Source organism: Mastigoproctus giganteus, chromosome 1 (assembly GCF_048544385.1).
Source record: "Mastigoproctus giganteus isolate SK-2022 chromosome 1, ASM4854438v1, whole genome shotgun sequence".
Classification (NCBI taxonomy): Eukaryota; Metazoa; Arthropoda; class Arachnida; order Uropygi; family Thelyphonidae; genus Mastigoproctus; species Mastigoproctus giganteus.
The window spans coordinates 276,255,024-276,399,202 of NC_143575.1; positions in this window are offsets into that span (position 1 = coordinate 276,255,024).

Consider the following 144,179-nt stretch of genomic DNA (forward strand, 5'->3'; position numbering starts at 1 on the left):
CCAGCAAACGGAAAATCGGCCACAGAACACACGCGATTTACAGACAGTATATATGGAGCAATCCCTTAGTCACTGATGCTCCTAAAACCATACTACAATTCCAACTCCTAGGCGAGACGATACTTTCTTCTACCGTATTACCATTGATGAATATCTCATTCTTCTGATTTATGAACTCAGAAAGGCTTGCAGCTCGGACGTCGACAGGGTGTCCGGACTAGAGTTGTCGGCTCCGCTTTTGGCGAAAGCATCAAGATTCCTTCAGGTTATCAAATCCAAAAAGTTCAGATAAAGTAGGGAGAAAACAAAATAGGAGGCTTCCTGCTCCGTTCTAACGCTGTTGAAAAGAAAAGTACTGGTTCTTGCGATGACTTAACAGAGTTGCTTGCCACCCTTTCTCTACTCAAACCTTAACATCACACCCTGGATGCAGCGGACAATTAACAGGAACATTCACACTCTCGCACAAATGCTCACAGGCAGAGTAGATGTTCTAGCCCTCGTTAAGATTCTAGTGAAACCTCGTGCAACTGCTAAACGTTGCGGAGGAGTAAATAATCCACTGCGTCCAGTCCTGAACAATCTTAGTAGCCTGCAAAGATTCTTCCCATCAAATGCAGCAAAAATATTTAACTCTCTGCCATAGATGTCGAAAAACTGTGTGAGGATTTAGCATACCGGAAAGAGATCTTCCAGAATTCGTACAGACTTATCGAAATATGAATCAGCTGTAAAGTACCAAAGAATTGTGAGTAAAAGTGAAACTTTCTGCTTTAAGAACAATAATAATTTGGTAAGCTGTTGACTGGAAAAATATACTTTCCCTAACAGTTGTACAAATATATATGGAATTATTAGTGAATTGAAAATATATGATTTGTATAATGTATGTACACAATCACTAATGTGTAAATATTGTATATATTAAACATAAAATGTGTATATAATATTTCGGGACGAGACTACGTATATGTAACCCTCTGCACGTACCCTGATATGTACTTAGCACCCTCCTGGCACTTCTCCGTCCCGGGGTGGTTTCCTTATGGGAAATAAACAGATAATAATAATAATAATAATAATAAAAAGCCTGGTGAGTGACCTTGAGCCGTCTTTTGTTTTGCCTTGATCTGGTCACTTACACCCTTCATTAGTGCAGGAATCAACTTCCCAAATCTTCATTGCATTTGCTTTGCTCACTTTGACTTCGAATGGACTTTCCGCTTTCATGAAACATCCCATTTTGTTGCTTATGTTACCACGCGCACCACCTACTGAAGAATTTCATAACTATGTAAAGAACACAAAGATGGTTAAAACGTGTTAACTAAACTGAACGAAAAAAAAAGTCCCTTTAAAATCATTTTGTAATAAAAGATAGAAAACTTCCGCGCTGATCAATCAAAAGAGGAATTTAAAAAAATTGCAGAGTATTCAGCTAAGATCAAATAAAATGAACTGTCACCAGCGACCATCGTTATCGAATCACTAAAAGGGATCCCCAATCCTCTTATTTAAAATAACTGAAACGCAGTAATTCCCCAGTAGACCACCGCTCTTATTCTCTTAAATAATGTGATTGTCAGCCACGGATGCAGCTCAAAGCGAGTGCATTGGTTAATGGAATACAAAACGTGAAAATACCTGACCCATCGAGCGAAGCATATTTTATCGATGCCGGTGAATGGAGCCACGCGAGCTCATGAATTAAAGATGATACCGCTCACGAGGAGGGAGAGAGAGACTCGGAATTCCCAATAAGCCTCCTTTCCCCTACTCCACCATCCTCAAGTGACAAGACGTCATCGCGTTAAGCGTGTCTTACATTAAGCAAATCAGTCCAGCGTCTACCGAGGGACTCAGCTGGAAGAAGAGAGTTGTGTCAGCAGTCATTGCCTTACAACTTATCGAATCCGGGTGTGCTCAACGTTGCACGTAGGGGATACTGCGCGTGTCTATTTTGTCTAATGAAGGATGTTGCCGAATTAGATGGCGCGTACGAGAGAATCCCATGCATTAGATTTAAAGGGAATTACTTTTCAAATTATTTCCCGCGTGCGTGCGTGTGCGTGCATTAAAAAATGTTTGTTGGGGTGGGTGTCGAAATGGTGATGGGAAATTATCGAGCGATTTCCGTGAGATGGAACATTGCATTTGGTTTAATTTCGGCAGGGAAAGGCAATTCAAAAGCCTCCAAGGCAAAAAAAATGATTAATTTCAAAAATTTCAATATACTTAAACAAATTTAACTTTAATGCAAATTTGGGCCCCCGAAGAGACACAGTTGGAAATAAATAACTTGTTTGGGGCAGAGGAAGAATCTATGGTGAGAGGAGAGCGCGTGAGAGAGAGGCTTAGAATTGTGCCTGCAGGAAATGGACGAAGCATCGAAGGATGTAAGAGGCGATGATGAGCGGAATCCTAGACAGATGCATTGTGGGTAATGTATGGAGGATAAAGAGTAGGAGCTGCGTGTCACGAAGGCTTAGCACTAATCAAGATTTAAAGCGGAGGAGTAAAGCAGCAGCGGTTTCCAAGTTACGCGCTTGAGACGGAGTTTGAAAAAACCCGGCGAAGTTGGAGTTGGACAATTCGCCCTCAGATTTGGGTGCAAAGCTCGAGAGGATTTTTCACTTCTCTGCTGGTACTTAATCTTCCTTAGAGAGTTGCAGGAGTGGAAGAAAGCCGCTGTGCTACAGATGAGGGGGAGGAACGAAAATCTGTTTCTCTTAGAAACGACTGACAAAGAAGTCTGAAGAATGAACGCGAGGATTAACGAAGATTGTAATAAAGCGGACAATGGCGAAGTGGGATGACCGAGGCCCAGAAGGAAGAGGTATTGCGGAGACGCATACGACATCCCGGAATGGCAAATAAACACTCCACTGGGGGACATTATCCGTACTGCGAGCAGAAGTGGATATTCGTCGAGGAATTCACTAGTACGCTATTGAGTTTTCACTCCTTGGGGGATTTGTGTTGGGTAGTTCGGAGTTTTCTAGTGGAGGTAATGAAGCGTTACAATATTATGTTTGGTTGTAAACTGCGTCTATCGTGTGGACGGTTCGCCTGTTTTATCGGTCGAAAATGGAACAGGAAGACGGAGATGAATCGTGGCATCTTCACCAGAGATCGAATAATTTTTGCAAGATGTACAGAAAAGTCAAAATGTGTTAAACTCACGAAAAGAATTTTACTGGTTTCAGTTTGTCGGTTTATTATGGTTTATCGTAAAATAACATAAAGCACATTACATTAACTTTAAAAAATATGAAATAAATTAAAATAACAGGGATAGTCTTCTTGAGTTCGGTATTCCGTGAAATTCTTGCCAAGCCGGAGTGAGCTCACATTTGTTGATGGCTGTGGAATACACGTGCAGATCGAGGATGACACGCCGATACTTTCTGTCATTACGATTTTACAAGGTCGATATCCTGGGATTGGCTAGATGGAGCTTTTGATGAGAGAGAACCCGATCTTTATACTGTGGCATCGAAGGAAGAGCAAGAAGCTTGAGAGTGGAGCGGAGAGCTGGTTGGGGGATCCGCCAGCACACGGTGTCCCAAATGTTGGTTGCTGACATTCTTCCAGCGATCATTTTTATCGTGCAGATTAGTCTTATTTTATTCATTAAGTCTGAAAGTCTGGTTAAAATTAGTGCTTTGGCCATCGGTGATGTGGGCTGCTGTGGTGGGAGATGACACTTCCAGGTCGCCTACTGCAGGAGCCTGTATTCTGCTGGGTTTAATGGTTTGATTGTTGTATCTGCGGTCGAGCCCCACAACTCTACTCCAACAGTGCACTTCCGAAAATCATCGTCGTGATATACATTTTTATTAGATTTCTGTTCTGAATATGTAACAAGTGCTGCTTGGCAATCCACAGTTTCTTATTGAATTTGGCACAGATTCTGGCCTGTAAGGAGTTTGGCTGTGAAAGCCAGACTCTTTTCCGTAATCAGGAATTTCACCCTCGGGATTGCGAGTGCTTGTGCCATCATGGTAGTTGTGGTTGTGGGAGACAGACGAAGCTTAGTATTGGCCCATTTCAATAGGCGGTATTCAGCAGTGTACACCCGCTTAAGGTTTGTAGGGGCGGCTGAGGCGCATATTTTGAGAATGAGACCCACGTTATGAGACCCATAGAGAATAGCACGGTGATGGATTTTTTAACAGTGAGGGGATGTCGGACGTGTAGCAGCTGCTGCTTTGAAATCCACCGTAGACGAGAAAATTTGGTACTGATTTTGTCGATCTGGTTGACAAAGGACATCTTTTGATCAAACAGAACGCCAAGGTCTGTATGCGAGGGTACGTTTGGTATTGGCAATCCTCCGAGTGAAACGTTGAGTAGTGTTTGCACAGATTTAAGGGAGAATATAACCTGAACAGACTTCTGTGGGTTCATTTGAAGTTTGAAGCTTGCCAGGTACAATTCAATATCCTTAAGTTGCGAATTGATCCCATTGGTGAGCTGAACGGGGTTGTCACTAGGATTAACTTGCGTCAGCAGTTTAAGGTCATTAGCACAGCATAAGAGACCATTCAGGAGGTAATAATGGGCAAGATGATAGCCGTGAACAGAACACCAGATAGAACACCCCCTTGCAGTGCTCCAGCAGTAATGTCACAGGATAGAGTGTGTTGGCCCCAATGGAGAATGTACTGTGACAGAGCAGAGATTGGAGAAAGCAGAGCATGTCACCTTGAACATGAAATTTCTCTTTAAGCGGAAGGAGCAAGGACGGGATCGACACGGCATTAAAGGTTGCACTAAAGTCGAGATATGTGGTTGCCAGCTCTGATCTTTGTTTGAATTCTGAGAGGATGCATTCTGTGGTGGCTGCCAAATTTGTAAGTGATGGTTTTTCTCGGATGGCATAGTGGATTTCGTGTACTTTCGTCTGGAGGATTTGGTGAATCATTGTGGGTAGCAAGGCCCTTTCAAGAGTTTTTAACAGACTGGAGGCACTGAGATGGGTCTAAACCGGCTGACGTTTGTGGCAAATTGGGTTTTAGGGATAGGGTTCACTCTGTACTTATTCCATTGAGGTGAAAGTAATTCTCAGTGAGGCATCTGTTGTAGATCGAGAGAAGGGGTTATATAATAAATGTTCTCAAGCATTTGACCATAAATTGCGGAATTTCATCCTCCCTAGCAATGACTGTTGTGGGAAGGGAATTGATGGCATGAATGAGCTCCTGTTTTGTTATCTGGATAGACGCTAGGACATCTAAAGAGTTTTCGTCGTCATGCTTGAGAGCCGTAGACGGAATTGTGGTTCTATTTGAGAACCTGGCGATGTATTTGAACCATTCTTGAGGATCAGGCATTTGAATCCACCATGTGGGGCAGCATAGAATGGCTTTCTTTTCCCAGAGTGCGGTATAGATTTTCTTGGATTGCTGCAGCTTTTTTTCCGATTAAAGTGGGCCCTGGCACGGGAAAAGGCGATTCTGTCTTGACTGCCATTCGTAAGCTCCCATTTCTTATGTACGACTTGTTTTTTTTTTTTTTTAATCTCTTGTTGAGGTCGGGAGTCCACCGTAATCTGGAACGGGGAGTCACTGTTACCCGTTTGGTGGCGGCATAGTCGGTGACTGATATGATCCAGTTGGACATACTGTAAGTGTCCCTGCGACGCTGAAGTCGCAGTCAATGAGGACATCCCAGGGAATGCAGGATGCTGCTTCCACACAGATTTGAGGATTAAGGTATTTAGGTTCTGTAACGTATTTGACTATTTTTTTTGTCAGGAATGTTGAAGTTTGGTACCTCCAATACCCATGTCAAGCCTATAGGCTGGTGATCAGACTGGAAGGATAAGGTGCGATCATCATCAGCTTCAATTGTTGAAGAAAAAGCGAGAACCAGTAGGTTCAATCCCCTAGTGGGATTCTCATTGACCCGTGTCATGTCGATGGATTTGAAGAACTCAAAGAGACATGTAAAGTAGTGAGAGCAGTTTGGAGGCAGGTTAAAATCGCCGCAAACAACGTTCCAGGCGCAATTTTGATCATTAATTTCCGATGGAAAATTGGGTTGATTACGGCTGCATGAATCAAGGTTTAGGCAAGCCAGTATTTGACTAGAATATCGACTTGGATCGGTGAACATCTGGTCGATAGGACTAGTTTCAGTCCCGAAGAGAGGGAGTTCAGATATTTCAGAGTCATCTCCAAGGCATTTGTCATATGCGAACCTTCTCCAACATTGTTTGGAAAGATGTATGATGTCTGTTTTAACCGAGTGGGCACAAAAGATTATTTTGCATACATGATATCGATTGGTTGGTATTGTCTTGTCGCAGCAGGCTAGGCAGACGGATTGTTTCAAATTATTCTGTTTCTGTGTGACATACCTGATTTCGGGTCTTTAAATCACTTGGATGAGAACAGCAATAAACAATGTTCACTTTTAAAAGTTAGTGTTTAATTCCGAGTTGTTTGTTTGCTTGCAGCTTTTATATTCGCACTATTAAGCTTGCAGCTTTTATATTCGCACTATTAAGCTTGCAGCTTTTATATTCGCACTATTAAGCTTGCAGCTTTTATATTCGCGTTTCCTCACAAATGACTAAGTCTTCCACGTGCAGGGTATAAAAATCACTATAGAACATGTTGAAAATGTCGGGACCTGTATCATGCCCGTTTGTAGGGAGTACCCACCCACCATAGAGGAGAGTGGAGACCAGAGATATGGTGTAGGCCACACTCCCCAGTGCTATATCTATGGCGGCATAGTGATCAGGCTTATATTGTCAGGAGAAAACGAAGTGACATCTTCAAGGATACCCTGAATAAGCGAAAACAAATCTTGCCCCTGGTTAGTTCTCAGGTAGTAGATTCTTTTGATGCTAAATTTTAATTTAATTTTACTTTATACCACTTATAGATGGAAAATTTGGGGAGCAGATATGCGTGAGTCTTATAGGTTGATTAATTATATTAATTCATTAATTATTTAAGATAATTATATTTATTTTTAAATAAAATTATATTTTTCGACTTGTTTTACAGTCGCGAGTGAACCCTGCAGTAGCAGGAATGACTTTAATAAAATAAGATCATAAAAAAATAAATTTTCGAGTAAATTTGCATAATGTCACTAAATCGGATTGTTCATATATGCCTTGAAAAATACCAAAAATACTGTTTAAGATATAAAGGTAGGTAGAGATTTTCGTTTTATTATTGAGGTCCTAAACCAAACAGAATGATTAATTTTAAATACTGCTTATTCGACTGGCACAGTTCCCATCAGGTTTGGAACTGTATTAGAGTATGATAATAATAATTACAATTATACTGATCATCGCAGTAATAAACGTAGCAAACTCTTCTAAAGTAAACTAAAATCTAATTTCACAACTCGGTTAGTTTGAAACTTTCCCTATCCGCGCAGCTGCATTCATAATATCTAATGAATACTTTGCAGAATACTTAATCATTTGTTACCGATTAATATTTAGTCCCTTTAAATTAACTTGACCTAAGCTAACGTGCAGCAGCTCTTCCGGTAAATAATTCTCGTTTAAATCAAACATATTACTTATTCTCGTAATTTCCTGCTCAAACAAAGGCAAAATATTTAACGGGCACTCCATTCTCCACAATAAATATGTTAAATTAACATCAACGCCCTCTGTGAACACGAGCTTCGCATACCTAGGATAAGATCGGACAGTAAATTACGCATTCTGAAGTTAGTGATTAAGTAATTTAGCAGTAGAAGCGAATCGGGTGAATTGTAAATGTTAAACTAACGAGAAATTGCAAAGATTAGAACAAATGCAAATAAGAAATTGGGCAATCTAAGCTGGTGATGTAACAGAGAGTATTTCAACTGTTGCGGAGAAATATAACCACAGAGAACTTCTTGATATCTCCAGCAGAGAAGCGAGAGGCTGATTAAGAGCCTTCTGCTCTCCGAAAATACCCCGAGCAGTCGCTACAAAGAAATCCGATTAGATGGCGTAAATTATTTCCTCGTTTCCTCTTTCTCAATCTCACAGAAATCCCTGCCTGCTACTAAACACCCTCAGACTTGGTCCCGTGGCTGAGAAGGATTTTGTGCTTCTCCCTTCACCGTTAATCTTCTTTAGAGACAATCGCAGAAGTGAAAAAAGCGCCGTCTACTTCAGTTACACAACAGTGGGTAGATCTGTCTTGTTCGATGTCTCTGAAGGTGTCCTCAAACAAAGGAAACTTTCTTAATGGAAGCCAGCATAAGCAACTACGCCAGCGGTTCCTTGCTGTTTCTGGTAATCAAGTGCATCTCGAAGGTCTTGTGACACAAACTTTGGATTGTCCGTTAACTGTTCACGAGGAGGTGCTCAATTAATTTTTGTATTTAGATTAATCGATGTAGGATCATGCACAAATCCGAGGAAAACACCTTGCTGGCGCAAATGTATACAATTACTTCGTTTCAATTAATACAATTAAGCTTGACTTATAAAGGGACACCGAAGGAAATTTGAATCACTGAAATCATCGGAAGTAAGGCCATAAAGCATAATATGGATCGCTAAAAAAGAGAATTTTTCTCCCTTTTTTTTTTTGACAGAAAAAAGGAGGATGTAGAAGTCCGCTTCCTTACATCATTTAGACATTATAATACTTATACTAATACAAAATCTAAAAATTAAATATCTTATGAAAAACAAACCCAGACCACGAAACCACAAAAAAAAACAATGCTCATTTGTCTTAACTGAACCGGCATGTGTTATTTATTTATCAGTTTTTGTTTATTTATCGGTCCTTGAAATTTTGTCGTGTCCTTTTAATGTTGCTTCTGTGTTCCTTGATCAGTGCCATATATGCTTCATCATGTGTCGCCCTAAAGTGTTTTCTGCACTGCTCTTTGGCTCGTATAATCGCAATTATGTCTGTCGTGACCCAATGAGGGAATCTATTCCTGTAATTTTTACTAAGAGGTACGAACTCTTGAACGATAGAGGAGATTGTTCTAAGAAGATGATCGGTGACTGCGTCAGGATCATGAATCCCTGGGAAGGAGAACCAATCAATGCAATCAGGTTCATTCCCTAATAATTGCCAGTCTGCTCTCCTAAAGTTCAGCTTGGCTGGGACAGGAGTAGTGCATCTAAGAAGAAGAACTCTACTCTTCTGTGATATGTTTATTTGACAGCTTAAAGCCTTGTGATCAGACGGCAGAAATGAAACTGCTTCTAAAATAATGATCTGCTTGGATGCAAATATGAGATCCAGTATTGCTTTGCCTCTGGTACAAGTACTGTTATACTGCTTGAGGCCCAGTTCAGACATGATGTCATATAGCAGCTTAGTTGTAGCGGATGACTCCTCAATGCCTAGTGGAGAGTGTTGAGTATTGAAGTCTCCAAACAAGTAAACCTCATCCGACTGGTGAAAAAACGTTTCAAACTCACAGAGCGCTTGCGACAGCCTCTCCATAAGAAGATCGACCGGGGGCGGAAGGTAGATAGCTGCAATGAGAACAGTTTTGTTATGAACCTTCAGCTGACAAAAGATTCCTTCAATAGTGTGGAAAGTCCTGTGCATTGTTACTGCAAATTGGTTTGAGATAATAATCGCGACACCACCTCCCCTGGATCCCTTGTCTCTTCTGAGGACAGTATAGCCCACTGCTGCCACTTTCAAATCCAGAATCCCATCGTGTAGCCATGTTTCTGTGAAGATATATACATCAAACTCCATGTGTGTGGACATGTGTATATATAAAGGGCGGCTCCTAGAACGTTTGTTCAACTCCGCCTCGTATCTCTGTGAAGAACAGTATCACTACAAATGGGCCAGATATGTGTGACGGTTCGTGTTCGTGTGTGTGTTGTATTGTTCTGTTCTGGCCGCTTGGCTACCCAGAAGCATCAGTCGCCTGGACAGATGATTCTGGGTACTCGTCCACACCACGGGAAGGTGGGCCAGTCCATGTAAAGCACGTACCGTCTCAAGAGAGATTCTGACCCACCTGAAGTTGTCAGAAGGCAGGCCAGGATCCTCTAGGGGCCCATTCCACAGAAAAGAAAAAAAAAAAAACGATCATCCATGGAGCTGGATATGGAACCGAAATTAATAAAAATGAAGCAGAAGAAAATAAAATAAAACATTTATAAATAATAAATAAATGAATAATAAAAATAAATAAATGAAAAAAATAATAATAAATAAATAAATAAAATAATAATAATAAAAAAATAAAATAAGTAAAATGTAAGAAGGTAGTGGTGCTGCTAAAAAAAAGCCAAATTAACTAGTAAACAACAAAAAGCCGCTTTTTTAATATATTAAATAATAATAAAAAAATATATAATAATAAATAAATACATAAAAGAAAGAAAGTGATGTGATGCCACTAAAAAAAACAAAGAGAGAGAAAGAAAAGCACTTAATTTTGTCTGCAGGCCGAGGAAAAATTTCACTTCTTGAGGATTTGAGTTTATATATATTATTAAAGGAGATCTGACCAGCTATGCATCAGCAAGACCATTGTGCTGCATTCTATTGAGATCTGTCCACACTAAAGAACTCCTTCGAAGAAATACTCCTTGAGCGAAAGCCTGAAGAATGAGATATGACTCCGAGCTTTGAAGCAGAGACGACTCCTGTTCTGGTTGAAAATTAGTAAGTGCTTGAAGAGGAAGTCTGAGCTCGTCATACAGGGAGCAATGAAACAAGATGTGATCCCAACTTTCTGGTGATCCACACGAACAGAGGTCTGTTTGTGATAAATTGAACCTCAAAAGACTCTGTTTCATCGATCCATGTCCTGTCAACAGGTAGGGCGTGACTATGTCCATGCAGAACTACAATCGAACACGCTTATCAAGGAGAAATGAAACTTGTGGTATAAATTTTCTCGTTGGTGCACCAACGGGAGCTGTATCCCATCGAGACTGGCAGATGTTAACTAACTCGTTCCACAGTCTCCTTCTTTCTCTTTTAGCATCATCTTGAAGGTTGATGGTTATTCCAAGAAATTCGGTCTTAATCTGCTTTTTCAGTCTGTATAAAAATCCTCTATAAGTAACTTGCAAGTCTAAAGGTAATGTTCCGGCTAGAACTTGCCGAACTTCCGTCGAGACTGTCCTGCATGCCTTAACTAAACACCGCAAGATCGTTCTCTGCAATGAGGCGAGTTTTGCTTTGAAGTGTTTGAGCCGTGCCCTGTGAAACCATGCACCGGCAGCATACGTGATTAGAGAGAGGAAAACTGCATTGTAATAGATTCTTAAAGTTTTTCTGGAGAGCCCCCATTCAACACGGGACACCCTAACAATTGCACCAGTAAATCTACGTATTTTAGATGGTAAGTTTGTCAAGTGAGGAATAAAATTGAGACTGGAATCAATTACCACTCCTAGAACCTTGTACTCTTTAACTATGGGGAGACGAATGTTGTTGATCTTGACCAACAGAGGACGAGAGATATAAAACTTTGATCGAAGAATCATCGTCTTTGTTTTTGACAAGCTGATTTTAAGCTTATTGGCCACTGTCCAATCGTAGAGATTCCGGAGAACAAAATTTGCGGTAGTTTCAAGATCAGCCCTAGAGTTACCATTTACCAAGATGGTGAGATCGTCTGCATACGCTATTATTTTGACATTATCGAAAGATCTGGAGAGCCACTGCTACAGCACCATCTTCCATGTAAAAGGACCCAATATAGAGCCCTGTGGGCACCCTCTAGACACTGATCTTGATACTTGGCTATATTTAGCCTTGACTATTATGGTTCTATTGGCAAAGTAATTACGGATTAAAAGGTAAAGGAGGTTGGAGCACCTAGCCGATCGCAGACAGTCCAGGACGCTCTCCCACCAAAGGGGTCGAAGGCGCCTTCGAACTCGATGAAAACGGCCAGGGTATATTTATGTACCGAGTTTTGAACTGAAGAGACAAAGTCCACAAGAGCACCCTCGTAGGAACGTCTGGGACAGAACCCATGAAATGACTCCTTGAAAGCCGATCCTGTTCTACCAGTAGGGTATTCAATCTAATGGCCATTAGTCGCCCTAGCAATTTACCCAAATTAGTCAGAATAGCGATCGGCTTGTACGATCTAGCCTCTCCAGAAGGCTTATCCGGCTTTCTGATCAACTTAACTAGAGCGACCTTCCAAATTTCCTTAAAAGTTTCTTCCTGAAGGCATCTGTTGAATAAGTTTAGAGGAACATAAGGTTTTAATTTCAAGACTCGATAATAAAAATATTTTCTACAAGTTCGGCACTCTTTCCTGGGCACTTCTGAACATTAACTTTATGCGAGACAGCCTGCAGTTCATCCAACGTAAAAGGTTCGGTGGTTGTTGGTTCGGACATCAAACTCCATGTGGACATGTGTTTTTGCAATGAGCGGCTCCTAGAACGTTAGTTCAACTCCGCCTCGTATCTCTGTGAAGATCAGTATCACTACAAATGTGCCAGATATGTGTGTGACGTCGGTATGTGTGTATTATGTGTGTGTTCTGTTCTGGCCACTTGGCTACCCAGAAGCATCAGTCACCTGGACAGATGATTCTGGGTACTCGTCCACACCATGGGAAGGTGGGCCAGTCTCAGTTAAACACGTACTGTCTCAATACGAGATTCTGATCCACCTGATGTTGCCAAAAGGTGGGCCAGATTCCTCTAGGGGCCCACTCCAGAGGGGAGAGAGAGAGAAAAAAAAAACAATATATATATATATATATATATATATATATGTATATATTTAGATTTTCCCGTGGTGCAAAAGAAAGAAAAAATAAATAAAAATTTAAAAAAAAGAAAAAAAAGGATATCACTGTAAAACGCGAAACAAAAAAAAAAAAAACCAACAACCATGTGACTGATTGCAGAACGCGAAGAGAAAAAAATAAAATAAAATAAAATAAAAAATATATATATAAAAAAAATAAATAAATAAATAAATAAATAAACAAATAAACATAAAATAAAATAAAAATAAATAAATAAAAAAGGGGGGGGGGAAGAGAGAGAGAGAGAGAGAGATGGTGTTTTCCTTCCTGAACACAGGCCACAGAAACAAGCTCCACAGCCCGTGTAGCAGGATGGGCGGGAGGAATACATGGTCGGTTTCAGTTCACTGCTGGGTCCTCGATGTTTGCCACTGGGGGGCCTGTTAATCCTTCGTCTGCGCTTAAAGACTTCAGTTGATTAGGTTTGCAGTGCAGGGAGGTTGTTAGGATTCTGTAGGAAGAGCTCTAGATGCTCGCCAGAGATCTGTGTACAGCTGACAAGGTCGTGTCTCAGATCAGCATACATAATGCACTCGAATAGATAGTACATGCCACCAGTTCTCCTTGGCTTCACATTGGCAGAGATCTGTTGGGTGGAGACCCAGATGGTGTAATTTTTCATTCATGGATCCATGTCCGGTAATTAAGTATGATGTTGCTAGTGAAGGGGTGAACCAAGACTGTACTGATTTAGTAGCAGTGTAGGTTACATCAGGTAGGAATCTTTTTGTGACAATGCCCAGTGTTGAATTATGCCATCGAGTTTGCCCAATTTTGAAGAGCTCGTTGTAGCAACGTGTCATCTCAGCCTTGGGATCAGCATCCAGCTTAACCTCAATGTCGAGGATCCTTGTTGGGATATTTCTCGTAATTCGGAAGCACAACACTCGGAAGATGACATGTAGATCGAGCGGAAGTGCTCCCGCAATGACCTGAATGGCAGGAGTGGAGACCGTTCTCACCCTCGGCAGATTGCCATTAACATTGACCTCTGGATGGTTCCAAGCTTGTCTCACATCTTTACAAGAGTTACCCGATGAAAACAGGCTCTGGCTGCATAGGTCACAATTGGTAAAAATACTGCGTTGTAATACAACCGTAGGGACCTTTTGGAGAGTCCCCAATCATTCTTAGAGATGCGTATGATGGTTCCTGAGAATCTCTTAATTTTGTTTCTTATATTAACAAGATGTGGGAGAAAGCTGAGTTTGGGGTCAATAATCACTCCAAGTACCTTGGTTTTGGTGACGATTGGCAGTTGAGCGTTACATATCTTTACCTGCAGTGGGCGCCTGAGATCCAGTATTCTTGAATAGCATCATTTTAGTTTTTGTTGGGTTGATATGCAACTTATTAAGTGTGGCCCAAGTTGTGAGTTCGTCGAGGACCTGGTTTGCATTTTCTTCAATGGCCTTCCAGAATGCCCTGACACCACAACTGTGAGATCGTCAGCAAAGGCCACAATTTTTACATTCCTGAAAGTGCGGGAGAGCCAGTCTTGGAGGACTATATTCCAAATGAGGGGTCCCAGGACTGACCCTTGGGGACAACCTCGATTTACTGATCTGGTGATTTCCTGGAATTTTGGACATCAAACAACAGGGATATTCAGGGATATTGATGTGTTGTTGTGGCAGATCCCAGGGTTCCCCCCATAAGCCGCTATTGTACTTCTTGTGTTGAAGCTTATGCCAAAACTGGCCAATTGTATGTAGTGTGTTGGATGTGTAAGTGTTATGATGTGTTCTGTTGTTATGTTATCGGCCGGTGCCTAGCTCTTAGCAGGTATGAAGCAGTAACACCTGGTCACTACGTCTCACCCCCCCCATCCCCGCCACGTGGAGGCGGCCAGGATCAATTATCTCCTGCTGGGCAACCCAGGGCATAACACCTGAGAGTGCCCGAAAAAGAGAATGAAGTGGAAAAGGAGGAATACAGAGGGAGAAGTTTGGGATCTGGGGAGGTAAATGGACAGAATAGAGGAGAATCAACAGAGGGACTCTCCAATAGTTAGAAGTGAGAAGAAGTAAAGCAAGAATAAAGTAGGAAGAAGTGGAGAAGTGGACTAACTTCTCTAACCATGGAGACTTATCTCATGGAAAATCCCATCCTAGGAACTAGGATCAGCAAAACAACTTAATTTACAGTTTGCCTAACCTCTTGTAGGCAGAATGTCTTCAGTTGTTGAAGAAATAATTGATCTTCTAACAAAAAACACAGTGAAAGCAAATTCCACGAATTCTGAAAAACTCCACAGAAAGACACTATGTGCAATATGTACAATATCCTCTTCTTCAGGAACACAGCAGAATATACACTATGTACAGATTCGTCCAATGTAATGTCAGGGTAATGCCATAACCTGGCCCAATAAATAAAAGGTTCAGGGTTAACGCAAAAGTAATATACATGTCCAAATCCTAGATGAAATCACATTAGGCAGGATTCAAAATTATGTTTTAAAAAGTTCTTGCCTAAATACAAGCTCTAAGAGAGCCCGAAAAGTCTAGGATAATCATCCAAGACAGTTAATAACAGAGTTACTAGGAAAAGTCTGTAATATGAAATGTCACAGTGGTATTCACTCACAAAGAAATATTAATTCCAAAAACTATGAAACGCTAAAGGCCAAATAGTATCTCGATGAGTAGAGCCAAATTCCTTACACAGTAAATACCTATTCTGCTGAAAACAGTTCCACATCAAGAACAAGTCCATTATAAAATCCAGGAAAGTATAGTGTAGCACTTAATGATACTAATCAGTTGCAAATATAGAATCCAATCAAAAATGAGAGATATTTCTTTCCTAATCCAATAAAGGATCCAAGAAATCGCAGGAACAGTAAAACTAGGACCTAATTTCGGTTCTTCTTTTAAATGCACGAGAAGCAAACACATTCATAGCATTAAAAGCTGTCTGAGACTGAACCAGAATTTTATTGTTGCTGGAGTCCAAGTTAGGAACTACACTAAGTAGGTCATGTCGAAGATCGTTATAATAATGACATTGATGAAGAATATGGTTAACAGTTTCTTCCTGGCCACACAAACAAGATGTTGGTGAAAATCCCAGTCTGTGAAGTTTAGTATGTATACTTCCGTGGCCAGTTAATATAAACATGCCATATAAGCCTGGCGAAAACCACTTTAACTCCTCCTTTTTAATTTCCCTTGCTACAGGCAGAAAGTCCCTTATGACTGCACCAATATCAAATGAAGACCATTCCTGCTGCCATTTTGCAATAAAAATTTGCCTTAATCTTGTCTTCTCAGTCTTAATGGGAGCACTTAAATCTAATTGGATGTTATCATAAGTCAATGGTATTTTCTTCATAAGGTGATACTTAAGGTAGCGGTACTGAACTTCAAAATGGACAGGTAATTTCCCAAGCATAACCTGAAGAGCCATGGTGGAGGTAGTTCGACAAGCTCTTGACATGGTCAGGAGGGCAGCCCTCTGTTCTTGTAACAGTTGCTTTACTACAGCAACTTTATTGGCTCTAAAGCTCCATGCACCAGCTCCATAAGAAATTATCGACAAAAAACACACAATTATAGTGAAGTCGTAAGGTTTGACCTCTAAGACCCCAGTCTTGTCTTGTTATCTGCTTAATTCGGCTCAGGAACAATTTAGCCTTTTCTTTCACATACTGAACATGTGGTAGAAAACTGAGAGCATCATCAATATAAATGCCTAGGTATTTGGTCTTCGATAAGTACTTAATGGATTGTTCCCTATATTTAATAACTGGAGGTCTTCCATGGTCAAGCTTTCCCTTAAGCAACATTTGAGACGTTTTTTCAATAGCAACCTGCAATTTGTGTGTTGAAGACCAGTTGGAGATTTCCAACAGCACAGCATTTGCTGATTCTTCAAGGCTTTTCCTGGAAATACCCTGGATTAATATTGTAAGATCGTCAGCGTATGCGATCATATGAATAGCTGGAAAACTCTTAACCAACCAGGAATCAAAAACCAGATTCCAGCTCAAGGGACCAAGTATTGACCCCTGTGGACATCCCCTTGTAACTCTGCGAGAAACCTCCTCCAGTCCAGCTTTGTCAGAAATGGTACGATCAGAAAAATAACTCTTTAAAGGACATCAAACAACATGTGGACATGTGAACATGTGTATATGTAAGGGCGGCACCTAGAACGTTTGTTCAACTCCGCCTTGTGTCTCTGTGAAGAACAGTATCACTACAAATGGGCCAGATATGTGTGTGACGTACGTTTGTGTGTATTATGTGTGTGTTCTGTTGTTATGTTCTGGCCACTTGGCTACCCAGAAGCATCAGTCACCTGGACAGATGATTCTGGGTACTTGTCCACACCACGGGAAGGTGGGCCAGTCCAGAAAAACACGTACTGTCTCAAGAAAGACTCTGACCCACCTAGTGTTGCCAGAAGGTGGAACAGATTCCTCTGGGGGCCCATTCCAGAGGGAGGAGATAAAGACAGAAGAGCCCAAAAAAAAAAAAAAAACCACCCGTGGCGCAGTTAGGGAAAAAAGTTAGGGACATCAAACAACAGGGGGGATATTCAGAGGATATTCATGTGTTGTTGTGGCGGACCCCAGGGTTTCCCCCATTAGCCGCTACTACTTGTTTTGAGGCTCACACCAGAACCGGCCATTTGTATGTAGTGTGTTGGGTGTGTAAATGTTATGATGTGTTCTGTGTTATGTAGTCGGCCGGTACCTGGCTCTTAGCAAGTGGGAAGCAGCAACACCAGGTCACAGCTCCCACCCCCCATCCCCGCTACGTGGAGGCGGCCAGGATCTTCTACCTTCATGCTAGTCTATACCGAAACAAATTTCCAGGAGAGGCAAAGTTAGGAGAAAAAAATAAATAAATAAAATAAAATAATAAATAAATAAAATAATAATAATAATAGTAAAATAAAATAAAACAAAAATAATAAAATAAATAAATAAAAATAGCTGGAAAAGTTAGGGTGGTGCGGAAGGAAAGAAGTGCAGCGGGGGGTCAGAGAAGGGACCCGCCGTAATAAAAGGAAGTTAAGAGAAATTGAGAAAAGATAAAAGTGAGAGAGAGGAAAAAAAAAAAAAACAGGTGGAGGCAATTTTCAGCCTTTGTAGAAACAACATGTCGCGGTGCAATCCTATCCTAATTTAGGATTAGCAATTCCTATCCTGTGAGCAGGATTAGGAGATGTCGAGGCGCATCCTCAATAGATCCTTCAGCTTCAAGGGTAGCTCTTTCAACGTTGAAGATTTCTTTGGCACTCCCATCGTTTGATAGGAAATCCTGTTAGAACAAAGGCATATCAGAACTCTACAACGGACCAGAAGAAGGTTCGGTAGTTGCAGCAATCGCTTAATTTCATTGTTAGATAGGTATTCAATGGTATGGCACAGCTGAAGCACTGGAGTCAAACTACATACTATAAACACTATTTACGATTTCTAACACAGTAGGTTCGTCATTCCAATCAATAAGGATTTAGTTTCCATCACAATGTATCACCTCAAGTTCGTGAGACAAAATGCAGGAAGTAGCAGTTGAAGCTTCTTTGAAATATTGAAATACTTTATATTAATGAATTCTTTCTGGTTAGCAGTTCTTGTGAAAGTCTGAAAGTCTTCAGAAATAATATCAGTCTTTGATCAAGTCTTCAGAAATAATGCAGTCCTTGTTCAAGTCTTCAGAGATAATTTCAGTCGTTGTTCAAGTCTGTCTCTTGATCCGGGTTCAGGCTATCTCAGGGCAGCAGCTCTCGTTTCCTCTCGTCGTTTAAATGCTCGTGTTGCAAATAAGTTAAAAGCTTCAAATGCATCTTGTGATTGGATCAGAGAAGGCTTATTCTCCCTGTCATAAGAACCAGTAATGAGTTGTAGTTCATTCCGTAAGTCGGTATAATAGTGACACTCCAAAAGGATGTGATCTGCGTCCTCTTCACCTCCACAGAGACAAAGAGGGGAAGGAGACAGTCCAAGTTTATACAGCTTGCTATTAAGGCTGCCGTGACCGAACAAAAGGTATGTTCCATATAGTCCAGGAGCAAACCACAATAGTTTCCTTTTCCTGAATTCCCTTACATTCGGCAAATACTCTCTTGTCACCTTTCCTGTCTCCGATACAGACCAGTCAGCCTGCCACTTATTTACATAAATAGTGCGCAATCTTTCCTTTTCTGTTGTTATTGGAACATTCAGTTCAAGTTCCACGTTATCAAGAGAAGTAGGATGTGCCTTTTTCAGGTGGTATCTCAAATATCTATACTGGACCTCATATTGTATTGGCATCCTTCCTGTCAGAAGTTGTAAAGCTGCAGTAGAAATTGTCCTACAAGCTCTGGATAACAAAGAAGGGCAGCACGCTCTGCTTGCAATAGCTGTTTGACAATGGCACACTTGGTTGCCCTATAACCCCAGGCGCCAGCACCATATGTGATAATGGGCAGGAATATACAGTTATAATACAATCTCAATGAGTGACCTTTAAGGCCCCACTCTTGTCGTGTTACTTGTCTCAATCTAGATAATAATAATGACTTGCATTTTTCTTTAATGTATTTTGCATGGGGTATAAAACTCAAATCATCATCCAGAATAATTCCCAAGTATTTTGTGGTTGAACTGTATTTAATAGCTTGTCCTTTATATTTTATTTGAGGGGGACGGCCTCTGTCTAACCTGCCTTTAAGCAACATCTGGGACGTTTTGCTTGTAGATATCTGGAGTTTATGCTCGTCAGACCAAACAGACAGCTCTTGCAGCACCCGGTTGGCAGCATCTTCGAGAGACTTCCTGGAGTTTCTTGGACCATGATGGTTAGGTCGTCTGCATATGAGATCATGGTTGTTGCATCAAAATGTTTATTTAACCAGGAGTCGAACACTAAGTTCCAGCACAGGGGCCCAAGAATAGACCCCTGTGGACATCCTCTGGTAACTTTTCTTGACACTTGAATGGAACCACTCTTAATAACTAGCGAGCGCTGCGAAAAGTAGCTCATCAGCAACCGGTATATAGGGTGAAGACACTTCGGCCTCCCGGAACCTCTCCAGGGCACTTTGCCACCAAAGAGTGTCAAAGGCCCCTTTGAAGTCCACAAAGAGACCGAGCAGATATTTAGTCGTGGTTTCCCGCTGTATTTCTAAAAGAGAAGCAATGGCATCTTCGGTTCCTCTACCCTTTGTAAAACCGAACTGTACAGGCGAAGAGAGTCCTTTCATAACATAAGTAGTCAGAAGTCGACTCGCAATAACTTTTTCAAGAGCCTTGCCCATAACTGGGAGCAAGGCAATAGGTCTATATGACAGTGGATCAGATTCTGGCTTCTTTGGATTTTTGAGAAGAATTTTTAAGTTAGCAACTTTCCAAATTGCAGGGAAAATACCTTGATTAAGACACGAGTTGAATAATGTTGCAATAACTACAGGAACCATTTTCCATACGCGCTTGAGCACTTCCACTTCAATGCCATCAAGCCCAGCACATTTGCCTGAACGCATAGACTGGATAGCCCGAACGCATAGACTGGATAGCCCGAACGCATAGACTGGATAGCCCGAACGCATAGACTGCCACACCTTAGGCAGCGAGCAGTCCAGATAGCATGACCATTGCAATTAACTTTAAATACTGTATATTTCAACCAGTTGTTTCCCAGCATTGACCTTCAGCCAGCTAGACAATGGCAGGAATTTGAGGGGGTCTTCTGGTATCTAGGGTTCCTTTTAGTTATATAGATCTTATATTCGAAGATCAGATCTTCGAGATCTCATCCTCGAGATGAGATCTGTAGAAGGCTGTTAGCCCAGCCCTCTAGAGTTTCTCTTGGTCTGGTACAAAGTACAAAGTATGTTGAGGATCAAACGGCACCAGGAATTTCTCCCATCTCCGCGAGTGTTCGCTGTATCGAGGGACAGTACTCTGTCAAGACCAGAGATTTAAAAGTGTGTGGATCATGTGATGTATAGTATGTTGTGCCCATTGTTCTTCTGGCCTATTGGCCGCCGAGCCCCTGATGGTATCCGACGTTGTCCATACTATGCCAACGAGGAGGCAGGCCAGGTGTACCTTGAAATTTATTATACTCTGGCAGGTCCCGCCGCCTAATATCCTGGGATTTCAGCGGCTGGGTCCTGAAAAAAAAAAAAAAAAAAAGTTAATCGCGGTGGTATTATTGCAAGATCGCTATTAAGAGATAGTATGTGGGGTTTGTTCGCTGAAATAACCATGAGGTTGTACGCTAAAATGACAAGTTCTAGAGGCCTAATGGGGCGGGCAATAATTTGGTGCTAATTTAAATTTCGATTCGTGGGGCTTTCTTGGTGTATAGTCAAGAGAAGGGTAGGGAGCCTGAAGGCTGGGGGGAAGAAAGAGAAGTAAGGGGTCGATAGGGTAGATGGCCCCCTGCAGTCAGTGGGGCATGCTCATGCCTCACCAGAGGGAAAGGGGGATGGCAGGAGGAGGAAAAGACAGCGAGCCATTCTCCCCCCCCGTCAAGGAATAGGAGTGAAACCAGGCTTGTCAAGGTTACCAGCCAAGATCGCCATATGGATAGGTGGCAGCAATGTGCTGCAGTCATTTCTCTGAGCCCTAGCATGGTAGTCTTTTTGTCTTTATCAGGTTGTCAAATGCCTGCGCTGGATGAGGTTGTCTAATCGGGTTGTCACAGTGTGATTTCTTTTTTATTATTTTTATTTTTTTTTTAGTTGGTCATTTCCAGGTCAGGTCCAGTTACCTTATTCATGTCATGTTCATGTATTGAATGAGATTGTCACGTCAGGTGGATACATCTGTGGGTTGTCATAGAGATTGTGACTTCAGGTAGACTCAGTTGTGAGGTTTAATTCCTTGGTTGTTTCACCCTGGTGTCAATTCATCATCTGAGGTTTCCGTGGTTGTGTAGACATTCTGCTGGTCTGCACGGCATGGTTGTTTACTGCAGTGGTTGAGGCTGTGGGAGCGTCCTTCTCCTTGTGAAGAGGTCCTGGGCCAGCTGCGCGAATGCCTTGTATGTGTCAACTTCAGTTATGGCGAGGTCTTCTTGATTACGGAGGTTAAGCTGTGTTCTAGTAATGAACCTGCAATAGAGGTCCTCATATAGTGGGCAACTGTACATTAGGTGCTCCCACGTTTTACGTTCACCACAGAGGCAAAACGGTGTATCACTCAGTCCAAATCCTTGTAGTTTGTCTCTAATGGCCCCGTGTCCCGTCAGCAGGTAGGTGTTGTAGAGTCCTGGTCAGAGCCACATTGGATAATTCGGGTATACCAGCTGTATGTTGGGTAGATATTTTCTACTTATTGCACCTTTGCTGGTGGTCTCCCAGCGGGCCTGCCAAGTTTATTGGAGCTAAGCGGAGAGACGGTTCCTTTCTACTTTGGGATCATTTGACAGATCTATGGTGTAGTCGAGGCATGTTGCCGTTCTGCCTTTGGTCAGTTGATAGAGTAGCCCATGCTTAACAATCTCCAGGTCCAGAGAGAGGAATCCCGTTAGTGCCTGGAGTGCGTGGGTACTTAGTGTTACATGCTCTCGAGATGGTTATGAGAATGTGTCGCTGCGCAGTCTCCAAATTTTTCCGGTTCACTGCATTGCTATACCATATTCCAGCAGCATATGTAATCGCTGGCAGGAAAATACCTTTATTATTATTAGTAAAATCAGTTTATTTCCCAAGAAACCTTGGGTCACCCCGAGACGGCTCTCTGCCAGAAGGGTGTGGATATTTACAGACTAAGGTGCGAGGAACACGATGTACAATAAACAAGAGTACATGCGTGCTCGACCTTAGACTTTTACAGGATTAAATATACAATAATATAAAAAATATACAGTAATATACAAAATATGTGATTGCATGAAGACAAAGTTTTTTTCATATACAAATAGGCAAGTTTAAAAAAAAAAAACACAGTCAGTCATGTCAGGGAGCAGGTGAGTATTATAGATTCATTATCTGGTAGCAGTTCTTGAGGGCTTGTCTTCATACAACCTATCAGGGTGGATCCTAAATTTATTGAAGATCCGAATCCGAAGAATTGGATTGAAACATGTTCCTCGGGGAATCAATGCTTGACAACGTAAGACGCAGAGGGAAACAGGAGTTGGGGTGAACCCCTCTTGCCCTCCTCAGGCCAGAGATTAATGTGGATACCGATGCAGCATCAATTCGCCTCCTTATAAGCCGTGCAAGCATGAGGACATTTTTTGTTATGATGATATGTCTCCAGGGAGTGGTGCCCAGATTTGCTTGTAGGATCGATCTGGAGATAGTTACGGGGTGGCCTACCACCCTGTTCATCCATCTAAGCAACCAGTACTCTAAACTTCAATACTTCTGAAGGCATTATTAGGTATTAGGTATGCTCGGGGTCTGTGGCACTTAAGATCATCTCCGCGTATGTTCTCTGTATCGGACAAGCCAGAGATTTAAAAGTGTGTGGGATATGTACTATGTAGTTTGTTTTGCCCATTGTTCGTCCGGCCTGTTAGCCGCCGGGCCCCTAGTGAGACCCGACGTTACCAATACCCGCTACAGGGAGGTCGGCCGGGTGTTATCAATATTTTTACTCTGACGGGTCTTGCCACTTACTTTCCTGCGATTTCAGTGGCTAGGACCAAAAAAAAAAACAAAAAATCGAGGTTGATATTAGTGATACTTAACAAGTTAGTATTAATAGTATGCGACGTGGGGCTGTGCGGTGAAAGTGAGTTTTAAAAACCAAATAGGTTCGGGCAAGCATTTTGATGTTTCTTTTGATTTTGAAATGTAGGGCTAAACGCTGTGCAAGACAAAAGTTTGGGGGGAGGATGAAGATTGGGGGAGAAGAAATTGGAAATAAGTGGCCGACGGAGTAGATTGTCCCTGCAGGTAGTGAGGTATGCCCGTGCCCCACCAGAGTGAGAAAATTGGGGAGGCAAGCCTCTCCTCCCCAGGAGTTTGGAAAGAAAGATCCGCTCAAGAGAGTGTGGATTTGGGTCGCCAATAGGCTGTTTCGGCGAGAGAGTGCCACCGTATGTCGTCTCCATCAGTTTGCAGGCCCTAAAAAGCTGGCCGTTGAGTCTCATCTAGGTGGGACACTAATAGGGGGTTAAATCTGGGATGTCATCCTTCCAGACTGCATGTGGTCTGGGTCCTATTTTCTGGTTATTATCTTGGGGTCATAATCAAGTCTACTGGCTGTCATTATGGGGTTTTATCCCTTCCGTGATGTTTGCTAGTCCTCACACTACCCTTTTTCATTATGTAGTGAGTCTATGCTGCAGGGTCTTGGGGCAGTGTCCCTTTGTTCTGATGTCACGGCTATTTAAAGGTGTTTTTCGCTTCCATTGGCGGTAATCATGACTCTTGTGGTTAGACAATATATTGTCAGTTGTCTTTTCCCAGTGCATTTTGTAGTCACTCCAAGGGCTGTATACTCGGCTCCTCAGTGTCATCTCGTTGCTATTTGCTGGTTTGTTTTGTCTCATTCCGTTAAGGTCTTCTGTATATGGCGGTTAGCGTTTGGTGCCTGGTAAATAATCCCTGGGCAAAATCGGTTAAGGCTAAATATTCCTCTTGTGTATCTAGTAGATGTGACTCAAGATCCCTCGGTAGATAGTGAACTCTAGTTATTAGTCTCCATCTAAGGTTTTCGTATTGGGCACACTCAAACATAACGTGCATCCAGCTTTCTTGTTCCCCGCAAGTACAACGCGAATCCTCCACTATTCCCAATGCTGCAAGCTTTGCATTGAAAACCCCTTGACCCGTCAGGAGGTAGGTCGTGTAAAGTCCGGGTTGCAGCCAGGTTGGGAGAATGGGGTATACTCTGTCTACGTCCGGGATGAACTTTTTGGTGATATTCCCTTTTGTTCTGTTTGTACAGCGGTATTGCCAGGTTTGTTTTAGGTATTTCTGCAGCCTGTTCTTTTCAGCTTTGTGGGTTGCATTTTTATCCACTGTGTAGTCTAGGTGAGTGCAAGGCATTCCCTTGGTTATATAATAGGCTATTCCAGTACGTATGATGTCCAGGTCAAGGGGAAGAGCTCCGGCCAAGACCTGTAAGGCAACAGTGCTAGTGGTGCTGCAGGCTCTGGTAACGGTTAACAGGATAGTTCTATGGATTGAGTCCATTATGCGTCTATTTACGGCGGTTGATGCCTTGTGATACCAAACCGCAGAGGCGATTGTTACAGCTGGTAGGAATGTCGTTTTATAATATAAGGAGAGTACGCGACGTTAAAATCCCCAGTCACCACGGACCACACGTGCTAACAGTGCAGAGTACTTTCTTGTCTTAGTTCTTAGATGTGTGAGATGCTGCTTGAAGGAAAGATTACAATCTCATATCACCCCCAGGTACTTAGCTGACTTTGGAGTTTCGTTGTGTTGTTGTTCACCTTTATTTGAGGCGGCCTGCACAGGTCAAGGGAGCCTTTCAGTAAGATTGAGGATGTCTTAGTTGGTGAGATTTTTAGGCAGTGTAAGATGGTCCAGTCCTGTAGTATCTTGATGGCATGGTTTGCTTTAACCCCCAACTGGGTTCTACTGTCGGCAGCAATTTTCAAGATCAAGTCGTCAGCAAAAGCTTGGGTTTGGACGTCACCAAGGTCCATAGCCAGGAACTCATCCAAGACAATGTTTCACAGCAGCGGCCCCAGGACGGGACCCTGGAGGAAACTCCGCCAGACACGGCGGTTTACCCTACCATAGGGTGCCACGACACTAATACTCCTGTCGGTAAGGTAAGATTTGATAGTGAGATGCAAGTTGCAGGGAAGGTTGGCCCGCCTTAGTTTTGCCAGGACACTTGGCCACCAAATGATGTCGAAAGCCCCGGCAAAATCTATGGAGATGATTAAGTAGTATTTACTGTTGGAACTGGCCACACCGTGCAGCAGATGTCTAAGTGCCTCTACTGTCGAAGACTCGGGCTTAAAGCCGACCTGGGTAGACATGTGCAGTTCAGCACTCTTGTAATGTGTGTCAATTCGGGCATATAACATTCTCTCAAATAGTTTTCTGATCACTGGTAGCAAAGCTATCGGTCTGTAGGTGGTTGGCTGTTGTGGAGGCTTCGTGGGTGTTTTTGGGATCAGCTTCAGTCCCACAGTCTTTCAGTTTCTTGGGAAGATGCCTTGATCCAAACAGTTATTAAACAGATTTAGGAGGAGTTCGGGGTTCAGATCCGTTACTTTTTTGATAATTTCTGGTTCGAGATAATCGAGGCCAGGGCACTTATTATTTCTTACGTGATTTGCCGCGGATTTGATGTCATCTAGCGTGAACGGTGGTTCACTGGAGTCAGTGGTGTACATGTCATTTTCTTGGCTTATTCTATGCTGTTCAGGTGAAGTAGGCACGGCAGTCTCCGGGAAAATAGTGGCCAGGATATTTGTGATTGACTGTTGCCATGTGGTGATTTGGCTTTCCGGTGATGTCAATGTGGTAGAAATAACTTTCCTCCTGGAGGGTTTGTTTGTGATTATCCTATAGACTACCCCCCCCCCATGGCTCATTATTTCCTGTTATGCCTGCCAAGTTTTCCCAGGCTCTTTGTTTGCTCTTCTTTATCTAACTAAATACCCAGTAGAATGCTAAAAGTTTCTCACCAATGGTATCCACTGTTATTTATCTTCACGGGAGAACTCAATTTGGACACTAAACTAAACTTAAGACACATATTTAATCCAAAAATGCACGAGCGATGATACGAGCGTCTTCACTGTACGGCGGCCATACCGTCTTCCCCTATATAATATGCGTAGTGCAAATGCCTTCAATAGCCGCATGCGTGCTATTGAAGGTGTCAGTGTGTTTAGGGTCAAGCGGCACCAGGAGTTTCCCCCATCTCCGCATAGTTTACATTGTGGTGTGTTACAGTATGCTGTAAATGCCAGAGATTTAAAAGTGTGCTGGTCTTAGATCGTTTAGTGTCATGTACCATTGTTCTGGTCGTTTCGCCGCTAAACCCCAATTGGGGCCCAACGTTGCCCCACTTATGCCCCGTGGAGGCAGACTAAAAACCAGTAGCTTATATGCACTCTGGCAGGTCCTGCCACCTAATTTCCTGAGATTTTGGTGGCTAGGACCTTAAAAAAAAACAAAAAAAAACAAAAAGGGGGGCACTTAAGTTTAGAAAAGCCAAGAGAGATTAATATGGTTCAGTTTTCAGTTTAGAAATCGTTAATTTTGATTAGTTATGTGGGGTTTACGCTGGCGTATTAGTCAGTGTAGGGGGCAGAGACTGAAGACTGGGGGAAAGACAGAAGTATGGGATTGATAGGGAAGGCAACCCCAGGTGGTCGGTAAGGCATGCCCATGCCTCACCAGGCGAAATATATGGGGTGGTAGGGGAAAAAAGTGTAAAGTGTATTTAGTGTCTAACGGCACCAGGGGTTTCCCCCATCTCCGCGTTGCTTTCATTGTGGGTGTACCAGTTCACTGGGAAGGCCAGAGATTTAAAAGTGTGTGGGAATTGTTCATGTGTAGTGTTGTGTTCTACTGTTCATCTGGGCATTTAGCCGCTGGGCCCCTACTGAGGCCCAACGTTGCCCACACTTAGCCCCGTGGAGGCAGACCAGGTACACCAGTATTTTTCGATAAGTACTCTGGCAGGTCCTGCCACCTAATTTCCTGAGATTTCAGTGGCTAGGACCTATATCAAAAAAAAAAAAAAGGGGGGGGAGATAAACGCTTGAATTTAATTAGGCCGAAAGAGGTTGCAAGTGTGTCGAGTTTGGCATTTAAAATTTTTACGTTGTGTGGGGCATTCGCTTTTCGCTGGCGATATAGGTAGAGTAGGGGGAGAGACGGAAGGCTGGGGGAAAAGACAGAAGTAATGGGGTCAATAGGGAAGGCGACCCAGGTATATCAGTGGGGCATGCCCTTGCCCCACCAGAGGGAAATGAGGGGGTGGTGGGGTGGGGAGGGGAAGAAAGTCCTTCCCCTCACCCACCAGGGATAGGGAGAGAAAGTGGGCTGGGCAAGGGAGCCCTGCCCAGTTCGCCATAGCGGCAATTTGCAGTGCCCTCCAGCAAGTGCAGTCTGTTGATGACTTGTTGGTGGGGTTTGGTCCTTTTCTAGGTGTGTGGGTTCATCCTGGGAGCGACGACATCCTGGCTGGAGCCACTCCCATTGGTTCCTAGGTCGATGATGTTTCATTTATTCTGCTGCATATTACGCCGTTTGTCCTTAGTATTTTGCGATCCTTTCCTCTGTGTTGATGTATTATTTGTGGTCATCTAATCGTTGTGGATAGCTATTTCTGTTCGTCGTCTATTGAAGACGTCAAGTGCAAATCGGCTGAGGACTTTGTATTCATCTTCTGAATCCAGTAGATGGTACTCTTGATTTTTCGGCAAGTATTGAATCTCAGTTATAAGTCTACTTCTGTGTTCTTCGTAGCATTCACAGTGGTGCATAATATGCTGCCAGGTTTCAGGTTCTCCACAGGTGCATGTGGACTCTTCTATTATTCCGAGTGCGTTCATTTTTGCTTTAAATGGGCCGTGGCCCGTCAGGAGGAAGGTTGAATTTAGCCCAGGATAGAACCACGAGGGGGCTTTTGGGTACATTTTTGCGACTTTCGGTATGAAGCTTCTTGTAACTTGACCCTTTGGCGACATCTCCCATCTGTGCTGCCAAATCTTCAACATGTGAGCCACTATGCGTTGTTTCTCTACCGTCCGGCTGTTGGTTGGGTCCAAGGTAAAGTCATAGATCGAGGCAGGTATATCCTTGGACAGTAAATACATGAGTCCACATCTAGTCACCTCGAGGTCGAGCGGAAGAGCTCCTGCCAGGACCTGCAGAGCGTGGGTGCTCACCATTTTGCATGCCCTAGTTATAGTTAGAAGTGTAAGTGTAAGTGTTTTTAGGGTCAAGCGGCACCAGGGGTTCCCCCCATCTCCGCGTAGTTTACGTTGTAGTGTATTACAGTACACTGTAAATGCCAGAGATTTAAAAGTGTATGGATCTTGGATCGTGTAATGTCGTGTACCGTTGTTCTTCTGGCCATTTAGCCGCTGGACCCCTGTTGGGATCCAACAATGCCCCACTTACGCCCCGTGGAGGCAGGCCAGGAACTCCGTAGACTTAGTTTACTCTGGCAGGTCCTGCCGCTTAGTTTCCTGAGATTTCGGCGGCTAGGACCAAAAAAAAAAAAAAAAACTTTGGGTGGCATATTCCAATGGTCATCAAGAAAATAAAATAAAGTGATTTTTATTATTTGCGTTGACGTGGGGATATTATCGCTTTAATTTTTTAGGCTGAATGCTGGGCGTATGGCGGTTTTGGTGTATTAATTTTGATGTGTGGGACTTCGCTAGCGTGAAGATAGAGGGGAGGGAGACAGAAGACTGGGGGGGAAGGCAGAAGTATGGAGCCAATAGAGAAGGCGGCCCCAGTTTCAGTGGGGCATGCCCATGCCCCACCAGAGAGGAAACAGGGGATGGCGAGAAGGGGGGCCGTGTGGCCATCCCCTCCTCCCGGGGAGTTAGGAATTATAGGTGAAGAGGGCTAGAGTGCCCTCTTCAGGTCTCCAATATGGCCTTTGTCTCATGTCTGTTTCTCTTCATTGTCACTCATGGGGCAAGCCGCATCCTTCTGTTCCTCTTTCATTGGTTCAGCATATTCCAATGGTCATCAATCATTGGTTGATATCCCCGTCCTTAGTTTCTCGTATTCCTTGGTGTCCATATTTGGTTTCATGACTCCTGTTGGCCTTGGTGGATGGCTATTTGTAGTTTTCTTCTGGAGAAGACATCCTGGGCAAAGCGACTAAAGGCCGCAAATTCTTCTGGTGTGTCCAGGAGATGGTGTTCCTGGATGTTAGGGATGTATTTAATTTTCGTGATCATTTGACATCTGATGTCTTCGTATATTTCACACTGATGCATAACGTGATGCCATGTTTCTAGTTCGCCGCAGAGACAGTGTGATTCATCAATTATGCCCATGGCATTTAATTTGGCCTTGAAAGGCCCGTGGCCGGTGAGTAGAAAAGTAGTGTTTAGGCCTGGGTACAACCATGTGGGAGCCTTGGGATACAGCTTGGTTACTTGGGGAATAAATTTTTTTGTTACCACTCCTTTTTCTCCGTCTGTCCATCTTCTCTGCCAAATTTGTACGAGGTGGTCCACTATTTTTTGTTTCTCGTTTTTCCTGTTATTGGTGATATCAATGGTAAGACCGTTGTAAGTGGTTTGGGTTCCTTTGGCTAGTAGATACAAAAGTCCGCAGCGGGTTACCTCTAAATCCAAGGGTAGGGTCCCCGCAAGGACCTGTAGGGCACTCGTACTAACCGTCTTACATGCTCTTGTTATAGTTAATAATATGTTGCGTTGTATCGTGCCCAGTATCCTTTTATTCACTGCTGTTTCTGCTTTCTTGTACCATATGGGAGATCCATATGTTATTATCGAGATGAAGAGGGCTTTATAATACAGGGACAGGGTTCTCCTGTTTAGCCCCCAGTCCCTGCGTGTAACTCTGGAAACGAGCGCTGTGTATTTCCGCAGTTTCTCTTTTAGATAGATTAGGTGCGGTTTAAATGATAAGTTCTGATCGATGATCAGTGGCAGATATTTAATTTGCGTTGACAGTTTGATTGTTTGTCCTGCCAGCTTGATTTGTGGTGGTCTTCTAAGGTTTAACCTCCCTCTCAATAGAACTGAGTCCGTCTTCGTTGGCGAGATTGTTAAGGTGTGTAGTTTTGCCCAGTCCTGCAAGGTTTCAAGGGCTTGGTTTCCAAGCGTTTCAAGGTTCTGTCTGGAATCCGCCGCGACCATCAGTACGAGGTCGTCTGCGATGGCCTGGGCCTCCACCTCCCCCAGGTCCATGGTGAGGAACTCGTCAAACACTATGTTCCACAGGAGCGGCCCCAGGACAGATCCCTGAGGGCAGCCCCTGCGGACCGGCCATGTCAACTTCTTGTAGGGCGTTATTACTTGGACGTTTCTGTCCAAGAGATACGTTTTGATGCTCCTGTACAAATTGCTTGGTGTTCTCGCTGCCCTGAGCCTGCAAAGGACGCTCGGCCACTAGAGGGTGTCGAACGCCCCAGCAAAGTCGACGGCTATGACCAGGAAATATTTCTTGGTACACTGCATCGCTTTGGTGATTAGGCCTTGGACGGCATCTATGGTCGAAGATCCCGATTTGAAGCCGTATTGCTTGGGTGAATTCAGGTTTTCCTCATTATAATGGTTGTGGATCCTTTTATGTAATAATCTTTCGTAAAGCTTGCTTAGTGTCGACAATAAGGCTATGGGTCTATATGAATTGGGATTTTCCTGGTGTCTGTTTCGATTTTTGAGGATCAGTTTTAGATTGGCCGTCCTCCAGCTGGTGGGGAACTGGCCCTCTTTAATACAGGTGTTGTACAGTCGGAGCAGGAGGTCTGGCATAACCTCCGCTGCTTTCTTGACCATTTCCGGCTCGATGAGATCGGGGCCAGGGCACTTTTTGTTCCTGGTTTGTGATACCGCTTCTTGTAGTTCGTTGGCTGTGAAAGGGGGTTCTAGTTCTTGGGTCTCATATTCTTCGTTTGCTTGGCAGATGGCTTTCTGGTCCTCTGTTAGTATGCCTGGTGGGTCTTGGATTAGATTGCTGAGTATGTTCTTTATTGAGTCCTGCCATGTTGCAGTGAGTGTTCCTTGTGCCATCTTTGTTGCGGTCATCACTTCGCCTCTGGGGAGTTTGTTTGTGGTGATTTTATACACCACTCCCCAGGGTTCAGTATTTCCTGTTACTTGGACAAGTCGTTCCCAGGATGTTTTCTTGTTTTTCTTAATAGTTTCTGTATAAAAGTTTCGGATCTGTCTATATTGTTGTCTCAGTTCTGCAACTTCTGCCTGGGGCCATGTTCTTCGTGCCCTTTGATACTGCTTTCTTTTATCGTGTACTTGTCTTCTCATTCTTTTCAGCTCCGGGGTCCACCATGGCATTGCTCCCGTCATCGGAGTTTTCCTTGTCATGGACGCTTCCCCTGCATTGATGATTATGCAGGTTATATCTTGTGCGAACTAACTATTTACTTCTAAATAGTTAGAAGTATGTTTCTTTGGATAGTGTCCAGCAGTCTTCTGTTGACCGCGGTTCCGGCCTTCCTGAACCAGATTGGTGATCCGTAGGTGATCGCTGGGATCAATATTGTTTTATAATACAGGGAGAGGGTCTTCCTGTTGAGTCCCCAGTCCCTGCGAGATACTCTTGCTACAAGTGCTGCATAGTTCCTTAGTTTCTCTCTCAAGTAGGTGAGGTGAGGTGTAAAGGACAGGTTTCCATCCAGGATAATACCTAGATACTTTATTTGCTTTGCTAGTTTAATGGTGGATCCCGCTATCTTTATTTGCGGTGGTCGTCTGATGTTTAGAGAGCCTTTTAGTAGTACTGAGTTTGTCTTGTTTGGTGAGATCATTAACATATGTGTTTTTGCCCAATTCTGTAAGGTTTGTAGTGCTTGGTTTGCCTGTGTTTCAAGTCCCGTTCTGGAGTCCGCTTCCACCATTAAAATGAGATCATCAGCAAAGGCCTGACTGGCCACATTTCCCAGGTCCAGAGCCAAGAAGTCATCAAAAACCATGTTCCACATTAGTGGCCCCAGGACAGATCCCTGTGGGCAGCCCCTTCGGACGCTTTTAACAACTCTTCGTAAAGTTGTGACGACCTCAATTTTCCTATCCGACAGATATTCCCGGACACTGTTATACAAGTTTTCTGGAATTGCTGCTTTCCGGAGTCTGCCAAGGACACTGGGCCACCAGATGGTGTCGAAGGCCCCAGCAAAACCCACTGCTATTACCAGAAAATATTTCTTGTTACTTTGGGTTGCCTTGGCTATGAGGTTTTGGACTGCTTCAATGGTCGAGAAGCCCGGTTTGAATCCATATTGCCTGGGTGATTCTAGGTTGGCGGTTTTGTAATGGTTCATGATCCTTTTGTGGAGCAGCCTTTCATAGAGTTTGCTTAGGGTAGAGAGTAGGGCTATGGGGCGATATGAGACTGGTTGGTCCGGAGGTTTTGTTGGGTTTTTTAAGATAAGTTTTAGGTGTGCAGTCTTCCAACTTGTCGGGAAGTTCCCAGTTTCCAGGCATCGGTTGAGGAGATTAAGTATCAGGTTTGGTATATATTCCACAGCTTTTTTGACCATCTCTGGTTGTATGAGATCCGGGCCGGGACATTTCCTGTTGCGCATTTGCAAGGCCGCACCCTGTAATTCATCGACTGTGAAGGGCGGTTCTATTTCTTGGGTTCTATACTTTTGGTTTGCCTGGCACATTTGTTGTTCATTAAGGATATCTGGTGGTTCATGGATGATAGTACTAAGGATATTGGTAATCGATTCCTCCCACGTTTTGGTCAGGCTTCCATTGGGCATCCTCGTTACAGTGGATGCTTCTCCCCTGGGGAGCTTGTTTGTGGTGATTTTATACACTACGCCCCAGGGGTTCTCGTTCCCTGTCTTGGAGACCAGGTTTTCCCAAGAGGCTCGCTTGTTCTTTTTAATTTTTTCTGTATAGGTGTTTCGCACCTCTTTGTATTGTTGCCTTAGTACTGCTACCTCTGTTGGTGGCCATGTTCTCCGTGCTCTTTGGAATTCTTTTCGTTTTGTCTGGACCTGTTTTCTCGATCTTTGCAATTCTGGAGTCCACCAGGGCATGTCCCCGACTGAGGGGGTTTTCCTCTTCATCGCTGTCTCTGCTGCTTCAGTTATGATACTGGTGATTTTCTCTTGGAGTGTATCTGGGTTTTTAATCTCACTGTCCACCGCCTGTCTATTCAGTTCCTCCAGCGTTTTTTGCGACTTGCTGGTCAGTTGTACTCTGAAGAGTCCCAGTCTGCCTTTTGGATTGCGAATCTGTTTGCCAATTGTCTGTTTGTAGTTATTTTTGTCATTGATCTTCTGATTTGGTAGGTTATTGTACGGTGATCCGATGTGGTCCAGGCATTTTGCACTGTCCAATCGGTCACGTGGGCTTCAATATTCCTTGTAGTCAGGGTGATATCAATCGTGGCTTCCCACAAGGTATTGCAGAATGTTGGCAGGTTAAAGGGTTGGTTTTAGACTGTGAGGATTGAATTTGCCAGGAAGTCGTCCAGTCTTTGTCCATTTCTGGTTCCGCGGCGGTCCGGTGTGGCACTGTGCCAAACAGGGGAGCGGCAGTTTACATCTGCTCCTACAATTATTCTTTGTCCTGCTAGGGTTGTCTGGACGGATTGGAGATATGTGATAGCAAAGTCGATTTCCACACCAGGTCTGCAGTACAATGAAATTGCGTAGAAGCTCCCAATTGAGCTGATTATATGAGCACAGGCAGCCCAGGGCGTACAGAGCTGTGGTAATTTTGTTGCCGCTATTTCCGGATTCCTCACTACTACTGCTGCCCATGGGGTATCCTCGTCACTCTGGATAATTTTATAACTCATTGGGAATCCCCTGACCTGCTTTGTGTGTGTATAGGGCTCCTGGATAAGGATGATGTCGGCATTTTCTTCATCGGCTTTGTGGCGCACCTGGTCAACCACTGCCCTGGCACGCTGCCCATTGATCTGGTGTATCTTCAGAACTCCGTAGTTATATTTCTTATGGTGTGTCCCCATAATCAATTCGTTGTTGGAATACACTCTTTACTTTTTGGTAAGTTGGGCATTTTGCATCCCGTATGGAGTGCGTGTGGTCCAGCCTCAGGGATTTGCAATTGACGCATATGGGATCTTTCTCCTTGTTTTGGCAGTTTTTAAATTCATGCCCTTTCTCTGAGCAGTGGCCGCACGTAGCTTCTTTCTGGTTGCAGGTATGGGAGGTGTGGCCATACTTGCAGCACCTATAGCACTTTATTACTGCCACATGCTCCCTATACTTATGACTGCTCCAATCCACATAGATGGTACTCTGTGTTCGTAGAATTCGCCAAGCCTCAGGGGCAAGTTCTATGACCCAATTACAGTTGCCACTGTTATTTACTCTGGTTTTGTATTTTGGGAAAACCAGCACTTTCCCATCCCGGTCTGGGAGTGCACTTTTTAGATTCTTCCTGTAGATCTCCTCAGCCAGAAGTTCAGGGGTAAAATCCTGGTCCATGTTGAAGATAACCACTGAGGGCCTTTTTCTCTTCGGGGCCTCCGCTGTGAGGCCCAGTGTAGGGATCTTGGGGTTTGTTATAATTCCTTCTGTTTCTTCTTTACTCTCCGTTTCTATTACTATCCCTGGATTTCTGGTCTTTCTTATGGCTTTTATTCTGGTTGCTCCGAATTCTTCTCTGAGGTTTTGGATTACCTTTTTCTTGATTTCCTCACTTGTACTGGTTTCTTCCCCTGTTGGTCTTAAAATGACTGTATTGGGCGTTGGCAGAAGTGTTTTCTTTTTAGCTTCTTTGGCCTTGCCCATTCTCAGTGTTTCTGTGGGTGTGTTCCTCAGCGCTTGAGCATATGATGGGGCGCGCTGTGGCATTTGATTGCCGCCACCTGCAAGTAGGGCTTCCAGGGTTGCCATTGTTCTCTGGTAATTTGTATGTGTGTTCATTAGTATGGTCTCCAGCTTATTCCATTGCAGGATTATTTCTGCACGGATGGATGAAGAGATCCTACTACTATTCTCCTTCATTATATTTTCGAGGGCCATACGCAGTAGGAGTGTCTGCTCTGGCACAGTTCCCTGTGGGAGTGTCGGGTCTAGGATGGTTCCCTCTGCCATTTTATGCTGTTCTTCAAGTCCTCCCACCTGATCGCTTGGTTGCTTGGCCTCACTTGTACTCCGGGTTTCCCGATCAAATTTCGGTAACGTCGAGTTTGTATTTTTCCTCTTGGTGACCGATTCTGGATCCTTGGTCTCCTCTGTTCTTTCGGTTGAGTTTGGTTGTGTCCCCTGTATTGGTGGCGTGACCTCAATTGTGCTTGGAGCACCAAGCTCTGTCTCTTCCATTCCATTCTCCATTTCCCTACGATTTCGGATTTGCGGGGCTCTCTGGTTTAGCGGGATGCAAGCTATACTGTGTAAAGTTCTCCACAACAGCTGCAGGATGCATGCGATGAAGCACAAGTTCGTGCGTCAATTTGGGGCAAGAAACGGGAGGAGTTGAAAGTCAGTCGCGGAAAATTTGAATAAGTGGGGAGGGAGGGAATACAGAAAACATGATAGAATCGGTTGTAGCACAGTAGACGCTCCGAGGAAGACAATACAGATCTTCTTTTTGCCGTCCGTCAGCCAAGCGCACTTAAGTCACAAGCAAATCTATCCACTGTCAGCACACAAGGGGGAAACCCACCCCCAGTCAAGGTCGCCTAGATACTTTCGTGGCGGCCAAGATAGAGTGACCGCACTCTCCAATGCTATGTTTATGGCGGCGTGGTGACCCGGCCCACAGACAATAGCGCCGGATAAATAACGAAAATCTCCCAGCGGAGAACCCAAAAATCAAAAATAAACTTACTCCCACGATAGTCCACACGACGAGGAATCCGTTGGTACATGTTTTAAAACAAAACTCATTGTTAACATTAATTTTTAAAAGCAAAAATCTGGAGCAGTAAACATGTGCGACTAACCAAGTAGGCAGACAACAGCACCCCTCCGGTGGTAGGGGAAGGAGGAAACAGGAAGACCATCTCCTCCTCCTCCTCCCCAGGCGAGGGATAGGAAAAGAGGTACCAGGCAAGGGAGCTGGTAGAGATCGCCATTTGGCTACATGGCAGTGAGGCTGCATCAGTCGTAGTGTAGTCATAAGATCATGTCCGGTAGTAGAGTCACTCGTGGGACAGTGTCCCATCCAAGTTGAATGTCTTTGTTTTTGGATCTCTATCTCAATTCAGTATATTTGTCAGTTTCATTTAGGTCTCATATTTGTTGGTACATATAAAGGTACCAGGCAAGGGAGCCCGGTACAGATCACCATCATGCATTGACAGTTGTGCACACGTGGGGGTCCAAGCGATCTGAACCGGATCTTCTTTGGTGATCTTTTCAATGTAGGAGTCAAATCCCAGTCGCAGGGTCATACATGAGCAGTCTCGTCCTATGGTTGGTCATGCAACCTGTTCGGGTCGCCTATTGTGCATGTTATGAGGATGCAGCTTGGGTCCTGGTGATATCATTTTCTTAGTTCGTGCGTTGATCATTTGGTTTAGTCATCCAGTTAGTGGTCCAGTGCAAATAATTTGTAACCAGTTCATATCAAATCCTGTGTCAGTTTGTCTCTGGTTCAGACGTAGTTCTTCTGGTTGTCAGTTCCCTCGTGAGCAAGGCTAAATGATGGTCATGTTCATGGTTGTGGGTTATTTGGTACAGTTTTTTTGTTTATTTCGGTTTACTCTAGTCCTGGTTTTGGGATTCATCATCAGTTTCCAGGTGCTATGCATGGTGGTTTGCTCTAAGTGCTCGCCGTCTAGCAAAGAGTTTCTGCGCAAAAATGGTAAGGACTTTGTATTCTTGTTCTGAGTCGAGAAGATGCTGTTCCATGTTCTGCGGGAAGTAGGTGATAGCAGTGGTGAGCCTGCATCGCAGTCCTCATACTGGTCGCAGTCATACATGAGATGTTGCCATGTTTCTTCGTGGCCACAGAGGCAACGGCGATCCTCAGTGATTCGGAAGCTAGATAGTTTTGCATTAAATGGCCCGTGCCCTGTGAGCAGAAAGGTGACGTGGAGCTCCAGTTGGAACCAACTCGGGAGTTTTGGAAAGACTCTGTCTACGCTAGGGAGAAACTTCTTGGTGATTTTCCCTTTAGTGGATTCTGTCCACCGATCCTGCCATTCCTGTCAGAGGTGGTCGAGCAGTCTGGTTTTTTCAAGCTTCCTGTTGTTGGCGAGATCCAACTGAAGTTCAGGATAGTACACGGTATTTCTTTTGCCATATTATATGTCAGGGCGGATCTGATGATTTCCAAGTCCAGCGGAAGGACTCCGGCCATAATCTGGAGTGCGTGCGTGCTGACTGTGGAGACAGCTCGTGTGATTGTCAGAATTATTAACTGCTGGATGCTGTCCAAGGTTCTTCTATTTACCACTGTGGTTACCTTTTTGTACCAAACTGGTGAAGTATATGTGATGACCGAGATGAAGGTAGATTTGTAGTAGAGGGACAGGATCCGCTTGTTTAGCCCCCATTCCCTCCTGGTCACTCTTGTGACCAATGCAGAATATTTCCATATCTTTTGTTTAATGTACTTTAGATGGGGCTGAAAAGACAGATTTTTGTCAATGATGATTCCGAGATATTTCATTTCTGTGGCAAGTTTTATTGTGGTGCCTTAGATTTTCACTTACCGTGGTTTGGCAAGGTCGAGTCTGCCCTTCAGGAGTACCGAGCAGGTCTTACTTGGAGAAATCAGCAGGCAATGGATTGTAGCCCAGTTTTGCAAAATTGCTATCGCGTGGTTGGCTTTTTCTTCGATCTGTGCTCGTAAGTCAGCAGCAACAGTTATTATCAAATCATTGGCGAAAGCGTGGGCGCAGACTCCGTCAATATCAAGGGCCAGGAATTCATCTAAAATCATATGCCACAACAGGGGTCCTAGGACAGAGCCCTGCGGGAACTCCCTGTGGATTTGTTTGGTTAGCTTCCTATACGGTGCATGTACTTCGATCGTTCTCTGTGTTAGGTAACTCCTGATTGTGTTATACAGGTTTAGAGGCACTCCAGCCCGCCTAAGTGTCGCGAGGACGCTCGGCCACCAGATGGTGTCAAACGCCCCCGCGAAGTCAATACTGTTAACAAGAAAATATTTGGTAGTACAGGCTTCTACTTTATCCAGCAGTGTCTTGAGAGCTTCGATCGTGGATAGGCCAGGTTTGAATCCAAATTGCATTGTGTTTGTTAGGTTTGCCCCTTCGTAATAGTGGAGTAGCCTCTTGTGCAGCATTCTCTCGAATAGTTTGCTTACAACTGGAAGTAAGGCAATCGGACGGTAGGACTCTGGTTTTTCTGGCTGCTTTGATGGATTTTTCAATTTAAGTTTGATGTTGGCAATTTTGCAGTCATTAGGAAAGGTTCCTTCTTGGAGGCAGGTGTTATATAGCGTGAGTAACAGATCCGGGGTGTGTTCCACCGTTTTCTTCACAATTTCCGGTTCAATTAGGTCTGGGCCAGCTATTGAAGGTAAAGTAAAGTGTAAACTGTGTTTAGGGTCAAACGGCACCAGGAGTTTCCCCCATCTCCGCTTTGCTTTCATTGTGGGTGAACCAGTTCGCTGGGAAATGCCAGAGATTTAAAAGTGTATGGATATTGTATATGTGTAGTGTCATGTCCCGTTGTTCATCTGGTCGTTTAGCCGCTGGACCCCTACTGAGGCCCAACGTTGTCCCACTTTTTCCCCGTGGAGGCAGACCAGGAAACACCAGTAGACTAAGATTTACTCTGTGATTTACTCTGAGACTAAGTGGCAGGTCCTGCCACTTACTTTCCTGAGATTTCTGCGGCTAGGACTTTAAAAAAAAAAAAAAAAAAAAAAGAGGAAAAAAAATTATATATATATATGTGTCACCAATGAAAGTAAAATAAAATAAAATAAAATAAAAATAAAAATAAAAATAAATATAGATGGAGAAGTTATTAAACACAAAATGCCGAGCCTAGTTGAAGAAAAAAGAGAAAAAGAATGTTAAGAACCTATATAAAAAAAAAAAAAAAAAAAAATTTAAGTAGAATTAAATCTGAATTAATGCCGAATTAACAGGCCAATCATATGTACAAAAGCTGAAAGAAAAAGAGGGGAGGGTAATAGAGATAAAAATTATAAAATAAAAATTAAAGAATTAAAAATTAAAAATTGGTACATAGATCAGGTATTTCATCAGGGGGCTACACCTGATCATGTACCAAACACTGTGTTTCTATGCAAACTCATGCTGATGGAGACGCTATAGAAATGAAATGGATATAAAAAATGAAATGGATATAAAAATTATTTTTAAAAATTTTTTTTTAATTTTTTAAATCTCCAGAAACATGAGTGAGGTAGCCCCAACGCAGTGTATTTAGATTAATAAATTAAGTAACGTAGTGTAATTAGAAATAAATTGAGTCGATAGTATGTAAGAACGCAAACGCAGTGTGTTTAATTTAATAAATTAAGTAGAAAGTGTGTAAGAACGTAAGTTTAAATCAAAAGTATGTAAGTTAAATAATAATGAATAACAAGGTAGCGGTATAGAAAAAGGAAGCAATGCAAGGTAGGGGAGGGAAAATAAGTTAAAAATATAGAGGCGAAGATAGTGAGAATAAGAAAAGTGAGAATGTCCGAATCACCCTCGTATTACACTAATAGTTCAACGGACGGAAAAACGAAGATCAGAAAGTAGAAAGATGTAAAGAGAAGGAAAAGAGTTTAAAGGATACTAGGCAAGCTGGGTGTGTAAGTACCCAACCTCATAGAGAGGGCCTTGGCTGCGAGAGTGTTAGTAGAAGTGGAAATTAATACCGCTAGCTTGTAGTGTATATTTTGAGTGAAAGACATGAAATATAATAAAAAATATGAAGAGGAGAAAAATTAAATACCTATGATATTTGGCAGAAATAAGTTGAGTGAAATATAATCAAGAAATGAAGATACAAATTTGCGATCATGATTAATAAGATACAATTATGCGAATATGATTAATAAGAATGGAATGTACACAGAGGGAAAACTATGACAACGATGGTGGAGTTGCTCAGATGAGAAGAACTGTGGGAGCCCTCTGTGGTTAAAATAGAGAAGATAAGATTGGACATAAATAAATACTGATATTAAATTACGAAAAATGAAAAGAAAAACTTAGGAAGTGAAAGAACACGAACATCGTTCTAATGGAAGTCATAATGTGTGATCACTTTCCAAGCAGTGGAAATACCACCATTCAAATGTACAACTATACAACTATACAGGTATCGAATTAACCCTAATCAAGGTGAAACATGGTAAAACCGAATTTTTCTTTAATGAAATCAGAGAGATTTTTTATAATAAAATTTAAGAAATTAATAGGAATGTCATTATTGCGAAGTTTGGTATAGAGATCATTCAAAGCAACAGCGAAAAGTGATTGATTGCTACTAATATTAGCTAAACGGATAATTTGTGCATATTTCATATCTCATATTTCATACATATATATATATATATATATATTTACTTTTGGTAAATTCGATGAGGAATAACGCCTAATTTTTGAAAGGCCGAGTGCATGGGCAAAAAACGTAATTTGGAGATGATTAAATCAATTCCGACGTGTAGGGCATTCGCTTGCGTATGTGCAGGTAGAGTGGGTGGGGAGACAAGTCTGGGGGAAAAGACAGAAGTATGGAGTCGAGAGAGGAGGCAACCCCAAGTCACAGTGGGGCATGCCCATGAGCTATTGAAGATAAAGTGTAAGTGTATTTAGTGTCTAACGGCACCAGGGGTTGTGTTCTGTTGTTCATCTGGCCGTTTAGCCGGTAGGCCCCTGCTGGGGCCCAACGTTGCCCACACTTGGCCCCATTGAGGCAGACCAGGTACACCAGTGTTTTTAGATGAGTACTCTGGCAGGTCCTACTACCTAATTTCCTGAGATTTCAGTGGCAAGGACCTATATATATATAAAAAAGGGGGGAGAGGGATAAATGCTTGAATCTAATTAGGCCGAAAGAGGTTGCAAGTGTGTCGAGTTTTGCATTTAAAATTTTTTTGTGTGGGGCATTCGCTTTTCGCTGGCGATATAGGTAGAGTAGGGGGGAGAGACGGAAGGCTGGTGCAAAAAGACAGAAATATGGGGTCAATAGGGAAGGCGACCCCAGGTATATCAGTGGGGCATGCCCTTGCCCCACCAGAGGGAAAAGAGGGGTTGGTGGAGTGGTGAGGGGAACAAATACCTTCCCCTCACCCCACCAGGGATAGGGAGAGAAAGTGGGCTGAGCAAAAGAGCCTCGCCTAGTTCGCAGTAGCGGCAATTTGCAGTGCCCTCCAGCAAGTGTAGTTTGAGTGGACTGGAGCCACTCCCATTGGTTCCTCGGTCGATGCTGTGTCATTTATTCTGCTGCATATTATGCCGTTTGTCCTTAGTATTTTGCTATCCTTTCCTCTGTGTTGATGTTTTATCAGTTTGCCTTTATTTATTATTTGTGGTCATCTATTCGTTGTGGATGGCTATTTCTGATCGTCGTCTATTGATGACGTCAAGTGCAAATCGGCTGACGGCTTTGTATTCATCTTCTGAATCCAGTAGATGGTACTCTTGATTTTTCGGCAAGTATTGAATCTCAGTTATAAGTCTACTTCTGTGTTCTTCGTAGCATTCACAGTGGTGCATAATATGCTGCCAGGTTTCAGGTTCTCCACAGGTGCATGTGGACTCTTCTATTATTCCGAGTGCGTTCAGTTTTGCTTTAAATGGGCCGTGGCCCGTCAGGAGGAAGGTTGTATTTAGCCCAGGATAGAACCACGAGGGGGCTTTTGGGTACATTTTTGCGACTATCGGTATGAAGCTTCTTGTAACTTGACCCTTTGGCGACATCTCCCATCTGTGCTGCCAAATCTTCAATATGTGAGCCCCTATTCGTTGTTTCTCTGCCGTCTGGCTGTTGGTTGGGTCCAATGTAAAGTCATAGATGGAGGCAGGTATATCCTTGGACAGTAAATACATGAGTCCACATCTAGTCACCTCGAGGTCGAGCGGAAGAGCTCCTGCCAGGACCTGCAGAGCGTGGGTGCCCACCGTTTTGCATGCCCTAGTTATAGTTAGAAGTAAGGTAAGGTGTAAAGTGTATTGATGTCATGCGGCACCAGGGGTTTTCCCCATCTCCGCGTTGCTTTCATTGTGGGTGTACCAGTTTGCTGGGAATGCCAGAGATTTAAATGTGTGTGGGTATTGCACATGTATAATGTCATGTACCATTGTTCTTCTGGTCATTTAGCCGTTGGACATCTGCTGGAGCCCAACGTTGCCCCACCTTCGCTCCGTGGAGGCAGACCAGGAACCCAGTAGACTTACTTACTCTGGCAAGTCCTGCCGCTTAGTTTCCTGAGAATTCGGCGGCTAGGACCTATATAAAAAAAAATCATAATATGTGTATATACACATGTATATACTCATTTCACTTGTCTGCATACACCATACGTGGTATGCCTATTCACACCGCTGGGGGGTTTGATATTACGTAGATGGATAGGCCGAGACTGGGTGAAGATTATTTAGAGTGTTCTTAAATTTAGTGTGTGGGGCGTTCGCGTTGTATATAGATAGAGTAGGAGGGGAGACAGAAGACTGGGGGGTAAAGATAGAAATATGGGAGCGATAGGGGAGATGCCCCCAGTTGGTCAGTGAGGCATGCCCATGCCTCACCAGAGAGGAAAGGGGAGGGGAGGTTCAGCTAGGGGAGACAAGGAGTCTCCGCCCCACCGTGGTAGGGTTGGAAAGGAATGGAGTCAGGTGCTCGATTCTGGTCCCCAACGAGTCTTGATGGCAGCGAAGCTGCATGGTTCAGGTTCGTGTGGCCCCTTTGCAGATTCAGGGTTCAGTCAGTCGCAGAGTTGTAGACCATGTACTTTTATTCTCGTTGGAGGTATGGAATTTATTGTGGGAACAATGGCTTGTCCCATTTAGTTTCCGGTTGTGTTGTTATTTGTTTGTTGGGCCAGTGTGGCTCGGCGTCTGTTAAACAGTTTCTGTGCAAATTCGGTGAATGCCAAATATGGTCGTTTATCGTCCAGAATGAATTGCTCCTGGTCCTTGGGTGAATGTTGTAGTCTTATCACCAGCTGGCAGCGGATGTCGTCGTATTGGTGGCAGTCATACATTAGGTAAGACCAAGTTTCTGGAACGCCACAAGTGCAATTTGGATTTTCAATTATTCCCATAGTTGTTAGTTTGGCATTTAAGGCACCATGTCCTGTGAGTAGGTACGTCACAAACAGACCGGGTGCGTACCAGGTTGGTAATTTAGGTTGGAATCTATCTACATTTGGAAAGAATTTATTTGTTATCCGACCTTTGATGGAGACATCCCACCGTGCCTGCCACGCCTGCAGCAATTGGGTCTGGAGGCTTCTTTTTTCCACAATGCAGTTATTTCCTGGATCTCCGTTGACGTCAAGGTGTGTACAAGCATTGCCTTTAGCGAACTCATGGAGGATGCCTCTCCTCACCGCCTCTAGGTCTAAGGGGAGGGTTCCTGCGATGACTTGCAGAGCGTGTGTGCTCACTGTGCTGCAGGCACGAGTAGCAGTGAGTAGCATGATTCTATGTATGGAATCAAGTATTCTTAGGTTTGCAGCTGTGCTGGCCTTTTTGTACCAGGCACCAGCTGCGTATGTCGCGATTGGTAAGAAGGCTGCTTTATAATAAAACATCATCGTTCTCTGTTCCAATCCCCAGTCTCTTCGGGCAATTCGGTTTATTAAGGCAGTGCAGTTTCTTATTTTTCTTCTTACGTAGTTTAGGTGCGGTTTGAAGGATAAGCGGGTATCCAAGATGATGCCCAGGTATTTGAGCTCTGTGCTGAGCCTTATTGTTCTAGTGCCAATTTTAATTTGGGGTGGTCTGTGGATGTTCAGTGTTCCCTTTAAGATTATGGAGTTGGTCTTCGTTGGTGATAGTTAGAAGTATGTTTCTTTGGATAGTGTCCAGCAGTCTTCTGTTGACCGCGGTTCCGGCCTTCCTGAACCAGATTGGCGATCCGTAAGTGATCGCTGGGATGAATATTGTTTTTTAATACAGGGACAGGGTCTTCCTGTTGAGTCTCCAGTCCCTGCGAGATACTCTTGCTACAAGTGATGCATAGTTCCTTAGTTTCTCTCTCAAGTAGGTAAGGTGTAAAGGACAGGTTTCCATCCAGGATAATACCTAGATACTTTATTTGTTTTGCTAGTTTAATGGTGGATCCCGCTATCTTTATTTGCGGTGGTCGTCTGATATTTAGAGAGCCTTTTAGTAATACTGAGTTTGTCTTGGTTGGTGAAATCATTAACATATGTGTTTTCTCCCAGTTCTGTAAGGTTTGTAGTGCTTGGTTTGCCTGTGTTTCAAGTCCCTTTTTGGAGTCCGCTTCCACCATTAAAATGAGATCATCAGCATAGGCCTGACTGGCCACATTTCCCAGGTCCAGAGCCAAGAAGTCATCAAAAACCATGTTCCACATTAGTGGCCCCAGGACAGATCCCTGTGGGCAGCCCCTTCGGACTCTTTTAACAACTCTTTAGAAAGTTACGACGACCTCAATTTTCCTATCCGACAGATATGGCCGGACACTGTTATACAAGTTTTTTGGGAGTACTGTTTTCTGGAGTCTGCCAAGGACGCTGGGCCACCGGACGGTGTCGAAGACCCCAGCAAAATCCAAAATCCACTGCTATTACCAGAAAATCCTTCTTGTTACTTTGGGTTGCCTTGGTTATGAGGTTTTGGACTGCTTCAATGGTCGAGAAGCCCGGTTTAGCATAACTTCTATTTATCATATTTTAAATCAAATAAATTTAGTACCAATAAATATTCTGGATATAGATGTCTTGAGGTACGTAGATACCAACTCACGCTAACGGTCACTCAAACAGGGCTTGACCAATTAGAGCTTGACCGCGTGGTGTACACTGTGAACAAAGGCCTTTGTTTATTAACCAGCATACTAAAGTCAAACGAGGGAAACTAGCAAAATATCCAAAATTCATCATGAAAGTTACATGTGGTTGTAGAACTGTTCGATTACTGTTCCCGATAATTACTATGATCAATATTTAAGAGTTATTTGTGGTACTATTCACTTGAACAAAATTGGCAATATAACAATATACAATGCAAAATCACGTTGTGACCAACGCTAGATCAACGCTAATAAAAATTACCATAACTTTCGATTACCATGGCCGATCTTCACGAAGTTGATGTCCATGGACACATCTTGAGAAGAGGAACTTAACGGACACACAATAAATGAAAATGTGACACTTGAAACCAATAAACGGGACAACAAATAACGGAGCACCAAAGCTATGCGTGTGGCCAGTTTCCTCTCATCCTTTTAGGTATGAGAGACAGGGGCAGATGACCAAATTTCTGAATCATAGAGAGGAATCGGCGTAGTACACCTCCGGATGTGTCGAACAAGCAGCGCTGGCTGATGCACACCAACGAGCAGCGTACGTCTTCTGCCTCATCCTGACAAAATGAGGATGAAATGTGAGCCCAACATCCCAGGTGAGGCCAAGATCAGTATGAGAGGGCACCTTTTGCACCGGGTCCCCACTAACAAAGATTTGGATATCATTTTTGACTTTCTTCTTGGTTATCGTCAGTTTTGCTGATTTGTAAGGGCTCAGATGCAGCCCTGTTGTGGCAAGATAACTTTCCAAGCTCAATATCTGCCTAGAAGCTTGTTGGTTGATATCATGAATCTGATGATTATGATCTGAGCTCACGTAGAACTCCAGATCGTCGGCATAAGAGACAAAGTTCGGATTCTGAGCAAGGAAAAGCTCCAAAACTGCTGCAAACAGGATAGCTGACAGGACGCTTCCTCGCGGGATGCCTCTTGAGACGTCAATAGTTACTTGAAAGTCATTGTGAGTCAGAGACAGGTGTCTTCAAGTAAGATAGACTTCAAAATTTGAAATAAGGTATCTGCCAGACCGAAGTAGTGTTTCAGAATGGTAAAAAGAGCTGGCAGGTGTATTCTGTCACATGTTTTATGTCTAGGTATATGATATCAATCTGTGATTTGTTGTTAAGGGTGCGCTGAATTCTGAAGAGGGTGTCAAGAAGATTGGTAGTTGTCGATCTCCTTTGTAGAACGGTATGTAGGTACGCGGTCCTGTGTGCAAAACAATGCTGGGCAATTATTGGCTGAATTACGTTTTCAAAAATTTTGAGTAAAGAACAACTGATGGAGATTGGTCGCAGGTCTTTAGGTGATTTGGGTTTCTCGATCTTTGGAATGGGTTAAACATGGTAAGTTCTCCGAATTGAAGGAACTATTCCAGATTGCAGGATTTGTCTGAAAAGGTGAAGGAGAAGGTCGACTATATATGTGCTGCAAATTTTGATAATAAAGAGTGCGAAACTATCCGGACCTACAGTTTTGTTGGGTATTTTATTGATGACATCAATTAGGGTCTCTCTAGTTATTTCTATTTCAGACAAGTGTGCCCTAGGTAACCAGTCCTCCTGCAAGAGAGATAAATCAGATTCAAAAAAACCTGCCTGCAGTAACCTGAACTGTGCCCATTCCTGGACAAGCTTTTTGTCAGTGGCTAGATGATGATGATGCGAAAGGATCCTTCTACCACTCTTCAACCTATTGAGAACAGCTTGGTTGAGGACCTGACTTTTCTTTTTCAAGAAGCAAGCTCTTTCTTTCTTAAAGATGGAACGGTCTAAGGTAAGTTGAGTTTTCCGCTATTTCCGGTTGGCCTTCTGCTTCTTGATGAAAGCCATCTTAGTTTCCTTATTAAAACCGCGATTCGACCTGTTACCAATCCTAGTGATTGATTTTGGCTGCCTCATATAGTGCAATTAACTTCAGTTGTTCGGACAAGAGCATAACGGCATCCTCCAACGGCTCAGAATAGAGACGCTCCCAGTTAAATCCAATTGAGCACAGTAGAATGATCTCTGGCTTCAGATATTTGGTAGAGAAAGCTATCTTAGGCAATTCAACGGAGTACTCGTCAGGCTACCCAAGGGAATTGCTCTGAAAGGATAGTTTACATGCAATTGGCGAGTGATCAGATTGGAATCGAAAGTTGCTAGGTAGGAGTTTGATATCTTGCAAGTTGTGGAAGATTAGGTCCAGCGTTTGACATGCTCTAGTTGGTTATATCACTAACCGTGTAAGGTTAAAGGCTCGAAGAGTGGCCTCGAGGCCCTCAAGGGAATTCCCACGCCTGGGCAGTGGCAAGTTAAAATCACCTGCTACAACAGTTGGAATTTTAGGCACTAAGTTGGTTGCTAACCACGTGAGCACCTCAGCTCTAGAGTCTTCATTGTTGTCTGGAGCAAGGTAAACCAGGCAGCATTGGATTTGAAGAAGAGGACTTCTCAGTTTCAGGGAGACTGGCTCACTCGTGTCCTTATTGGCTGGAATCGATCGTTGAACAGGATTTCAACACCTCCGCCTCGCCCGTTAATCCTGTGATTCCCAATGTGTTTGTAAGGGGTGTTAAAATGAGGTAAGATCAAGCTGTCTATCCGCCGTTAACCATGTTTCTGTAAGCCAGATGACATCAAACTCATTAAACAATAGGAGAGTCTGGAGATAATGAAGCTTGTTTTTTAGGCTGCGTACATTCTGCATAAACACAACCAAAGAATTTCTCCTTCGTGTGAACCTGGTAGCAAGTCATCCTTTTGTAGTATGGCTGTTAATCTCGCCTGGATCCTCTGTAAGCGATCGATCTGCTCTTCTCTTGGAACGGCTTTATAAGGGTGCTTACCGGCAGCAGCTAGAATCCAAGACGGTATGCTTTGCATTCGCAAGGCTGGAGATGATAAAGGAAGAATAGGTCGGGTGTCTAGTTTTGATAGCTTTTGCGTCTAAGTTGATCCCATGTTCTTGGGCAAAGAGTGCCCTGATACTTTCCACTTTTGTTGCTGGTCCCAGTCTGGAAACCAAAATTCTCTCTCGGGTCTGAACAGCTGAAATTTTATATATCTCCTCAAGTCTCCGCGACAGAGGGACCGAGGCAGGTTCAGTAGGAACCGACATATTAGGATTCTCGCATGGAATTCTTTTGCCTTGTGTTTTCACAGTCAAAACACTTTGAGCGCAAGCTATTTGTGGGTTATGCCTGGGAAATTTTGTATGATAGTTAAATTGATCAGAGAGACAGAAGGCATCCGCTTCAGCATAGATCCGCTCCTCCCTGTTTTGGCTTGGGGTTTCTCTCATCTCCATTCTGTTGTAACAGTAATGAGCCTGGCTCAGAACCTGACCACCAGGCTTCTACTGACGTCTTTTTCAAGTTTGGTGCATATTAGATTCACCTGGAATCATACACATGTCCTGGATAAAAGGGCTGTCAGCTTCGAAGGTCAGATCGTGCTGATGGAGAGCGGTGTGAGGGGGATGATTACCCAAAGGGTTCAACATCACGGCAGGGGCTACGATCTGTTCAGTTGTTCTGTCTGCAAAAAGAGGCGAACTGTGCATATTTTTGAGATCTCTTATTCCTCGCTGGACGCGGCGAGTTTGAGGTGGAGGTCTTGGAAGTGCATCATCTGTTTCCTGTAAATGCTCCTGACGTTCCAGATGGTCCATCACGGACGTCTGACTAGAGGGAAAACAACATTCACTTATAAAGATTTTGAGATCCCTGAGTTGTTCATTCATTACACGCACTTGGTCCAGAATTTCCATATTTTGTGCTCTGAGTTTTCTATTTTCCTCATTGAGGCAGGCAAGAGAGTCGATTATTGAGGACAGAATCTCCCCGAAAGTGATCTTAAATCTTTCAGGGAGGGCATTCAGTTTAGACGTGCTGTCCCTTAGAGCGCTTTTAATTGACAAACTATCAAAGGGGCTATTAACCTGCAAGCCCTTTGAGGAGGCGGCAGGAGCGGTATCAAACTCCCTATCCGAAGAAGGAGTCTTTCCCAAAGCATAATCTTGAATCTCCAGGTGTTCTCAACGCAGACGACACAATACTACCTTCAATCGAACTGTGCACATCAAGAAGGCCACAGGGGTTGGATGGGGTTTCTTCTGCAAGAGTGATAGTGGATATCTCTTCCTTCGAGATGTCCGCGCTGTTTGGGTTACTTGCGCAAAGGTGGCAGGTTCATTTTCTTCTCCGTTGTTTGTTCAACCTTTTAACTTTAGGTGGCTGGCAATCACGACAAAAGATTCTACAACACGTAACACAGAGTAATGCCGGAGCCTCGGATTTGAACCTACATTCGGCACAGGACTTTTGCTGAACGCCCGTTCTATCCTTCATTGTATACAACTGAATTATAAGCGAATGATCTGAGCTGAAAACTGGGGCGGATGGCACTTCGAGAAGGCAGTAATCGGGTAGGTGAAAAGGTAGGGCGCAACAAAGTCTTGCTGCAATTGGGCAGCTTACTAGCTTGAAGTGTAGGCTAAATTCCGGAGATGCACAAATTAAGTAAGTTTTGAAAGAGCAGCTGGGCCATCTGAGACCTGTTGATGAGTGGGTCCAGCAAAAGCGGTCATCTTATCGAATACTTGATTGCCAGACAGAAGTAGACAAAAATAGTCAGAGTTAGTTTGCTAAGTTCCTTCTAACTCGCTGTCGACATGCAATCTCTTAAGCTAAACAGATGCATAAGTAGGATAGAGTTATAAAAGTCGCACCTTACAAGCGGTCAACTGCCGGAGAGCTCCCACCGCAGAGGAACTGCTTGACCTTGTGATATAGCCCGAAGCGGACAGTGGTTAGCCAGCAGAGTAGGCCTACAGAAGTGAAATTTGAATTCAGGCCTGGAGACAAGCAACGCTGGCAAATGTGAATATATGGATAGAAACAGATCATGCAAAAATCATAATTACCTGAAATGTTAGGGAAATAATCTTCCACAGGATGCACAGTATTACCACTAGGCAGGTCACTATACAAAAAACTAGTGTAACTCGCGAAATAAATACATGAAATCAATGTAAACTTGAGGAGCACAAGATTAGACAGTCTTCATAGCTACGCGCATTCATAGTAGAGCACGCGCATTCATAGTAGGGGCTGAGGGTTTTTCTCCTCAAACCCCATTCCATGCGTGTGATTCGCGCAAAAATTGCGGAATATCCTCTAATTTTCTTAGAGTTATCTTTGGTCGGTGACATCTTTGGAGAATGTATGGCAGTTCACACAAATGATGGTAATGCTGGTCAAGTTTATTTGCCTTGATCCAGTACCATCAGAGTCCCTGGGCTCATTTAGTAGAAGGTAATCACGTTGCTGCGATTAGTTGTCTTCTCCTCAAGAAAAGCTGCTGTGTGTAGTTGGTGAGAGCTTGATACTCTTCCTTAGTATCCAGTAGGTGGTGTTTGTTTGAAGTTTGTTGTGGCTGTGCTCCGTCGTCGTGATCATTCTTCTCTATAATTTGCAAATCATCATTTTGCTCTAGGATAGGTTGTTGCCTTCTTCGTTGGTGTTCATCTTCTGGCTGAAGTTCAGTCAATTTCTGACTTTGGGTAATCATTTTGTCTCAGGTACGGTTTGTCGAGACTACTCCGGATTATCGAGGTAGGATCCACACACTCAAGAACCGGCTAGGAATGTTTACAAATGTTGCCGATCGTAAGTCCATGGCACAATTTCGGGTCTAGCAGTAGTCAATCTAAACTTTTGATTCCCCACCAATGATTGGGGGGGGGGTTACGCCCAAGTATAGTGGGAAAGTGTAAGCTGTGAAAAGCAGGTGGTCGCTGCAAGGCAATTACTGCCAGAGGTGTAGAGTGCGCCCAAGTAGCGCTCGCGTAACTGTAGTGGTAGTGAACTTCTTCCGTTCGATGACTAGAAGAGCAAGTATGCAGCAGTGGGTGGGAGTGGGGGAGAAACAATCGCTAACCCTGTTGCCAGTTGACCTTGCCAGGAGCTTAAGTGACGTGTTGCCTTAAGCAGAATATCACTCGGTTCGGCTGCGTTGAATGAACATTAAGCCCGCTGTTGGTTTCGACTCTTAATTAATTGGAATATGATTAAAATTAAAATGTGTTGTAGCTCTCTTTCAGCCCGATAAAAACACTGTTGGGGCACCCTCCCCAGTCAAGTGCACACTACCAACGTGGCTTCCGCTTTATAATCGGTGCCTCTCTATGGCCCTGCTGCCAGCCACATGGTGACCATTGTAGTCTGGCAAACAAACGACACAGATAAAAACGCTGGTAATTTGCTAAATTCCCAAAAGTTTGCAAAATTGTCTCACCCAGGGAATCCTCAGATGGATGTCTTTCGACGGGAACACTTTTCTTGGCGAACTAAACACTTAAAACTCATATTTTAACACAAAAATCAGGAGCTCGCAAAAACGTGTCAACTCGTAACGGCAGCGGCCGCGGCACCCCCAGAGTATATATTTTTTATTTATTTATTTTTTATTTATTTATTTATTATTATTTATTTTTTTTTTTTTTTCTCCTCTCCTCGTCTCCCCATGGTGGGGTATGGGCATGCCCCACTTAAAATGGGGGATCACCTTCCTATCCGACCCCTTCTTCTTCCTATTTCATCCCCCCATCCACACCCTCCTCCCATCACTTTCTCTTGTACAGCGACTGCCCCACATGTCCAAATTTAAATCACATCAAATTTTGCCCGACCCTTTAGGCTCTCTAGAAATAGTTCTTTTAGCGAAAAATCCCACCCAGCGCTTTCTAAATGCAATTTTAATTAAATCAACAGCGATAACTCCAACCTTTATTTTAGGTTCTAGTCACCGAAATCCCAGGAAAGTAAGTGGCAGAACCTGCCAGAGTATAATTAGTCTCTTGGTACACCCGGCCGGCGTCCCCGTCGCTAGGTATGGTAACGCCGGGTCCCACGGGGGGCCCGACGGCCAACAGGCCGGATGAACAATGGGCACAACAAACTACATACCACATGACCCATACATTATTTTTAAACCTCTGGCATAGACAGGGTACTGTCACTCGATACATAGAACACACGCGGAGATGGGAGAAATCCCCGGAGCCGTCAGACCCTCAACATACCTATACCTATACCTATACTCCCAAGTGGCCTGGTGGTGGTGTTCTCCAGTTATACCCTATACCCCCCAGGCAGCATCAGGACCAAATCGCCCGCGTAGGCTAAGGGGCCGACATCGCCGAGTTCCAGATTCAAAATGCTCTCTAAAACCAGGTTCCGTAGGAGTGGACCCAGAACTGATCCCTGTGGGCATCCTCTGAATACTTCTCTTCTTACTGAAGAATGCTGTGCTCTTACTATCACGAACCTATTCGACAGGTAGGATTTTATGACCTGATACAGATTTGATGAAAGGTGGCTCTCCGGAGTCAGGCCAGGACGCTTGGCCACCGTAAAGTGTCAAATGCCCCAGCAAAGTCTATTGCTATGACCAGAAGGTATTTCTGATCAGAGGTAGTTGCAGCATCAGTAATATTTTCCAGGACATCCAGGGTTGAGTATCCCTTCTTAAATCCATACTGTCGGGGTTGCTGGAGGTCGGCTGCAGTGTAGTGGATTCCTATTCTGTTTCTTAATAGTTGCTCAAAGAGCTTGCTCAGGACTGATAAGAGTGCTATGGGTCTGTACGACCCCGGATGGTCCAGTTGTTTGTCGGGACTTGGGGGATGAGGCACAAGTTGGCAATTTTCCAGGCCTGGAGGATCAGGCCTTCTTTGAGGCAGTGGTTGTATAGGTTAAGAAGCGCCCCTGGAATGGTTTCGATGGCTTTCTTGGAAATCTCTGGCTCCAAAAGATCAGAGCCAGGAGACCTCTTGTTTTTAATATTCATGGCAGCTGTTTCCAGTTCCAGTTTTCTGAAAGGTTCTTCTGCTGCAGTCGTGCAGTAAGTTTCATTGTCTGCACAGAGGATTATCTGCTCTGTGGTAAGGGGGGGGGGGGGCAAGATGATCTTGAAACATGGTATCCATGATGTTAGTAATTGTTTCCTTCCAGATCCGGCTGTAAGTTTAGGTATAGGTATATTTGTCTAATGGCTCCTGGGATTACTCCCGCTTTAAATCCCTGTACAATGTACATTGTATCAGACAAGCCAGGGATTTAAAAGTACATGGGTCATGTGGTATGTAGCAAGTTGTGCCCTTTGTTCATCCAGCCTGTTAGCAACCGGGCCCCTAATGGGACCCGATGTTACCATACCGTGCCACGGGGAGGCTGACTGACTGTTATCTGTAATATATAGTACTCTGGTGGGTCCTCCCACCTACTTTCATGAGATTTCAGTGGCTAGTACCAAAAAAATATATATATTCGCGGTTAGTCAGCGTTTGTTAGGATAATTTAGAAGAAGCTTGCGAGGGGCTATATGCTGAAATAATATTTTCTATATGCTGACATGGGTCGGAGCAAGAAATTTTGATGTAGTTATATTTGGACGCATAGGGCTGGAAACGCTGTAAAAGTCAACGGTGAAAGGGGTGGGGAGGCTGAAGACGGGAAGGAAGAAAATGAAGTACCGGTAAGTGGCCGATAGAGAGGCCCCGTGTTCCACCACAAGGAAGAGATTTCGGGAAGGGGAGAAGTGGGTGGTGCAAATACTCTTCTCCCCACAGGGAAGGAAAGAAAGCTTCGTTCAAGAGAGAAACGGTGTATGACAAATCATATGACCACCTTGGATGTCCTTTAGTCCAGGTGCCCAAAAAGGCGAGATGAGGTTCTTCTTTTCTTCTGTGTTGTCTCTGATCGAGTTGAGTCACAGTGGAGGACACTGATAGGTCCAACCTCCAGTCTTTATTGGTGTGTTTTCTTTCTCTGTGGTAAGAAAGTCTTTTCCATATTTTGGTCCAGTCATATCATAGCAGTTTGAGAATCCATTCCTGTTGTCATTCGCTAAGAGGTTAAGAGGGAGACCAACTGCCTGATCTTTATCAATGAGTTTCTTTTCAAAGTAGTATACTAGTCTCATCCCAGTTTTAGACCATGTAGGTTGTATAAGATTCATTGTCACTAAGGTGGTCAACCAGATCCTGGTTGCCTCACAGGTTGGGGGTTCTCCCCAGTGATCCAATGAGGTGTGTAGTTTTTCTAGGTCAGTTCCTGATCCTGTGCAAAATATCCGGAGTATTTCAGGCATTATTTTGTTGTTCCTTAGAGAGGGGTTTCTCTGAATTTAGTCAGGTCTTAGTTGAGTTTCCGTTACTCTGGGCCATTGAGGGATGGCTGTTGTCTCGTGATTGATTGTACTAGTCCTGGATTTGTGAACTTTTGGGATACCTACAATCAAGTGGGGGAAGGGTCCGTTGTGAAGGCTTTGTAGGTTTCTTTCTCTTGCAGAGTGATGCTCTCCTGGTTTCGAAGAAGTGAGTGAACCTTGGTGTATATTTGACATCTGAGGTTCTCGTAGTTGTCACACTCGCAGACCAGATGCTCCCAGGACCCCTCCTGTCCACAGGAGCATCGCGGAGAAGCTGAGATTCCGAAGTCATATAGTCTCTTTCTAAATTACCCATGTCCAGTCAATAGGTAGGTGGTTTGGAGTCCAGGCGAATCCAGGCCGGAGAGAGTGGACAAACTTGTTCGACTTCCGGTATAAACCTCTTAGTAATGGAGCCTTTGTTAGTGTGGTTCCAGCAATGGCAATTTCACGTGTTGTACAAAACATTGAAGAACGCGTGTTCTTCTTCACGATTTTGGAGTTTGCTGGGTCTCTAAGGCATGCTTTATCCCAGCCTTATAGAGAACGCCAAGGGCCCTCTTCTTCAGGCCCCAGTCGTTCCTAGTAACACTGGCCAGTACGCTCGCATATCTTCTTTTTTTTTCTCGGGTAGCAGAGATGTTGCATGAAGTTAACGTTTCTGTCAAGTATCATTCGGAGGTATTTTATTTATGTTAGAAACTTTATGGTTTTCCCGTTTATGTTAATCTTCGTCTTCTAGGGTCAAGAAATCCTTTGAGAAGTATTGAACTTTTTTTATCTGAGGAGATAGTAAACAGATTTGCACTAGTCCATTTTTGCAGGTCGCTAGTGGCTCGGTTTGCTATGGTCTCCAGACATGCCCGGCTGTCAGCATGCAGCATCAGAACCAGGTCATCTGCATATGCCTGGGTTTTAACATTTGGAATATCCATATTAAGCAACTGATCAAAGACTAGGTTCCACAATTTCGGTCCCAGGACAGATTCCTGATGGCAGCCCCTGTGGACCGGCCTAGAAACACAGGCGTATGGAGTGATAAGTGATTCACCTGTTTTCAAGATGGGATTTGAGGCATGGATATGTTTCCTCTGATATGAGCCTTCCAGAGCCTGGCCAGAACAGTAGGCCACTAGAGAGAATCAAAGGCTCCTGCGAAATCAATCAATATTAGGAGGAAGTATTTTGTGTTGCAGTTTTTAGCTGTTTCAATAATATTTTCCAGAGGTTTTACAGCCAAGTGCTCCTTCCTAAAGCCATATTGATTAGGCGACATGAGGTTTGATTCTTGGAAGTGGTTCTCTATTCTCTGGTAGAGAAGCCGCTCGAAGAGCTTGTTGAAGATTAACAGCAAGGCGATTGGCCTATATGACCCTAGCTTTCCCTGTGGTTTCTTCCGATTTTTTAAGATAAGTTTTATTCGTGCTGTTTTCTAAGACATCGGTTGAGGAGTTCCAATATTGTGTTCGGTATAGTTTCTACCACCATCTTGAGCATCTGAGGCTCAATTTTATCTCTACCAGAGGTCTTTCTATTTTTCATCCCAGTTGCCACTATGTTGAGGTCACATAGTTTTCTTTCTTCCTAGGTTTTAGGCTCAGTTGCAAGAAGGAAGATATGGTCCAAGATATTGTCTTTAGAGAATTTCAATGTTCTGGTATAGGTTCCCTGAGCTGTCTCAGTTGCCGTTACGACTTTCTCTCTGGAGAGTTTGTTTGTGGGGACCCGATACACCTCTCCCAAGGGATCAGCATTTCTTCTGTTTACTGGGTTTTCCCATGAGGTTGTCTTCCTTTTCTTTATTTTAGCTGTATAATCATTTCTGACCTCACGATACTGTTGACGTAGTACATCGACCTCTGCCTGTGGCCAGGATCTACGCAACCTCTGAAATGCCTTGCGGGCACTATTTGCCCTTTTCTGGAGATCTGTGCGCTCTGTCGCCCATCAGGGAACGGCATCTTTTTCTTGATGGATATATCTGCCACTTCTGTGATTAGTTTTATTACTTCTCACTGATGCCAGTCTACGTTGAATTCATTGGGGTGGAAGTTTTATGCTTTCTCCATCAACAGCTGCTTAAAATGTTTCCAATCCGCCTTTGTTATGGTGGATTGGAAACTATTTATCTTGGTAATAGAAGTCGTGTGACATGCGTTTGAAGTTATCTGTAGAAGTTTTAAGTTTTAACACTGTGATCTGAAGTGGTCTAGTGTTGTTTTACTTCTCAAGGTGAGAGGTGTCTTGCTACGGAATGACTTGCAAGGGTTAGGTCGATATTCGCTTCCCACATAGTGCTCGAGAATCTGTGGAGCTGGTTTGGTCTGTTTAGGATGGATAGGTCGCTGCTTGATATGTACTCCTCTAGGCGCTAGCCTTTGTTTGTTCCTCTGTTCCGGTGTCTCACTGTGCTAGGCAGGTGATCTACAGTTTTCATCAAGGCCTAATATAAGTTTCACGTTTGGTAGTTGTTGCTGCTGGTTCTGAAGGGCCTATGGACATGTGTATACGTTGATCAACTCCGCCTCGTATCTCTGTGAAGAAAAGTATCACTACAAATGGGCCAGATATGTGTGTGTGACGTAGGTGACGTAGAATACATGTCAGAGTGTATTCTGTGTGTGTTCTGTTCTGTGTGTGTTCTGGCCTCTTGGCTACCCAGAAGCATCAGCCACCTGGACATGAGGATTCTGTGTACTCTTTCACACCACGGGAAGGTGAGCCACTCCCAGCAAAACACAAACTGTCTCAAGAGAGATTCTGACCCACCTAGTGTTGCCAGAAGGTTGGCTGGATTCCTCTGGAGACTCATTCCAGAAGGAAGATGAAAAAGGAAGAGGGAAAAAGGAAGAAAAAAGAAAAACACAACCACACGTGGTGCAGTTATAAAAAAATAATAATAATAATAAATTAATTAATTTAAAAAATAATATAATAAAATTATTATAATAAAAATAACTAAATAAATAAAATAATACAATACAATACAATTTTATTTTATCAAGAGAATTTGTTTACAATAAAAGAACTTGTTAAGAAAAGTGAATTTCTTAACAACAAGTTGTAATTCATCATTTACAACAGTTTTTGCATACAGATTTGTTAACTAACAGAAAAGACAATGAAGTCATTACACATAGTACATTCCACACTGCAAACAGGGAAAGTAATTGATCTGCATATCAGGTCTAATGTACTGTATCATTGAGTATAAAAAATCTTCTTATTAGGAATGGTAATTTGGAGATAGAATAACTTCTCCTGAGCCTGAAATCAACATTAGCCAACAAGTTATTTAATATGTTCATTGTGAGCCTATCTCGAAATCTATTTAGTACTCTAGGGTGAGGCAAGACAATTGCTTTTGGATTCCTAAAGTTATGTGATACATTCCTTTGAAGATTCGACTCTTCATAAATGGCGTTAAGATTCTTCACGAATAAATTTAATTTCGGTTTTTGAATTGGATCAAGTATTTTGTATTTCAACAAAAATTGCCTTCTCTTGTTCAGATCATTCCAAGAGTTTGTCCACATTAAAAGTTTCAGAATCCTGTTTATTACCCTTATTTCAGTTATATTTGCTCGTGCCCATACATTTACTAAATAATTGAGTCGGGAGTCCACTGATGCATAATATAAGGTAACTGTTGTTCAAAAAAAATCTCATTTTTTTGTAGAAGTTTGTTATTTGCATTGCCCAATTAGATTGTAGTCAATAACCCAAGGTAACAGTGATTTGAAACTTCATCCACTGTTAGACATTTGCAATTCTGGAAATCCTGAACATGTAGGCATTTATGTTCATGTAATTTAATAGAGGGATGAATGTCCAGGGTTTGATGAGGAGGTCTAATTACCAAAAATTTTGTTTTTTCAAAGCTGAGTGCTAATTTATTATCACGCAGCGAATTTTGTAAATTTATTACATCCTGCTTCAAGATTGGGATATAAATTAAGTCATATGCTTTGGTCAAATCAATAAATAAAATCAATATGAAGTTATTGTTGTTTAAATGTAAGTTTAGAGAGTCTATTAAGTTCTCTAATAATGTCTGTGTGCTCTTGCCCTTTTCATATGAGAATAGAGAGTTGTTTAACAGTCCATATTGATGTAAATATTTGCTTATATGGGCAAATATATAATTTTCTATTATTTTATTTATAACCGACTGAATTGTAATTGGTCTATAATTACAAAAGTCATCAGGTTGTCCCTTTTTATATATAGGAAGCATTTTAAAGGAAACTAAATTTGTAGGATAATTTCCCGATGCCATAAGCTCCACCAAGAGAACAGAGAACTGTTCTTTATTTCTCTTTACTTCGGTTGCTGTAATACAGTCCAGCCGGTAAGTTTTCTTGTTCTTTAACTGTTCTATGATCTTAAGAATTTCCATGTACTGTGGAGCTAAGACTACACAAGAGTTCACTATCTGAGGAGGACTATCTTTTTGAGAAAAGGAGTCTTGGCAATAGTGTATGTTGTATCTACTGAGATCTAATACAGCTTTGGCAAATCTATTTGCAGCCTCATATTGTTTGTTTGTACCAGAGATCTCTTCTAATAATGTTTTAATTTGATTTCCCCCCCCCTTTTTTTTGATATCTTCTACTTCTGTCTTCAGGTCTTCCATTTTGTTCTTTATCGGTACAATTTCTGTTAGTAAATCCAGTAAATGGATTTTACTGGATAGTCTCCTTAGTACGTCCTCTATATTTAGGGTGCATTTGTGTGACTTCTAAATCTTCGTTTGTTACAGCTGTTGAATTCAGCAAATCGTGAAATTCTTCTGCCGAATAGGAAATTTCACTTCTCTCTTCTTTCCTGCACAATATACACCTCCACTGTTGTTTCTTCTCCTTCGCCATCCCTTTATTGGTTGCTTCTTTCAATGAGCATCGAAAATGATACCCACTGTTGCAGCCATGACATACCACCTCTACCACGTGCAGCGGTATGTTGCACTTTTTGCATATATTTTGATTCGTGTTTGTAAATCTTTGGCGTAGTTAACATAAGATGTTTCTGCTAATGCACTTGCACGAAATGAATAACAAAAGAAAGAATTAAACAACTTACAAATGGCAACGATTTCCGATTTACTCTATGAGCGCTGATACAGTAGGATACAATAACAATAATAATAAGTAATTAAATAAATAAATAAATCGGCTCCACTAGAGTGGGAACTCAAGGCAGAGCGTGTGAAGAACAAATTAAATAAATAAGAAAAATAATAATTTAATAAAATAAAAAATAAAATATTAAAATAAAGAAAAATAAAAAAATAAATAAATGAATAAATAAACTAGCTGCACCAGATTGGGAACTCCAGCCAGAGTACATCGGGAAAAAAAAAAAAAGAAGAAGAAGAAAGAAGGTGGTGGCATGCGAATGTGGAACCTTAAATCACTGAAGAGGTGTTGTTAGGTGCAGTAACAACTATGTAAGCTCTGCTTCCTGCGCTGAAAGACTTCGGGTGCAATGCCTTTAGATTGTCAGGTGTTTGGAGTAGAGGCTCGGGTTGCTGTTCCGAGATACCTGTCACAGCCTGCAGCAGGGTTCTTCTTAAGTAGTCATGCAACCTGCATTCGAAAAGAAGATGTTTCCAATTTTCTGACCTGCCGCAGAAACAGCGATCTGTTGGTAGCAAACCCAGCAGATGTAACTTTTCGTTGAGGGACCCTTGTCCGGTAACCAAGTAGGAAGATTCCAAGGTGAGGGAAAGCCAGGTCTTTACCGTTTTCGAGGTTGGGAAAGTGACATCAGGGAATTTTCTGGTAACGGAGCCTGTGTGTGAGGTGTTCCATCTGAACTGCAAATGTTAATGAGTTCGTTATAACAGCGAGCTCTTTCTGCATTGGGGTCAGCATTGAGATTTAGTTCAAGGCCCTGTATCTTCGTTGGTATTTTCTTTTTAATTCTGAAGTTAAGCCCTCTGAGGATTACAAATAGATCAAGCGGCAAAGTTCCTTCAGCCCGTTGAGCGTTGATCTATAGGAATTTTAGTTTGTCTACGTTATATTTTTTAGGGAGAGTACCCATAATTGATACGTTGTTGGTACATACTCTTCATTTTAATACAAACAGGGCATTTTTTGTCTCTTATTAAGTGTGAGTGAGGAAGCTTCTGGCTGCTGCAGTTAACACAGATGGGTTGGTTGGCCTTGTTAGGGGCAGGACTCAAAGCCATGTCCCCTCTTGGCACATTGTCCACATATTTGCTCCTTCAGGGAGCAGGTATGGGTCGTATGACCAAGATTACAGCAGTGGAAGCATTTTGGCACCGCTACGTACTCCCTGAAGCGGTGTGAGCCCCAGTGTATATATATATATATATACGATTTTGGTATGTCAACAACTGCCAGGCTGTTGGAGTGAGTTCCACCACCCAGTTGGGGGAGTCGCCCGATCTGGACGTAGTTTGGAACTTGGGAGTTATGAGCTCTGTTGGGTCAGTATCCGGGAACGCAGGTTGCTCCTGTAAATTTCATCCCTTACGGAGATTGGATACAGATTTTTCTGCACATCGAAAATTACGATCAATGGTCCCCTCTTTCGGGGGCTCAGCAAGTAAGCCCATAGTAGGTATTTTGGCGTTTGTTATGATTTTTTTCTGCGTCCTCTTTTGTATAAGTTTTAATTATTATTCCAGTGTTGCGGATCTTTCTTTCTGATTTGATTTAGGTATGCTTCAGGTCATCTGAAAGAGTGGCCATTACCGTCCTCTTTATTTCTTCACTTGACTTGGGTGCCTCAGTTGTTGCAGGCTTGAGTATCGCTAGATTTGGATTGGGCAGCAGGGTCTTCCGTCGCTGTGGCTGTAGGGTCTTATGGCTTGGTTTGGTCGTCTTCAGCGCGTCAGCAAAAGATGGAGTGCGCTGTGGCATTTCATTTCTCCAATCAAGGTTTAGGGCTTCAATTGTTGCGACCGCTTTCTGGCGCTGGATGTGAGTCTGGAGGAGTATGGTCTCTAGCTTTGACCAGAGACTTACGATGTCAACTCTCAGATTTGTAATGACTCTTCGGTAGCCTTTAGTATCCAGGTTTGTCCTCCTCAGCTACGAACACTGGTTATTTGAGTCCTTCATTAAGTTTTCTAGGGCTATGCGCAGGGTAAGGGTATGCTCCAGCACAGACCCATCCGGGAGCATCGGATCCAATTGGGCTGGTTCATTAGGTTTTGGCTGTTGTTTTTTCTTGTCCTGCTGCGTAGCTGGCATCTCCTGTAGGACCTTGCCTTCACTGGCACTCCTCATGCTCCTGTCAAATCTAGGAACAGGTAACTTACCTTTCCTCTTACTCGTGGAGATGAGTTCATGGTTCCCAGTCGATCCTTTATTTGTCACGTTCGTCCTTTGATCACTCTGTGTGACTTCCATTTGACTCTGTAGTTCAGTTGTAGTAGGTTCTGGATCAATAGTTTTTAATTCCGACATATTCGGTTTATCGGGGTTATCCCCAAGTTGGGGTAAGTCTCTCACACGTAGGGAATTTAAGAACGATCGATGTTTGCCACAAGTCCGTAGCACAATTGCACGTCACTAAATACACTATCAAAATTTGGGCTGTCCACCACTAAATGCAGGGGGGGGAGCAATACAATGTGCGTTCGCTCTAGAAGGTTTGGGCTATCCTCCACTGGGAATGCAGGGGGGGGCAGAAGCAATACAACGTGCGTCCTCGCTGGAAAGCAGCCATCTTGGCCTCCTATAATTTACCATATTGATCATTAAAAATTATTTATAAAATTATACGATGTTGGACGTGTATCGATGGCCAGACTCAGTTGCCCTCCACCATCAATCCGGCACGCTGCTACTGTCACGTGTTCAGAACAACAAGAACCAAGGCCTTTGTTCGCCTCGCTGGGGAAGAAGCAATAGCAGCTAGTTACCAACGTAATTAATACAAAACATTGATTCACAATATAACTAAGGCAGGTCGGAAACCTCAAGGAATATTCAAAAATCTTTAAAAGTTATACCAATCTTCTATACTACTAGTCTAGAGTCTAACTAAGTCAATCATATATCTATTTCTGTTCCATTTTTAACAGTATAAACACTAGATAAATTTGAAACAATGTATCTCTATGCAATCCTGACTACCGGCGGAGCACGCCAGTATCGGTAAAACTAAAAATGGTCATCAATTTCCATTACCTTTGCTGATTTTCAAACCTTTAACATCAGTAGACTCCATTTTGTTATGGGAACAGAGTAGACACGAATTTAGTCCAATCTGAGAACTTTGGAGCACTAAAATTTTTCAAAAACGGAGCACCAAGGATCCGTGCGTCTAATCCGTGACAGTAATTGGCCGGACAGTCCGTAGTGTTTAGATATGAGGTATGAGGGTCTAGCGACTCCTCGGATTTCTCCCATCTCCGCGAATGTTCTATGTATCGGTGAGAGTACCCTGTCAAAAGCAGAGATTTAGAAGTGTGTGGGTCATGTGTGGTGTTATATGTTGTGCCCATTGTTTACCCGCCTTATTGGCCGTCAGGCTCGTAATGGGACCCGATGTTGCCCATACCTCACCACGTGAAGACTACCAGGGGGTTACCAGTGAGTCAATTGTACTCTGGCAAGTCCTGCCACTTACTTTCCTGGGATTTTAGTGGCTAGGATCTAAAATAAAATTAGAACGAGCGCAGCTGATTTTAGTTCAGTTACATTAAAGCGCTAATATGGGGTTTGACGCTGAGAGTATGTTTCTGAAGTGCCTAAAAGGTTGGGCGAAATTTTTTTGGTGTATTTTAAATTTGGACGTGTAGGGCTATACGCTGTGCAAGAAAAAGTGCTGGGAGGGGAGAATGAAGGCTGGGGGAGATGAAATAGGAAGAAGAGGGTCGATAGGGTACGTGACCCCCAATTATTCAGTGAGGTATGCCCATGCCCTACCAGAGGGAAGGAATGGTGTGGCTGGGAGAGAGGAGACAGCGAGCCGTCACCTCCCCCCTGCCGGGTGTGGCAGAAAGGGTTGCGCTTCACAAGAGAGTGCAGAGCCTTGAGCCAATATGGCTCCATCAAGACGGCAACTTGGAGTTTCTATATCTTCGTCGGTCTCCTCTGTCATCGGTAGCCTTTAGTATCCAGGTTTGTCCTCCTCAGCTACGAACACTGGTTAGGTCTGTTGTCAGTCCGTTATCAATGGCTGTGGTTCTCTTCATCATGGGAACATCCGCATCTCCATAGGGTTAATCTTGCGTTCGCTAGGTATGGTGATTAGTCGTGAGCAGGTTCCTGAGGGAGGTTTCCTTGAGTCCTCTCCACGCGTGTTCTGTGTCCCTTTTTTTTTTTTTTTTAATCTGTTTCTTCTGTTGATGGCTATCAGTGTTTTACGCCTAGCAAATAGTTTTTGGGCATATTCCTTTAGCGACCTATATTCCTCTAGTGAGTCCAATAGATGTGATTCCAGGTTCTTGGGAGGTAGTGTATTGCGGTGATCAGTCTGCACCTGAGATGGGTGCAATCGTACATAATGTGCTCCCAGCACTCAAGCTCCCCACAGGCGCAGCTCGGATCCTCCTCAATTCCCAGCGCTGTCAGCTTCGCTTTAAAGGCCCCGTGTCCACTCAGTAAATAGGTGGTGTATAAGCCAGGATGCAACCAAGTTGGGGGACTGGGGTACATCCTGTCGATGCTCGGAATGAATTTCCTGGTGATATTTCCCTTGTTTGAGTTGGCCCAGCGCTCCTGCCAAACTTGCATCAGGTGTTTTTGCACTCTTGTCTTTTCATTTTTGCGTGGTGCATTAATGTCCACAGTATAGCCATGGTATGTACAGAATATTCCTTTCTCTATGTGGTAGTCCATTCCCCTGCGCATGATCTCTAAGTCAAGGGGAAGAGCCCTGGCCAAGACCTGCAGTGCGCGGGTACTGGTTGTTCTACAAGCACGTGTAACTGTCAGTACGATGGTTCTTTGCATTGCATCAAGGATGCGTCGGTTTACTACAGTTGCTGTTTTGGTAAACCATATCGTTGAGGCGTAAGTGATGATCGGTAGAAAGGTTGTTTTATAAAACAATGAGAGGGTGCGTTGCTTTAACCCCCAGTCCCACCTGGCGATCCTAGCCACCAATCCAGAGTATCTTTTAATTTTGGCTCTGATATAAGTTAGATGGTGTTTAAAGGAAAGATTACCATCCAGTATAACCCCTAAATATTTTAACTGGATCACTAGTTTTATTGTTGTAAGTCCCACCTTTATTTGTGGTGGCCTACGTATATTAAACTTGCCTTTTAGAAGGATGGAGGACATCTTTGTTGTTGATATCGTCAGGCAGTGGGTTCTGGTCCAGTTTTGCAATATCAGCATTGCCTGATTGGCCTTTTCCTCTAGCTGGGCCCTGCTATCCACAGCAATGGTGAGGACCAAATCATCGGCAAAGGCCTGGGAGCGCACATCGCCGAAGTTCAAAGCGAAGAACCCTTCCAGAACCGTTCCATAGGAGTGGCCCCAGAACAGAACCCTGGTGGTAGACGTCAGAGTGCCCAGCACATGGATGACCGGATCCAGGGTATCCCAGCAGGACATCGCCCAAAGCATGACACCGCCGCCGGCTTGTTTTCGTCCCACAGTGCCTCCAGGCGCCATCACTTTCCCGGGAAATGACGCACACGTACCCGGCCGTCCATATGGTGCAACATGAAATGTGATTCATTGGACCAGACGACCTTTTTCCAATCACACAGGGTCCAGTTTCGATGCTCGCGTGCCCATTGTAGGCGCTGTCGCCGGTGAACCGTGGTTAGCATGGGCAATCGGAGAGGCCTGTGGCTACGCAGCCCCATTTTCAGCAGGGTTCGATGTACTCTGTGTTGTGACACATTACTCCCGTCACCAGCATTCCAATTACCAGCGAGTTGCGCCACAGTCGCCCTTCTGTTGCTACGTGCCATCTGGGAGAGCCTTCACTCAGCTTGAGCATCGATGAGCCGTGGTCGTCCAACACCTCGCCAGCAGTTCGTGGGTTTTTCCTCCTCTGACCACTTTCGGTAGGTACTAACCACGGCTGCTCGTGAGAATTCTACCAGCCATGCCGGTTCGGATGTGCTCTGACCCAGTCGTCTGGCCATTACAATTTGGCCTTTGTCAAACTCGCTTAAGTTCGCTGTCTTTCGAATCTGAAGAACAAGAGTAACACTGATTAACGGAGCTCAGTATCAGGTGTTTTTTATATCGTGTTCCGACCGGCCCACGCGCCGTAGTTCGCCTGTATATGCTTCGATTTGCATAACGACTCGATGGGCATAATGTTTTGGCTCATCGGTGTATACTCTAATGAAACACAGAAAATCAATCAACCTGTAGACACACTTCAAACCAACTGTACACACTCAAAAAAAGCCTTAATTATTCCCTTAATCCGGACGTATTTAATTATGCACATCTTTTCCAAACTTTACCAGCTTGCACAAACACAAATAATAACGAGGAAAAATCCAGCAATTAGATCAATCAAATTATACCACTAACACAATGGCAACGATGCAGTAAATCAATATAGCAGCCAATACACTCGTTAGTTTAACTTATTAACTAAAGTTATGTTTATCAGTATTAATATCAATTAAGCACACAACCAAAAGAAATAAGTGTAAAATCCCCAAGAATCGTTGGTGGGGAATCTATGCCCGAAAATCGTAACACAACCACTAAATCCAAGAGCAGTCTAGGCGAACACGAAGTAAGTCCTAACTCGAAGTGATGGCACCCGACATGTACACAGCTCCCAGATGTTTGGCTCTAAGATGACGACATCAAATATTTTCATTATGAAAATAATTCTTCTCCCCTGAATAGTTGTAGGCAATCTATAAGGTGAAGATGCTAATTCATAAACGTGGTGCATTGTTGGGGAGGGAGGCATTGTTTGGTCGATGCCCATTCAAGCAGTCCCCAATGGACTGCTTGAATGGACATCTTGTAGAGAATTGCTAGGTAGATGGAAGGTGATACTGATGAAGTTTCGTACTGTGGAGATATCATGAAGAAGATGTGTTTTTGAGATCCAGTGAAGTTTGGAAACCGTGACTGCAGGCATCTACGGAAGGAGAGGTTCCTGGCAGAAATAACTCCACGATCGGTGCGAATAAGCCTATTTGAATGGCTTCCCAAAGATGGTCTGAAGATTTGTTGGATCTGGTTTCAGACTAAGTGTGTGCCGAATTCTCGTGATTTGTTGAGAAATTAATAGGTTTTTTCGTTCCTTTACTTTAAGACCGAATTTTCATCTTTAACTTTTTCAATTTTCGCGGTAATAGAACTGGTTAAAGTACATTGAGAGTTCTTTTTGGGATCTGGGAAAAGGAAGGAATCTCTTTAAAAATTCTTTTTAAAATTAAAACAGTAATTTACTTACAGATGCATGTCGGAGACTTACAATATTTTCCATTTTTTCTTTCTAAGTTTAAGCATTTCAGTTGTTAAAACACATTTGTAAAATAATTTGTAATGTTCACCAATGTCCGTCGACGATTTCGTGCACAATTTAAGGACCAGTCAGATTTTCACCTGTAGCTTCTCATAGGAGTGGCCTGGAAATGGGAAAAGCATACCAAAGGAACCTCTTGAGGTACAGAAACGATGAAGGAAACACCAACACAACAACGAAAACAAAACGGTACAGAGGGACTTTATTTAAAAATAGCAACATAGCACTGGCTGCCATGATACAGATACATCACTGCCAAAGATGGAACAAAGGGAAGAGGTGGTTCTCAGTAGAAATAATGCCGCGCCTAATATCGATGCAGGCTTTGCACCACGTGTCCATACTTAGAACAATGTTGTTAAGTTCTTGCGGTAACATCGTCCATTCCTCTGTCAGCGCCATCTTCAGCTGGTAAACATTTTCTGTGGGTGTAGACGTCCCGTATGTGTTCGGTGTGATTTAGTTCGGTGGAACGGGCAGGCCAATCCATACGAACAATCTCCTCACTTTCCAAAAGCATATCAACAGCTGCATTGCGATGGGGTGTGGCGTTATCATCCATAAACACGAACTCTGGGCCAATGGAACAGATGCACGTGGAGAACAATTACCTCATACAGTAGCGTGCACCGGTTACAGTACCTGGAGTTGTCTACGTCCATCCAAGATAACGCCTTCCCAGACGAGGACACCTCGACCGCCATATCGATCCCTTTAAGTGATGTTTGCGGGATGATACCGTGTGCCAACCTCTCGCCAGATTAGTACGTCTGAAATCAAAAGAAATCAAAAGTTGTAAGGAGCATTCTTTATATCAGAGATTGGATTTTACAATTGATGTTGTGTGTGATGATGAATTTTAACATCAATATTGTCCAGATTTTAATATCAGATATTTTGTATAAAGACTTGTCAAAATCTGCTATAATCATTCTAGTAAGATCAGTATATAATTTTTGGTACTTCAGTTTCATATTGGTTACTTGCATTTGGTAACAAACCTTTGTGTACATGCTAGTTTATTTTATTTATTTTTGTTCATTAAAATAAGTTTCTTTGAGTCAATATTTTGATGCTGTTTATTGTAAAAAATGTGAAACTATTTCTGTACAGGACAAAAAAAACCTTAAATAAAGATTTTGTGATTGTAACCTTTAGAAATAGTGTTGGCCCTTAAGTTTTGCACACCAGTGTATAATGAAGGGGTCTATAATATTTAAATTCGTTGCATAAACTTTTAACAAACTCTTGTTTTGTTTTAGCGCTGCCTAAAGTTAACGTGAAAAAAATGAAAATTGTGCGCATCGGTTCTTTTATAAACAAACCCACTAGGTAATCTTTGAGCTATGGAGGACTCTACCATTGCAACAAATTATACCCCTTTCTCTATGGAGTATAATTTCACGTGCAGAAGATTAAAACATTTCTGAGTGGGGTTATCCATCGAGCCATTACAAACTCTATGTCACATTCATTCATTGTATACTGGAGTATTAGCATTTGGCACGACTGTGTAAATACAGATCTGAATTATTTGGTTGTGCAGCGATGAGCACTCTGAAATCTCGGTTCGATATTCAGGTAAACATCGCTGCCGAAAGGTATTGTAACAAGTTTCAAGATAAACATCTTCGGAATGAACAAAAAACTCTCTTTCTTGTGAAAAGCATTAAGGCGTTAATGTGATAGATGTTCTAAAGGAATAAATAAATGATTTTCTTTTGATCAGCGAGCGTATAAAATATTTAAAGTTTCTTTTGATGCGAGCCACAGTGAGTTGCAACAGCTATTTATCCTTCTGTAGATGTGGATAAGAAAACGGAAAGAGTAAATAGAAATGGGGGCAGATTACTTATTGATCAAGTGCATGAAATGTCAGCAATCACAAAATAATCATTTTTCGACTCAACCCGAAGCCCAATCGCCAGCAGACAAAGGTTATGCATAAAACATGAGAATGAGATGGAGATTTCTAAAATAGGGGGCCCACCTTCTTTCCGAAGACTGTACAGGACGCGAGGCAATCTTGTACTTCGTGTGTGCATTAAGAGAATAGCTCGGAAGTGGCATTGAATCAGAGCAAAATCCACCAAAGAGTGCGAACTGTCACAATTCATTCGATTACCAAACGTGCCGAGAAGAAAAATGAATCCACCAACGAAATCCCTTTAACATGACCTCCTTTTTGAAAAAAATCCCCGCTCCTTCGTTGCATCCTGTTATGGAAATTGGTAAATGGATATATCCAGAGAAGTGAATTTCGCTTTTGATGTTTAACTGTTTTTTCTAACCTTCTTCACACAATCGCCTCTTTGAAAACATTTGCTGATATCCGGATATCTACAAATGTAAAAGAGTTTTCCCGCATAAAATTTATTACATCTGAGATTTGCCACTGGGGTGCGTATATTCAATGCATATAATAGTCCCATTCACTTCAATAGAACTTTAATTTTTTTTATATATACAATATATATATATATAAAATAAATTGGAGAAGTCGCGAGCGTAGTTTAGTTAGTTAAGGTTATTTTAAACATCGTTTGGGGTTTACACTGAAAGTCTGTAAGGTCGGGCATAAATTTTGGTGTGTCTTAAATTTGGATGTTGGGCTGATCGCTACGTAAGATGATCTGGGTGGGGAGGCAGAAGACTGGGGGTGGAAGTAGGAAGCAAAAGGGTCGATAGAGAAGATGACCCCCCGTTTTTCAGTGGAGAATGCCCATGCCCCACCAGAAGGAAAGAAAGGTGGAAAGGGGGGAAGAGAGTTCTCCCCCTGTGAGGAAATGGGGTTTAAAGAAGATCCTGCAGGTGCAGGATCTGCGAGCCAGATGGCGCCCTACTCTAGCTCTAGGACGCTTCAGTGTTGTTCTCTTTCAGGAAATTCGTCAGTGTGACGAGAATTTGTCTTGTCTGGGGTAGTTTTCCTCAAGATAGTCGTTTTCTCCTTTTCCTGTGAGCAACTTCGATTAGACTTTTAGGAACTAATGGTGCATTTTTCTGTTCTGTTGAATTTTCTTCTTTGATTCTGGTTGGTTTGAGTTGCTCCGTTGTTCTGGTTCATCCATTCCTTCTAAGTTTAGCCTTTTCTATTGAGTGTTGTTGTCTTCCTGCTGGACAGGTTGTAGTGCAATAATTGTTTTCCTTCTTGTAAATAGTTGAGTTGCAAAGTTGGTAAACGCTGCAAACTCTTCTTGTGTATTCAGGAGTCTGGATTCTTGGTTAATTGGATTGTACTGGATGTTTGTAATGAGGCTCGCTCTTATGTCGTCATAATTTTCACATTGATGCATGACATGAGTCCATGATTCGGGTTCTCCGCAAGTACAATTTCTATCTTCTGTTATGCCTAGCATGTTTAGTTTTTCTTTAAATGGGCCATGGCCCGTTAGTAGATCCTTAGTGTTAAGGCCCGGGAACAACCAGGGTGGGGCTTTCGGGTGCATTTTTGTCACCAGTGGAAGAAATTTATGGGTTATTGCTCCTTTGGTGGTTTCATTCCACCTTCTTTGCCAGGTTTCTGTTAGGAATTCATCTATCCTTTTTTGTTCCGTCTTCCAGCCACTTGTCACGTCAAGGGTTATGCCACAGGTTGTAATTGGGATCGCTTTTTTGTGATAGTATATTAGTCCCACGCGAGCAACTTCCAGGTCAAGGGGTAGTGCACCTGCAATGACCTGGAGCGCCGCCGTACTAACTGTGCTACTCGCTCTAGTGATTGTAAGTAGTATGTTCCTCTGAATTGTTTCAAGAATTTTCCTGTTTGTTACTTTGCTGGTTTTCGTCATCCATACTGGCGATCCGTACATAATTACCAGGATGAAGAGGGTTTTGTAATATAGGGAGGGGGTCTCTTTATTTAGCCTCCCAGTCCTTATGTGTGATTCTTGCTATAAGTGCTATGTATATGCGTATCTTCTCCCTGAGGCAGTTTAAGTGCGGTTTAAATGAGAGATTGCTGTCAATGATAATTCCTAAGTATTTTATCTCGCTTGATAATTTTACTGTTATTCCTTCTACTTTTATTTGTGGTAGCCTGTTTAAGTTTAGTTTCCCTTTCAAGAGGACCGAGTTGGTCTTTTCTGGTGATAGTTTTAGGTTATTTAGTTTAACCCAATCCTGTAGGATTTGCAGCGCTCCATTTGCTTGTTTTTCAAGGTTGGCTCTTGAATCAGCTGCTGTGATTAGAAGTAAATCATCGGCAAAGGCCTGTGCTTCAACCTCCCCCAGGTCTTTGCAGAGAAAATCATCGAGGAGAAAGTTCCACAGGAGCGGCCCCAGGACAGAACCCTGGCGGCAGCCCCTGCAAACTGCACGCGATAGGCTGGAAAAGAGCGCAAGGATCTGCACTTCCCTGTCAGTGAGATAGGACTTTTTGGAAGGGCTGCAGCACGAAGTCTCGCCAGGACGCTCGGCCACCAAAGGGTGTCGAACGCCCCAGCGAAGTCCACCGCGATCACCAGGAAGTACTTGCTGGTACATTGTGCAGCTCTGTTAAGGAGATCTCGGATCGCATCAGTAGTAGAGGTTCCAGATTTGAACCCATATTGTTTTGAGTTGCTAAGATTTGCTTCCATATAGTGCTGTTCGATTCTCTTTTGTAGTAGTCTTTCCAGGATTTTGCTCACCGTCGATAGCAAGGCAATCGGTCTGTAGGATGTAGGCAGCTCCGGCAGTTTTGAAAGGCTTTTTGGTATCAATTTTAAGATGGCTTTTTCCATTGTGTTGGAAAGCGACCTTGCTCCAGGCAGCTATTGTACAGTCGTAGTCAGAGTTTGGGGACGCATTCAGCAGTCTTTTTAATACTATATCACTGTACATATCAGCATCGTCCTCCCCACGTCGTATCAAAACCATGGGGCGCATGCTTATTTCTAAACTGTCTTGAAACTCACTGGTGCCGCCAAAACTATAGTTCCATATCTTTTGCTTCTAGGATGTTCAATTTGACTAACTATAATTTTCTAAATTCTTTGGTGGGCCTGTCCAGAGCGCGACAAAGTTCATCCTTTGTTTAACAAGCTCTATTTTTGGTACCTAAAATAAAAATAAAACATAATTCAGACGTGCAGCAAGTGATAAGGGTGGTGAACAATTACGCATCGGTGATTCACTTCCCTGAAAACGGTGGTGGAGGTGATGTTGATGGGCAATAAGCAGATGCGTTCGCTCAAAAATTTGCTGATTTATGCTAGGAATTGTTCTTAACGGAGGGATTAAGGCGGATGTTTCCTGTCAGTACTCTGGAGCGCTTCAGAGACTTCAAAATCGACCCGAACAGGTACTGCCATGACAAAGCCTACAGGAAGCTGATAGCAGGGGACTTGTATACTACCCTACAAATTTAATGAAGAGAATTGGTCTGTATTAGTCACCCTCCTAGATAATGTCAGGGGTGTTAGATATAGGGTGCCTATTAAGTTCATGTTGGTGCCTCTGTGCTTAATTAGTGTGTGCAGATAGGGATGTCTTTATGAGAACAATGCACTCCAATTCCAGATTGTATATTTTTTTTCAGAACTTCGAGTAATCTGCTTGTAATCTTTGTGGCTCAAGGGCTGTCTACATTTTGGTACAAGCTTTAATAAGTACTCTAGATAGATCAATGCGAATTTACCTTTGCTAAGATTTGGTTGTAGATGTGAAGAAAAATATCATTATATATTTTTGCAGATTTATCACACCAGCGAGCGAGTATTGTCTTGTTACAGTAATATCTCGTAAAGGGCGGAAATTAAGAATACCTAATAGCAGATATTACTGTAACAAGGTATTCCTCTCTGATATTAGGTATTCCGAATTTCAGAAATAACTTCAGAAAGGTTTGGTGAGTCCGTGAGTACCTCTGCAAAGTTATGACTATGATTAATTCCCAGGGATCTACTTAAATTACAGAAGTTTGCAAAAATTCAGAAAGGCTTAACTTTGGAATCATTTAAACCGCATTCAATGGATGCGAGACATTGATTGAACTAAGAAATTATTAATTCCTTAACCTCTCTTCTGAGATCCAAGAAATTTGCCTAAAACCACTACGTACGTTTCTTAATAAAAAGCTTATGGAAAGAGTTTTGGGAAAGATCACATTAATCAGCCTATTGCACAGCCAGTGGGACAGCATCCACTTTGAATATCTTAAGGAACGGACTTTGTGCTGCTCTTGAACGTTATTTCAACTCGTACATGTGTGTGTGTGCACATAGTGTGCATAGTGTTAGGGTCAGGCACCACCTGTGGTTTCCCACATCTGCCCCATATGTACACTGTGAAGAAATACAGTACTACTGTAGATGCCAGAAAAGTGTTGTGCATTGGATGTGTAGTATTGTGTTGGGTTCTGTTGTGTGTCCTGGCATTTGGCCACAGGGCCCCTGGTGGAACCCCATGTTGCCCGCACACACCACTAGGAGGTAGCCAGGTTGCCCATAATTCTCTGGCTAGTCTCCGTCAGGGTCGCCTCAGCTTCCTGAGCGAGACCAAGTTAAAAAAAAAAAATAAATAAATAAAAATAAATAAATAATAATAATAATAAAATAAATAAATTGAAATTAAAAAAAAAAGCGATTAGATAGTGGGGTAGTACAGGGTGTACAGAAGAAGAGGGGGAATGAAAGTAAGAGTAAAGGGATATAGGCAGAGGCATCCCCAACCAATCAATGGACACTCAGTCAATCAGGCGAAGGCGAAGAAAATGCAAGGAATGGGGTCTAAAGTGACTGTACAAGGGAGCACAGATAGGATCGCCATTTGGCGCCTCTGTCATTGACATCGGGTGGTGTCCAATCCAGGGGTTTAATTCAATCCAATGGTAGCTTTCAAACTCCAATCGTCGGATAGTTGTCCGTTTGATGGTGTGACGGTCAAGTTCATGACTGTCTAGTCTGGATGAAAGTCCATCATGGACCATCAAAGTCCGCCTGTTGTCTTCCTTGGGACCGTTGTGGTGCCGGTACAGGAACTGTAGATAAGGATTTCCTTCGGCCGAAGAGCTCTTGTGCGAAACGCGTAAAGGCTGTATATTCCTCCCTACTATCAAGCAGGTGTGTTTTTTGGTCTTTGGGTATGTAGGTCAAGGAAGTGATGAAGGTGCAGCGGAGATCCTCATACATGGGGCAGTCGTACATAAGGTGCGACCAACTCTCAGTCCCACCACAGGTGCAAGTGGGATCATCGATGATTCCCAGGACCATCAGTTTGCCTTTTAATGATCCATGGCCAGTTAACAGGTATGTAGCATAAAGGCCAGGTGAAAACCAGGGGGGAAGCCTGGGGAATACCATGTTAATGTAAGGGAAGAACTTTCTAGTGATTGCGCCTTTGTTGGAAGTAGTCCATCTCGCTTGCCACACCTGCTGCAGATGCGTGAGGAGACGCTTCTTTTCTGCTGTTCTGTCGCTTACGGGGTCTGTTGTGAAGTCGAGGATGATCTTGGAATTTGCTTTGGAGAGGTGGAAGAGTAGTCCACAGCGGACCACCTCCAGGTCCAGTGGCTTGGCACCTGCCAGGATTTGCAGAGCATGGGTACTGACAGTGCAGCAGGCACGGGTAGTAGCGAGCAGGATGTTTCTTTGCAGAGAGTTGAGGATTCTTCTACCACTAACAGTGATTGCTTTCGGGTACCAGATGCCTGCTGCGTACGTTATAATCGGGGTAAATACCACTTTATAGAAAAGAACAGAGTGTGCCTATTGAGTCCCCAGTCCCGTCTGGAGACCCTGGTGACAAGGGCGATGTAATTGCGTATATTTCTACTTAGGTATTTAAGATGTGGCTGGAAATTTAGTTTTCTGTCAAGGATAACTCCTAGATACTTAAGTTGAGTGGAGAATTTTATGGTCCTGTTGTCGATTTTTATCTGTGGCGGTCTGGCTTCATTGAGACTTCCTTTGAAAAGAATAGAATCTGTTTTGGTGGCAGAGATGGTGAGGTTATGGTGTTTAGCCCAGTCCTGTAGCTTCTGTAGTGCATTATTCGCCAAAGTCTCCAGTCCTGCCCTAGAATCGCCGGTAATGGTGATAATAAGATCATCTGCATAAGCCTGAGAGGTGACCTCTCCCAGGTCCATGTCAAAGAATTCATCAAGAACAAGATTCCACAAGAATGGGCCCAGAACCGAGCCCTGTGGGTATCCTTTGTAAACCTGTCTGGTGATTTTCATATATGGAGCATTGACAGTGATTGACCTGTTGGAAAGGTAGCTTTTGATTGAGTTATATAGGTTTACTGGAAGCTTTGATTGGCGCAGTCTGCCTAGGACGCTCGGCCACCAAAGTGAGTCGAACGCCCCAGCAAAGTCGACAGCGATGACCAGAAAGTATTTCTTTTGGGTAATTCCTACTTCTTCAAGGAGATTGTGGAGTGCATCCACAGTGGAGTGCTCCTTTTTGAATCCAAATTGTCTGTGAGAAGCCATGTTTGCATTGTTGTAGTGTTTGAGAAGTCTCTAGTAGAGTAGCCTTTCATAGAGTTTACTAAGTACCGACAGGAGAGAGATGGGACGGTAGGAATTCGGGAGTTCAGGTGGTTTCGTCGGGTTCTTCAGGATTAATTTTACGTTGGCCGACTTCCAATCTGTTGGGTATTGACCATCACGTAGACAGATATTGAATAGATGAAGTATTAATTCGGGGGCACACTCCACTGTTTTCTTTATAATCTCCGGCTCCAGCAGGTCCGGTCCTGGGCATTTCCTATCTTTGATTAGGTCCGCAGCAGTTTGTAGTTCTCCTAAGTCAAAGGGAGATTCGTGCTCTTCAGTGTGGTAAGTCTCATTCTCTGCACAGAGGGATTTTTGTTCCTGAGTGATTGGGTTTGTTGCTGGTTGTAGGATGGCATCCAAAATGTTTGTTATGGATTGCTGTCAGGTGGTTGATTCCGTACCTTCTAATGACTTGGTTGCAGTGGTGACCTCTCCCCTGGGTAGTTTGTTTGTGGTATCTTGTACATCACTCCCCAGGGGTCGGTATTACCAGTGGTGGTGACCAGGTGTTGCCATGATTCTTGTTTTCGTTTGCGGATCAGGGCCGTGTACTGGTTTCGCACTTCCCTGTAGTTCTGTCTGAGCGCTTCCACTTCACGTGCCAGCCAGGTCCTCCGGGCATGCTGGAAAATCTTTCTTCTTATAATGACTTCTCGGCGCAACCTATGCAGCTCTGGGCTCCACCAGGGCTTTGCGCCCGGGGCAGGGTTTTTCCTTTTGATTGCCAAGTAGCAGGCAGTTGTGATCAGATCAGTGACTTGTCTTTGGAGGGCATCAGCGTTGTCTGGAAGTAGGTGGGGTTGGGTCTCATTAGTTAGGGTTGTCCTGAAGACGTCCCAGTTCGCCTTTTCAATTGCATATCTATTTAACATGACTCGTATGGCTGGGGATCTAGCTAGAGATCGGTTTAGCTGGAAGGAAATAACCCTGTGATCCGATGTAGTCCACGCCTCGTTGACCTTCCAGTTGGAAATTTTGCCGACAATGTTCCTTGAGGCCATAGTGATATCAATAGTGGTCTCCCATAGGGTGTTTGAGAAGGTGGTAGGATTGTTCGGTTGGTTAATGACTGTCATAGTCAAGTTTGCCAGGAAGTCTTCCAGGCGTTGTCCATTTGCAGTGCTCCGCCTGTCTGGTGTCAAACTATACCAGACCGGTGATCGGCAATTGACATCGGCTCCGATGATGATTTTTGCGTTTGGCAGAGTTCTTAGGACATCTTCCAGGTATCTGATAGAATAGGTAATCTCTTCACCTTTTTAAGCGATCACATAAAAGGATCCCGTGGAGCTGATCAGGTGGGCACACGTAGTCAAGGCTGTACACAATGTTGAGATTTTATTTGCTGTGATTTCTGGATTTCGAATAACTATTGCAGCCCAGGGGGTACCCTGGTCCGTCTGAATTATTTTGTAGGTCAGGGGATAACCTCTCACCTGCCTCGTATGAGTGTACGATTCCTGTATAATGAGAATATCTGCATTTTCTTCGTCTGCCTTGATTCTTATCTGATCGGCCACCGCCCTGGCCCACTGTGCGTTGATTTGAAAAAATTTATTAAATCCGTAGTTATATCTTTTAGGCTGTGAGCCCATAATCGGTTTTTATCTGGTATAAACTCTTGGCGTTTAGATAGGACGGACACGTATCGTTCCGAATAGAGTGGTGGTGGTCTAGTTTATTACTTTTACAATTTGCACAGACAGGCTCAGATTCTTTGTTAGTACATGTGTTGTATTCGTGTCCTTTCTCAGCGCAGTGGCCACAGGTCCTGACAACCTGGGCAGAGGTATGTGAAGTGTGCCCGAACTTGCAGCATTTATAGCATCTTGGTACAGCCACGTGCTCCCTGAAGCGGTGATTGCCCCACTTGATATAGATCCTCGTTTGATCTTTTAAGATAGGCCAGACAATCTGCGCTAGTTCCACTATTCAGTTTACTCAATTTCCGACTCTTGGCTTGGTTGAGTATCTGGGCATAATAAAGTCACTCTTGTCCAGGCCCGGGAGATGTCCTTGTACATTACGTCGGTATATTTCATCGGTGATCTCGGAGGATCTCGAAGATGACAATTGACGGCCCTTTTCTTTTGGGGGCCGAAGCAGTGAGGCCTAGAGTTTGGATCTTTGGGTTTTCCATAATTTATTGGGCTTCCTCCCTGGTTTCAGTCTCTATGACCACTCCCACGTTTCTGGTTTTCCTTATACTTTTGATTTTAGTATTTTTCAGTTCTTCTTTTAGATTTTTCATAACATGGTTTTTGATGTCTTCGCTTGTTTGCACAGTATCCTGCGTTGTTGGTCTTAAAACGACCAGGTTTGGCTGTTTGATCAATGTCTTCCTGCCAAAGGGGGGGGGGCGGTCCACTTGCTTTTGGTAGCTGTGTCGCATTGGGTGCAGTCCTCAGCACGTCTGCATACGAGGGGGCGCGCTGTGGCATTTGGTTGCCCCACTCGTCTAGGTATGGCTTCAACTTGGCCTTAGCCCTTTCCTCTTCTACGTGCTGGTTTACTATTATAGTCTCCAGTTTTGTCCAAATTGTCACGATTTCAAAACGGAGACCGGTGGTGATTCTACTGTTTGATTTGGACATTAAATTCTCTAGTTGAGTGCGCAGGGCAAACATCTGTTCGAGAACTGTTCCTTCCGGTGGTGAAGGGCCAGGGGTGAGATAGAGTCTTGCTTTGTCCCCTTCTCAGCGTTTTCCGTTTGTGAGCACTGGTTGTCTTGTACTTCTTTTAATCCACTAGCACTCCTAGTCTCTCGGTCAGTCTTAGAGGCAGGGCCTGTCTTTGCATCTTCATTATTGTCTGGGTCATCGTCGGGGGTTATATTTATCTGAACTGAGTACTCTTCTTGCTTAGTGCCAGCTTCAGCTTGGCTTTGTTTACCAAGCTGGCTGATATACAAATGTATAAGTGACTGTCACTGACGTGTCGCCTTCTAATCCCGTTGTTTAAAATTTGCTGTCTTGAAGTAACTAAATTAATGGATGCTACTTCGTAGTTGTGATTAAATTCGGCAATGTCATTTACAGGCGATTTTACCTGCGTGATATATTTGTTATCGTGAATTGGTTTGCAGGAAAAAGGTGTTTTATGCTCGCTGGCTATTTTCACGATCTCGTGATCGCTCCATGATTTTTCTTCTGCCGTCTGTTCCTTTAGTGTATTTCCGTCCGCAATATTGTTGTGGTTGTTTGGCACCCCACACGGTATTTCATTGGCATTACTTTCCCCTAAGTTCCCGTGAGGCAGATCCTTAGTTCGGAGTGTCCTGGACTTTGAAGTCTATCAGGTGTTTGTTTCTGGCAATTCAAGAGATGATACCGAATTTTTGGGGGGTTTGCAGCATTCCCCTAAAAAAGAACTCCGGGATTTTGCTGGCAGTTTATTTATGTGCGCGTTGTTACTGCAGGAATGGCAAATGAGGTTATTGCACCCTTTGCATTTGATATGTGAGTTTGAATCTACGTTTCTTTCCGTTCTACATAGGTGACAGATACCAGTCTTGTTATCGCCACGGATACGCTTGTTTACACTTGACATTGTTCAGGTGTGCATTTGAGCACGGCTAAAGGCAGGGACAATGAGTCAAACAAGAGAGGGGCTGCAGAAGTTCCCTAGGGACGTGACTTACTTCGGAAGGACTGAATGCTAACAGGTGTATTGCTGGAGGCGCTTGGTCGCGACTAAACGGTGCACGTTGGCAGGTAGGCAACATCAAAGAGAAAGGCAAAATACACGTGAAGTACAGCTAGCCTACGTCTAAATAAGAATACGATGGAGTCCACCATTATGCACTACAGTACAAATTGATATCCAGAAAGTAAATTAAAAATTACTTAACTGCATCTTCGGATCCAACGTTGAAAATGTTCTCAGCTAGTAAAGATGAATTTCAGTAATCACTCAGAGCTATAGCATATCACTAAACAGCGTTAGAACTGATTAAGTTTAGTTAAATTTAAGAGCACAAATTAACACGCAGCTACGTATCTCGCCATCTAGCGGCAGTCTCCTCGTGTGTCTGTGTGTGGGTATTATTATTATTATTATTATTATTATTTTAGGGTTACCCGTAATTAAATACATTAACCCGTATTTGTGTGTGTAAATTGCGTATGTTCTATGGTCGATTTGCCTGTTTTGCTGGACGAAAAAACCCCAGTTACTGGGGAGAAAAACCTTGCTATCTACGCCTGAGACCGACTAACTCAGCCACGGAATGAAAAAAGCCCATTAAAGTTCCTCGCGTCATCGACTTGATTCGAACCCAGGCCTTTTCCACCCGGTGTGGGGAGGACGGTGACGATACCACTGTGCTACACGCGCAGACTGTGTGTGTGGGTATGTTTGATCGCAAAGCTGCTCCTCAGTACTTTCTAAGTGAACAAATCTAATGGAAATTTGTATTCCTTCTCAGTATAGCGATTTCGCCACTCGTTTGGAGAGGTCTGGATCCTCGTTAACGATGGTAAGAATTTCTAAAGTCCTCTTCAGTCGAGGACTTTTGCAGATTTCAGGTTTGATTTGCTGGTTTAAGGATGTAGTTAGTAGCTCTCTGTGCCTGACGGATAGATGCTGACATGGGTGCATGGCTCCCCTTAATTTATTCCGGGTTTTTCAGCCTATAAAAAAGCAATTTCGCAAGGATAAGAGCAATCACACGGCAAGACGTGGAATCCGCTAGTTTACGAAAGCGTTCCACAGGTATTTCCGTCCACGTTTGCTGCACCACTGTCCAAATTCCGTCGCATTCCTCGGTAGAGGATCAAAAGCTCGAACGGACTTTTCCACAGCATCCCAAAGATGCTCCACACGGTTCATGTCCGGTGAACGGGGAAGCCATTTGATGGTGGTCAAGTCTGCGGAATGCTCTTCAAACCATGTTCTAGTCACTCCGGCTCTGGGGTGACGAGAACATGCTTCTAGTCACCCCGGGGAAGCGCACTGTCCTGCTGGAAGAGTCCATTGCGCTGTGGGTGTACCATGACCACGAAGGGATGCAGATGGTCCGCAAGGATGGGCACGTTTTGAACCGTTCAGAGATGCGTCTAGACTGACGTACCAGAGCTCCCAACGTGTGCCAGTTGAACATGCCCCAGACCATTACCGACCGTCCACCTGGCTAAACAGTTCCTTGTTGACATGATGGGTGCATGGCTTCGTGCGGTTTCCGCCAGATACGGACTCATCGGACCAGGTGATCCGTCTGCAATCATCCAAGGTCTAGTGCCGATGTTCTTTCGCCCAATTGTGGCGTAGAGTCCTATGTCGTGGTGTTAGCAATGGGACTCTGTTGAGTAGGTAGCTCCCATAACCTATTGCGGCTAATGATTGCTTCATGGTCTTGGTGGAGATGTTTCTGGCACCTCCGTCATTGAAATTGGCGGTGACTTCTGTCACTATTCTTCCCCCCCTCTGGAATGGGCCCCCAGAAGATCCGTCTGGCAACACCAGGTGGATCAGTGTCTCTTTTGAGACAGTACGTGCTTTACATGAAATGGCCCACCTTCCCGTGGTTTATTGATGCTTCTGGGTAGCAAGCGGCCAGAATAGAACGTTAGAATACACACACATAATACACACAAACCTACACCAATCATATTTGTGTCCCTTTTGTAGTGGTACTATTCTTCACAGAGATACAAGGCAGAGTTGAACTGACGTTCTAGGAGCCGCCCTTTACATATTCACATGTCCACATGATTTTTGCGTCTGTCGCTCTCCGGTTGGCTGAAACAAGGCTAGACAGACGGCCACGTTCATCCACCACCTTTCTTCCTCCGACGGCGCTGTCCACGATCAGATGTTATTGAGGAAATGGCGTGTTTCCGATACACTCTTGATACTGTCGAACGGGGACAGTGCAACTTCTGTACCAAATCCGCGATAGAGTGAACCATGCATCGGCACCCACTGTCATCCCTCTTTCAAAGTCGGTTAACTCACGAAGTTTATCCATACTGACATTGAATTACCGTCTACGTACATGCAGTGTTGCAGCGTACCTATATAATTGCCAAGAGTTTGGTTCGTCAACTACCGATAGGAGCGACAGCGTCGCATTGCCCAGGAACCAAGTGTCCCAGGAATTCTGTCCTTACAGTGTACTGCACTGCTCGATGAAATGAACAGTACACGTAGAAAACGTGGTGTAACTCGTGCAGCTTGCAATGAAGCGGGACAAAATTTTGTATGCTGTTGTATTATAAAATACGGATGAAATGAGGAGACAGCGAGAAATTTCGGACTGGTATACGGGTCATTTATAGGGGTTGTATAAGTGACCCCTGTAAGTGACCAAAAAAGGTCACTTACAGAAGTCGATAGGAGATGCTCGAAAATATGGTCATATGACATCAGTATGGCCTATGATTCCCCATCCAACGGCTAAACAGTCCTGATATCCAGCGATGAACCATGCTCGATATAAGGGTGTCTATATGATTCTGTGGCAACAAATTCCATTCTTCCACCAGTGCAGACCTTAGCTCACCAAGTGACAGAGGAGTTGGCAGTCGACGTGCAATGCGACGCCCAAGACCGTCCCACACACACGTTCGATGAGATTTAAGTCTGCTGATCGTGCTGGCCACGGCAGTCGTTGGATATCTTCAGGTTCAAGATATTCCTCCATAACTTGAGTTCTTTGTGAAGTGGGGTTGTAGAAGAAATCTTTATTGTACAGTAAAGATACAATATATGCCCGCCACAGCCAGGAGGCCAGGGGCTTAATCTTGCTTGAAAAGAAAATCTGGGCCAAACGCGCCCCTAAAAAGTCGCGCATAGGGTTAGAGGATCTGTTCTCAGTACTTCTGCACAGTTACAATACCCCTATCAAAAACATGAAGAGGGGTGTGGCAATTAATCATTATTGCGCACTACACGAGAACATCGCCTGTACCGTAAGTGTCCCTTTCCTCTGTTGTTGAAGGGATGATGCTGCATTTGTCTCCAGATAAAACGGGACGAGTCTCCTATTTTATTGTGGACAACGTCTTCGGTGACACTATTCACAATAAAATGTTTATGAAACACATTGTGGTCTGTTAATTTTGTCAAGCAGTGTACTAATATTACATTGTGTAAACTTATCATGGATGCTCGTTTCCAGCAAAATGAAGAGATCTTAAATGCCTTGTCGCAAAACATATTGAGAGCTAGAGAGGAACTGATTTGTTTCCAAATACCAGGGGCGTCTCACCCCGGTGGTGAAAGTGGTACCCTGCACAACGGGAGAAAAATCGAATTGGCAGCGCGGCGATTATTATTTTTATATAAAAATATTTATTGCATTTTATAATATTTTAACAGTTTAATATTTATTAATATAAAATCAGTATATTTTAATTTATATACTACAATACTGTAGTATGTATTAATTCTATGTCCGTCCCGTTTTACAGAGATTCCTCCTTTACAAAGTTGGAGATAGGCACATGCCTAGGGGCCTCCACAAAAAAAGGGAACATACATATACTTAAATAAGACTAAATGCAACTAGGCATAATATTTTTAAGAGTTATAATTATCTATATATCTTCACAACTGGGTTGTCATGTTTGCAATACCAGGGTGCCTGCCCACTCACCGATGAAAGGTCAACAAGCCTCGAAACGGTGCCGTCTACACTACTATCGCAGTTTTTTTTTTTTTTCTTTAAAAGTTCTCTATGGTGTTTTTACACCGATATTATATAGATACACATATACATGCATCTGATTTGAGCAGATCAGTAGACTGGTGTTCCCAAAAACTACGCGTTCTTGTTACTCGCAGTTTTATAACAAAAGTTAAATATGAAATACTTCTCGGTCCATATTTATGTAATTAAAAAGTACAATATTTTTTGTATTGCCTACTTTATTTTCCTATTTTTCAGTTCATAAAAGTGAACAAGTGTATATATTTAATTTAAATTAAATTAAATGTGTAAATCAAAATGCTCTTACTAAATCTGTTACTATTAGTGACGGATTTATTAAGAGTATTTTGATTTATCTTTCAAGACAAATCAATCAGTAATCACATAAATTACGTACTCAAGCAGAGTCTGTCCACCATAAAAACTCAACGATCACCGATAATCAACCTGATCATCTAATACCACATTACCAAGCTTATTTTGCCCCGGCACAATTGAAATCGCTTCTACTGCAAACGTCTTAAAAATCTGCATACCATTAATTTATGAAACATGGTTGTTGGCAGCCATGCGCTTGTTGGTCATTTTTATTAAATTAAATAGCGACAAAAGTCCTTTATATTTAAATACTGCAACTTATCAAAATATGGATACAAAAATGCAACGTTCGGATCCAAGAAGTAACAGAGAAGTAGCCTCAGCCATTCCGTTTAGAAACACGTTGGGTGATGGCCTTCTGCTTTGATTGGAGTATTCATCTTTCGATGTAATGAATTAGGGTCTTAATGAAAACATTAAGACCATTTCTGCAAGTTTAATTAATTGCATACTTAAGCACGGTAGAATAATTATATAGCATCTTTTATAGCGTACGGTACAATTATTCATTGCTCTTTACCGAGAAAGCAAAAAATGTGCAAAGAATGAGTAATTATAATCGCAAGCTGCAGATTCTTTCCGGAGGTAGCCCTACAGTGAATACTATCAGAAAAGGCTACGTTGGCACAGCTGTTCTCACAGCCCAGGATTATGTGGCTCCATCTATTCGCGGGATTGAGAAACATTACCTTAATTAACTTTAAACTTTATTTCTCTGCCATGGAAAACCAACTTAAAAATCACACACAATTCAAATAAAGCAGAACAGTGTGGATCAAATGTGGATGTTATCAACGTTAAATTCTAAATGGGAAGCCTTCAAGGACTTAATTTTGGAGGTTACTAGGTTTTTTATACCAACTAAGAAATACTGTTCAAGGTTTAGGCCTAAATGGATGTCAGATGAACTAATGAGGCTCGTGGCAGAGAAGAAAAATGTATGGGATGCATATAAAGGTGACACAGAAGCCTATGGCAGATATAAACTTGTGTGTAATCAAATTACAAAGCAGGTTAGGCAGGAGAAGGCAGATTAGGAGAAATACTTGGCAAAGGATGTAAAGAAAAACAGCAAGGATTTCTTTATTTATGTAAACTCTAGAAAGAAAGATGTGAATCAGATTGGACCACTTAACATAGATGGGTTGACTGTTGAAGATCATGCTCAGTTAGCTAATAAACTGAATGAGTATTTTACATATACATTCACACATGAGAAGTTATTCAATCAGGGGAGTGCCAGAAGTTTATCAAACTCTAACAGGGAACTAAGTGATTTTGTAATAACTGAGAGCAAAGTGGAGCAGAAATTGTTGAAATTAAACATAAGAAAGGCACTTGGGGCGGACGGGATCTATCCAGTTATATTAAAGGAGGCAGTAAAGGAAGTAAGCAAACCGTTAGACATAATTATGAGAGCTTCCTTGGGCACAGGAGAAGACAGGTCCCCATGGACTGGAGCTGTGCAAATGTATCACCAGTTCACAAAGGGGGGGGGCTCAAAAGGTGACATAAATAACAACAGACCAGCTAGTTTCACTTGTGTCCCGGGGAAAATAATGGAATCACTGGTTATAGAAGCATTGCAGGATCTTCTAGACAAGACTCTACTAATAGTTGAGCCACAGCATGGGTTTATTAAAGGCAGGCCTTGTCTGACCAGTTTGATTGGATACTTATGATGTGGTCACAAAGGAATTGAATGCCAAAAATAATTTTGATATCATATACTTGGATTTCAGGAATGCTTTTGATACTGTTGCACATGGAAGACTGCTGTACAAATTGGAGAAGTATGGCATTAAGGGAAAGTTGCTACAATGGATAAACCGATGGTTGAGCGAGAGACGACAGAGAGTAGTAATCAATGGACACTGCTCTTCATGGACAAATGTTATTAGTGGAGTTCCCAGGGTTCGGTGCTAGGCCCATTATTGTTTTGTGTATTCATTAATCATGTCGATGAAAGATTAATTTCCAAATTTGCAGATGCTACAAAGGTTGACAGGGTTGTTAACGACAGTAAAGACAGTATGCTACTCCAACTGGATCTAGATAAGTTGGGAAAATAGGCTGAGAAGTGGCAACTGAAGTTTAACATTGACAAATGACAAAAGTACTGCATATGGTAGCAATAAACCAAGAGCAACGTACAAATGCAAGACCTGTTAGTAATTGTGCAGTCAAATATGAAATTCGCTGAGCAGTGCAGACGGGCTGCCACGGCAGGTCATGGAGTCTTGTCAATGATATATAGGCATTTTGCTAGCAGGGACAGGGAGGTGATTATCCCGATATATAAGGCAATGGTCAGGCCACACCTAGAGTACTGTGTACAGGTCTGGAGGCCTCATTTTAGGAAGGATGTAGAGTTGCTAGAACGAGTGCAAAGAAGGGCAACAAGATTAGTGAGGGAAACAAAGGGGTGCTCTTACCAAGAAAGGCTTAATTTCTGCAAATTGCAGCGCTTGGAGAGTAGACACCTGTAGGGTGATCTGATTGAGGTGTATAAGGCCTTGAATGGGTTGAGCAAGCTGAATGCTGATGCGATCCTTCCTCTTGCTCAGATTAAGACCCTGAGGGGCCATAGATTCAAATTGAGGAAAGACAATTTTAGAAGAGTTGTGCGGAAATTTGCCTTTAGCCAGCGGGCGGTTGATTGGTGGAACAGACTTCCATCTTTTGTTGTGGAAGTTAATAGCCTAAATAAATTTAAGGCTGAGCTGGACAGTCATTTGAAACGAATGGAGGGGTGAAATGGGAGGGTTTTTTTTTTTTTTTTTTTTTTTTTGGCTGATACTGCATAAGCTTGTTTTCTTGCATCGTATGCCTCTACTAATGCTAATGTTAAAAATTCGAAGGTTCCCGTCTGATCTGTGTTTGAAATATTTCTACCGCCTTCGTCGAATAATTTATTGAATAGCACACGTACAATGTAGACATTGTACGTGGTCTGTTCAATAAATTATCTACTCACATGTGAAGGAAATGAGATAGAAGAGGCAAAAATCGGTTTTTATTTTTCAATGTAACTACCTGAACTTCAATACATTGGTTCCATTTTGTTGGCAATGAGGAATTACCAGACAAATAAAATTCTTTATCCTGTCAGTCAAAGAAAGCAGAAACAGCATACTTCAGTTCATTATTGTCAGCAAAGTAACATCCATGTACGTTTTTCTTGAGGTGTTGAAACCGGAAATAGTCACTGGGGACCAAATCCGAACTGTAAAGTGAATGGGAAAGTTCTGTAAAGTCACAGTCTCTCAAAGCAGCAGAAACAGCATGCAACCTGCTCACTGGTGCGTTGTCGTGAAGGAGCTGCACACCTCTGGAAATTTTACCACGGAGTTTTTCCTTAGGTTGTAAAATAGGGATGCATATGACTTCCCAGTGACTATCCAAGTAGTAAATGTACAAAATTCCATCAGCATCCCAAAAAATGGTGCCGTATTCTTTCCAGGTTTTGTCTGAATTGCTGAAGGTTTTGTCTGAATTTTTTTGGGTGGGGGAGAACCATTGTGCTTTGATTGCACTGATTCTTGCTTGATCTTAGGATCGAAGTGAAGAATCCATATTTCATCATCCATAACAATTCCGGAGATGAAAGTTTCAGGATCCCTTCCATAAAGCTCTAATCTTCACAACACCATACTCTGAATTGGTTCTGCACAGGAGTCAGAAATATGGGAACCCACCTTGCATTGACTTAATCATCCCCAAATGTTCATGGAGGATGGTAATAACTGTCCCTCAGATACATCACGTTCCGTAGAGATTTGGGACACCTTTAAACGTCTGTCATTCAGTACAAGTGTTTCCACAGTTTGGCACATTTCTGGAGTGGTCGCTGTCACAGGCCTTTCTGGTATGGATCAACTTCGACGGACTCTCTGCCACACTTGAATTGTTTTGACCAGAATTTCGCCTAGTACTCTGAAGATGCATTGTTGCCATACACAGCCGTCATTCTTTCATGAATGGCCTTTGGCCCATTTCCATCCTCGGTGAGAAATTTGATGACTAAACGCTGCTCCAATTTCATCAAACCGATAAGTTGAGACAGGTGTCTTCCTGCTTTCTGTTACAGCAGCACAACATAAAAACATAATGGGATCAAAATTAGTATGACTCCAGTGGAGATGTGGGATGGCATTTTCATTTCATTTATTAATTACACAATATACAGTCTCAAGATTATGTATATCAAAGTATATGCATGATTTATATATTTACATATATTTAAAGCTCTGTACTTATTAAACACTCCTGTGTTTGCGTGTAAATGTGTTCTGTAGAGAGGGTGACTCCCAACTCCACCTTGAAAACTTGTGAATGTGTAGCGTCTCTACACGTGGCACGCCTCTTCCCCACCAGGGAGCAGCTGCTCACTAGCGTCCGTCCCAAGGCACGAAGAACTGGACCAGGGTATACAACCATCTGTCGTGCTATAAGGCACAAATCCCGCACCCACCGGAAGTAGTGCAATACCAGTGAGTGCCAGCAATCCTGCTCCATGGTTGTCCAAACCAAGGAACCAGCAAAAAAAAAAAAAAAAAATGATAGCTATTGAATTTACACAAGTGAATTTACATTTGAATTTACATTTTATAAGCAATTATTAATTTGCATATTATATTTTTATTATTTATTTACATTATGTACAATTGTATTCCCTCAAGTTCCCTACATTAACACTCTAATAATCCTGCTTGCAGATTATGATAATGATATTATAATTTAATTTTTCTTAATAGTAACTTAAAGGACACAAGGAAACGACGTCATGATGAGACCGTTCTCTTTGTCGTAACTGTTGAACCTTCTTCACTTCAACAGCAACCAAAGGAATAAACCTAGTGTTCTTTGTCTCCCATAAGTTTGCAATGGATGTTCACCATGAGAACATTGCCACCGCCTAACTTCAATTTCTCTGCTTTAATTTGCTCTTCACATTAACTGCAGGTTAAATCACTTATAAACTTCATTATTTATTAAGATTTTTTGCTTGTAAAGAAGAATTTCATCCATAAAATAAATTTAAGTTTGTCCCAGGAATTAAGGGAACGAGAACCACCATAAGACTGTCCCCTAAAATAAGAAAACGGTAGATCTTGTCCCTTTTTCAACCAAGGCTTTCTTCTGTCAACATCAATCTATTTTTTCTGCTAATCGTCATCATTAATAAAATCAATGGATGCTCACAAAGAGAACATTTCCACTGCTTGAATTGTCCTTAGTCCACACCCAATAGATCTGCATTTAGCAAATTAAGTATACCAATTAACTGTGCACTAATAATTATTCTATTAGAATTTAACCTAGGCATAATGTCACCAAATCACATGAGTTTAACAGCATACTGGAAAATGCAGTTAAAAACCCAAAATTATGTGATGTCTCCTGCTGTATTAGTCAATTGCTGGTTTAGGTATCGAATTCCTGCTATAAACGGGAACAAAATCATAAAAAGGTCAATTTTACTCACTTTTATACATCTGGATCTGTGCATCTCCCGGGATGAAAGTTGAAGACAAATTTACGATTTTTCAATATTGAATTTTTATATCTTCTGTTCTAATAGGCAGGGGCGCAGCAAAAATTACTAGGAGAAGTATTTGATTGATCAACCTGTATACCAATGTATGAGTCTGTAGCACCAGTGGGAGCGGAGATAGTGAGGTCAACTTTACTGTCACATCTTGAAGCCAAATTATGCAATGAACACCAAATTTTCACAAACTACGGCAACTACTGCACCTTTTCTTTTATTTAAACAATATTCTGAATTTGTCATTAAGTCGCGCAAAATCAAGGCCTCCATTTTGTATATCCCCAGGTAGTGCCCATTTTGTATCATCATTCACAAATAGATCCTTTCCAAAAAATCACATCAACATTAATCTTATGTGTAAGCCAATGACTGAAATAAGTAGATGACGCTACTAGTAAAGGGTCGATTTTGATTTCACACTATGGGAACCATTTAGATGAGACTCAGTGGAACATCCAGTTAAATATACTATGAAACATAGTGTGCATAGTATTAGGGTCAGGCGCCACCTGTGGTTTCCCACATCTGCGCCATATGTTCTCTGTGAAGGAATACAGTACTAACTGTAAATGCCAGAAAAGTGTTGTGTGTTGTATATGACATATTGCGTTAGGTTCAGTTGTGTGTCCTGGCATTTGACCGCAGGGCCCCTAGTGAGACTCCACGTTGCCCGCACAAACCACTAGGAGGTAGCCAGGCTGCCCATTATTCTCTGGCTTGTCTCCGCCAGGGTCGCCAGAGCTTCCTGGACGGAGACAAAAAAAAAAAAGTAGAGTCGGGGAAGTACAGAGTGTACGCAAGAAAGGAGGGTATAGCTAGAAATATGGAGGATGTAGGCGAAGGTATCCTCCAGGTTATCAATGGAGCAATAAACGCCATCAGTTGAAAGGGGAACCCGGGAAGGACGATAAATAAGACACAGCAAGAGAGCCGTGTGCAAGTTGCCACTGAGGAATGAGGTTGTCCATACGCCAGTTGATCCTATCCAGGTTAAGATCGGTTGGCCAGTTAGGTTAGGATCAGATGTTTGGGTTGTTCCTATTTTGTGTTGGCAATAGGGTGCTCCGTCTTGTGAAGAGGGCTTGTGCAAACTTGGTAAACTCATAGTAGTAGTTTTCTTCTGTGATGAAACCAAGTGGGAGATTTAGGAAATACGGCATTCACATACGGTATAAATTTCTTGGTGATTGGGCCCTTGTCGGTAGCAGTCCATCTGTCCTACCAGGTCTGAAGTAGTAGGATGGCAATTTTTTTCTTTTCCTGCCTGATTTCATTCAGGTTATTGATGGAGTGTCCAAGGATAGTTGCTGGTATACCCCTGGATAGACAGTAGTGGAGGCCCCTTCGATTAACCTCCAGATCAAGCGGAAGGACGCCCGCAAGAACCTGAAGGGCTGAGTTGCTAACTGTGCAGCATGCCCTTGTAATAGTAAGAAGGATGGTGTGCTGGATGGTTCCCAGTTTACGTTTGTTGTTGTAAAGAGTTGCCCTGCGAAACCAGACCCCTGATCCATACGTTATGAAGGGAAGGAAGATTGATTTGTACAGAATCTTAAGGGTGCGTCGGTTCAATCCCCAATCACGACGACTCAACCGTGCAATGAGAGCAATGTAGTTTCTCACTTTCGCGTGGAGGTGTGCAAGATGCGGAGAGAAAGTGAGCTTAGGGTCAAGTACTATTCCCAGTAGTTTTAACATAGAAACTAGCTTGACGGTTTGGCCTTGAAGTTTGATAGTGGGGTTTCTAGTAGGCTGCAGTGATCCCTTCAGGAGAATGGATTGTGTCTTTTGGGGGTGAGAGTCTTAGTTTGTGTTGGGCTGCCCAGTTCTGAAGGATTTGAAGTGCCTGGTTTCCTCTGGCTTCCAGAGAAGCTCTGCTGTCAGCCTCAATCGAGATGGTCACATCATCAGCAAAGGCGTGTATAGCTACAGGACCTAGGTCCAGTCCAAGGAGCTCATCCACCAGATACTTGCCCACCTGAGCCTGTCAAATGCTCCTGCGAAATCTATTGCTATTAGTAGGTAGTATTTGGAGGCAGAAGTTGAGACTGCAGAGATGATCCTTTGCAGTGCGTCTTCTGTGCAACGCCCCGGTCGAAATCCAAACTGGAAGTTGGACTGGAGCCCAACTTTGGTGTAATGGTCTTGGAGCCGTACTAGGAGTAGTCGTTCAAACAGTTTACTGACCATGGATAAAAGGGCAATGGGTTGATATGACTCTGGTTGTTGGCGTTTTTCCATTCTTCTGGGAAAGATCCATGGGACAAGCACTTATTGAAGAGGTCGAGTAGAAACCGGATGTTAATTTGGTCGGTTTTTTAAGGACTTCGGGTTCAATGAGGTCTGGTCCGGGACATTTCCTCTCTTTCATTTTGGTAAGAGCCTGCTGCAGTTCATCGGTGGTAAATTGGTCTTCTACAGCATTGTTGAAGTAGATGTTGTTTGCCTGGCATATTTCTTGCTGTTGTACTGTCAGAAGATTAGTATCTGTACCAAAAAGTGTGTCCAGAATATTGGCCATAGACTACTCCCACGATGTAGTCATAGTGCCCTTTGGTGTGAGAGTGGATTGGATAACTTTGCCCCTCGGGAGCTTGTTGGTACACCACCCTCCAGGGTTCAGTATTGCCAGTCGTTTTGACGAGTCGTTCCCAAGATGACCTCATTTGGGGGCCAAGAGGTACGAGCTCTCTGAAAGGCTTTTCTTTTGGAGTGTACAATTCGGCGAAGGTGCTCTAGCTCTGGAGACCACCATGGGACGGCATTAGGCATTGGTCTTTTCTTTCTAATTGATTGATTGCAGGCCTGGATGATGATTTCTGTTGTGAGCTTTTGATGTTGGTTGGGGCCCCAGTGCTGGAAGATCAGAAGAGTTGTGGTTCTGGATCATGGTCTGCAGCGTGGAGCAAAAGATTTCCCAATTGGCCTTGTTAATGGCATAGCGACTAATATTGTAGTGAGGTGGTGGAGTTGGATCAATGGATCTTGTGAGTTGAAATGTAATAGCTCTGTGATCTGAGGTGGTCCAGATCTCATTGACCTTCCACCCAGAAATTTTGCTGGAAATGGATCCTGCAGCTATGGAGATATGTATTGTGGATTCCCACAGAGTGCTGGAATAGGTAGGCAGGTTATTGATCTTGTTCAGAACCAGGAAGGGAGAAGTGGCCAGGAAATATTCAAGAAGCTGCCCATTGTGGCACCCAGAGCGATCAGTGGTCAGGCTGTACCAGGTAGGAGAGCGGCAATTTACATCTGCCCCAAGGATAATCTTGCTGTTGGGAAGTGTAGCAAGGACTGTACGTAGATAATTTATTGTTGGAGTGATATCTTGGCCAGGTCTGCAGTAAAGGGAGATGAGGTAGAAGGCTCCCAACGAGCAAATTACATGGGCACACGCCGCCCATGCAGTGCATAGGGAGGAAATCCTTGTAACCATGATGTTAGGGTTACGGACAGCTATGGCAGCCCAGGGCGTGTCTTCATCTGTATGTATGATTTTGAAAGTCAGGGGATACCCCCTGACTAGCTTTGAATGGGTATATGGCTCCTGTAGAATTAATATGTCAGCATTTTCCTCTTCGGCCCTGGGCACTTACTGCACGGGCTCGCTGGGCGTTTAGTTGGATAAAATTTATGATATTGCTGTTGAATGATTTAGGGCGTGCTGCCATAATCGGTCTTTATTTGTTGGTTCCTCTTAGCTTTTAGATAAACAGGGCACTTACTGTCCCTGAAAGAATGTGCTGCATCGAGCTTTGCTGCTTTGCAGTTTGCACAAACTGCATCTGTGGATCTGTTTGGGCAAGAATTATAGTCATGCCCTTTTTGGGCACGGTGCCCACAGGTAGACATGGTTTGCATGCATGTGTGGGTGGTGTGCCCAAAATGGCAGCATCGGAAGCACTTTGGAACAGGCACGTGCTCCTTGAAGCGGTGACTGCTCCAACCCATAAAGACTCTGTCCTGTAGTTTGAGGATGTTCCATGCCTGTGGAGAAAGCTCCACCACCCAATTGTATAGCTGAGGAGACTTGGAGCTAGTGTGATATTTTGGTTCGATGTGTTTCTTGGCATTACTTATGTCAGTTAATTCTTGGAAGTTTCTGTTGAAGAGTTCATCTGTGATGTTCTCTGGAGTGATATCCTTGCCCACATCAAATATACGTATGGATGGGCCTCTCTTTTTAGGGATTTCTGCTGTAAGACCTAGGGTACTGACTGTTGGATTGGTGATGATAGAGTGAGCCTCTTGCTTGGTTGTTGTTTCAATGATTACTCGAACATTTCTTGTTTTTCGGATGGACTTTATTCTTGTGGTTTTAAAGTCCTTGGCCAGTTTCTGGACAACGGTAGTTTTTACTGCTTCGCTACTGTCTATAGTCGAGTTTTCCACTGGCTTTATTATGACCAGATGTGGCGTGCTGATGAGTGTTTTCTTCTTTGTTGATGGTAGTTTGATGCTAGCGGTTGTATCTGGAGTTGTCCTCAGCGCTTGGGTGTAGGATAGGGGGCGCTGTGGCATTTCTTTCCCCCTTCCTTCAAGGTAAGCTTCTAGCTTAGCCTTCGTTCTCTCATGTTCTACATGAAGATTTACCAGAACATGCTCTATTCGTGACCATACTTCTATGATTTCTCTTCTGACAATGGTAGTGATTTGATTGCTCTGTTCTGCCATTATTGCCTCCAGGTTTAGGAACAGTGAATGAATTTGTTCTGTTATAGATCCATCTAGTGACTGTACTGTATTAGCATCTGTATTCAGTGATGTAGAGTCTTTGGGGTCGTCATTCTGCTCTGGCAGCATGTTAGCTTCTGTGGCGGCCCTTGGGGCAGATTTGCACTGGCATTGGGCACAAACGTAACGCTCTTTAGCTACCTTTGTCATTTTAGAAATTAGTGACCGTCCTGAGCAATTTCCGAATAGGGATCGGCTGCAATCGCCATTGCAGATTATTACGTGTTTTACTTCTTGTAAAAGTAAAAAATCTTGTAAAAAATCTTCTGACGACATATTGCTCATAGAGTGGTCCGACCATAGTGGCATAGTATTTAGGTTCAGGCGACACCGGTGGTTTCCCACATCTGCGCCATATGTACTCTGTAATGAAATGCAGAACTACTGCACAGCCAGAAAAAAAGTGTAATGTCTGGTTAATGTAGTATTGTGCTTTGTTCTGTTGTTTTGTCTGGCTGCTTGGCCGCGGGGCCCCTACTGGGACTCCACGTTGCCCGCCACAGCCACTGGGAGGTGAGCCAGGCTGCCCATTATACTCTGGCTGCCTCTGCCAGGGTTGCCTAAGCTACTTGACAGAAGCCATTAAAAAAAAAAAAATTATAATAAAATAAAATAAATTAATAAAAAAATAAATAAAAAAATAAAATAAAAAAATAAAAAAAAAATCATAAATAAAATTTAAAAAATAAAAATAAATAAAAAAATGAAGAGTGAAAATAAAAATAAATAAATAAAAAAATAAAAATAAAAATAAAAATAAAAATTAAAAATAAATAAAAAAATAAAAATAAAAATAAAAAAAATAAATAAAAATAAATAAAAGTAAATAAAATAAAAAGTTAAGAGAGCATATGGGGGGAGTCCACATTTCCGTAGCCGAGTGGGCAGGAGCGGGAGTGCAGTAGCACACGCTCTTTGAGTAGACCGGGGTTCAAGCCCCTGATTGCTGAATACGGTCGATCTGCCAACCCGCACTGGACCAGCGTGGCAGATTATGGTCCCTTTCCCTCAGCATGAATTGTTGAGGAGGCTTCCATCCTGCAGTGGGTTGATAATGGGTGCACTTTACTTTTTTTTTTATGGGGGGAGTAAGAGAAAAAGAAGAGGTCAAATGTGGGGAACAGTAGTTGGAGTGGACCAAAGAGGGAAGGCAGTCCACTCTAAGGAAGAGGATGGATAAGGAAGTTGGAAATTACAGGAGCAGGTGCTCCTGTGAGTATCCTGCACCCAGGGTAAATTGCATTATCCTATCCCAGTAGGGGATCGCAGGGGTGGCACGTTATTCTGTTCTGCCCTGAGTTCCGCAAGTCTTACTCTTCTACAATTGAAAACAGCCTGGGCGTAGCGTGTTAAGGCTAGGTATGTGGCCTCTTCTTGGAGTAATGTTGACTCCTGATTGCGGGGGTTTCCTTGAATCTCTGTGAGGAATTGAAGTCTGGCGTTGTCGTAAGTGAGACACTCGTACATAAGGTGTTCCCCGGACTCCTCTTCACCACAGTGGCAATATCGGTTATTTTCTGTTCCCATGGCTGTTAGTTTTTGCTGGAACGGTCCATGGCCTGTAAGCAGGAAGGTGACTTGCAATCCAGGCGAGTACCAGGGAGGAGGCTTTGGGGAAGTCCGACTTATTGAGGGAATAAATCCTTTGGTGATTGCTCCTTTAGGCGTTGTGTCCCATGTTTCTTGCCAGAAGTTTTGTAGGCGGTCTGCAATTTTTCTTCTTTCCTTCTTAGGGTCATTTGCATGGTTCAATTGTAGGTTTAACAGTTGCGTTGGGATTCCCTTCTTCAGGCGCTGGAAGAGACCTCTCTTGACAACTTCCAGATAGAGGGGTAAGTATCCTGCAATGACTTGTAATGCAGGGGTGCTGACAGTACAGCACGCCCTGGTAACCGATAATAACATAAACCTTTGAATGGAATCAAGCTTGCGCTTGTTCCTTTCCAGGATTGCCTTTTCACACCAGATGGAGGCTCCATAGCACACAATCGGGACATATACTGCCTTATATATTAATGATAGAGCTTTATTCTTTAGGCCCCAATCCGCTCTGCTAATCCGCCTTATCATTGCAGTGCATTTTCGGATTTTAGCTGACAGGTATTTTAAGTGGGGATGGAAGGATAAGTTGGCGTCTAGATACAGGCCCAGATACTTGATTTCTGTGGTCCGACCAATGAGAGGTGTTGCTGATGGTCACGTGACCAAAATAACGGAAACAATGCCCTTTGATTTGATTGGGGAAGAAGTTATGGCCGCCGCCGATGTACGTAATTATTTCAACGAAATCTTCATGAGTATCTATTTCATTAATGACAAATACAATCTTTCTAAAAATTAAATATAACTAAACCGTAATGAAGCAGCTTCAATCCTGCATAATGTCAAACATCTAAATAGACAATAAAGTTAAAACTCCTTAAAAAAAAAAAACCCTATGTTGAATAACGACCGGACCTATATAAGTTAGCTTATCCCAAATTTTGACTAATAATATTTTCTGAACACAAAATAAGTCCACTTTAATCACTTTGAATAACTAATTAACTAATTACTCCGAGGAGCATAAGAACTGTGCGTCTGGCCAGATTTAGTCAGCGACCTCTACCGCTTATACTATGAAACAACGTTGCTTTTATTTACTTTTCAACATTAATACCAGTGGAAAGTGCTTTCAATGTCCTTTATTATGAATCTTACTATGTGGGCAGCCATTTGGTACTAGTCTCTCAATCACTGTATAGACTAAGCGTAATATTAGTAAATTAATAAGAGGAGTTTACCTCAATATAGTACGTGGAACACTTCCGTATGATACCCTCCAGACTAAGCGTAAGTAAACACATTCAGGTTATGAAATGTTTCTTCAGGAAGGAAAACCATTCTATCCAGCTACATCTATTCATCAAATTCTCATGAAATTAGGATATTTTCACATTTTCGCTTCCTTCCACATAGGTGTGCCCCTAGAATTTGAATATCCATGTTGTAGGAACTCCGAAGAAGATTAACACAAACTCAGCACTAACAGCTTAGGTAGATCAACATTTTCAACAAAATCATATAACAGATCAATTTAGTAAGAATCTCCATAGTTTCAAATCCATAAAGGAACTATTCAGTTCTAACTTGATTTTACCTTTGCTCTAAAAGCGAAGCCCTCGCCTGTAGTCGCTTTTAAAATACAGCCACAGAGAAGTTCTGGAAAGCTCCAAAATTCTCAGGATTCTCTACCACGATCGATACATTTTCCTCCGTCACTGTGGGAATTCTTTGACGAACACGTTGTCTCTCTTGATTATAAACTTCAGTTAAACAAGAAGTGTTCCCAAGTCTCATTCTGTCCGCAACAATAGGGGTCCGGTTCCAATAACCTGTCAAAGAGTTTTGCCCTGAGCGAGCCATGCCCAGTTAAGAGATACGTTGTCGACATACAAGGATTAAACCAACCAGCAACAATATGGGTAGCCGCAAAGTTCACCTGTAGTAACTATCTCCTAGTAACTTCCCCGTGAATGCTTTGGTTCCACCTCTCCTCAGTTAGCTTATCCCAAATTCGTAATCTTTCTTGTTTACTGTTATTTGTTGGATCAGAAACTACATTTAAAATGCTCGTTGAGTTTCCTTTTTTAACTCCTAGCAGATACCTCTGTAAATGATGATAAGGTCGATAGGAATCGAGCCAGCCATTTCAAGTAAGGCATTACTTGAAATTATCCTAGGGGCGTGCATAAAAGTAAGCAAAACCGAAAGTTGTAAAGATATTAATTTCTTCTTGACTTTAGATTTTATAGCAGCTCTAAACCATACACCCGCTGCACATGAAACTGTGTGGATAAATATGGAAAAAGATGGTCTTTTTCTATGTGGAGAAAGATGGTCTTATAGTATAAAAACAAACTCTTTTTATTAAGCCCCATTCTTTCCGTGAAATACGAACCAAAGCAGATGTAAAGTTTTTAATTTTAACAGCAATGTTCCAGACATGTTCAAGAAATCCGAGTCTATCATCTATTGTTAGGCCAAGTATTTTGTCTTGGAGACGTAAGGCAATTGTTTTCCATACATGATCATTCTAGGAGGCCTTCTATAATCAAAGATGATGATGGTCTGGATTTTTCAGGATCAGCCTGAGAGCAAGCAGTCTTCCAAGGTACAGGGAAAGTTCCTTCAGCAAGTCACCTATTAAGGAGGCTCAAGAGTGTGGTGGGGTAGCCTTCAGCGAATTTCTTGACTACATTGACTTCGAGTAAGTCAGCAGCTGGCGTTTTGCCATCTTTCATTATAGCCAGAGCCATATTAATCTCTACCATAGTGAAGTGTGGTTCCGTAGCCTCTGGCTGATAAGATTGATTACTGTCGATGATCTGCAGTTGCTCCAGTGACATCGCTGAAACTTCAGTAGGTTAAATGGAATCAAGAATATTGTTTCTTGAGTCAGACCAGGTAAAGGTTGAAGAGCCATTCGTTTTGGGGGTTTTACTAAGAACCTCACCTGTAGGCAGCCTTTTGGTGACGATGTGGAACACGATGCCTGCCCCATGGGTCTTCACTGCCAATAGTGGAGACCAGAGTGTGCCACGACTCCTTCTTATACTTACGAATTTCCTTGGTATACATGTTTCTAACCACCCGATATGCTTCCCGGGCGGCTTCGACCTCATGTGGAGGAAGATGGGCATGCGCACATTGGTAAGTTTTCCTGGCTGTTGTATCACCTTTCTTAAGTCCTGAAGGTCTGTATTCCACCAGGGGACAGCATAGCAGTATGGCCTCCTACACGGAATGGACAGATCACAGGCGCTTTTGATGACCGCAGTAATATTGAGTACACAGTGATCCAGCGAGAGTGATGCTGGCAGAGGAATATCAACTGGTAGCCTTCTGGACAGTTCCACAAGGATGCGTTGCCAATCCGCTTTTTTTTTTGTGTTATAACGCACAATGTCCCTTGGAATCGATGGGGTGCGTTCCACAGAGCAAACAAGGGGGAACGTGATTGCTCTGTGGTCTGAATTGGTCCATGACTCCTGGACCATCAAGCGGGAAAGTTTGTTGGCTAAGTCAGGCGTACCCATTGTGATATCAATTTCGCTCTCCCAGAGTGGGCCGCTGTAGGTGGGTAGATGTCCTGGGTGGTTTAAGATTTGCAAGCCTGAAGTGAGGATTAGGTCCTCAAGCCTTGAGCTATTTCCTAAGGCATTCGAATCTGGTGTCTGACTGTGCCAGAATGGCGAGCGACAGTTTGAGTTCATGCCTATCAGTAGTTGCCCACCGGGGAGGAGCTGGAGTGCCATTTCAATCAGAGAGATCACAGCAGTGTTAACTTCACCTGGATGGCTGTAGAGGGAGAGAATGAACAGTAATTCAAGAGAGGTCATGATTTGGGCACAGGCACAGGCACTGATGGAAATGCATAGTGGGGTGATCTTGGTTGCTGCAATGTCAGAGTTTCTGATGACAATCGCAGCTCATGGTTAGTCATTTGTACAGCGGACAATTTTATACAATGAGGGGTAGCCCATAACCACCCTCGAGCGAAAATTGTGCTCCTGGAGAAGGATTAGATCTATTTGTTTTTCCTCTGCCTTTATCTTCAGCTGATCTGCAACCACTCTTGCTCTTTGTGCATTTAGTTGTAAAATTCTTATCTCTAGTTGGTAATTGGGAGAAGGATTTCTATCTATAATTTATCCGCATTTCGTAGAGACTCTTTACTTTTAGACAGACAGGGCAGTCGTTATCTCCGATGGAATGTTGGTGTGGAGCCTTTCCAGCCTTGCAATTTGCACAGCTTGGAGGCTGATCTCAGGGCAAACCTTATAGTTGTGCCCATTTTGGGCACGGTGGCCACATGTGGAGTCACGCTGATTGCAAGTGTGTGAGGTATGGCCAAAGCGGAAACACCTGTAACATCTGCGGACAAAAATATATTCTTTGGCAAAAACAGGATATTTATTGGCTGCCCCAGACAATGAATATCCTGTTTTGAGCTCCCAGAATTTGCCATGCTCTGGTTGATAGTTCGATTACCAAGTTTACATTTGTAGGTGACTTGGTCTTCTTTTTGTATCTGGGACTAATATCATCCACGCTCGCCTCATCTTGCAAGTATATACTTAGATTTTTATTAAAGATCTAGGCTTTGAGCGCCTATGGTGTTAAGCTCTGGTCCACATCAAAGATCACAACTGAAAGCCCTTTTTTCTTTGGGGCTTCTGCCCTAAGCCCGAAATTTGTCATGTCAGCATTATTCAGAATGGTTTGTGCCTCCTCCCTAGTGTCTGTTTCTATTAAGACTCCTGGATGCCTGGTCTTTCTAATACTCTTTATTTTTACAGTTTTCATCTGCTCCTTGAAGTTTTTTGTGAGTGCTTCTTTGACCGCTTCACTGGTATCTAAATGTGCATCATGCACTGGTTTAACCAAAATAACATATGATTCAGGCTTTCTTACCACCTTTTGGTTTTGTACTTTTCCTGGTTGGTTCAGTGGCGGATTTAGCTCTTGAGAGGCCCCATGCGCAATTCAATTTTGAAGCCCCCCTCTAAATATTTTCTGTACCACTACAGTGTGCATTCTACGCGCACGTTTTTACTATAGCACGCGCTCTAGATGAACTATGAATGCAGCTATAGTAGCACCATATTTTATTTGTGACCTTCCCTACCTATCTTGCAAGTTGCAACTTTTAAGAGTTAGCAAAAATTTTAGATTATATAACTGAAATTTGTCTATATTTACTCTCTTTTATTCATCATTACTGGTCGAGGTGGATTTTTTTTATAAAAGTGCATAAATTGATTTATTAATAAAAAAATACATTGAAACATAGTTATCATAGATATTTCATATAATATGTAGGGATATTCGCATAGGAGTTGACTAACTTCTCAAATTAAATTATAGTTTTTTTCGGTAACGGTAATAAAGATGAGTGTAAAAATTTAAAATGAAACAATTTTATTTTTTTTTTCTGAGACCTCAGATTTGAGGCCCCCTAGATTTAAGAGGCCCAGGGTGCGTGCCTAAAGTGTAAAGTGTATTCGTGTCTAGTGGCACGGAGTTTCCCCCCAACTCCGCGTTGCTTTCATTGTGGGTGTAACAGTTCACTGTAAAGGTCAGAGATTTAAAAGTGTGTGGAAATTGTATGAGTGTAGTATTGTGTATCGTTGTTCTTCTGGCCATTTAGCCGCTAGACCCCTGCTAGGGCCCAACGTTAGCATTAGCATTAGCATTAGTAGAGGCATTTGATGCAAGAAAGCAAGCTTATGCAGCATCAGCCAAAAAAAAAAAAAAAAAAAAACCCACTTCCACTTCACCCCTCTGTTCGTTCAAAATACCTGTCCAGCTGAGCCTTAATTTAGGCTATCAACCTCCACCACAAGGGATGGCAGTCTGTTCCACCAACCGACCACCCGCTGGCTAAAGGCAAATTTCCGCACGTCTATCCTACATCTGTCTTTCCTCAATTTGAATTTATGCCCTCTCAGGTGATTTTTCTGAGCTAGAGGAAGAATCCCATCAGCATTGAGCATGCTCAAACCATTCAAGGCTTTATACACCTCTATCAGATCACCTCGCTGGTGCCTAGTCTCCAGACACTGTAATTTGCAAAACTTAAGCCTTTCCTCGTAAGAGCACCCCTTTGTTCCATTCACTAATCTTGTTGCCCTTCTCTGTACTCGTTCCAACAGCTCTACATCCTTCTTGAAATGAGGCCTCCAGACCTGTATACAGTACTCTAGGTGTGGCCTGACCATCGCCTTATACAATGGAATAATCACCTCCTTATCCCTGCTGGAAAAATTCCTGTATATCATTGACAATACTCCATGAGCTACTCTTGCAGCCCGTCTGCACTGCTCAGAGAACTTCATATCTGCCTGCACAATCACCCCCCAAGTCCCTTTCATTCTCTACCACTGTCAGTGTAGTACCACAGAGTTGATACGTTGCCCTGGGGTTGCTGTTTCCCATGTGTAGTACTTTACATTTGTCAATGTTAAACTTCATTTGCCACCTCTCAGCCCATCTGCTCAACCTTTCCAGATCCTGTTGCAGCAGTGTAGTGTCAGTAGTGTCCTTGACAACCCTGCCAACCTTTGTATCATCTGCAAACTTGGACATTAAGCTTGATATACCATCATCAATATCATTTATAAATACAGAAAACAATAATGGACCCAACACTGAGCCCTGAGGGACTCCACTAATACCATTAGTCCATGATGAGCAGTGTCCATTGATTACCACTCTCTGTCTTCTCCCACTCAACCACCCCTTTATCCATAGCAGCAATTTGCCTCCAATGTCACACTGCTCCAATTTGTGTAGCAGTCTTCCATGTGCAACAGTATCAAAAGCCTTTCTAAGATCCAAGTATATAATATCAAAGTTATTCCCTGCATCCAGTTCTTTTGTGACTGCATCATAGTATCCAATCAAGTTGGTCAGGCAAGACTTCCCCTTAACAAAACCATGCTGTGTCCGAGCTATAACTGAAGTCTTGTCTAAATGATCCTGCAGTGCTTCCATATAGGCCCACAAGAACGCCGAGTTGTTGCCTGATATCGATACACTCCTTGCATCGCGCACACACAAAGACATCCCCCTTGGCAGTATCATGTCCCGTACCCGATTGCTCTGCAAACATCAAGCAAATAGTGCATTTTATAAGGCTGTGAGTCAGAGGACAACTGCCCCCTCAGTTCTGCTCTGAGCCACAGCGCTTCCATTAGCTTGAGCCTTTTGCTTTGCTGCTCTGGTTTGAGTCATGATTCTATTAATTTATTAATTAATTACAATTAATTATGTTATGTTATTAATTATGTTAAATATAATTAATTATATTACGTTTGTAATCTAAGTCGTTATATGTATTTATTTAAACGTACAATTTAACTGCTAACGAAGTTCAACTAACGCTGTCTAGCACGGCATACAACTATCGTATCACAATGGCGGGAAAATTACGAGCGGAGTTGAAACACGTGGAAACCTTTACCGAGACTTTTATGCAATTACAAGGCCGAGTAAAGAATAAATACACCAAGTTAATCAGAAAATCACAAAATAATGTTATACTTCTAAATTTAAATCAAAAGTTTTAGAAAAACAATAATTTCAAATCAATAAATAAGAAAAATCCACTTAGCGGCTTGGAACACGACCGTCTCTAGTGGCCTTGTCAGCAGACTCCTCTACACTTTGTCTACACTTAGCCTCGTGGAGGCAGATCAGGTACCCAGTAGTTGATATTTTACTCTGGGAGGCCCTTCCACCTAGTTTCCTGAGATTTCAGTGGCTAGGGCCTAAAAATATATATATATATAAAAAATAAATAATAAAATAAAATAATCGCTGAAAAAGATTTAAGCCGAAAGAGTTTTGCATGCGCGGTTTGAATTTTGACATATTTTAATTTTTGATACTGTGTGGGACATGTGCTGGTGTACAGACAGAGTAGGGCAGGGAGACTAAAGACTGGCGAGAAAACTCCTGGTGGGGCCGGGGCAGGCCCATGCCCCACCAGGAGTAGGGAAGCGGGGAGTGGCAGGGGAGGGAATAGGAAGCCGCCCCCCCTGTCTGGGGATTGGGAAATAAGGGTGAATAGGACTAGGAAGTCCTATTCAGACCGCCATATGGCGTACTGCAAGTAGTTCCTGCATTTATGTCCAGTCCGGGTTTTTGTCACTTGGTTTTTTTGCATGTACTCATCTTCGTCGGTTAGTTCCTGTAGCTGTGTCTGACCAGGTTCCTTGTCACTTTGCTATTTTCTTGATCTTTGTAGGGTCCTGTTGGGTCCTTTGATCTGTTTGAGGCCTCACTTTGGTCAGGGTTGTCTTCTTCCATGCTCATTTTGATTTCCTCTTGCTCTTTGCAGTCTTGTGGGGTCGTCGATTTTATTCGAGTATGTAATTTGCTTTCATTCATTGTGGATGGCAATTTCCGTTCTTCTTCGGTCGAAGACTTCTCGTGCAAACTGGCGGAAAGCCCCGTAGTCGTCTTCTGTGTCCAAGAGATGGTGTTCTTTGTTTTTTGGTATGTACTGTATTTTAGTTATTAGCACGCTTCTGTGTTCCTCATAGCACTCACAGTCGTGCATTATATGATGCCATGTATCAGGCTCACCACAGGTGCAAGTTAACTCCTCCGTTATACTCAGCATATTCAATTTTGCCTTGAATGGGACATAGCCCGTTAGTAAGTAGGTTGCATTTAACCCCAGGTTAAACCACGGGGGTTGGAGGGGCTTTTGGATACGTCTTGGCAACCAGTGGTATGAATCTCTTCGTCACTTCACCTTTGTTGGATGCTGTCCATCTGTCCTGCCACAGCTGCAGCAGGTGAGCCACGATTCTATGCTTTTCTGCTTTGCGGTTGTTTGGTTCTAGGGTGAGTCCATAGATTGTAGTGGGTGTTCCCTTAGACAGGTGGTACATCAGCCCGCAGAGAGTCACCTCCAGGTCCAGTGGGAGGACTCCTGTCAAGACCTGGAGGGCCTGCATGCTCACTGTTCTGCATGCACGAGAGATGATGAGCATAATGCTACCCTGGATTGTGTACAGGTGTCTTTTATTTACTACTGTTCCTGCTTTTTTGTACCATATCGGGGATCCGTAGGTAATAGCTGGGATGAAAATTGCTTTATAGTACAGGGACAGGGTTTTTCTGTTTAATCCCCAGTCCCTGCATGAGACTCTTGCTATTAATGTTGCGTAATTCCTTAGTTTTTCTTTCAGGTGGATGATCTGAGGGGTTAAGGATAAATTACTGTCGATTGTAATTCCTTTCAGTAGAACAGAGTTCCTCTTCGTGGGTGAAGGATAAATTACTGTCGATTGTAATTCCTTTCAGTAGAACAGAGTTCCTCTTCGTGGGTGAAGGATAAATTACTGTCGATTGTAATTCCTTTCAGTAGAACAGAGTTCCTCTTCGTGGGTGAGATCTTCAACATGTGTAGCTTTTCCCAATCCTGTAACACCTGGATTGCCTGGTTTGCATGAGTCTCCAGGCCCGATCTGGAGAGCCTCCACCATCAGGACCAAATCGTCAGGAAAGGCCTGGCAGCTCACTTCGCCCAAGTCCTGAGCCAGGAAGTCGTCAAAGACAATGTTCCACATGAGCGGCCCCGGGATCGAGCCCTGGAGGCAGCCTCTGCGGACCCATCGAGCCACTTTTCGAAAAGGTGTTACCACCTTAATTCTTCGGTCAGTTAGGTAATCCTTTATACACTTGTAGAGGTTTGTTGAGAGCGCTTCCTCCCGGAGCCGGCCGAGGACGCTCGGCCACCACAGGGTGTCGAACGCCCTGGCGAAGTGCACTGCGATGACTAGGAAGTACTTCCTGTCGCATTGGGTTGCTTTGAATATAAGGTTTTGGACTGCTTCTATGGTTGATAATCCCAGTTTGAATCCATATTGTTTTGGTGATTCTAGGTTTGCAGCTTTGTAGTGGCTCATAATTCTTTTATGCAACAGACTTTCGTATAGTTTACTCAGGGTAGTCAGTAAAGCTATCGGTCGGTAGGAATCCGGTTGTTCCACTGGCTTGTTACGGTTCTTCAGGATGAGTTTCAGATTTGCGGTTTTCCAGGAGGTCGGAAATTTCCCCGCTTGCAGGCAGCAGTTTAGAAGTTTGAGCAGGAGGCCAGGTATGTGTTCCACAGCCTTTTTGATCAGCTCCGGCTCCAGGAGGTCCGGTCCCGGGCATTTCCTATTTCGCATCTGTGCCGCAGCATTTTGTAGCTCCTCCATGGTGAAGGGCGACTCCATTTGTTGCGATGTGTATGCCTCGTTTACTTGGGAGATTTCTTCCTGCTTGTCACTGAGGTTTTTTTGGGGTTCTAGAATGATTGTATTTAGAATGTTATTAATTGAATCATCCCATCTTTTAGTGAGGGATCCTTGAGGCATTTTTGTTGCCGTCGTTATTTCCCCCCTGGAGAGCTTATTTGTGGTTATTTTGTATACAACTCCCCAGGGGAACTCATTTCCGGTCGCAGAGACTAGTCGCTCCCAGGAGGCTTTCTTATTTTTCTTTATTTTTTCAGTGTAGGCATTGTGTAGCTGTTGGTATTGACGTCTTAGATAGGCTACCTCTGCTGGTGGCCAGGTCCTCCGCGCCTTCTGGTATTCTTTTCTCTTTATTTGAACTTGCTTTCGTAGTCTTTATAACTCCGGGATCCACCACGGCATGGCTCCTATGGAGGGTGTCTTCCTTTTCATCGCCATTTCCACTGCAATGGTTATAATGTGGGTGACTTTCTCCTGTATCCCGTCTACGTTTTCCATCCTGTCACTCTCCCATCCATGTAGACATGTATAGTATCTTATGTAGGACGGCACCTGAACGTCAATTCATCTCCGCCTTTGTACACTGTAATGATTATAGAAAGCACTGTAAAAGGCCAGAAATGTGTGTAACGTTATGTTCGTGCAGTGTGTGTGTATTGTTGTTGTTTTGTTGTTTCTGGCCGTTTTGACACTAGGCAGGCGATCACCTGGAAAGCCTGCTCAGTGTCCGTCTACACCACGGGGATGTAGGCCACAACTACGCATGTATCGCGACCTCCCTGGTTTACCAGCTCTTACTGCCCTAATATCAGAGCAAAAAAATAAAATAAATTAAAAAATAAAAAAATAAATAATAATAATAAGAAAAGAAAAAAAAAAAAGATATATATGTACCTATCTAAGAAAATAATAAAAACTAGATAATAAAATCCTGTCCATCGGGCAGCCCAAACCCAGGGAACCAGCAAAAATAAATAAATAAATAAATAAAAATAAATAAAATATAAAATTGAAGATAAAGAAAAAAAAAATATATATATATATCTATATATATATATATATATATATATATATATATATATATATATATATAATCTGATCCCGCACTGGCCAAAAGCCAGTGTCAGCAGGGGTCTCCACTAGGAAGGCTAGGAGGTATTCCGTAGTTGAGTGAGAAGACGTCTCCGGCAATCAAAAGCATGACGAGCAAATTCTTGCAGGGACTGTAAGTTTTCTGTGGTGCTCAGGAAGTCCGGCTCATTTCCGGGGACAGTGATACTGGTGGAGAGAAGAAGGTTCTGTCGAAGATCTTGGTATTGATGGCAGTGGTATAAAATATGTTCCCAGTCTTCTGGGTCACCACAAGAACAGAGAGGTGATTCAGCAAGGTTGAAAGTTGCAAGTTTGGCATTTGGGAGCCATGACCAGAGAGTAAGTAGAGAGTGTACAGACCAGGATGAAACCATTTCTGAGTGGACTCTAACGTGGCAAAGGTGACGTTAGGGATGAACTTTAGAGTAACGAGACCCTTAGAGGTAGCGGACCATCTATCTTGCCAGCTCTGCATCAAAATATTCCAACAGCGTCTTTTCTCTGCCTTGGGATCCACAGTGACATCGATGGTAATGCCAAGAAAGGTGACACGGACAGCGTGCCTAATGTAGAAGCACAGGCCTCGATACATAAGAAAGAGATCGAGGGGCAGACAGCCGTTAAGGACCTGCAAAGCAGGAGTAGACACAGTCCTACAGGCCCTGCACATTGCCAAAAGCATTTTACGTTGAATGCTGTGAAGTTTGGTCCGTACTGAAACCTTCTTAACATGCCAGAACCAGGCGGCCGCGCCATAGGAACAAATTGGTAGAAACACATCTTTGTAATATAACCGTAGAGAACGAGAATTAAGACCCCAAGATTGTTTAGAGAGACGCAGAAGTGAGAAAGTAAGTTTTTTGACTTTCTCTGAGAGATCTTCCAAGTGTTTAGTAAATGTAAGTTTACTATCAATGATCAGACCAAGAAATTTTAGAGAAGAAACCATGGAAAGTAATTTGTTTTGAAGTTTTACAACAGGTGGCCGTGAAATATTAAGCGAACCCTTAACCAGCATCATTTTAGTTTTCGATGAGGATATGGATAACTTATTTGTGGTGGACCATTGAGAGAGATCTGACATGAGTAAGTTGGCAGTGCTTTCAAGGGAGGCACGGGAATTGCCCTGGATCAGCAGGGTAAGATCGTCTGCATAGGCCAATTTGGAAGTATAAGGAATAGTTTTAAGGAGCCATTCGTCAAGAACGATGTTCCAGACAAGTGGTCCAAGAACAGAGCCTTGGGAACAGCCCCTATTGACAGAGCGGGAGATGGAGTTAGATCCAGAAATAACAGAAACTGTACGGTTTTCAAAATAACTTCTTAAAAGGTTATAGAGAGGAAGAGGACAATCGGCAGCACGTAAGCGAGCAAACAAACTAGACCACCATAACAGATCAAACGCCGCAGAAAAATCAACAAAAATAGCAAGTACGTATTTATAATTTGCAGAGTTAACTCGAGAAAGGAATTCAACCACAGTTTCTTCAGTTCCTTGTCCAGTTCGGAAACCATATTGATCGTCTGATACAAGAGAGGTGTTCGTGAACACTGAAGTGAGTCTTATAGCAATCAGCCTTTCAAGTGTTTTGGCCAAATGCGATAACAAAGCAACAGGACGGAAGGACTTGCCACTTTGGGTGTTTGAAGGTTTAGGAATTAGTTTAAGAAGAGCTGTCTTCCAGATAACAGGGAATGTGCTTTCATTCAGACATTTGTTGAATAGAGTCGGAAGAACCGTTGGACGTAGCTTGTGGAATTGTTTGATAAAGATGCCCTCATGAAGGTCGAGGCCCGGACAACCAGAGTTGTTAATTTTTAGGACAGCTGTGTCCACCTCCAGCTGCGTAAATGGCTGGGATACAGAAGTAGTAGTGTAGGAATTATTCAGCTGTCTTATTTGTTGATGAGTAGTCAAGTCATCCTCTGGGCGATCAGAAGGAAGCAGATTGTCCAATATAGTGTTGATGGTGTCCTTCCAAGTGAGAGTTTCGGTGCCGTTTGCGGGTACCGACCAATAAACAGTAGGGGGAACAGGATTTGTTCCTCGTAAGGCGATAAACAAGGCCCCATGGGTCCCGATTTCCAGTAGAAGTAACTAAGATCTGCCAAGATTTTATTTTACAGGTAGTGATGGTTTTGACGTATTGTCTTTTGAGAACTTGATATTGTGTTTTAAGACTTTCGACGTCGGGAGATGGCCAGTTCCTGCGATGTCGTTGGTAAGTGCGTCTAGCCCGATGCACTTGCTCACGAAGCAGAGTAAGTTCTCGGTTCCATCATGGAGTGGGGTGGGAGGACTGAATTTTCTTTTTGGCTGCTTTATAACAGGCGTGGCTGAGACCATCATTAACATAGGAAGCTAATTTAGAAGCTGTAAAGTGATGGGTGAAGTTTATGGTTTCAATTGGGAAATCAATGTTGATTGAGTCATTAAACCGGTTCCACATGATGCATCGCAAAGAAAATCTTCTAAGGTCCTGTAGTGGAGGATTATATGATTGTGCAGAGCAAGTCACGGAGAAGGCGATCGCACGATGGTCACTTGAGCAAATGTTAGTATTTACTGTTCAGTCATTAATGTTTGAAGAAACGGTGTAAGAAGTAGCAGTGATGTCAATATTTGATTCGCCATTTAGAGAGCTGAAGGTATAAGGTGAGCCGGGTTTATTTAGAACCGTCAGCTCATGTGAAAGGAGAAAGTCTTCTATGAGTGAACCCTTGTTATCAGTATGGTCGGAGTGCCATAGACTGGATTTGGCATTAACATCTGACATTATAATAAGTTTGGCAGCACCTACCAAAGAAATAACTTAATCGAGGTAGGCAAGATGAAGTGTAATGTCGGAAGTTGGTGGGCAGTATAGTGAAACTAGAAAGTAAGACCCATGAGGAGTAGACACACTTATGCAGACAGCATGTTGATTAGTAAGACTAATTATCTTGACTACGTCCAATTTAGAATTAACTATGACGAAAGCCGTACGTGGTTCAGCATGTTCCGGCTGAATAACCCTAAAAGAGATAGGGCATCCGGTTATTTTACCGCGGAAATGGTATGGTTCTTGTAAGGCTATAATATCGTATTTAATTTCGTCGGTTACCTTTCGGACTTCATCGGCCACCAATCGTGACCGCTGAGCATTCAGTTGAAGCAGGCTAAGTTCCGAGACTGATTCATCTGCAGATGAAGAACTTGTAATAGACAATGTATGCATAGTTAGTCCATTGTCTTACAAGATCTATGATACGCAAAAGTTCTGGGCATTTGTAGTCACGAATTACCTCATTCGTCAGTGGGCCTTAATAGTGCAATCTCTAGAGCTCTTTTATATTCAGGACAGTTGGGATCGCGGATGGAGTGCCGAAAGTTAGGAAGGATAGGGTAGATAGAAGGGGTGGTGGGGTAATGCTTCTTATCAGAAGCAGCCTGAGTGCGACGATAGCTTTCCCGGATTCAGACGTTTCACATGCTAGTATAGAGTCTGTATGGTGTGAGATAGTTGGAAACAAAGGTATAATGCGAGTAGGAGTAATCTACAGACCAGGTGATTGTGAGGATTATGACAAGGGCCTCTACATGCAAATGGAATGGGCAAGTAAGCGTCAATGCCTTATTATGGGTGATTTCAATTTGCCTCTAATTGATTGGAGTAAATGGGAAGGAAACTCGACATGGGGAACAAAATTTTTAAATCAACTAGATGACTGTTATTTGTATCAACATGTCAGGGAAAGTACTAGAGAAAAGAATATCCTAGACCTCATCATCACACATGAATCAGATGACATAACAGGGCTGACAGTAGAGGAACCAGTAGCAGGAAGTGATCATGGAGTTCTACGGTGGATGATGACGAGAGCGGTAGCAGAAGTAAAAGGCAAAGGAATGGGTTTTAATTTCAGAAAAGGAAATTACGATGCCTTCAGGTACTACATGGCCTCTATTAACTGGGTAGATATCGCGCAGAGAATGAATACAATTGAACTGTGGTACGCTTTTAAAACATTAATCACAGATGCCTTGAATGCGTATATACCATTAAAAAAATACTCCACGAGGAGGGTTCCAAGTTGGATGACTAGTGAAGTTGCCGCATTACTTGAGCAGAAAAAGGTGGCATGGAAAGGTTACAGAACAATAAAAAGTACTGAAGCCTATAACAGCTACAAGGTGATGTGTAATAGAGCCACAGAAAAGGTTCGACAGGCAAAGGCAGTTTATGAGAAATCACTAGCAAACAGAGCAAAGAGGGGGGATAAAGAATTCTTCACATATATAAATGCCAAGAAGAGCAGGACAAACCAGATCGGACCTTTACGTAAGGGAAAGGGGATAGTAATAAATACACCAGCTGCCGTTGCAGATGAACTCAACAGTTATTTTGCATCGATATTTACAAATGAAAAGCCTTTTGTGGCAAAGGGAAATTGTGGGAGCGAAGTTAAAAAATATGTAATTAATGACATTGAAATTTCGCAAGATTATTTAATGAAAAAACTTTCGAGCCTACAGACCAGTAAAGCTCCTGGAGTTGATGGAATATACCCTATAATCTTAAGAGAGGCGGCAAGCGAGTGCATTGAACCATTGAGGCTAATTATGCGAGCATCATTAGACTCTGGGGAGATTCCCTTGGATTGGAAAAGTGCAAATGTATCTCCCATACATAAGGGTGGCTCTAAAAGTGAAGTTGGAAATTATCGACCTGTCAGTCTGACTTCAGTAGTAGGGAAAATCATGGAGGCAATGATCAAGGGTGGAATTCAGGATCATTTGGATCGAATTGAAATTCTCAAGGATACTCAGCATGGTTTTGTAAAGGGAAAATCATGTTTAACAAATCTGGTTCGCTATTTCGAAAGGGTCACTCACGAGCTGGATTTAGGGAATAATTTCGACATTGTTTATTTAGATTTCAGCAAAGCTTTTGACTCAGTCCCACATGAGCGGTTGCTTTATAAGCTGGAACAGGTTGGAATCACTGGGAAAATCCTTAGATGGATAGAAGGATGGCTTCAGGGCAGGAGGCAGAGGGTTGTGATAAATGGCTATTCCTCAGATTGGGTTGAGGTAAGAAGTGGGGTTCCCCAAGGATCAGTATTAGGACCACTGTTGTTTTTAATTTTCATAAACGACATTGATGAAGGGATAGAGGGCGTGATGTCTAAATTTGCAGATGATGTTAAAATTGGAAGAGTAGTTAATGATCACTGTCAATCTGAGCTTCTTCAGAGAGACCTAGATAGACTTCAGGAATGGTCAGAAAAATGGCAGCTGTGCTTTAATCCAACAAAGTGTAAGGTATTACACCTGGGAAACAGTAATCCCAAAAAAACTTATTCACTTGGTGGAGTTCAACTAAACCCAGTACTGGAGGAAAGGGACTTGGGTGTTACGATACGGTCAGACATGAAATTCTCTGAGCATTGTAAACAGGTTGCAAGGAAGGCCCATGGTGTCCTATCGATGATCTATCGAACTTTTGCAAGTAGAGATAGGGACGTGATAATCCCATTATATAAGGCTTATGTTAGACCACACTTGGAATACTGTGTTCAAGTATGGAGACCGCACCTGAAGAAAGACATCGAGCTTCTTGAAAGGGTGCAAAGAAGGGTAACTCGCCTGGTGAGATCGGCAAAAGGGCGTCCTTATGAAGAAAGACTTCGAATATGTGGGTTGCAGAGTTTGGAAACTAGACACCTTAGAGGAGATTTGATTGAGGTGTTTAAGGCTCTGAGAGGCATCAGTAAAATGAATGAGGACGGAATTTTCAAGATTATAAATGATGCTAGAACTAGGGGACATAAATTCAAGTTACGGGGGGAAATGTTTAGATTGGACTGCAGGAAGTTCTATTTTAGCCAGCGAGTTATAAATTACTGGAATAAGTTGCCTTCATGGGTGGTAGAGGCCGACAGTTTGGGGAAATTCAAAGGTCATCTGGATAGTACTTTCGGGTAAGGGAAGCGCATAGGATGATAGGTTTAATTTCCTTTTTATTTATTTTTTATTTTATTATTATTTTTTTTATTTATTAATTATTATTATTTAGTTATTTATTTATTTATTTATTTTTTGTTTTTATCATTGTTTTGTTCGGATTTTTTTTTTTTTTTTTTTTTTTTTTTTGGCTGGTGCAGCATAAGCCATAGGCTTTCTTGCACCATGCGGCCGTTACTAATACTAATACTAAATACTAATACTAAGTCTCTTTTACGCCTCTTGCAATTTATGCAGCAGGCAGGCTCATCCTTATGAGGGCATTCAGCATGCACATGACCACTACAGGCGCAATGTCCACAGGATGGGGAGTTATGGGTACAGTATTGTGTTGTGTGCCCATATCTCAAGCACAAAAACACTTAGTAACTATTGTAAATGGCCTATGCCTATGTGAGCTACAGGCAAGAAATATTCTATCTATTGATGAAATAGACCTGTAAATTTTTGGGGAGAAACTGATTACCCAGTGTACCAATGACAAGGACCTTGACTTAGTTGTGAATCTGAACGAGGTCTCTTTCTTAATCTCCTCCATTGTGAAATCATAGTCAGCTAGATTTTTATTATACAGTTCTTCTAATATGTCCTCCTTACTTAGATCCTTGGGCACGTCGTAGATAATTATGGAAGGGTTACTTTTTTTAGAAACTCCCGTAGAGATTCCTGCAGAGGACAAGGAATCAGATGTTGAGATACTATTTAAGTCCGATTTAGAGGCCGTTTCCAAAATTACGCTTTTGTTGCGTGCTAATTTGACTGATTTTATTTTGACTGTTTTAAATTCTGTCTTCAAAGTGTTGGTTACCAAGGTTTTTACATCAGCGCTGGTTTTAAAATTGCTGTTCAGGAGGTCCTGTAGCAGGAGCTCCTCATTTTGCACTTTCCTATCAGCAGGGGCCTGAAATTCTGGCTCTTGTACATAATTTGTTTTATTTGGAGTCATTGGGGAAAAGGTTTGTATTATTTTGTCTAGAAGATTAGCTCGCATTTTTATTTCATGATTTCAGTACTTCAGTACCTTCAGTACTTTCAGTGGCCTTCAGTACTTCATTTTCTATCAGGAGGGCTGTTGTTACTTTCTCAAGTTTGGACCATTTGTCCATAATAGCATCTCCTGCCTTTTTAGTTACTTTGTTGGTCTCTCCCAAAACAAAGCTCCTCATATCTTTACGCATTTTTGAAATTACCTCATAGACCGAAGATGCGTCCTGAGTAATATTTAATTCTTCAGTCGTTTTGTTATCTTCAGAATTTGCGGTTGTCCCAGCTTTTTGATCAGTAGATAAACCACCAGCAATATCTTTCTCAGGAGACGATTGTGGTATTTTGGGAAGCAATAAGGGGGTGCTCTCGTTTCTTCCCTCAGATATATCTGTAAGTTTTCTGACACCAGTGTTATTTCCATCCATACTGATTCCCTATTCCATGTTATCCAATACAAATTCACTATTAAACTCGGATATGCTGTCCTGAGAAAAGAAACTATGTAACGGTACAGTAAAGGTGGCAGTTTGGTGTAGTGATCACACAGTACGGGATTAGACAAGGAAATCTGTCAACCTCATTTGTTTATAGCGCGTATGTCAAGCAAAAGGCTAACTGAAGGTTCAAACGCTTTAGCAGAATATGGACGTCCAGTCAAGGTCACACAGCTTGTTCTGCTACATGCGTGGGGAGAACTGTCGCAACAAATGAACAATGGCCGAAGACGCTGGTAAAGCAATTACAGCGACGAGCATGCAGAAATTTAAAGAGCACTTATCTTTTGTCCATTCTTAAAACGAAATGGTCGCATCTGGCATTTGCACGAGTCCTTCTTGAAGTAGTAGCACTAAAAGGTAACTAAATACTGCTTCCTTAATAAACAAAACTAAAAAATAATACGGAGCATAGGTACATACAACCGTTCACATTTGTTCCCCTAGCGGAGAGCTTTGATTCTAGTAGCACCGAAGTCCTCTTTCAAGTTCTCTGTGACTTTCTTCTTTATTTCCTCACTGGTGGAGTTTTCATTCCCTACTGGTCATACAACCACTATGTTGGGTGTGGGCAGAAGAGTTTTTCTTTTAACCGATTGACTTTTGGTCTGCACATTTGTAGGTTTCCTCAGCGTTTCCCATCCAGTCACATCCTCCTGTGCTTGTGCTTTGCGGTTCAATTGTTCTCGAAAGAGCTCCCAGTTTGCCTTTTTGATGGCGAACCTGCTCACCATGCATTCGCCATTTGTTGGTCTTGTCATCGTTCTCCTGATATTGAAGGTGATTGTGCGGTGATCCGATGTGGTCAGGCGTTTTGCATAGTCCAATCGGTCACATGAGCTTATATGTTTCTTGTGGTTAGCGTGATGTCTATGGTTGATTCCCATAGGGTGTTGCAGTATGTCGGTAGATTGAAGGGTGGATTCTTTACAGTGAAGATAGAATTTGATAGGAACTCCTCAAGTCTCTGTCCATTCCTGTTACCTCGTCGGTCCGGTATAGTGCTGTGCCAGATAGGGGAGCAGCAGTTTACATTGGCGCCGATTATGACTCTTTGTCCTGCTAGGGTTTCTTGCACCGTTTGTAGGTAAGTGATAACGAAATCTATTTCTATTCCGGGTCTGCAGTACAGCGAGATCATATACAGGCTGCCAACGGAGCTAATAATATGGGCACATGCTGCCCATGGCGTGCAGAGTTGTGGTATTTTTGTCGTGGTTATCTCCGGGTTCCGTACTACCACCGCCATCCTCGGAGTGTCTTCCTTGCATTGTACAATTTTATATCGGAGCGGATAGCCCCTGACTTGCCCTGTGTGAGTGTAGAGCTCTTGTATCGGGATAACATCTGCGTTAGCCTCACCAGCGCTTTGCCGTATTTGGTCGGCCACTGCTCTGGCCCGCTGCGCGTTTATTTGGTGCATCACAAGGATTCCGTTATTAAATTTCTTATGGTGTATCCCCATAATTGATTCGTGACTCGTAAAAACTCTTAGCTTTCTGGTAGATTGGGCAGTTTGTGTCCGGTGTGGAATGGGCATGATCTAACCCTAGGGATTTGCAGTTGATGCAGATGGGATCTTTTTCGTTCTTTGGGCAGCTGCTGTAATTGTGGCCCATTTCAGAGCAGCGGCCACATGTTGCTTCTTTTTGGGTGCAGGTGTGTGTTGTGTGGCTGTACTTGCAGCATCGAAAGCACCTTGGTACATCCACACGTTCTCTAAATCTATGACTACTGCACTCTATGTATACGGTGTTTTGCATTCGTAGGATCTGTCATGCTTCGGGGGCAAGCTCTACCACCCAGTTGCAGTTTCCACTATTTCTAGATTTTGTTCTGTACTTGGGTTTTCACCTGTTTTTCATCCTTGTCAGGTAATTCGTTTAGGAGGTTTTTCCTGTATATCTCTTCCCTTACACTTTCAGATGTCATATCCTGGTCAATATCAAGAATGATTATAGATGGCCCTTTTCTTTTGGGGGCCTCCGCGGTAAGGCCTAGGGTGAAGATCTTGGGGTTTGTTATTATCTGCTGTGCTTCTTCTTTGGTTGCCGTTTCAATAACTATTCCGGGGTTCCTGGTTTTTGGGACAGCTTTGATTCTAGTAGCACCGAAGTCCTCTTTCAAGTTCTCTGTGACTTTCTTCTTTATTTCCTCACTGGTGGATTTTTCATTCCCTACTGGTCATACAACCACTATGTTGGGTGTGGGCAGAAGAGTTTTTCTTTTAACCGATTGACTTTTGGTCTGTACATTTGTAGGTTTCCTCAGCGTTTCTGCATAAGTGGGTGCCGGCTGTGGCATTAGTTTTGCCCCACATTCCATCTAGGCCTCCAATTTGGCCTTATTTGTTATTGCTTCTACGTGGACCTTCTGTAGAATTGTTTCCAGCTTGGTCCAGATGGTCACAATTTCTCCTTTGAGGGCAGTGGTTATTCTGCTACAGGATTCCTTCAACTTGTTTTCGAGCTGCACCCGGAGGACCAGCATCTGTTCCATAACAGAACCTTATTCAGCGTAGGGTCCATGGATGGGGACTCTGCATTTTTTGTTGCCTCATTGGCATCCCGTTTATACTCTGTAATGTCATTCTGTGTGGCAGCTACTTCATTTGTCTCCTTTTGCTAGGATTGCGAGTGTGTTTTCCTTTCTGATTTCAGGACAGTCATTTTCTAATTTTTTCCTTTGGTCGGGGGGCTCCTGAGCGGGGGTTCTTCGTCTCTTCTTGGTTTTCTATAAATATCGAGTCATTATTTTGATCTTGTTCCACGGCGACGGTAGTTCTGTCCGATTTTCTCTCCATTTTGTTGGTATTCCGGATTATTGGGTTTTGGGCATGCTTGTTGAAAGTAGGACTCCAAGAACTGTCGATGGACCCTAACCACAAGTCCGTAGGTTTATTACGTGTCTTGCAACTGTTAATCGCAATTTAAGTTCTCCCCTCGGTCACATGGTGGGGGAGGGAACAGCCAAGTGCTAAAATGCACCCAGAGCAATGGGATTAGTTCCCTGTGGTGTTTTCGGGAAACGCCAAAGACGATGGTGACATCACGATTTCAATGTGTAGCACGAGTAAGAAGTTCACGCGTTACCATGGAAAGTTTATTGGAGGGGGGAAGCACAAAAGTCATGATTTTCTCTATAATATTGCTATAAACACAGTCCAGAAATATTGGAACGTTGTTTCTGTACAAGTTAACACAGGAGGCAATCATTATGAGGGCAACCTTCCCAGTCAACGGCCAGATACCAGCGTGCCAGCCACGTTATATTGGTTGGCTCTCTATTTCCCTGCCGTCAGCCACGTGGTGACCAGTGCGGTCTGGCAACAAAGAATACAGATAAATGCCGCTGGGATCTAACTAAATACCCGATAGAATGCAAATAGTTTCTCGCCAAGGGACTCCTGTACTGTATATCGTCTTGAGAGAACACATTGTAGAACATAAACTGTAGTTTAAACACATTTTTTACACAAAAATCATGGAGCTATATATCGTATGTCTGAACACAACGCAGGCCTTATTGGCGTCCCGGGCACGCACCTAGTGCGCCTGTGCAGAAATCCACCACTGGGTTGGTTGGTTGGGCACGTATTGAGCATCTTCCTCAACACCTCTGCAAACGAGCAGCGCCGTTGTTGCATTTGTTTCCCCCCCCCACCGTGTGAGAACTTCAATTTTTAATTTTTGCTTTAAGCCTCTTGTGGTCATCTTGTAATTTTTGGATCACTGTCTCCATTTTACTGAAGACCACTATCATGTCAGTTCTAATGGCAGCAGTAATTTTACTTGATTGCTTAGCCATGTATTTTTCTAGGGTTCCTCTAATGGTAATAATCTGTTCCACCCCAGTCAACGGAGGAACCTGGGTAATAGGGGGTTCCTGACTGTTATTCTTCATGGTCAGATTCACTGAATGATTCATTGGTAGCTTCTTCGGGGATTTCCTTCGTTGTTGGAATGTCTGTTGTGCAGATCTTCTTCTAACTCTCTCTTTCTTCTTGGCCTTTGTAGATTTATTTGTAACTTCTCCAGTAGCTGGGGCCTCACTCCATGAGCGCATTGGGTAATCAGTTCAACTTCAGCATTTCTCATCTTGTTTTAGTGGGTATCTGGATTAACAAGAGGAATATGCATTGTAGTAAGTTGAAACAGAGCTCATTGTAATTGCCAAAAAACCACAAGTAAGTGGTCAAATAGGGACTGAACAACTAAGTTGGCGATTTTTTGCAGGCTGACTTCAATGTTTTAGAAAAATATACTTACATGCACTGAACATATGATAAAGTGGGGGAAATTTATAAGCTCTGGAAATCAGACTCAGCTTGCCCTTCTTAAGTTCGAAGAAGTACACAGTAAACACGGTGCACTATTCACTACTTTCTCTTTCCTGAGAAACAAAAGGCAGAGGGTTGGAGCCTTGTTGCTCAAGGCAGGGATTAGCCTAATTGCGAGTACTCTTATATGCAGCAGAGTGGCATTCACCCTAAGTGCTATGATATGCATGTTTCCGATCACTACTGCCAAAGCATATAATTATGTCTATCTAAAATTATCAAAAAGTAAGTTTACCTCAAAAATTCGGGGGCCGAAAGTTGGAGCATTTGTAGATGGCATCTTCAGCTTTCAGGTTATCCGGAATAATCTACACTTGGTTGCATATTTGCACTTGAAATTAAAGTAAATGTAAGAGCACAAATTCACTAGACTGACACATTCACCACACATGCGCAGTCCCTGCCAGCACAACAGCCAGCTCTAATTAAGCCACACCCATCTAATTTGCATGGTTGAGATCCCCTCTTAACTACTTTTGTCCTTGGCACCTTCTAAACCCTTGGCCATTCTCCTTTCATCAACAAGGTGAGAATCCATAACCATAAACTTTATGAGCAAAGTAAACGGTACTACAGTTTATGCTACCTAAAGCTTATTTAATCCTCCTTTACAGTTTACATTTATGATCAATTTAAGAGATGGCTCAACAGTTCTTTCACGACTAACACAGACTATTGTGAATGGCTATGTGACTTAAAATCATTGGGCCTAGAATACTATCAATAATTTAAATACTGACCACCTCTACAAATGTAATCCCGGTTTGAATGGCATGACCTAAGATAAGACAATCAGTAAGAGACAGTGCCAGAATTTTGAATCATATTAGTTCTCATTTCAAAATTTCAAAACCCGAGCAAAGCATAAAAAGCCATTAAAGCTCTGAGAACGTTCAGCTGCCCTGACCTAAAAGCCTATCTATATTCTGTATCTTTACCAATTCTTGACTAAAAATATTCAAACCAGAAAGCCAACAGCCTCCTGTAACAAATCCACTTATTTCTTTAACCTAGACTTGCTAATATCACTGTTTATTTAAAGAAAATATTAGAGCAGTAAAAAACCAGAAGTCTACAATGATACACTAATGCCATTTCAGTCCTAAGATCATCAGTTTGAATCTGATGGCACCATGGCCAGCAATCTAGGGGAGAGGCAGCTTGGGTATTTCGGGTATATGGCAGAGTTCGGAGGAATTTTCACGTTATTTGCCCTTTTGTTGAATTTTGCGACCGTGTTTGCCAAGTGTGCTGGAGATGTACAGTTAGTCTTCTTTTCTCTATTTTTGGGTCGCTGACTACATTTAGTGTGAAATTTAGACAGGTATCCGGTATGCCTCTGGAAAGGCTGTAGAAGAGTCCACTGCATATCACTTCCAGGTGTAAGGGGAAGGTACCGGTGAGCACCTGGAGGTGCATGTGTACTCAGTGTTGCGAGCTCGTCAGAAAGTCAGCAAGATGTACCTCTGTATGGTTTCAAGTTTTCTTTTATTAGTTGTGGTGGTTGCTGTCTTGAACCAGACCCCCTGAGTACACATGAGTATACTCTTCTGCCAGTCATAGATGATGACTGGCAGAAGAGTTTTGTGAAAGAGAGCAAGGGTTTTCTTTTTTATGCCCCAGTCCCTTTCAAATAGTGACGAGTAATTTCTGATTTTATTTTTAGATTGTTAAGGTTGGGGGTGAAGGATAGGTTTCTATCGAGGACAACCCCGAGAAACTTCATTTCTGTGGTCAGCTTGACGGTGATTCCCTGTACTTTTATTTGGGGGGGGGGCTATTCTGATGACCAGGGTTCCCCAAAGTAGGATCAACCTTGTCTTAGTGGATAATATCTTCAGGTTATTTTCGTCAGTTTGTTGTAGGGTGGCAAGCACCCAGTTTGCTGTGTTTTCCTGCTGTGCCCTGGAGTTCACCACCAGCGTCAAGACAAAGTCATCCCCATATGCCTGGGACGCTGTATTTCTGAGGTTGAGGAATTCCTCCAGGACCACATACCAGAGCAGTGGGCCCAAGACGGAGGATGCCCACAGTGGGCATCCTCTGTAGATCCATCTGGTTATTGTATAGTAAGGAGTGGTGACGTTTACTGATATGTCACACAGGTAAGTGCTGATGCAATTGTGTATATTACTTGGAAGTTTGGCCTCACGAAGACTGCTGAGGACGCTTGGTGACCAGAGGATATCAAACACCCTGGCGAACTCAACCGCGATGGCAAGAAAGTATTTGCGGTTTGTTTCTGTTGCAGCGTTGATCATGCTGCGTAGGGCATCGGCGGTGGAGTATCCTTTTCGAAATCCAAATTGATTGGGTGATTCTAGGGCTGCATTTGTGCAGTGCTTTTCCATCCTGTTTCACAGGAGATGTTCAAGAAGCTTGGTGAGAACTGTTAGGGGTCCTATCGGGCCATAGGATGTCCTGCCTCTTTGTGGGATTCTTCAATATTAGCCAGAGAATTGCCACCCTCCAACTGAGCGAGAAGTGCCTTTGAAGCATTTCTTTTATAGTTTTAATATTTCCTCCGGGATGGTGTCCACTGCTTTCCTGATTATCTCTGACTCTAGGAGATCTTCCCCTGAGGACTTCTTGTTTCTCAACTTGGCCGCCACGATCTCCAGCTCAATCTTGGGGAAAGGTTCTTAAATTTGCCAGGTTGTGTACATGCTGTTCTGTTGGCAGAGCAGTACTTCTGCCATGGTGGGATAAAAATGCTCCGTGGAACAAAGCATCCAAAATATTGTTGAATGTTTCATGCCATATCTTTGTGAACGCCCCTTGTGGCTTTATCAATTGCTGGGACTACCTCCCCCCCCCTTTTCTGGGGAGCTGTTTGTGGTTACCCGATAGACCACTCCCTACTTGTCATATCATTTCCTGTTGTTGAAACTAGGTGCTCCCAAGTACGCGGTTTTCTTTCTCTGATTTTTGCTGTGTTTTGATTCCTTGCAGTACGGTATTGTTCCCAGTCCTCTGCTTCTGCAATAGGCCAATAACGTCTAGGCTACTGGAATTTTTTCTGACAGGTGTTTGCTGCCTGCCTTAATTGCTTGAACTCAATGTTCCACCAGGGTATGTATGTATGTATGTATGTATTTGTCTTGGGCGGCACCTGGACCGTTAGTTCATCTCCGCCTCGTTTCACTTTTAAATTAGAGGATTCTGCAGAAATGGCCAGAAGTGAACTGGCTGATTGGCTGCCCAGAGGCAGCAGGTCGGAGACACGCCAACACTTCCACCACCACCACCACGGGAAGGTAGACCAAGGGGCTACCAACCGGCGGCAGCAGAAGAGAGGGACGCCAAGAGCCCAACAAAGTACAAGCCAAAAATAGTAAAAAAAAAAAAGGAACTTATACAACTATACAAAGATTACAAAGGAGGCTAGCGACGACAGGACACAGGACAAGACACAGGAAACCTCCCTGGATCCTACCTTACCCGAGGGTACAATGTATGAAAAATCCCTGTTCCTGAAAACTGCTCTAGAATCCCTCTTTAAAGGGCAAACAAACAGAGTCACCACTGCACTAAGGGCTCAAATAATAACATTGTGGAACAAACTCGATGCACTCCTTGTCGAAGCCTACCTCGAGAGCGAAAGGGCCAAGGCTAAACTGCAAGCCTACGCTGAATGTGGGGCAAAACAAATGCCACAGCATGCACCCACATATGCACAAGCGATGAGGACCACTGCTCCAGATACCTCTCTACAACTGCCACGTGTGGCAACTACTACAAAACGCAAAACGCTCCTGCCAACTCCACACCTAGTAATATTAAAACCGACCTCAAAAGCACAACACCAGACTAGTGAAGAGCTGAAACAAACCATTATGAAGAACCTCTCACAGGATCTTAAGACTACAAAAATCAAATCTGTCCAAAAAATAAGGAATACAGGTGTCATCATTGAAACCCAGACGAAGGAAGACTCAAACGAAATCCTGAACAACCCAAGGATCCAGACACTTGGCTTAGAGGCAGCGTCCCCCAAGAAAAAGGGCCCCAGTATAGTCATTTTTAATACCAGCAAGGATCTAACACCAGAAGCTCTGCAGAAGGAACTATATTCCAGGAACCTTCAGCATCAGTACCCAAACGTGGAACCAATGACACTAATCACCCCAAAATTCCAAACAAAATCCAGGACAGGAGACCACACAAATTGGGTAGTTGAACTTACACCAGAGGCATGGAAAACGATTGCATAAACAACCAGGGTTTTCATACATTGGGGCAGCCATCGCTTCAAAGAGCATGTGTCTGTTCCCAAATGCTTCCGTTGCTGTCGATTTGGACACACGACGCACACCTGTGCCCAGACAGAGCCTACTTGCGGCCACTGTGCAGAGAAAGGCCATGAATTTGGCACCTGCCCTAAAAAAGATGATCCGCCCACCTGTGTAAACTGTAAATTACAGAAGATGCCAGCGGACCACTCACTCAGGGACAATCATTGTCCCATCTACATCAAAGCTAAGGGTGCATACCAAATGAGGATTGATTATGGATGCACGCCTTAGATCTTTTAACCTAGACAGGGTAAACTTCGCGCAGCTAAACGCACAGCGATCTAAGGCCGTGGCCGGACAACTCACCAAGAAAGCGAATGAACAGAACCTCGCCATCCTACTTATCCAAGAGCCTTGTGTGCACAGCCGGGGGATGAGAGGATATCCCCTATCCTACAAAATAGTTCAGGATAATAGAGACAACCCCTGGGCTTGCATCCTGGTTAGGAACCCTAGTATCACTCTAACCAAGATTTCCAGCTACTGTACATCCTCGGCTGCATGTGCCCATATTATAACCCCGCTCGGCAAACTCTATGCAGTCTCACTGTACTGCCGCCCAGGGGGAGATATCCTCCCAGATACCAGGTACCTGCAGAGTTTACTCACAGAATTCCAGAATGCCAGGATCGTCGTGGGAGCGGATGTGAACTGTCGATCCCCGGTGTGGTTCAGCCAAACCCGAGGCATCACAGCGCCACAAATGGACAACACCTAGATTAGTTCCTGGCAAACAGTACCTTCACTATACTCAATCAGCCACATAACCCCACCACCTTTTCCAGCACAATGTGGGAAGCCACAATTGACATTACACTCGCCTCGAGGTCTCTGGCTGGTCACCTCTCGGGATGGATGGTCAGGGAAAGCTGGACCACATTGGACCACAGGGTCATAACTTTCACGCTTCAACGCACCATAGACAGATAACAACCAACCCGACAAATCCAACATAGATACGCCATACAGAAGGCAGACTGGTCTCTCTTCCAGACTACCTTAAGAGAAGCAGCACAAACCCTCCAAATAGAGGGGCTGAGCCCGGACCAGCACCAAACCGCTGTGGTGGATCTCATCACTGCTGCTGCAAACTGCTTAATTAAAAGGAAAAACCCAACTCAAGGGGCCGTCCCCTGGTGGACCCCGGAACTACAACAGCTCAGACGCAAGGTGAACACAAGGAGTAGACTATTCCAGAGAGCACGACTTTCCTGGCCAGCAGCAGAAATAGACCAACTCCGCGACCACTATCACACCGCAAGAAATGAGTACACGGCTCTAATCCGACTCAGAAAACAGCGCTCATCGAAGCAACTTGTTTCTACTACCGGAAACGAGCACCCCTGTGGGGTTGTCTACAGAATAACGACAAACTCCCCAGGGGAGAAGTCATCCCTGCAACAAAGACGCCGCTAGGCACTTATACCAAGACCTGGCAGGATAATGTCAACAACATCCTGGACAGCATGTTTCCTGGACATATTACTCCCACTACACCAGAACAGCAAAAATTATGTCAAGACAATGATACCTATACTAACACCAATAAGGAAGAACCACTTACCATCACCAAACTTCATATTGCTGCAGCAAAACTGCGCAACAAGAAATCACCGGGTATCGACTTACTGGAGCCTGAAATCGTCAAGAAGACCATCGAGACAATTCCAGAAGTAATACTCACCCTCTTTAATCACTGCCTTAATGAGGGATGCTTTCCACAAGCTTGGAGGACTGCCAAATTGCGCTTAATCCTGAAAAGTCCAAACAAGCAACAGGACCTTCCGGAGTCATACCGACCAATAGCCCTTCTCTCTGTACTAAGTAAACTCTTTGAACACTTCCTCAAAGTTAGAATCCAGACTTGCTACATGGCTGCAGGCCTACAATCACAGAATCAATTTGGCTTTAGGAGGGGCTGCTCCACTCTGGATGCCTTGGAAAACATAACCAGAGCTGCTGAAACAACAAACCATAAATATCTACTTGTAATCGCAATAGATTTTGCCGGGGCATTTGACACCCTGTGGTGGCCAAGCGTCCTCAGCAGGCTCCGGAAGGCCAACATCCAACAGCCGACCTATACCAATGCGTCAAAACATATTTTGACAACAGAGTGGTTGTTGTAGAAACTCCATATCATTCTATTTCCAGACAGATCTTCAGAGGCTGCCCACAGGGCTCAATCTTGGGCCCGCTCTTCTGGAACATGGTTCTCGACGGTTTTCTAAATCTAGACCTAGGTCGTGTGGCAACTCAGGCATACGCGGACGACCTGACCCTGGTACTGCGAGAGGACAGCAGAGTTAGGCTAGAAATTTCTGCTACTCGCGCCATTGACACCCTACAGAAGTGGACCGACGAAAACAATCTCTGCATATCCTCAACCAAGACCAGCTCAATACTGTTAAAAGGTAACCTGGACATCAGGAGACCACCACAAATCCGCATCCAAGGAACTACAATTAAGCTGACAAAGGAACTAAAACACCTCGGGGTTGTCCTAGATAATAACCTCTCATTCACCCCTCATCTGACCTACATACAGAAAAAGATCAGAAGATACTCTGCTCTGTTCATGAGGGTCTCCCGCAAGGATTGGGGCCTGCGGAGGAGAACCCTCAAGCTATTCTATAAAGCCGTATTCCTGCCTGCCATAATGTATGCCGCTGGCGTGTGGTACCGGAAGGCTACCACAGCCGTCAACAGAAGAAATCTGGACACCACGCAACAGTATATATTACTTATAATAACAAGAGCCTGCAATACTGTAAGCACACACGCCCTCCAGGCCCTGACAGGGACTCTTCCCCTAGACCTTGAAATAGTCTTCCGCGGCCTAATATATCAACTCTCCAAGGGACGTGAGGCTAACCATCTGAACTTCACTTTGGACCCTGAAACTGACCACAAATTGGAACGCAAACGTCTCCTCACACATCTCAACCAGAGCTGGCAAACCCGCTGGCAGACATCAACCAAAGGTGAAATAACAAAAAAATTTATTCCTGATCTACAACTGGTGTACCCAAACTATCCACCTTGGCTTTCTCCTGGACTACTCGCCACCTACCTGTTGACCGGCCATGGCGCCATAAGAGGAAAACTCCATGGATTCGGATTGAGTGACACCCCCCTATGCCACTGCGGACTACGCGAGACATGGGGGCACTTGATGTACGACTGCCCACTGTATGACGATCTCCGCTGCCGATTTATAACCACCACCCAAATAATGTTAAGAGACCAGGAATATCTGATACTAACTGAAAAAGATACTTATAGTGCCTTCACTCAATATGCGCAAGACTTCTTCACAAGAAGGCGGACTCTCCCGCATCCACCACCACAACAACAACAACCATGAAATGATATGTGGACCTTCTTCGGACAGGACACAGCCTCACGAGTGACTTTCTATTCAGCTGAATTCCAACCAGCCCAATGAGACCGCAGAGCTTTCTGCATATGCCAGCCATAATGGCAATCGGTGCCGGCGCTCTTGCTGGACCCATCTTTCTTTCCCCCTCACTCGGCGGTAGGGGAGCAGACAGGAGGTTTTTCCCTCCTGCCTTCTCCCCCTACTCGCCAACCCAGATTTCCTCCTGGTGGGGCATGGGCATGCCCCATTGACTTATAATGGGGTCGCCTCCTCTATCGACCCCATTTCTTCTGTCTTTCTCCCCCCAGTCTTCATTCAATCTTCTCTCCCTCTCTACCTGCTCGCCAGCGTATATCCCACTGGTCAAAATTTAATAGCTCCAAATTAAGTTCGCTCACATTTCGGTCTTTCAATCTAGCGATCAACCCACGCAAACGTTTTTTTTTTTTTTTTTTTTAAGGTCTTGCCACTGAAATCTCAGGAAACTAGGTGGCAGGGCCTGCCAGAATAAATAACTGTAATACTAGTGTACCTGGTCTGCCTCCACGGGGCGAAGTGTGGGCAACGTCGGGCCTCAGCTGGGGTCCGGCGGCTAAATGGCCAGAAGAACAACGGTACACAACATCACACACCTCAAGATCCATATACTTTTAAATCTCTGACCTTTACAGTGAACTGTATCACACCACAATGTAAACTAAGCGGAGATGGGGGAAACCCCTGGTGCTGTTTGACCCTAAACACACTTTACACTTTACACTTTATACAAAGATTAAATACTGTACAAAAGATAACCTCAACAGGTAAACACAGATGATATTTTGAAATGTCATAGTAAACAATGAAAGTAATCTTATGCATATTAACATAAAAAAAAAAAAAGTTCAAATAAAATAATTAAGGATAACAGTACCATTCAACCGACAAAACTTTACACAAGCCCAGAAGCAGGCACAAACCTTATAAACAGTTGAGGTTAAATCCAGTAAGTCCTGCAGTCATTAGTAGCAAAGTCGCAGTCAATCACCAATAACAAAGTCGCAGTCAATCACCAATAACAAAGTCGCAGTCAATCACCAATAGCAAAGTCACAGTCAATCACCAATAACAAAGTCACAGTCAGTTAGTTAACAACCATCCGAGCAAAGGCGCACAGGCATTTTCATCACCAAATTGAGTTGTAGTTGTAGGACACTTGTAGAGTTTCAAAAAAAAAAAAAAAAAAAACACAACACACAGAGCACAAGTCCAGAATTGTAGATCTTGTTGAGAAAATGGACGTCATTGCAGTGAAGGTGAAGAGTCTTGAGCTGAATTTGAAACATTCGCATGTGTAGTCATTGCAGAAAGGATTGCGAGCCTTTTATTGAAGGTTGCCTTAGCAAAATCCTGAAGCGCGCCGGTAACTCGTGGCATTCGATACAAAATTAGGTTCAAATCCTGATGAAAAGTTGGGAATTGCATTCTGCAGAATTACTCTAAATTCATTGTATGAGGGACAAGAGTACAACACGTGCTGCCAATCTTCCACCGCCACAATGGCAGAGTTCCGTAGGAGACAAGCGAAATTTAAACAATTTCTTACTTAATGATCCGTGTCCTGATATCAAATAGGAGGTAAACAAGTCAAGGCTAAACCAGACTGTAGATTTTTTATCCGTAAGAGAGTCAACTTCAGGAAAAAACTTACGCGTTACACTGCCCAGTGTTGCGCCATCCCACCTACTCTGCCGCAAGTTGATCAACTCTTGCCAAATTCTTTGTCATTCAGCTTTAACATCGACTTGAGTGTTAATAGAAATACCAAGGATCTCAGTGGGAATCTGACGTTTCAAGCGATAACATAAGCCTCTGAAAATTACGTAGAGATCGAGTGGTAACGTCCCGGCTAAAACCTGTAAAGCAGGTGTTGAAACTGTTCGACAAGTCTTCAAAATACAAAGGTACATTGTACGCTGGATTGACATCAATTTTGATTGAAATTGTACAGTCCGCACCCTATGGAACCAAGCGCCAGCAGCATAGGCAACCATAGGGAGAAACACAGAGTTATAATAGATTCTTAAACATCTTCTGGAAAGACAACACTCAGTTCTAGAAACTCTGACAAGAGCGCCGGTGAAATTTCTGATCTTAATTCGCAGATTGGATAAATGAGGGAGAAAGTTTAACTTGCTGTCAATAGTTATTCCCAAAAGTTTAATTTCCGTTATTAGAGGTATTTGTCTATTGTTTATTTTAACTCTTGGTGGTCGACGAACGTCCAATTTAGAGCCAAGGATCATAATTTTTGTCTTGGTAGAACTAATTTTTAACTTATTTTCAACTGTCCATTGTTGAAGATTAGATAGAACTTTCTCAGCGGATATTTCAATAGAAGACCTTGAATTGCCACCAACAAGGACTGTCAAATCGTCCGCATATGCCATGATCTTCACGTTGTCAAAAGTTCGGGTAATCCAACCTTGCAGAACAAAGTTCCAGAAAAGTGGTCCTAAAATGGAGCCTTGAGGACACCCTCGAAAGACCTGACGCAAAATTTGTCTGTACTTAGATCTGGCGGTGATAAATCTGTTAGAGAAATAGCTCTTAATTAGAAGATAAAGTTGCTGGGAACATTCGGCATGACGTAAACGTTCGAGGGCACTTTCTCACCAAATTGAATCAAAAGCACCCTCAAAGTCAATAAAGATAGCAAGAGTATACTTGAAACTCAAAGTCAATAAAGATAGCAAGAGTATACTTGAAACTCAAAGTCAATAAAGATAGCAAGAGTATACTTGAAACTCAAAGTCAATAAAGATAGCAAGAGTATACTTGAAACTGGAGTGTTCAACAGAAGAAATGAAATCTACAAGGACGTCCTCGCAGGACTTTCCAGGAGTGAATCCGTATTGATTAGGCGCAATTAGTCCCCGTTCCAATAACAGTTGTTTAATCGCATGGCAATTAAACGTTCTAATAGCTTACCAAGGTTGGCCAATAAAGCTATAGGCCGATAAGACCTCGGTTCTTGAGGGGGGGGGGGGGCTTGTCTGGTTTCCTAATCAGCTTGATAAGGGTTGTCTTCCACAGATCTGGGAAAGTCCCAGCATCTAAACATTTATTGAAAAGTTGTAGAAGTATACTGGGCTTAATCTTGGCGAGCCATACAATAAAGGTACTCTCCAGCATTTCCATCCCTGGGCATTTCTTAACTTTCACTTGTTTGACCGCTGTGTCCAGCTCGATGGCACTAAAAGGCTCAGTCTTAATTGAAGAAACATACAGAGAACATACGAATATTAGTGTGAAAATCAGAATCGGAGCTCACATTGTCCTGTAGAAAAAGATTATCTAGAATAATGTTTACAGAATCCGTCCAGTTAGTGGTCTCCAGACCATTGTATACGATCGATCCATACACTTCTTGTGTAAATAATTTATTTCTTACAATTTTATAAAGTAGCCCCCACGGGTCTGCATTACCAGAGTTGTACACAAATTCTGTCCAAGTTTCCTTCTTCCTGGTAGTAATTGCCTTCACATAACGTTTCTTGAGATCAACGTAATTATTATAAAAGATGCGAACATCAGCCTGAGACAAATGACGATTGCGCTGATAGGTGCGTTGAGCGTGGTGGACCTGTTTCCGAAGCGAAGATAATTCTGACGACCACCAGGAACAAGTTCTGGAATTGACACGTTTTTTTCTTGATGATTTATATGATGCATTAATCAAAATTTTTTTAATCTGTGTCGCAGCTTCAGACACAGACATGGCGTCCAAATTAGAGTTAGTCAGTTTGGAGAAATCAGCATTTACAGAATGTTCAAATATGTCCCAATTAATGTTATTAATTGAGAAGCGAACGCACTCAGGCACACAGATACTCGAATCTGAGGGACGGGAAGGTATGGAAACCGAGAAAGAAATTGCCCGGTGGTCACTTGTTGTCCAGTTACGCTGTACAGTCCAATCGTTGATAGCTAGATTACAGAAGGAATTTGAAAAAGTGATATCAATATTTGATTCTCCGGAGAAGCTGGAGAACGTAGTGAACTGTTGAGGTCTGTTAAAGATCTTCATATTATTATTAATAATAAATTCTTCCAGTAATTGCCCTCGAGCATCAGAGCGTGCACTAAACCAAAACTTAGACTTGGCGTTTACATCCGTTGAAATAAGGACATTATGAGGACCCAGAAAATTCAATGTGGATTCTAAATAATTTAATGAGTTATTTAAGTCTTCAGATGGAGGGCAGTATATTGAGATGATATAAAAGGTCATGGTAGAATATGTGACAAGGATACAAGTTGCAGTTTGGTGACAGAGACCATTAATGACAGTTACATCAATTTTGTCGTTTAACACAACAATACAAGTCTTCGGTTGCTGGTGAGCAGGTTGGATTATTCGGGTGGAAAGAGAATAACCTGTGATCTTTGAACAATCTCCCATTCGCCCTTTAGCAAAATATGACTCTTGAATAGTGATGATGTCGATTGAGTTTTGTTCTGCTGTTAATCTAATCTCGTCCGAAACAACTCGAGAATGATGTCCGTTGATCTCCATAAATTTCAGATTAATAGACTGAACACTAGGCAAGTTCGTACTATTAACATCACCAGCAGGGGAATTATTTACACTATATACACTGGAATTGGGTGTGTTACTCATCACAATCCTCAGTCGTGCTGTTTCCAATTGATACACGATGGCTCTTCGCTTTTATTAGGACACTCGTTAAACACATGACCACCATGCGCACAGTGACCGCAAGACGGGGACCCGTGCGTGCAGTACTGAGCGGTGTGACCATATCCCAAGCAGTGAAAGCATTTCGTCACAACAGTATAAGGTCTGTGTCTATGGGAACTCCAGGCAAGAAATATGCGCTCCAGAGTAATTATATGTTTGTAAATCTTGGGAGAAAAACTAACAGCCCAGGTTACAGATAAATTTGACCTTGCTTTAGTTGAGAAACGAAAGAAAGTTCTGTTCTTAACCTCCTCAAATAATAAAATGAATTTTCTGTTTATACTCCGGGACGACCAAACGGTCAGAGGAGTTCGCATGATAGATTGAATACAAGAAACAGCACCGTATTCAGTAGTCACGGGTTTGAACCCCGGTCACTCAAGGCACGTGTACTTAAGCACCTGCGCGCCTGACCACTAGGCTACGGCGGCCTTAGTATGTAAAATCCGAATCGCCAAGATTTTTGTTATATAAATTTTCAAGTCTCACGTCACGTGTCAATTCCTTTGGGACATCATAAATCAGTACAGTGGGGTTTTCCTTTCGAGGAACACCTGAGCTGATACCTGCAGATATAAAAGACTCCGAGGACGACAGACACTCCAGATCTGCTTTAGAGGCCTTTTCCAGCAAGACTTCTTTGTTCCTCACTAGCCTAAGAGACTTGATCTTAATATTTTTTAAATCCGATTTAAGAGTTTTAGCCACCAATGTCTTAACGTCAGCACTTGACTTACAATCACTGTTTTCAGAAGCTCTAAGAATTAAGACATTGTCAGGTTTCACTTTAGGAACATTAGCAGCCGAATGGGCAGCATCAGCAAAGGTCCTGACAATAGAGGTGTCAGTAGCAGCGTCTTCCTGCAAAGTTGAATCATCAGTGACAATCGGGGCAGGGGACACATCATGTCTTAATGTAGGTTTGTCTGTAGAGGAACTGTCACTAACAGATTGTTTGGCCAAACAAGCCATATTTGTTGTTGTTATACCGGAAAATGTATTTATAACTCTTTCCAAAAGATTGGTACGTGTATTTATTTCTATGTTTAGGGCCTTTATCTTTTCGTTCTCTACAAGGAGATAAGTCGCAACAGTCTCCAAATTGAGCCATTTATCCATTATGGTGTTACCTGATTGCTTGGTAATCTTGTTGCCTTCATAAGAAAGGAAACTAGAGAGATCCCGTCTCATTTTTGCAATTCTGTCGTATAAAATAAGAACATTCTGTCCCGGGTCGCTTGCCTGAGCGTTTGTTAAATTATTTTTCTCTTCTGCACCTGCAGTTCCAAGTTTATTACTCGAAGGAAGCTCCGTCTGACGTTCTTTGTCACGAGTTGATTGTGAAAGAGAATCAGTAGCAACTTTTGAAGATGAGCTTTCCTGAGAGGGCAATAGTCGGTCAATAGCACTTGAGGGGTCAGAGGTGTTGAGATCTCACCAAGAGATGGCAACGGAGAAAAGATATCAGCTGCAGTAGGTTGTTTATCATCCATGTTAACTGAAATCAGAAATATATGCGTAGAGCAAATTTAATATCTAAAAGTGATGGCACTGAGACAAAAGAAGTGTTTAACTTGAAACCTCTTCAGTCTTCGTGGAGTCCAGGAGAACAGACTCTTCAGGTCACATTTTTGCAGTCTGGTAGCTGATCTTGGCATAAAATGGGTGTGCTGTACAGATCTTTATGCAGATGGTGAAAATTTGCGACGCATGCGTGCTATTGAGACAAGCACTGCTGGCACTGGGTAAGTGTAAGAAGGAAGTAAACACCGGAGGCACAAAACGGTGAAACTGGTAGCTTCAATGCGACGCCCGTCCAAGGTCACGGAAGGGGGAAAACAGCCCCAGTCAAATTAGCAAGGATAGAGACTGTGGTGGTCAGGCAAAGGAGTGGCCACCTCCCAAAAGCTTCTGCTATGGCGCCTAAGCTGAGTGACCAAAGAACAATAGCAGTGAGAAGAAAATGGAAGAAACTCGAAAGAGAGCTCTAATAGCACAAAATTATGCTTACCAACAGAATCCTCAAGTTGTAATTATCTATTTGGTAAAAAAACTGCACTTTTAACACGAAATAAATCCATAGTTCTAACACGATAATACAGGAGCTAAAAATAACGTGACCGCTATGCTACGAACCCTCCAGGGTACCGCCCCTGGAGATGGTTTCTTTCGGGGTCCGGAAAATGTATCTCCCGCAATTCACCGCCAGCAATTAATCGCTAGCAGATTACCGCCGCGTCAGTTTATCGCATACACAATTTATAGATTACAAATGATCGCTAGCATATTTTACCGTCTAGAACGGTGTTTCCCAACCTTTTTTTTACCATGCCCCACCTAAGTCTTTCTAAAATTCTGATGCCCCCTATGTAACGTTGGGAAACACCGATATATATATTTTTTATATTCAAAAATTGAATTATTCCCTAAATGAAGCCTAATTACAACTTGTTCAGGACACGAGACTTAGGTTTTAGGAAGAAATCATTAGGAAATTATTAAGAAAAAAATAGTAAGTAAATTTTCAAAACATATAATAGACATTGTGATATCCAGTCGATTTCTTTTCTTTAGTAACAAATCATTTATGGCACTAAATCCACATTCAGCTAAATATGAAGATGGAAACGGTAACAATAGCTCTCTTGCAAAGTTGGTTGAATTTGGGTATTTAATTTCTGTTTCATCACAAAGCCATACCATCGCTCCTTTTATATTGAATAAAGTTTTAACTGACTCATCATTTTGCATTTCTGAGAATTCTTCTTGGTACTGCATTTACATCAGACAAATCCACTAACATTGGTTGCATCATCCAGGTTGGAAAATCAATTTGTTTTAAATCAAAAAACCTTTCTTTTAAATCATCGGACAGAATTTTCAGATGATCAACAATAACAAAATACAGTGGTATCAGTCACTTCACATTTTTGCAGACAACGAAACTGTTCAAACATTTTTTAAAAATATATTTTTGACATAATTTAATAAATGTAATGAAACCAAATGTCTTCGCTTTTGCATCGACGAGAGTTTTATTTGTTCCTTGAAGTTGTTTATTTAATATATTTAGTTTTTCAAAGATATCGGCTAAATAACTCACAAATGCTTTACCATCGACTGTTAACAGATGCATCATTTTAGGTTTGTCACTTAAAAAAGTCACTAATAGTATCAAATAGTTCCATAAATCTTTTCAAGCAGTTCCCTTTCGACAGCCACTTTACTTCAGTGTGAAGTAAAAGTCTCACATGGTCTTCATTTTGTTCTTCACAAAAAAGCTTGTAGAGACACAAGTTTTCCCTATGAATAACACAATGCACAAGAAGCATTTCTGGATTCTCATCTTTCATCAATTTTAAGCAGCCATTTTTCTTGCCCATCATATTAGGAGCACCATCTGCAGCGCAAGATGTTATATTTTTCATTGATATATTATTGTCATCCATCTAAGTAATTTTTTAGCTTATTATATATATCTTTGGAGGTAGTGGTGCTCTCTAATGATTTACAGAATAACATTTCTTCAGCAAAATTACCTTTATCAATATATCTCACATAAGTTATCAGTACGGCTTCACTGTCTCTCAAAGTTGATTCATTCATTTGCACTGAGAAATTTCTTGTTTTCAGTTTTCCAACAAGTTGTATTTCAATATCTTCACTCATTTCATCTATTCTTCCGCTAACAGTATTGTTATTGAGTGGCATAGCTTTCACGTCTTTGTCATCTTTTTCCAGAACTGTTTTAAGAAATGCTGATATTGATGGTTTGATTAAATTCTCTCCTATAGTATGATTTTTCCCAGATTTAGCAATGAGTAAAGAAATTTCATAACTAGCCTCAAGAGTACGATTGACAGTTGCAGTATGAGCAATAAACAGAGACTTTACCAACAATTCTTCTTTTGTACAAGTTAAGTCATAGTAGGCGGTTGTTTTAAACTCTAGACGAGCAATTTTTGAATTGCCCCCCTGAACAATCAAATTTCCCCCATGTGGGGCGTGGGACCCACGTTGGGAAACACCGGTCTAGAAGCAATGAGATGTGTTTGGTCAAATCATACAAAGTTATTTTTTATTTAAGTTTCTACCTTAAGCTATGATTAGCATATTTTTGGAATTCTATGAATTATGAGGGAATAGTACGGAAATAAAAAAAACACATGTATGGAAATATGTAATTTAATAGGTAGATTATGTATTTTAATAGTTACATGTATCACAAAAATAGTAAAAAATCCATTATTTAAACAATATAACAATTAGTTAATTTTAAACTAAACTAATTATAACATTAGGTATGTCATAGTACACTGCAAAAATTCAAAATGAATGTTTATGCAATCTTCAGAATCAGTCACGTTGGGATAATTAATTACTAAGAAACTGTAATATTTACAACACAGTATGTACATTATTAATAAGAAATATTATGCGCTATATCTCTTAGATAATGAACAACATCATCGTATGCACTAACAAGCCTTTTAATTCGTTCATCACAATCGCGATACTTCTCTTTTTGTTGCCCGGATCACTTCCACTTAAATATTTAATGGCATTAATGCAATCGATAAATTTCCAAATGTTGGGATGATAAGCAGCGACTTGTTCCTCAAATTTTCTATGCCACCCTTCAACAGAATTATTCGTTCTTGGTAATCCTTCAAGAACAAGCTGGTGTACGTTCCACATTTCATGGGAATACTTTACTGGTCGACGAAGATGTCGCCTGCTTGGGCGTCCAATCCATGTATCGTCAAAAAATCACAGACACCTTTTTCGATTACCCTGTATATTTCACATTTATGGGAGTGTTTCTAGAAACCACAAATTTCTGCGATGTACCATCTTTTCCACTATCTTTCCTAAACAGTTGGCAAGTGAGATTGGCCTGCAGCTATTTGGTAAAGAGGACACTTTTCCTGGTTTTGGGAAAGTTAACAAAATGGAATGACACCAAAATAGTGGATATGCCTTTTCTCTGAAGGTCCGGTTGTAAAATATTAACGTGGCGCCCCTGTAGTCAGGTGGGAAGGAGCAGCAGTGCGTAGCAAATGTTTTTTGATTAGACCAGGGTTCGAGCCCGTCACCACCAAATACGGAGAATGCGGAAAGGTCAGGGAATGACCACCGCATAATCCCGAAACAATATGGCCATAGTTGCTAATGCTCCTAAAAACCAACAACAACAACAACAACATAAAATATTAACAGGAGGGAGGTTAATGCTTTCTTATTCGGACGTTGCAAAATGATGTTGCAGATGCCATTTGGGCTTGCAGCTTTGCTAGGAGAGTTATGCAAAGACTATTATTTAAGTTCTGTTGAAATAAAAAGGTTGATTATAAGGATAGGAAGTTGTAGTATACTGTATAAACTGATCTTATCTTGCTCAACACAAGATTTTTTCCCTTGAAAATGTGAGTCTTATGTAGTAGTATATGATACTGCTTCTGCTTTATCAGAGTTGTCCATTTTTACAATGCCACTAAGTTTTTTTTTTTTTTTTGGTTGTTGTTGATTGGTAGTTAATGTTTTAAAAAATATATCTTATATCTTGATGATTGTTCAAATTTGGGTGTGCCCTGTCCCAGGTCAGGATTGGGCACTGCGGGTACTGGGCGCACTCCAAACCAAGTTAAATTACTGTCTAAGTGTGTTTGAGTTTTTTTTTTTTTTTAATAATACTGTCTTGGGTAGACAGTATTTAGTATGAGCAATATCTTCCTCAATGAAAGCAACAATTTCACTCCAATTTCACAGCAATTTCCTGCAGCAACTTCACTCCTTCGGTGAAGTTGCTGCAGGAAAGTTGCTGCAGCCAATAAGAAAACACTTTAATAATTTCAGCAAAACGTGATATCTCCTCATTGTTTTCCTCTTCCCTTGAGATCAGGCTTGCCTGATTTCTCCTCACTTAATAGTAGATCCTGGCTACCTCCTCGTGGCTAGGGACGCGAGCGGGGGGGTTGTGACACACTTGTCACGGCCCCCTGCTGCTAAATGCCAGTGCCAGCTACACACAACATGAACAACACACCACACACACGCTAAAACACTTAAACTTAAGTTAAAAGCTCGCCTTTAATTTAATATAACTAACTCAATTTAGATTAACTTTAATTACGCATTTTTTTTTTTTTTACACACCAAAATTCAAAAATTTTTTTTTTTTTTTCCTTCACTTTGGACAAATATTAAATACAGCTGGCTTATCAATAACCGCTTAACAAACGACGGATATAGGGGAAACCCTGGAAGCCCCCAGTAACGTACAAAATTACTTTGCATACTTTGCAGTGCCACTAAGTGCGGTTTTGTCAGAAACCACTGGCACCGCCCAACAAACACGTTATGTTCTCTCTACCAACTCAGCACAAGTGGACCGATTTTTACCCTTCCAGCGGAGGATCGGAACGGGACAAGGACAAGGGACAAGGTATTCTTGTATTGATTGCGGCCTCCAGGGTTACCCCTATATACTGCTGTAGCATCTGTAGGTTATTTATAGCCAGCAAGTGTGTGTAAGTGTGTGTGTGTAAGTATATATGTGTGTTGTGATGGTTGTTGTTGTTTGCCGGCCCTGGAGTCTTAGCAGCCGGGAGGCAGGGAGCAAGCTACCTGCATCCCGACTCCCGTCCCTAGCCACGTGGAGGCGCTCCAGGAACTATCTAAATTACACTTAGTGGGATTCCAACAAGTGGAATCCCAGTTATAATAAATAAGGAATAGGGAGGATAAAGTAGGAGAAAAGAAAGTAGAAGAAGAAAAGAGAGCAAAACACTCTCTCAGGAAAAAGAAGAAACAGGAAAGAGGAAAACACTGGTTGGAAAATCTTAACAAGCGAGAGAGCTTGAAGAGGTAAAATTTTGAAGCCTGAACGCTTGTAATTTTGAAAGAAAGATTCCCCTAGCCGGGAAGGAAGCCCAACTTGCACCGACAAGGGGAAAAAGAAAAGTCTCAAGGAAAGAACATAGGTAATGTACAATTGGCTATTAGATAGCCACTTAAAAGAATAAATTAAGATAAATAATAAATACTTATGTCACCGATATGAAACATAGCAGTAAACATATTAACAAATTACACTGCATAAGCATAGAGTAAAATATACAATATTTACAAAATAAGTAATTAAAATCTTGGCTGAAAAATTAGTCAACCAAGAAATTAACTGAAATAGTCAACCAGAAGAAATGCAGAAACATATATACAAAACACAGAGACAAACAGAACTCACCCAAGGCAAAGATATGCCAAAGGCAAAACCAATAAATACTGTACAAATAAATTAGTTAACCGAATCAAAAGCAATTCTAAATTTAAATCTAAGTATAACAAATCAAAATAATAAGTTAAGTATTAAACAATAATTAATGAATATGCAGAGAAAATGTCTCTGCACAAGTAATCTAATCTATAAACATATGTACATAACCTGCAAGTGCAAAGCTGCTAATAACAAGACACGTAGAATTAAAAATAATGCATAGGTAAGCATTAAAAAAAAAAAAAAAAAAAAATGGATGGCAATTGCCAACAAAGCAATTGGATCTGAGAGGGCGCGGAGAGGTCCATCCCACCCCTCAGAACCAAAACCCATTTACAACTAAAAATGCTAGACCAAGAACTATATGGTACTAGCAAAAACCCAACTGATTGCAGCTGCAATCAGGCAGGAAAGAAAAATACAACAAATAATCAGCCCCACAGGAAAACAAAATTAAATCAAAACACAAGCAGCAAGAGAAGCAGCCAGCAGTAGGACAGGCTAGAGAGGAAAATCATCTCACTCAACCAGAACAGCCAACTGAAGGTTGGATCTGAGGGAGCAAGGAGAGGTCCATCCCACTCCTCAGAGCCAAACAGACAACGCAAGAAGAGAAAAACTGTCTCTTCAACATAATAATGAGCTAACTACACAAGTAATGTACAATATAAACATTTAAGATTAACTGCTGATTCAAAAACAATAAAATCAGTTACTCTCAATTCTGAGAGCAAACAGCAAATCAAACAAAAGCACCATGATATTAACAAAATAATTACAGTATTTACAAAATACATACAACTTAACACAGAAAATCATTTCAAGCAACCCGGACAGAGTTCGAAGTGGGAGAGGGGTGGTCCATCTCTCCCACTCGGCCAGGCAAAACCTGAAACAAGTCTCCAGAAAAAGACGCAAAAACTCTGCGTCCAAAACACAAGACAATTTAGGCAAGGAAGAAACTCCTCTCAAAAAAAAAATCAATACAGTAATATATATAAATATTAAGAACAAATAACGAAATCAAGGGTTATTCCTTGATAAAGAGACACTATTAGCAAAAGAAGAGAAGGCAGAAAGAGAGTTCGCTGACCCAACCAGGCGCCAAAAATCATCTAAATTATATACATTTGTACAGATAGACAATTGTTGTCTTAAATCCACATATAAATTACAATGTAGGACAATATGTTCAACCGTCTCCTCAGAGCCACAAGAGCAGAGAGGAGAGGGGATGAGTCCAAATCTATACAAACGAGAATTAATTCCATGTCCCGTGATTAAGAAAGTGGGAAATAACCCAAGTTGAAGCCAGTTAAAATTTTTATCTTTAATAAAAACATGAGGAAAGAAAGCGTATGTGATTCTGCCGAGAGAGGAATCATCCCAAGAGTGTTGCCACTCTTCCAAAGCAAGATTGGAAAGTCTGGCCAGATCAACATTTGTAGAGTTCTCATAATTATTAGCAAAATCTCCCACCGAGGCAGGAGAGAGAGATTTCCTATGGTAAGACAAGAAATGCAATATAATTTCCAGGTAGATAGGGAGACGACCATTAATAACAAGCAGGGCATCAGTAGAAACAGTTCTACATGCCCTGCAAGTATAGAGAAGGAAGGACTGCTGCGCCTGCAGAAGGTATTTTTGGACCAGTGAATTAAGAATTCTGAAGCCCCAAGCGCCGGCACCATAGCAGACGATGGGGATGAAGATACACTTGCAGTAAAGACCAAGAGAAGACGACTGAGGGAACGGGCAAGACGCAACAGCCAGCTGGTAAGAGAACGGATTTTCTGCCAAAGGTACTTACAATGGGGAATGAAAGATAAACGATCATCAATCACCACCCCAAGGTATTTATATTCACTTTCCAATTTAACAGCCTGGTCAAGAATTTTAACCACAGGGGGCCGATTACGATTCAGTAGGCCTTTCAGAAGAACCTGTTTAGTTTTAGGGACTGAAATGGAGAGTTTATGGAGGGAACACCACATGTGAAGATCATCCAAGATGCGGTTTGCTTTAATTTCCAATTCAAGACGAGAATTCCCAGGTACAAGCAAGGCAAGATCGTCGGCGTAGGCAATGTTGACAATATCATCATGAGGGGCATTTAGCCATCCATCAAGGATCACGTTCCAGCAAACAGGGCCAAGAATGGATCCCTGAGGACAACCCCTAGAAACCGGCCTCGTAACCGAGCAAAAACCGGAGGAGACCACAAGGCTTCTATTATCGAAATAACTAGAAATTAGTTTGTAGATAGGACAGGAGACCTCGGCCTCCTGAAACCTCGCCAGGACAATCTGCCACCATAAGGTGTCAAAGGCCCCTTTGAAGTCTACAAAGAGACCGAGAACATAGGAGATGCTCGAACAGTGCTCAGGAGAAGATTAATTGCATCTGTAGTTGATTTACCTTGCGTGAAACCAAACTGGGAAGAAGAACAAAGATTTTTTGAGTTATAGTAACCCTTGAAACGTGAAACCAGAAGTTTTTCCAACAACTTGCCAAGAAAAGGAAGAAGGGAAATTGGACGATAAGAAGAAGGAGAGTCAACTGGATTGCCAGGACTCTTGAGAAGGGTTTTTAAGTTGGCAATTTTCCAGCGATCAGGGAAAACACCAAACCGAAGGCAAGAATTCATAAGGATAGAAATAAGGATAGGTTTGATTTTCCAGATTCTTTTAATCACAGAAACCTCCATGAGGTCCAGACCTGGACTTTTGCCAATAGTAAGGGTATTAATGGCAGAATCAATTTCTATATTAGTGAAGGGATCCTCAGAAGAAGAGCCTTCAAACACAGGATGCTGTAATCTAAAAAGAGTTTGTTCATTGCTCTCAGGAACAGAGATGTCCCTGAGAAGCAATTCATCCAAGATGGCATCAACAGATGCCGACCAAGTTAAAGTTTCAGTGGAATTTGGAACATGGATCGAGGTCTGAGGAATATGTGGGTGGAGTTTAGAGGCAATGACTTTATAGGGTAAACCCCAAGGATCTGATTTAATAGTTCTTTCCACGAGACGAGCCCAAGCCTGGGCCTTCTTCTCTCTAATACTGTTAAAATATCTGTTGCGAGCTGCTTTATACAAGTCAGCAAGCCTATTTACTTCAATTGGTGGCCTGTTATTCCTTCTAGCTCTATTAAGGTTTCGCCTGGTGGTCCTAAGATCTCTTCTAAGAGAGGAAAAACCATGAGACCACCAAGGAACAGAATTGATTCGACGAGATTTTTTAAGAAAACTAAGGTCAGAGACCTCAGTAATAATTCCAGTTATCTTTTCTTCCAGGGAATTTGGATCCAATTCAGAAAGATTAGAGATGAAATCCTCATTAACCAAACTCAAAAGATTAGAGTCGAAAATGCTCCAGTCAGAACCCTTAGTTTTATAGAGAGGGAAATCATGATTAACTCGAGAGGAAGAAGGCCTAACAGTGGTGACCAGGTCAAAAGTGATAGGGTGATGGTCACTGCTCGACCAAGAAGTACGAACAGACCAATTATTTATACCGAAAGAAAAAGCACGATTTGAAAGTGTGATGTCAATGTAAGATTGACCCTGCGAACTGGAAAAAGTTGGGGGATGACCCTGGACATTATGGACAATTAAGTTTTTTGCAACGATGAAATCCTCAAGGAGATCACCATTGGGGTTAGAAGTAGGGCTTCCCCAAAGGGGAGAAGAAGCATTAGAATCCGTCATAATGATTAACGGAAGACCAGGAAAGTCTGGTTAACAACAGTTCCAGGTAATTTAAGAACGGCTCAATAGGCTGTGCATACTGCGAACATCGCATGTACAAAGAGACGGCATAAATCCTACCGAAGGAACCCTCAAGACAGGCACAAGCAGCAAACTTGGAGCAGAGACTATTGATCTTAGTAACCGTGATCAGAGGGTTCACGATAACCAGAGCAGCCCAAACCCTAGTCACCACGTTGCCTCCAACCCCAGAAGTATCAGGGATAGATTGAACTAACTGAGATTGACAGGGCAACCCCTTAATCACACCTTTATAGGAGTATGGCTCCTGGAGAGCCGAAACAGAAAATTTATGTAAAGAAATTAAACTAGATACATCATTAATAACAGATAAACTTCGCTGACAATTTAATTGAAGGAATTTTACACTCATATTTACAACTGTAGTATGGGTACTATTCATAAGATGTCCGAACCTCACCTGGTCTTGGGCCCTGAGATATTCGGGACAGGAAATGTCCTTGTAAGAATGGTCAGCTTTGTGTTTCCTAATTTTACAGTTGGGACAAACTATGGGGGAAGATTTACTGGGGCAATCAGAAATTTGATGGCCCTGACAACCGCAGTGCCCACAGGTGTGTTCAGGTGACCTACAATTTTTAGATGAGTGGCCATAGCCCAGGCATTTGAAACATCCAGAAGATATTATGAAATCCTTAATACCGTGGACTGACCACCCAATGTAAATTCTATTATTATTTTGTAACATGCCTGATAGGGCCAGGGACCTCAATCACCCAGGGCTGGCAGTCCTTCTGCTTGGAATTCATCTTAAATCGAAATTTAACTAATTTCTTAAGATCCTCAAGGGAATAATCAGTGCCAATGAAGTTCTTATCATGAAGATCCTGGATGAAATCATCTTCAGAAGTGTCTTTACCAATGTCGCAGATAACTACCGTAGGATTTAATTTCTTTGGAGTGTCAAGAGAAAATTTTAAGTCTTTGAACTTCTGACACGATTGCAGGGAAACAAGGTCGGCTTTAGAAGCTGTTTCGATCACAATACCACGGTCCCGGTCCTTGCGGACCGCCTTAATTTTAATCTTTCTAAATTCATCTCTGAATTGAGTAGTAATTTCTTTCTTTACTTCCTCACTAGTCTTTAAATCCGAAGATTCAGAAGCTCGAACGATGATTATGGGTTGCGGCTGAATTGGATGCTGAGAAGATTGGGCCGGTGCCCTAGATGCCATGCTGGCATAGGTATTGGAAGGCAATGGAAGAGAAGCCAAAGGTGCACTGACAGGAGCTGACCTTAAGGCACAAACATCCAGGTACTTGTGTTCCAAAACGTTAAAGATCTTAGTAACTTCAATCACAGTGGTTGCAGAAATATTAGGATCTGACTCCAAGACGCGAGTCAGCAGGTCCCGCAAACCAAAAACCGTGTCCACAGAAGCCTTCACAGTACGGTGAGAGGGAGTAGAAGAAGTAGAACCCCTCTCATTAGAAAACATATCAGGGAAATCTTTACCAATGTCACTAACCATAAGTATGGAATTCATATCAGCTCTCAATTCCACAGGGCCAATAGACAGGTTAGGAGGAGAGGACAAAGTATAGGTAGAGTCAAATTCTTGTGCACTTGAAGAGTCCATTTTAATAACTAATTTTAATAACTCGAACAACACTATAATAACCAAAGCTGGCACACTGAAAGATATGGTAGAGAACAGTCCTCACACCAAAATCAGTCAGAAACGCCCAATAGAACAGGTATTACGGACAACTCAAAACGTTACCACTAGAGGGCGCTGTAAAAATTCCAGAAATTAAGTAATTGAATTTTAAGTATTCTCCCAAAGAATGAGCTTTATCCGCCTAAAACGGACGGAGATATGGGCGTTTAAAGCCAGAAAAATTTCAGCCCAAACCAGCCCACAAAGGAAATGGACGGGCAGTTTAAGTTCCACAAGAAAAAATGGCTTTAACTCAGTCGCTAAAGCACCAAACCCCGCCAAATTTCTTGGAGGAGGACACTGGGGCAAGAGGACACTATATACCAATGGGCAAATAATAGGAACACCATTTGTCCTGCAAGTGTAAGCTTCTTCTTTGGCAGGAAACCCCCAATTATGTGAAACAATTGTGAACGGTCCTTTCTGGATTTGTGAGCGACACAAATGTGCACTTACTTCCGTTACTCGAACTTTTACACTCTGATGTATACACTGAGACCAATGGTGACAACCAGTTACTATAGAAACAATTTTTTATAACCTATATACACAAATGATAACCATTTAGGCACAAGAAAGCTACTCAGACACCTGTTACACAAACAAAAT